At 42.5% G+C, this 144,179-nt stretch overlaps 1 long non-coding RNA gene across 3 annotated transcripts; it reads right to left on the bottom strand.

Annotated features, from left to right (window-relative positions):
- Positions 1-74,821: 74,821 nt before the first annotated feature.
- LOC132208193 (uncharacterized) lies at positions 74,822-134,439 on the bottom strand. Of its 3 annotated transcripts, none has more exons than XR_009444275.1 (8): positions 134,323-134,439; positions 129,483-129,800; positions 126,456-126,608; positions 110,513-110,571; positions 104,369-104,452; positions 98,626-98,783; positions 77,415-77,521; positions 74,822-76,993 (listed from the first exon to the last, which is right to left on the bottom strand). It is a non-coding gene; the product is annotated as an uncharacterized LOC132208193 (long non-coding RNA). The 3 variants fall into 3 exon arrangements; XR_009444276.1 differs by having other exon boundaries at positions 129,681-129,800; XR_009444277.1 differs by lacking the exons at positions 129,483-129,800; positions 134,323-134,439 and adding an exon at positions 128,846-128,918 and having other exon boundaries at positions 74,838-76,993; positions 126,456-128,371.
- Positions 134,440-144,179: the final 9,740 nt, after the last annotated feature.

Raw genomic sequence — 144,179 nt, 5'->3', positions numbered from 1 at the left:
CTCACTGAAATAAGCACTTCAGTGAACCCAGCATTGAAAGTTGGGTGGTTTTTTGAAGTTTAGATTTTGGTCTTCTGAAGTGCTTATCTCACTGAAATAAGCATTTCAGTGAACACAGCATCGAAAGTTGAGTGGTTTTGTGATGTTGAGATTTTGGTCTTCTGAATGCTTGTCTCAATGAAATAAGCATTTGGGTAAATCCAGGATCGAAAGTTGGGTGGTTTGGTGAAGTTGAGATTTTGTCCTTCTGATGTGCATATCTGACTGAAAGAAGCATTTCAGTGAAACCAGTATCAAAAGTTGAGTCGTTTGGTGAGGTTGGGATTTTGGCATTCTGAAGTGCTTATCTCAATGAAATAAGCACTGCAGTGAGCCCAGCATCGAAAGTTGAGTGGTTTTGTGAAGTTGAGATTTTGGTCTTCTGAAGTGCTTATCTCACTGAAATAAGCATTTCAGGGAACCCAGCATCGAAAGTTGAGTGGTTTGGTGAAGATTAGATTTTGGTCTTCTGAAGTGCTTATCTCACTGAAATAAGCATTTGGGTAAATCCAATATCGAAAGTTGGCTGGTTTTGTGAAGTTGCGATTGTGGCCTTCTGAAGTGCTTATCTGACTGAAAGAAGCATTTTTTGAAACCAGTGTCAAAAGTTGAGTCGTTTGGGTGAGGTTGGGATTTTGGCAATCTGAAGTGCTTATCTCACTGAAATAAGCACTTCAGTGAACTCAGCATCGAAATTTGAGTAGTTTTGTGATGTTGAGATTTTGGTCTTCTGAAGGGCTTATCTCACTGAAATAAGCACTTCATTGAACCCAGCATTGAAAGTTGGGTGGTTTGGTGAAGATGAGATTTTGGTCTTCTGAAGTGCTTATCTGACTCTAAGAAGCATTTCAGTGAAACCAGTATCAAAAGTTGAGTCGTTTGGTTAGGTTGGGATTTTGGCATTCTGAAGTGCTTATCTCACTGAAATAAGCACTGCAGTGAGCCCAGCATCGAAAGTTGAGTGGTTTTGTGAAGTTGAGTTTTTGGTCGTCTGAAGTGCTTATCTCACTGAAATAAGCACTTCAGTGAACCCAGCATCGAAATTTGAGTGGTTTTGTGATGTTGAGATTTTGGTCTTCTGAAGTGCTTATCTCACTGAAATAAGCACTTCACTGAACCCAGCATTGAAAGTTGGGTGGTTTGGTGAAGTTTAGATTTTGGTCTTCTGAATTGCTTATCTCACTGAAATAAACACTTCAGTGAACAAGGCATCATAAGTTTTGTGGTTTGGTGAAGTTGGGATTTTGGACTTCTGAAGTGCTTATCTCACTGAAATAAGCACTTCAGTGAATCCAGCATCGAAAGTTGAGTGGTTTGGTGAAGTTTAGATTTTGGTCTTCTGAACTGTTTATCTCACTGAAATAAGCATTTGGGTACATCCAGGATCGAAAGTTGGGTGGTTTTGTGAAGTTGAGAATTTGGCCTTCTGAAGTGCTTAACTGACTGAAAGAAGCATTTCAGTGAAACCAGCATCAAAAGTTGAGTCGTTTGGTGAGGTTGAGATTTTGGCATTCTGAAGTGCTTTTCTCGCTGAAATAAGCACTGCAGTGAGCCCAGCATCGAAAGTTGAGTGGTTTTGTGAAGTTGAGATTTTGGCCTTCTGAAGTGCTTATCTCACTGAAATAAGCAATTCAGTGAAACCCAGCATCAAATGTTGAGTGGTTGGGTGAAGTTGAGATTTTGGTCTTCTGAAGTGCTTAACTCACTGAAATAAGTATTTGGGTAAATCCAGGATCGAAAGTTGGTTGGTTTTGTGAAGTTGAGATTTTGGTTTTTTGAAGTGCTTATCTGACTGAAAGAAGCATTTCAGTGAAACCAGAATCAAAAGTTGAGTCGTTTGCGGGGAATTGGATTTTGGCATTCTGAAGTGCTTATCTCTCTGAAATAAGCACTTCAGTGAACCCAGCATCGAAAGTTGAGTGGTTTGGTGAAGTTTAGATTTTGGTCTTCGGAAGTGCTCATCTGACTGATATACGCTCTTCAGTGAACCCAGCATCATAAGGTTTGTGGTTTGGTGAAGTTGGGATTTTTGACTTCTGAAGTGCTTATCTCACTGAAATAAGCACTTCAGTGAACTCAGCATCAAAAGTTGAGTGGTTTGGTGAAGTTTAGATTTTGGTCTTCTGAAGTGCATATCGCACTGAAATAAGCATTTGGGAAAGTCCAGGATCGAAAGTTGGGTGGTTTGGTGAAGTTGAGATTTTTGCCTTCTGATGTGCATATCTGACTGAAAGAAGCATTTCAGTGAAACCAGCATCAAAACTTGAGTCGTTTGGTGATGTTGGGATTTTGGTTTTCTGAAGTGCTTATCTCTCTGAAATAAGCACTTCAGTGAACACAGCATCGAAAGATGTAATGTTTTGTGAAGTTGTGATTTTGGCCTTCTGAAGTGCTTATCTGACTGAAATAAGCTCTTCAGTGAACAAGGCATCATAAGTTTTGTGGTTTGGTGATGTTGGGATTTTTGACTTCTGAAGTGCATATCTCACTCAAATAAGCATTTGGGTAAATCCAGGATCGAAAGTTGGGTGGTTTACTGAAGTTTAGATTTGGGCCAATTGAAGTGCTTATCTGACTGAAAGAAACATTTCAGTGAAACCAGCATCAAAAGTTGAGTCGTTTGTGAGGTTGGGATTTTGACATTCTGAAGTGCTTATCTCGCTGAAATGAGCACTTCAGTGAGCACAGCATCGAAAGTTGAGTGGTTTGGTGAAGTTTAGAATTTTGTCTTCTGAAGTGCTTATCTCACTGAAATAAGCATTTGTGTAAATCCAGGCTGGAAAGTTGGGTGGTTTGGTGAAGTTGAGATTTTGGCCTTCTGATGTGCATATCTGACTGAAAGAAGCATTTCAGTGAAACCAGCATCAAAAGTTGAGTCGTTTTTTGAGGTTGGGATTTTGGCTTTCTGAAGTGCTTATCTCGCTGAAATAAGCACTTGCAGTGAGCTCAGAATCGAAAGTTGAGTGGTTTTGTGAACTTGGGATTTTGGCATTCTTCAGTGCTTACCTCGCTGAAATAAGCACTGCAGTGAGCCCAGCATCGTAAGATGAGTGGTTTTGTGAAGGTGAGGTTTTGGCCATCTGAAATGCTTATCTCAATGAAATAAGCAATTCAGTGAAACCAGCATCAAAACTTGAGTCGTTTGGTGAGGTTGGGATTTTGGCATTCTGAAGTGCTTATCTCTCTGAAATAAGCTCTTCAGTGAACAAGGCATCATAAGTTTTGTGGTTTGGTGAAGTTGGGATTTTGGACTACTGAAGTGCTTATCTCACTGAAATAAGCACTTCAGTGAATCCAACATCGAAAGTTGAGTGGTTTGGTGATGTTTAGATTTTGGTCTTCTGATGTGCTTATCTCACTGAAATAAGTATTTCGGTAAATCCAGGATCGAAAGTTGGGTGGTTTTGTGAAGTTGAGAATTTGGCCTTCTGATTTGCTTATCTGACTGAAAGAAGCATTTCAGTGAAACCAGCATCAAAAGTTGAGTCGTTTGGTGAGGTTGAGATTTTGGCATTCTAAAGTGCTTATCTCGCTGAAATAAGCACTGCAGTGAGCCCAGCATCGAAAGTTGAGTGGTTTTGTGAAGTTGAGATTTTGGCCTTCTGAAGTGCTTATCTCACTGAAATAAGCAATTCAGTGAAACCAGGATCAAATGTTGAGTGGTTGGGTGAAGTTGAGATTTTGGTGTTCTGAAGTGCTTATCTCACTGAAATAAGTATTTGGGTAAATCCAGGATCGAAAGTTGGTTGGTTTTGTGAAGTTGAGATTTTGGCTTTTTGAAGTGCTTATCTGACTGAAAGAAGCATTTCAGTGTAACCAGGATCAAAAGTTGAGTCGTTTGGTGAGGTTGGGATTTTGGCATTCTGAAGTGCTTATCTCGCTGAAATAAGCACTGCAGTGAGCCCAACATCGAAAGTTGAGTGGTTTTGTGAAGTTGAGATTTTGGCCTTCTGAAGTGCTTATCTTGCTGAAATAATCACTGCAGTGAGCCCAGCATCGAAAGTTGAGAGGTTTTGTGAAGTTGAGATTTTGGCCTTCTGAAGTGCTTATCTCTCTGAAATATGCATTTCTGTAAATCCAGGATAGTGAAGTGTTTATCTATCTGAAATAAGCACTTCAGTGAACCCAGCATCGAAAGTTGAGTCATTTGTTGCAGTTTAGATTTTGGTCTTCTGAAGTGCTTATCTCACTGAAATAAGCATTTGTGTAAATCCAGGATCGAAAGTTGGGTGGTTTGGTGAAGTTGAGATTTTTGCCTTCTGATGTGCATATCTGACTGAAAGAAGCATTTCAGTGAAACCAGCATCAAAACTTGAGTCGTTTGGTGAGGTTGGGATGTTGGTTTTCTGAAGTGCTTATCTCTCTGAAATAAGCACTTCAGTGAACACAGCATCGAAAGATGTAATGTTTTGTGAAGTTGTGATTTTGGCCTTCTGAAGTGCTTATCTGACTCAAATAAGCTCTTCAGTGAACAAGGCATCATAAGTTTTGTGGTTTGGTGAAGTTGGGATTTTGGACTTCTGAAGTGCTTATCTCACTGAAATAAGCACTTCAGTGAATCCAGCATCGAAAGTTGAGTGGTTTGGTGAAGTTGAGATTTTGGTCTTCTGAACTGTTTATCTCACTGAAATAAGCATTTGGGTACATCCAGGATCGAAAGTTGGGTGGTTTTGTGAAGTTGAGAATTTGGCCTTCTGAAGTGCTTATCTGACTGAAAGAAGCATTTCAGTGAAACCAGCATCAAAAGTTGAGTCGTTTGGTGAGGTTGAGATTTTGGCATTCTGAAGTGCTTATCTCGCTGAAATAAGCACTGCAGTGAGCCCAGCATCGAAAGTTGAGTGGTTTTGTGAAGTTGAGATTTTGGCATTCTGAAGTGCTTATCTCACTGAAATAAGCAATTCAGTGAAACCCAGCATCAAATGTTGAGTGGTTGGGTGAAGTTGAGATTTTGGTCTTCTGAAGTGCTTATCTCACTGAAATAAGCAATTCAGTGAAACCCAGCATCAAATGTTGAGTGGTTGGGTGAAGTTGAGATTTTGGTCTTCTGAAGTGCTTAACTCACTGAAATAAGTATTTGGGTAAATCCAGGATCGAAAGTTGGTTGGTTTTGTGAAGTTGAGATTTTGGTTTTTTGAAGTGCTTATCTGACTGAAAGAAGCATTTCAGTGAAACCAGAATCAAAAGTTGAGTCGTTTGCGGGGAATTGGATTTTGGCATTCTGAAGTGCTTATCTCTCTGAAATAAGCACTTCAGTGAACCCAGCATCGAAAGTTGAGTGGTTTGGTGAAGTTTAGATTTTGGTCTTCGGAAGTGCTCATCTGACTGATATACGCTCTTCAGTGAACCCAGCATCATAAGGTTTGTGGTTTGGTGAAGTTGGGATTTTTGACTTCTGAAGTGCTTATCTCACTGAAATAAGCACTTCAGTGAACTCAGCATCAAAAGTTGAGTGGTTTGGTGAAGTTTAGATTTTGGTCTTCTGAAGTGCATATCGCACTGAAATAAGCATTTGGGAAAGTCCAGGATCGAAAGTTGGGTGGTTTGGTGAGGTTGAGATTTTTGCCTTCTGATGTGCATATCTGACTCAAAGAAGCATTTCAGTGAAACCAGCATCAAAAGTTGAGTCGTTTGTTGAGGTTGAGATTTTGGCCTTCTGAAGTGCATATCTCACTCAAATAAGCATTTGGGTAAATCCAGGATCGAAAGTTGGGTGGTTTACTGAAGTTGAGATTTGGGCCAATTGAAGTGCTTATCTGACTGAAAGAAGCATTTCAGTGAAACCAGCATCAAAAGTTGAGTCGTTTGTGAGGTTGGGATTTTGACATTCTGAAGTGCTTATCTCGCTGAAATGAGCACTTCAGTGAGCACAGCATCGAAAGTTGAGTGGTTTGGTGAAGTTTAGATTTTGGTCTTCTGAAGTGCTTATCTCACTGAAATAAGCATTTGGGAAAGTCCAGGATCGAAAGTTGGGTGGTTTGGTGAAGTTGAGATTTTTGCCTTCTGATGTGCATATCTGACTGAAAGAAGCATTTCAGTGAAACCAGCATCAAAACTTGAGTCGTTTGGTGATGTTGGGATTTTGGTTTTCTGAAGTGCTTATCTCTCTGAAATAAGCACTTCAGTGAACACAGCATCGAAAGATGTAATGTTTTGTGAAGTTGTGATTTTGGCCTTCTGAAGTGCTTATCTGACTGAAATAAGCTCTTCAGTGAACAAGGCATCATAAGTTTTGTGGTTTGGTGATGTTGGGATTTTTGACTTCTGAAGTGCATATCTCACTCAAATAAGCATTTGGGTAAATCCAGGATCGAAAGTTGGGTGGTTTACTGAAGTTTAGATTTGGGCCAATTGAAGTGCTTATCTGACTGAAAGAAGCATTTCAGTGAAACCAGCATCAAAAGTTGAGTCGTTTGTGAGGTTGGGATTTTGACATTCTGAAGTGCTTATCTCGCTGAAATGAGCACTGCAGTGAGCCCAGCATCGAAAGTTGAGTGGTTTTGTGAAGTTGAGTTTTTGGTCGTCTGAAGTGCTTATCTCACTGAAATAAGCACTTCAGTGAACCCAGCATCGAAATTTGAGTGGTTTTGTGATGTTGAGATTTTGGTCTTCTGAAGTGCTTATCTCACTGAAATAAGCACTTCACTGAACCCAGCATTGAAAGTTGGGTGGTTTGGTGAAGTTTAGATTTTGGTCTTCTGAATTGCTTATCTCACTGAAATAAACACTTCAGTGAACAAGGCATCATAAGTTTTGTGGTTTGGTGAAGTTGGGATTTTGGACTTCTGAAGTGCTTATCTCACTGAAATAAGCACTTCAGTGAATCCAGCATCGAAAGTTGAGTGGTTTGGTGAAGTTTAGATTTTGGTCTTCTGAACTGTTTATCTCACTGAAATAAGCATTTGGGTACATCCAGGATCGAAAGTTGGGTGGTTTTGTGAAGTTGAGAATTTGGCCTTCTGAAGTGCTTAACTGACTGAAAGAAGCATTTCAGTGAAACCAGCATCAAAAGTTGAGTCGTTTGGTGAGGTTGAGATTTTGGCATTCTGAAGTGCTTTTCTCGCTGAAATAAGCACTGCAGTGAGCCCAGCATCGAAAGTTGAGTGGTTTTGTGAAGTTGAGATTTTGGCCTTCTGAAGTGCTTATCTCACTGAAATAAGCAATTCAGTGAAACCCAGCATCAAATGTTGAGTGGTTGGGTGAAGTTGAGATTTTGGTCTTCTGAAGTGCTTAACTCACTGAAATAAGTATTTGGGTAAATCCAGGATCGAAAGTTGGTTGGTTTTGTGAAGTTGAGATTTTGGTTTTTTGAAGTGCTTATCTGACTGAAAGAAGCATTTCAGTGAAACCAGAATCAAAAGTTGAGTCGTTTGCGGGGAATTGGATTTTGGCATTCTGAAGTGCTTATCTCTCTGAAATAAGCACTTCAGTGAACCCAGCATCGAAAGTTGAGTGGTTTGGTGAAGTTTAGATTTTGGTCTTCGGAAGTGCTCATCTGACTGATATACGCTCTTCAGTGAACCCAGCATCATAAGGTTTGTGGTTTGGTGAAGTTGGGATTTTTGACTTCTGAAGTGCTTATCTCACTGAAATAAGCACTTCAGTGAACTCAGCATCAAAAGTTGAGTGGTTTGGTGAAGTTTAGATTTTGGTCTTCTGAAGTGCATATCGCACTGAAATAAGCATTTGGGAAAGTCCAGGATCGAAAGTTGGGTGGTTTGGTGAAGTTGAGATTTTTGCCTTCTGATGTGCATATCTGACTGAAAGAAGCATTTCAGTGAAACCAGCATCAAAACTTGAGTCGTTTGGTGATGTTGGGATTTTGGTTTTCTGAAGTGCTTATCTCTCTGAAATAAGCACTTCAGTGAACACAGCATCGAAAGATGTAATGTTTTGTGAAGTTGTGATTTTGGCCTTCTGAAGTGCTTATCTGACTGAAATAAGCTCTTCAGTGAACAAGGCATCATAAGTTTTGTGGTTTGGTGATGTTGGGATTTTTGACTTCTGAAGTGCATATCTCACTCAAATAAGCATTTGGGTAAATCCAGGATCGAAAGTTGGGTGGTTTACTGAAGTTTAGATTTGGGCCAATTGAAGTGCTTATCTGACTGAAAGAAACATTTCAGTGAAACCAGCATCAAAAGTTGAGTCGTTTGTGAGGTTGGGATTTTGACATTCTGAAGTGCTTATCTCGCTGAAATGAGCACTTCAGTGAGCACAGCATCGAAAGTTGAGTGGTTTGGTGAAGTTTAGAATTTTGTCTTCTGAAGTGCTTATCTCACTGAAATAAGCATTTGTGTAAATCCAGGCTGGAAAGTTGGGTGGTTTGGTGAAGTTGAGATTTTGGCCTTCTGATGTGCATATCTGACTGAAAGAAGCATTTCAGTGAAACCAGCATCAAAAGTTGAGTCGTTTTTTGAGGTTGGGATTTTGGCTTTCTGAAGTGCTTATCTCGCTGAAATAAGCACTTGCAGTGAGCTCAGAATCGAAAGTTGAGTGGTTTTGTGAACTTGGGATTTTGGCATTCTTCAGTGCTTACCTCGCTGAAATAAGCACTGCAGTGAGCCCAGCATCGTAAGATGAGTGGTTTTGTGAAGGTGAGGTTTTGGCCATCTGAAATGCTTATCTCAATGAAATAAGCAATTCAGTGAAACCAGCATCAAAACTTGAGTCGTTTGGTGAGGTTGGGATTTTGGCATTCTGAAGTGCTTATCTCTCTGAAATAAGCTCTTCAGTGAACAAGGCATCATAAGTTTTGTGGTTTGGTGAAGTTGGGATTTTGGACTACTGAAGTGCTTATCTCACTGAAATAAGCACTTCAGTGAATCCAACATCGAAAGTTGAGTGGTTTGGTGATGTTTAGATTTTGGTCTTCTGATGTGCTTATCTCACTGAAATAAGTATTTCGGTAAATCCAGGATCGAAAGTTGGGTGGTTTTGTGAAGTTGAGAATTTGGCCTTCTGATTTGCTTATCTGACTGAAAGAAGCATTTCAGTGAAACCAGCATCAAAAGTTGAGTCGTTTGGTGAGGTTGAGATTTTGGCATTCTAAAGTGCTTATCTCGCTGAAATAAGCACTGCAGTGAGCCCAGCATCGAAAGTTGAGTGGTTTTGTGAAGTTGAGATTTTGGCCTTCTGAAGTGCTTATCTCACTGAAATAAGCAATTCAGTGAAACCAGGATCAAATGTTGAGTGGTTGGGTGAAGTTGAGATTTTGGTGTTCTGAAGTGCTTATCTCACTGAAATAAGTATTTGGGTAAATCCAGGATCGAAAGTTGGTTGGTTTTGTGAAGTTGAGATTTTGGCTTTTTGAAGTGCTTATCTGACTGAAAGAAGCATTTCAGTGTAACCAGGATCAAAAGTTGAGTCGTTTGGTGAGGTTGGGATTTTGGCATTCTGAAGTGCTTATCTCGCTGAAATAAGCACTGCAGTGAGCCCAACATCGAAAGTTGAGTGGTTTTGTGAAGTTGAGATTTTGGCCTTCTGAAGTGCTTATCTTGCTGAAATAATCACTGCAGTGAGCCCAGCATCGAAAGTTGAGAGGTTTTGTGAAGTTGAGATTTTGGCCTTCTGAAGTGCTTATCTCTCTGAAATATGCATTTCTGTAAATCCAGGATAGTGAAGTGTTTATCTATCTGAAATAAGCACTTCAGTGAACCCAGCATCGAAAGTTGAGTCATTTGTTGCAGTTTAGATTTTGGTCTTCTGAAGTGCTTATCTCACTGAAATAAGCATTTGTGTAAATCCAGGATCGAAAGTTGGGTGGTTTGGTGAAGTTGAGATTTTTGCCTTCTGATGTGCATATCTGACTGAAAGAAGCATTTCAGTGAAACCAGCATCAAAACTTGAGTCGTTTGGTGAGGTTGGGATGTTGGTTTTCTGAAGTGCTTATCTCTCTGAAATAAGCACTTCAGTGAACACAGCATCGAAAGATGTAATGTTTTGTGAAGTTGTGATTTTGGCCTTCTGAAGTGCTTATCTGACTCAAATAAGCTCTTCAGTGAACAAGGCATCATAAGTTTTGTGGTTTGGTGAAGTTGGGATTTTGGACTTCTGAAGTGCTTATCTCACTGAAATAAGCACTTCAGTGAATCCAGCATCGAAAGTTGAGTGGTTTGGTGAAGTTGAGATTTTGGTCTTCTGAACTGTTTATCTCACTGAAATAAGCATTTGGGTACATCCAGGATCGAAAGTTGGGTGGTTTTGTGAAGTTGAGAATTTGGCCTTCTGAAGTGCTTATCTGACTGAAAGAAGCATTTCAGTGAAACCAGCATCAAAAGTTGAGTCGTTTGGTGAGGTTGAGATTTTGGCATTCTGAAGTGCTTATCTCGCTGAAATAAGCACTGCAGTGAGCCCAGCATCGAAAGTTGAGTGGTTTTGTGAAGTTGAGATTTTGGCATTCTGAAGTGCTTATCTCACTGAAATAAGCAATTCAGTGAAACCCAGCATCAAATGTTGAGTGGTTGGGTGAAGTTGAGATTTTGGTCTTCTGAAGTGCTTATCTCACTGAAATAAGCAATTCAGTGAAACCCAGCATCAAATGTTGAGTGGTTGGGTGAAGTTGAGATTTTGGTCTTCTGAAGTGCTTAACTCACTGAAATAAGTATTTGGGTAAATCCAGGATCGAAAGTTGGTTGGTTTTGTGAAGTTGAGATTTTGGTTTTTTGAAGTGCTTATCTGACTGAAAGAAGCATTTCAGTGAAACCAGAATCAAAAGTTGAGTCGTTTGCGGGGAATTGGATTTTGGCATTCTGAAGTGCTTATCTCTCTGAAATAAGCACTTCAGTGAACCCAGCATCGAAAGTTGAGTGGTTTGGTGAAGTTTAGATTTTGGTCTTCGGAAGTGCTCATCTGACTGATATACGCTCTTCAGTGAACCCAGCATCATAAGGTTTGTGGTTTGGTGAAGTTGGGATTTTTGACTTCTGAAGTGCTTATCTCACTGAAATAAGCACTTCAGTGAACTCAGCATCAAAAGTTGAGTGGTTTGGTGAAGTTTAGATTTTGGTCTTCTGAAGTGCATATCGCACTGAAATAAGCATTTGGGAAAGTCCAGGATCGAAAGTTGGGTGGTTTGGTGAGGTTGAGATTTTTGCCTTCTGATGTGCATATCTGACTCAAAGAAGCATTTCAGTGAAACCAGCATCAAAAGTTGAGTCGTTTGTTGAGGTTGAGATTTTGGCCTTCTGAAGTGCATATCTCACTCAAATAAGCATTTGGGTAAATCCAGGATCGAAAGTTGGGTGGTTTACTGAAGTTGAGATTTGGGCCAATTGAAGTGCTTATCTGACTGAAAGAAGCATTTCAGTGAAACCAGCATCAAAAGTTGAGTCGTTTGTGAGGTTGGGATTTTGACATTCTGAAGTGCTTATCTCGCTGAAATGAGCACTTCAGTGAGCACAGCATCGAAAGTTGAGTGGTTTGGTGAAGTTTAGATTTTGGTCTTCTGAAGTGCTTATCTCACTGAAATAAGCATTTGGGAAAGTCCAGGATCGAAAGTTGGGTGGTTTGGTGAAGTTGAGATTTTTGCCTTCTGATGTGCATATCTGACTGAAAGAAGCATTTCAGTGAAACCAGCATCAAAACTTGAGTCGTTTGGTGATGTTGGGATTTTGGTTTTCTGAAGTGCTTATCTCTCTGAAATAAGCACTTCAGTGAACACAGCATCGAAAGATGTAATGTTTTGTGAAGTTGTGATTTTGGCCTTCTGAAGTGCTTATCTGACTGAAATAAGCTCTTCAGTGAACAAGGCATCATAAGTTTTGTGGTTTGGTGATGTTGGGATTTTTGACTTCTGAAGTGCATATCTCACTCAAATAAGCATTTGGGTAAATCCAGGATCGAAAGTTGGGTGGTTTACTGAAGTTTAGATTTGGGCCAATTGAAGTGCTTATCTGACTGAAAGAAGCATTTCAGTGAAACCAGCATCAAAAGTTGAGTCGTTTGTGAGGTTGGGATTTTGACATTCTGAAGTGCTTATCTCGCTGAAATGAGCACTTCAGTGAGCACAGCATCGAAAGTTGAGTGGTTTGGTGAAGTTTAGAATTTTGTCTTCTGAAGTGCTTATCTCACTGAAATAAGCATTTGTGTAAATCCAGGCTGGAAAGTTGGGTGGTTTGGTGAAGTTGAGATTTTGGCCTTCTGATGTGCATATCTGACTGAAAGAAGCATTTCAGTGAAACCAGCATCAAAAGTTGAGTCGTTTTTTGAGGTTGGGATTTTGGCTTTCTGAAGTGCTTATCTCGCTGAAATAAGCACTTGCAGTGAGCTCAGAATCGAAAGTTGAGTGGTTTTGTGAACTTGGGATTTTGGCATTCTTCAGTGCTTACCTCGCTGAAATAAGCACTGCAGTGAGCCCAGCATCGTAAGATGAGTGGTTTTGTGAAGGTGAGGTTTTGGCCATCTGAAATGCTTATCTCAATGAAATAAGCAATTCAGTGAAACCAGCATCAAAACTTGAGTCGTTTGGTGAGGTTGGGATTTTGGCATTCTGAAGTGCTTATCTCTCTGAAATAAGCTCTTCAGTGAACAAGGCATCATAAGTTTTGTGGTTTGGTGAAGTTGGGATTTTGGACTACTGAAGTGCTTATCTCACTGAAATAAGCACTTCAGTGAATCCAACATCGAAAGTTGAGTGGTTTGGTGATGTTTAGATTTTGGTCTTCTGATGTGCTTATCTCACTGAAATAAGTATTTCGGTAAATCCAGGATCGAAAGTTGGGTGGTTTTGTGAAGTTGAGAATTTGGCCTTCTGATTTGCTTATCTGACTGAAAGAAGCATTTCAGTGAAACCAGCATCAAAAGTTGAGTCGTTTGGTGAGGTTGAGATTTTGGCATTCTAAAGTGCTTATCTCGCTGAAATAAGCACTGCAGTGAGCCCAGCATCGAAAGTTGAGTGGTTTTGTGAAGTTGAGATTTTGGCCTTCTGAAGTGCTTATCTCACTGAAATAAGCAATTCAGTGAAACCAGGATCAAATGTTGAGTGGTTGGGTGAAGTTGAGATTTTGGTGTTCTGAAGTGCTTATCTCACTGAAATAAGTATTTGGGTAAATCCAGGATCGAAAGTTGGTTGGTTTTGTGAAGTTGAGATTTTGGCTTTTTGAAGTGCTTATCTGACTGAAAGAAGCATTTCAGTGTAACCAGGATCAAAAGTTGAGTCGTTTGGTGAGGTTGGGATTTTGGCATTCTGAAGTGCTTATCTCGCTGAAATAAGCACTGCAGTGAGCCCAACATCGAAAGTTGAGTGGTTTTGTGAAGTTGAGATTTTGGCCTTCTGAAGTGCTTATCTTGCTGAAATAATCACTGCAGTGAGCCCAGCATCGAAAGTTGAGAGGTTTTGTGAAGTTGAGATTTTGGCCTTCTGAAGTGCTTATCTCTCTGAAATATGCATTTGTGTAAATCCAGGATAGTGAAGTGTTTATCTATCTGAAATAAGCACTTCAGTGAACCCAGCATCGAAAGTTGAGTCATTTGTTGCAGTTTAGATTTTGGTCTTCTGAAGTGCTTATCTCACTGAAATAAGCATTTGTGTAAATCCAGGATCGAAAGTTGGGTGGTTTGGTGAAGTTGAGATTTTTGCCTTCTGATGTGCATATCTGACTGAAAGAAGCATTTCAGTGAAACCAGCATCAAAACTTGAGTCGTTTGGTGAGGTTGGGATGTTGGTTTTCTGAAGTGCTTATCTCTCTGAAATAAGCACTTCAGTGAACACAGCATCGAAAGATGTAATGTTTTGTGAAGTTGTGATTTTGGCCTTCTGAAGTGCTTATCTGACTCAAATAAGCTCTTCAGTGAACAAGGCATCATAAGTTGAGTGGTTTGGTGAAGTTTAGATTTTGGTCTTCTGAACTGTTTATCTCACTGAAATAAGCATTTGGGTACATCCAGGATCGAAAGTTGGGTGGTTTTGTGAAGTTGAGAATTTGGCCTTCTGAAGTGCTTATCTGACTGAAAGAAGCATTTCAGTGAAACCAGCATCAAAAGTTGAGTCGTTTGGTGAGGTTGAGATTTTGGCATTCTGAAGTGCTTATCTCGCTGAAATAAGCACTGCAGTGAGCCCAGCATCGAAAGTTGAGTGGTTTTGTGAAGTTGAGATTTTGGCATTCTGAAGTGCTTATCTCACTGAAATAAGCAATTCAGTGAAACCCAGCATCAAATGTTGAGTGGTTGGGTGAAGTTGAGATTTTGGTCTTCTGAAGTGCTTATCTCACTGAAATAAGCAATTCAGTGAAACCCAGCATCAAATGTTGAGTGGTTGGGTGAAGTTGAGATTTTGGTCTTCTGAAGTGCTTATCTCACTGAAATAAGTATTTGGGTAAATCCAGGATCGAAAGTTGGTTGGTTTTGTGAAGTTGAGATTTTGGTTTTTTGAAGTGCTTATCTGACTGAAAGAAGCATTTCAGTGAAACCAGAATCAAAAGTTGAGTCGTTTGCGGGGAATTGGATTTTGGCATTCTGAAGTGCTTATCTCTCTGAAATAAGCACTTCAGTGAACCCAGCATCGAAAGTTGAGTGGTTTGGTGAAGTTTAGATTTTGGTCTTCGGAAGTGCTCATCTGACTGATATACGCTCTTCAGTGAACCCAGCATCATAAGGTTTGTGGTTTGGTGAAGTTGGGATTTTTGACTTCTGAAGTGCTTATCTCACTGAAATAAGCACTTCAGTGAACTCAGCATCAAAAGTTGAGTGGTTTGGTGAAGTTTAGATTTTGGTCTTCTGAAGTGCATATCGCACTGAAATAAGCATTTGGGAAAGTCCAGGATCGAAAGTTGGGTGGTTTGGTGAGGTTGAGATTTTTGCCTTCTGATGTGCATATCTGACTCAAAGAAGCATTTCAGTGAAACCAGCATCAAAAGTTGAGTCGTTTGTTGAGGTTGAGATTTTGGCCTTCTGAAGTGCATATCTCACTCAAATAAGCATTTGGGTAAATCCAGGATCGAAAGTTGGGTGGTTTACTGAAGTTGAGATTATGGGCCAATTGAAGTGCTTATCTGACTGAAAGAAGCATTTCAGTGAAACCAGTATCAAAAGTTGAGTCGTTTGTTGAGGTTGGGATTTTGACATTCTGAAGTGCTTATCTCACTGAAATAAGCACTGCAGTGAGCCCAGCATCGAAAGTTGAGTGGTTTTGTGAAGTTGAGTTTTTGGTCTTCTGAAGTGCTTATCTCACTGAAATAAGCACTTCATTGAACCCAGCATTGAAAGTTGGGTAGTTTGGTGATGTTTAGATTTTGGTCTTCTGAAGTGCTTATCTCACTAAAATAAGCACTTCAGTGAACACAGCATTGAAAGTTGGGTGGTTTTTTGAAGTTTAGATTTTGGTCTTCTGAAGTGCTTATCTCACTGAAATAAGCATTTCAGTGAACACAGCATCGAAAGTTGAGTGGTTTGGTGATGTTGAGATTTTGGTCTTCTGAAGTGCTTGTCTCACTGAAATAAGCATTTGGGTAAATCCAGGATCGAAAGTTGGGTGGTTTGGTGAAGTTGAGATTTTGTCCTTCTGATGTGCATATCTGACTGAATGAAGCATTTCAGTGAAACCAGTATCAAAAGTTGAGTCGTTTGGTGAGGTTGGGATTTTGGCATTCTGAAGTGCTTATCTCACTGAAATAAGCACTGCAGTGAGCCTAGCATCGAAAGTTGAGTGGTTTTGTGAAGTTGAATTTTTAGTCTTCAGAAGTGCTTATCTCACTGAAATAAGCACTTCAGTGAACCCAGCATCGAAATTTGAGTGGTTTTGTGATGTTGAGATTTTTGTCTTCTGAGGTGCTTATCTCACTGAAATAAGCACTTCAGTGAACCCAGCATTGAAAGTTTGTTGGTTTGTGAAGTTTAGATTTTGGTCTTCTGAAGTGCTTATCTCACTAAAATAAGCACTTCAAGTGAACCCAGCATCGAAAGTTGGGTGGTTTGGTGAAGTTCAGATTTAGGTCTTCTGAATTGCTTATCTCACTGAAATAAACACTTCAGTGAACACAGCATCGAAAGTTGAGTGGTTTTGTGAAGTTGAGATTTTGGTCTTCTGAAGTGCTTATCTCACTGAAATAAGCACTGCAGTGAACCCAGCATCGAAAGTTGAGTGGTTGGTGATGTTGAGATTTTGGTCTTCTGAAGTGCTTGTCTCACTGAAATAAGCATTTGGGTAAATCCAGGATCGAAAGTTGGGTGGTTTGGTGACGTTGAGATTTTGGCCTTCTGATGTGCATATCTGACTGAAAGAAGCATTTCAGTGAAACCAGTATCAAAAGTTGAGTCGTTTGGTGAGGTTGGGATTTTGGCATTCTGAAGTGCTTATCTCAATGAAATAAGCACTGCAGTGAGCCCAACATCAAAAGTAGAGTGGTTTTGTGAAGTTGAGATTTTGGCTTTCTGAAGTGCTTATCTCACTGAAATAAGCACTTCAGTGAACCCAGCATCGAAAGTTGAGAGGTTTTGTGAAGTTGAGTTTTTGGTCTTCTGAAGTGCTATCCTCACTGAAATAAGCACTTCAGTGAAACAAATATCAAAAGTTGAGTGGTTTGGTGAAGTTGAGATTTTGGTCTTCTGAAGTGCTTATCTCACTGAAATAAGCACTTCATTGAACCCAGCATTGAAAGTTGGGTGGTTTGGTGAAGTTTAGATTTTGGTCTTCTGAAGTGCTTATCTCACTGAAATAAGCACTTCTGTGAACACAGCATCGAAATTTGAGTGGTTTTGTGATGTTGAGATTTTGGTCTTCTGAAGTGCTTATCTCACTGAAATAAGCACCTCAGAGAACCCAGCATTGAAAGTTGGGTAGTTTGGTGATGTTTAGATTTTGGTCTTCTGAAGTGCTTATCTCACTGAAATAAGCACTTCAGTGAACCCAGCATTGAAAGTTGGGTGGTTTTTTGAAGTTTAGATTTTGGTCTTCTGAAGTGCTTATCTCACTGAAATAAGCATTTCAGTGAACACAGCATCGAAAGTTGAGTGGTTTTGTGATGTTGAGATTTTGGTCTTCTGAATGCTTGTCTCACTGAAATAAGCATTTGGGTAAATCCAGGATCGAAAGTTGGGTGGTTTGGTGAAGTTGAGATTTTGTCCTTCTGATGTGCATATCTGACTGAAAGAAGCATTTCAGTGAAACCAGTATCAAAAGTTGAGTCGTTTGGTGAGGTTGGGATTTTGGCATTCTGAAGTGCTTATCTCAATGAAATAAGCACTGCAGTGAGCCCAGCATCGAAAGTTGAGTGGTTTTGTGAAGTTGAGATTTTGGTCTTCTGAAGTGCTTATCTCACTGAAATAAGCATTTCAGGGAACCCAGCATCGAACGTTGAGTGGTTTGGTGAAGATTAGATTTTGGTCTTCTGAAGTGCTTATCTCACTGAAATAAGCATTTGGGTAAATCCAATATCGAAAGTTGGCTGGTTTTGTGAAGTTGCGATTGTGGCCTTCTGAAGTGCTTATCTGACTGAAAGAAGCATTTTTTGAAACCAGTGACAAAAGTTGAGTCGTTTGGGTGAGGTTGGGATTTTGGCATTCTGAAGTGCTTATCTCACTGAAATAAGCACTTCAGTGAACTCAGCATCGAAATTTGAGTAGTTTTGTGATGTTGAGATTTTGGTCTTCTGAAGGGCTTATCTCACTGAAATAAGCACTTCATTGAACCCAGCATTGAAAGTTGGGTGGTTTGGTGAAGATGAGATTTTGGTCTTCTGAAGTGCTTATCTGACTCTAAGAAGCATTTCAGTGAAACCAGTATCAAAAGTTGAGTCGTTTGGTTAGGTTGGGATTTTGGCATTCTGAAGTGCTTATCTCACTGAAATAAGCACTGCAGTGAGCCCAGCATCGAAAGTTGAGTGGTTTTGTGAAGTTGAGTTTTTGGTCGTCTGAAGTGCTTATCTCACTGAAATAAGCACTTCAGTGAACCCAGCATCGAAATTTGAGTGGTTTTGTGATGTTGAGATTTTGGTCTTCTGAAGTGCTTATCTCACTGAAATAAGCACTTCACTGAACCCAGCATTGAAAGTTGGGTGGTTTGGTGAAGTTTAGATTTTGGTCTTCTGAATTGCTTATCTCACTGAAATAAACACTTCAGTGAACAAGGCATCATAAGTTTTGTGGTTTGGTGAAGTTGGGATTTTGGACTTCTGAAGTGCTTATCTCACTGAAATAAGCACTTCAGTGAATCCAGCATCGAAAGTTGAGTGGTTTGGTGAAGTTTAGATTTTGGTCTTCTGAACTGTTTATCTCACTGAAATAAGCATTTGGGTACATCCAGGATCGAAAGTTGGGTGGTTTTGTGAAGTTGAGAATTTGGCCTTCTGAAGTGCTTATCTGACTGAAAGAAGCATTTCAGTGAAACCAGCATCAAAAGTTGAGTCGTTTGGTGAGGTTGAGATTTTGGCATTCTGAAGTGCTTTTCTCGCTGAAATAAGCACTGCAGTGAGCCCAGCATCGAAAGTTGAGTGGTTTTGTGAAGTTGAGATTTTGGCCTTCTGAAGTGCTTATCTCACTGAAATAAGCAATTCAGTGAAACCCAGCATCAAATGTTGAGTGGTTGGGTGAAGTTGAGATTTTGGTCTTCTGAAGTGCTTAACTCACTGAAATAAGTATTTGGGTAAATCCAGGATCGAAAGTTGGTTGGTTTTGTGAAGTTGAGATTTTGGTTTTTTGAAGTGCTTATCTGACTGAAAGAAGCATTTCAGTGAAACCAGAATCAAAAGTTGAGTCGTTTGCGGGGAATTGGATTTTGGCATTCTGAAGTGCTTATCTCTCTGAAATAAGCACTTCAGTGAACCCAGCATCGAAAGTTGAGTGGTTTGGTGAAGTTTAGATTTTGGTCTTCGGAAGTGCTCATCTGACTGATATACGCTCTTCAGTGAACCCAGCATCATAAGGTTTGTGGTTTGGTGAAGTTGGGATTTTTGACTTCTGAAGTGCTTATCTCACTGAAATAAGCACTTCAGTGAACTCAGCATCAAAAGTTGAGTGGTTTGGTGAAGTTTAGATTTTGGTCTTCTGAAGTGCATATCGCACTGAAATAAGCATTTGGGAAAGTCCAGGATCGAAAGTTGGGTGGTTTGGTGAGGTTGAGATTTTTGCCTTCTGATGTGCATATCTGACTCAAAGAAGCATTTCAGTGAAACCAGTATCAAAAGTTGAGTCGTTTGGTTAGGTTGGGATTTTGGCATTCTGAAGTGCTTATCTCACTGAAATAAGCACTGCAGTGAGCCCAGCATCGAAAGTTGAGTGGTTTTGTGAAGTTGAGTTTTTGGTCTTCTGAAGTGCTTATCTCACTGAAATAAGCACTTCAGTGAACCCAGCATCGAAATTTGAGTGGTTTTGTGATGTTGAGATTTTGGTCTTCTGAAGTGCTTATCTCACTGAAATAAGCAATTCAGTGAAACCCAGCATCAAATGTTGAGTGGTTGGGTGAAGTTGAGATTTTGGTCTTCTGAAGTGCTTAACTCACTGAAATAAGTATTTGGGTAAATCCAGGATCGAAAGTTGGTTGGTTTTGTGAAGTTGAGATTTTGGTTTTTTGAAGTGCTTATCTGACTGAAAGAAGCATTTCATTGAAACCAGAATCAAAAGTTGAGTCGTTTGCGGGGAATTGGATTTTGGCATTCTGAAGTGCTTATCTCTCTGAAATAAGCACTTCAGTGAACCCAGCATCGAAAGTTGAGTGGTTTGGTGAAGTTTAGATTTTGGTCTTCGGAAGTGCTCATCTGACTGATATACGCTCTTCAGTGAACCCAGCATCATAAGGTTTGTGGTTTGGTGAAGTTGGGATTTTTGACTTCTGAAGTGCTTATCTCACTGAAATAAGCACTTCAGTGAACTCAGCATCAAAAGTTGAGTGGTTTGGTGAAGTTTAGATTTTGGTCTTCTGAAGTGCATATCGCACTGAAATAAGCATTTGGGAAAGTCCAGGATCGAAAGTTGGGTGGTTTGGTGAGGTTGAGATTTTTGCCTTCTGATGTGCATATCTGACTCAAAGAAGCATTTCAGTGAAACCAGCATCAAAAGTTGAGTCGTTTGTTGAGGTTGAGATTTTGGCCTTCTGAAGTGCATATCTCACTCAAATAAGCATTTGGGTAAATCCAGGATCGAAAGTTGGGTGGTTTACTGAAGTTGAGATTATGGGCCAATTGAAGTGCTTATCTGACTGAAAGAAGCATTTCAGTGAAACCAGTATCAAAAGTTGAGTCGTTTGTTGAGGTTGGGATTTTGACATTCTGAAGTGCTTATCTCACTGAAATAAGCACTGCAGTGAGCCCAGCATCGAAAGTTGAGTGGTTTTGTGAAGTTGAGTTTTTGGTCTTCTGAAGTGCTTATCTCACTGAAATAAGCACTTCATTGAACCCAGCATTGAAAGTTGGGTAGTTTGGTGATGTTTAGATTTTGGTCTTCTGAAGTGCTTATCTCACTAAAATAAGCACTTCAGTGAACACAGCATTGAAAGTTGGGTGGTTTTTTGAAGTTTAGATTTTGGTCTTCTGAAGTGGTTATCTCACTGAAATAAGCATTTCAGTGAACACAGCATCGAAAGTTGAGTGGTTTGGTGATGTTGAGATTTTGGTCTTCTGAAGTGCTTGTCTCACTGAAATAAGCATTTGGGTAAATCCAGGATCGAAAGTTGGGTGGTTTGGTGAAGTTGAGATTTTGTCCTTCTGATGTGCATATCTGACTGAATGAAGCATTTCAGTGAAACCAGTATCAAAAGTTGAGTCGTTTGGTGAGGTTGGGATTTTGGCATTCTGAAGTGCTTATCTCACTGAAATAAGCACTGCAGTGAGCCCAGCATCGAAAGTTGAGTGGTTTTGTGAAGTTGAGTTTTTAGTCTCCAGAAGTGCTTATCTCACTGAAATAAGCACTTCAGTGAACCCAGCATCGAAATTTGAGTGGTTTTGTGATGTTGAGATTTTTGTCTTCTGAGGTGCTTATCTCACTGAAATAAGCACTTCAGTGAACCCAGCATTGAAAGTTTGTTGGTTTGTGAAGTTTAGATTTTGGTGTTCTGAAGTGCTTATCTCACTAAAATAAGCACTTCAAGTGAACCCAGCATCGAAAGTTGGGTGGTTTGGTGAAGTTCAGATTTAGGTCTTCTGAATTGCTTATCTCACTGAAATAAACACTTCAGTGAACACAGCATCGAAAGTTGAGTGGTTTTGTGAAGTTGAGATTTTGGTCTTCTGAAGTGCTTATCTCACTGAAATAAGCACTGCAGTGAACCCAGCATCGAAAGTTGAGTGGTTGGTGATGTTGAGATTTTGGTCTTCTGAAGTGCTTGTCTCACTGAAATAAGCATTTGGGTAAATCCAGGATCGAAAGTTGGGTGGTTTGATGACGTTGAGATTTTGGCCTTCTGATGTGCATATCTGACTGAAAGAAGCATTTCAGTGAAACCAGTATCAAAAGTTGAGTCGTTTGGTGAGGTTGGGATTTTGGCATTCTGAAGTGCTTATCTCAATGAAATAAGCACTGCAGTGAGCCCAACATCAAAAGTAGAGTGGTTTTGTGAAGTTGAGATTTTGGCTTTCTGAAGTGCTTATCTCACTGAAATAAGCACTTCAGTGAACCCAGCATCGAAAGTTGAGTGGTTTGGTGAAGATTAGATTTTGGTCTCTGAAGTGCTTATCTCACTGAAATAAGCATTTGGGTAAATCCAGAATCGAAAGTTGGCAGGTTTTGTGAAGTTGCGATTTTGGCCTTCTGAAGTGCTTATCTGACTGAAAGAAGCATTACAGTGAAAACAGTATCAAAAGTTGAGTCGTTTGGTGATGTTGGGATTTTGGCATTCTGAAGTGCTTATCTCACTGAAATAAGCACTGCAGTGAGCCCAGCATCGAAAGTTGAGAGGTTTTGTGAAGTTGAGTTTTTGGTCGTCTGAAGTGCTATCCTCACTGAAATAAGCACTTCAGTGAAACAAATATCAAAAGTTGAGTGGTTTGGTGAAGTTGAGATTTTGGTCTTCTGAAGTGCTTATCTCACTGAAATAAGCACTTCATTGAACCCAGCATTGAAAGTTGGGTGGTTTGGTGAAGTTTAGATTTTGGTCTTCTGAAGTGCTTATCTCACTGAAATAAGCACTTCTGTGAACACAGCATCGAAAGTTGAGTGGTTTGGTGATGTTGAGATTTTGGTCTTCTGAAGTGCTTGTCTCACTGAAATAAGCATTTGGGTAAATCCAGGATCGAAAGTTGGGTGGTTTGGTGAAGTTGAGATTTTGGCCTTCTGATGTGCATATCTGACTGAAAGAAGCTTTTCAGTGAAACCAGTATCAAAAGTTGAGTCGTTTGGTGAGGTTTGGATTATGGCATTCTGAAGTGCTTATCTCACTGAAATAAGCACTGCAGTGAGCCCAGCATCGAAAGTTGAGTGGTTTTGTGAAGTTGAGTTTTTGGTCTTCTGAAGTGCTTACCTCACTGAAATAAGCACTTCAGTGAAACAAATATCAAAAGTTGAGTGGTTTGGTGAAGTTGAGATTTTGGTCTTCTGATGTGCTTATCTCAATAAAATAAGCACTTCATTGAACCCAGCATTGAAAGTTGGGTGGTTTGGTGAAGTTTAGATTTTGGTCTTCTGAAGTGCTTATCTCACTGAAATAAACACTGCAGTGAGCCCAGCATCGAAAGTTAAGTGGTTTGGTGAAGATTAGATTTTGGTCTTCTGAAGTGCTTATCTGACTGAAAGAAGCATTTCAGTGAAACCAGTATCAAAAGTTGAGTCGTTTGGTGAGGTTGGGATTTTGGCATTCTGAACTGCTTATCTCACTGAAATAAGCACTGCAGTGAGCCCAGCATCGAAAGTTGAGTGGTTTTATGAAGTTGAGTTTTTGGTCTTCTGAAGTGCTTATCTCACTGAAATAAGCACTTCAGTGAACCCAGCATCGAAATTTGAGTGGTTTTGTGATGTTGAGATTTTGGTCTTCTGAAGTGCTTATCTCACTGAAATAAGCACCTCAGTGAACCCAGCATTGAAAGTTGGGTAGTTTGGTGATGTTTAGATTTTGGTCTTCTGAAGTGCTTATCTCACTGAAATAAGCACTTCAGTGAACCCAGCATTGAAAGTTGGGTGGTTTTTTGAAGTTTAGATTTTGGTCTTCTGAAGTGCTTATCTCACTGAAATAAGCATTTCAGTGAACACAGCATCGAAAGTTGAGTGGTTTTGTGATGTTGAGATTTTGGTCTTCTGAATGCTTGTCTCACTGAAATAAGCATTTGGGTAAATCCAGGATCGAAAGTTGGGTGGTTTGGTGAAGTTGAGATTTTGTCCTTCTGATGTGCATATCTGACTGAAAGAAGCATTTCAGTGAAACCAGTATCAAAAGTTGAGTCGTTTGGTGAGGTTGGGATTTTGGCATTCTGAAGTGCTTATCTCAATGAAATAAGCACTGCAGTGAGCCCAGCATCGAAAGTTGAGTGGTTTTGTGAAGTTGAGATTTTGGTCTTCTGAAGTGCTTATCTCACTGAAATAAGCATTTCAGGGAACCCAGCATCGAAAGTTGAGTGGTTTGGTGAAGATTAGATTTTGGTCTTCTGAAGTGCTTATCTCACTGAAATAAGCATTTGGGTAAATCCAATATCGAAAGTTGGCTGGTTTTGTGAAGTTGCGATTGTGGCCTTCTGAAGTGCTTATCTGACTGAAAGAAGCATTTTTTGAAACCAGTGTCAAAAGTTGAGTCGTTTGGGTGAGGTTGGGATTTTGGCAATCTGAAGTGCTTATCTCACTGAAATAAGCACTTCAGTGAACTCAGCATCGAAATTTGAGTAGTTTTGTGATGTTGAGATTTTGGTCTTCTGAAGGGCTTATCTCACTGAAATAAGCACTTCATTGAACCCAGCATTGAAAGTTGGGTGGTTTGGTGAAGATGAGATTTTGGTCTTCTGAAGTGCTTATCTGACTCTAAGAAGCATTTCAGTGAAACCAGTATCAAAAGTTGAGTCGTTTGGTTAGGTTGGGATTTTGGCATTCTGAAGTGCTTATCTCACTGAAATAAGCACTGCAGTGAGCCCAGCATCGAAAGTTGAGTGGTTTTGTGAAGTTGAGTTTTTGGTCGTCTGAAGTGCTTATCTCACTGAAATAAGCACTTCAGTGAACCCAGCATCAAAAGTTGAGTGGTTATAAGCACTTCATTGAAAACAACATCGAAATTTGAGTGGTTTCCTGAAGTTGAGAATTTGGTCTTCTGACGTGCTTATCTCACTGAAATCAGCATTTGGGTAAATCCAGCATCGAAAGTTGAGTGGTTTGGTGAAGTTGAGATTTTGGCCTTCTGAAGTGCTTATCTGACTGAAATAAGCACTTCAGTGAACACAGCATCGAAAGTTGATTGGTTTGTTGAAGTTGAGATTTTGTCCTTCTGAACTGCTTATCTGACTGAAATAAGGATTTCAATGAATCCAGCATCAAAAGTTGAGTCGTTTGGTGAGGTTGGGATTTTTGCCTTCTGAAGTGCTTATCTCACTGAAATAAGCTCTTCAGTGAAAGCAGCATCGAAAGTTGTGTTGTTTTGTGAAGTTGGGATTTTGGCCTTCTGAAGAGCTTATCTCACAGAGGTAAGCACTTCATTGAAAACAACATCGAAATTTGAGTGGTTTGCTGAAGTTTAGATTTTGGTCTTCTGAAGTGCTTATCTCACTGAAATAAGCATTTGGTAAATCCAGGATCAAAAGTAGGGTGGTTTGGTAAATTTCAGATTTTTGTCTTCTGAAGTCCTTCTTTCAATGAAAGAAAAATTTCAGTGAAACCAGCATCAAAAGTTGAGTCGTTTGGTGAGGTTGGAAATTTGTCTTTCTGAAGAGCTTCATCTCCCAGACATAAGCACTTCATTGAAACCAACATCGAAATTTGAGTGGTTTGCTGAAGTTTAGATTTTGGTCTTCTGAAGTGCTTATCTCACTGAAATACGCATTTGGGTAAATCCAGGATCAAAAGTAGGGTGGTTTAGTGAAGATGAGATATTGGACTTCTGATGTGCTTATCACACTGGAATGAGCAATTCAGTGAAACCAGCATCAAAAGTTGCGTCGTTTGGTGAAGTTGGGATTTTGGCATTCTGAAGTGGTTATCTCTCTGAAATAAGCACTTCAGTCAACCCAGCATCGAAAGTTGGATGTTTTGGTGAAGTTGAGATTTTGGCCTTCTGAAGTGCTTATCTGACTGAAAGAAGCATTTCAGTGAAACCAGCATCAATAGTTGAGTCATTTGGTGAGGTTGGGATTTTGGCATTCTGAAGTGGTTATCTCTCTGAAATAAGCACTTCAGTCAACCCAGCATCGAAAGTTGGGTGTTTTGGTGAAGTTGAGATTTTGGCCTTCTGAAGTGCTTATCTGACTGAAAGAAGCATTTCAGTGAAACCAGCATCAAAATTTGAGTCGTTTGGTGTGGTTGGGATTTTGGCATTCTGAAGTGCTTATCTTGCTGAAATAAGGACTTCAATGAGCCCAGCATCGAAATTTGAGTGGTTTTGTGAAGTTGAGATTTTGGCCTTCTGAAGTGCTTATCTCGCCGAAATAAGCAATTCAGTGAAACCAGCATCGAAATTTGAGTGGTTTTGTGAAGTTTAGATTTTGGTCTTCTGAAGTGCTTATCTCACTGAAATAAGCAATTCAGTGAAACCCAGCATCAAATGTTGAGTGGTTGGGTGAAGTTGAGATTTTGGTCTTCTGAAGTGCTTAACTCACTGAAATAAGTATTTGGGTAAATCCAGGATCGAAAGTTGGTTGGTTTTGTGAAGTTGAGATTTTGGTTTTTTGAAGTGCTTATCTGACTGAAAGAAGCATTTCAGTGAAACCAGAATCAAAAGTTGAGTCGTTTGCGGGGAATTGGATTTTGGCATTCTGAAGTGCTTATCTCTCTGAAATAAGCACTTCAGTGAACCCAGCATCGAAAGTTGAGTGGTTTGGTGAAGTTTAGATTTTGGTCTTCGGAAGTGCTCATCTGACTGATATACGCTCTTCAGTGAACCCAGCATCATAAGGTTTGTGGTTTGGTGAAGTTGGGATTTTTGACTTCTGAAGTGCTTATCTCACTGAAATAAGCACTTCAGTGAACTCAGCATCAAAAGTTGAGTGGTTTGGTGAAGTTTAGATTTTGGTCTTCTGAAGTGCATATCGCACTGAAATAAGCATTTGGGAAAGTCCAGGATCGAAAGTTGGGTGGTTTGGTGAGGTTGAGATTTTTGCCTTCTGATGTGCATATCTGACTCAAAGAAGCATTTCAGTGAAACCAGCATCAAAAGTTGAGTCGTTTGTTGAGGTTGAGATTTTGGCCTTCTGAAGTGCATATCTCACTCAAATAAGCATTTGGGTAAATCCAGGATCGAAAGTTGGGTGGTTTACTGAAGTTGAGATTTGGGCCAATTGAAGTGCTTATCTGACTGAAAGAAGCATTTCAGTGAAACCAGCATCAAAAGTTGAGTCGTTTGTGAGGTTGGGATTTTGACATTCTGAAGTGCTTATCTCGCTGAAATGAGCACTTCAGTGAGCACAGCATCGAAAGTTGAGTGGTTTGGTGAAGTTTAGATTTTGGTCTTCTGAAGTGCTTATCTCACTGAAATAAGCATTTGGGAAAGTCCAGGATCGAAAGTTGGGTGGTTTGGTGAAGTTGAGATTTTTGCCTTCTGATGTGCATATCTGACTGAAAGAAGCATTTCAGTGAAACCAGCATCAAAACTTGAGTCGTTTGGTGATGTTGGGATTTTGGTTTTCTGAAGTGCTTATCTCTCTGAAATAAGCACTTCAGTGAACACAGCATCGAAAGATGTAATGTTTTGTGAAGTTGTGATTTTGGCCTTCTGAAGTGCTTATCTGACTGAAATAAGCTCTTCAGTGAACAAGGCATCATAAGTTTTGTGGTTTGGTGATGTTGGGATTTTTGACTTCTGAAGTGCATATCTCACTCAAATAAGCATTTGGGTAAATCCAGGATCGAAAGTTGGGTGGTTTACTGAAGTTTAGATTTGGGCCAATTGAAGTGCTTATCTGACTGAAAGAAGCATTTCAGTGAAACCAGCATCAAAAGTTGAGTCGTTTGTGAGGTTGGGATTTTGACATTCTGAAGTGCTTATCTCGCTGAAATGAGCACTTCAGTGAGCACAGCATCGAAAGTTGAGTGGTTTGGTGAAGTTTAGAATTTTGTCTTCTGAAGTGCTTATCTCACTGAAATAAGCATTTGTGTAAATCCAGGCTGGAAAGTTGGGTGGTTTGGTGAAGTTGAGATTTTGGCCTTCTGATGTGCATATCTGACTGAAAGAAGCATTTCAGTGAAACCAGCATCAAAAGTTGAGTCGTTTTTTGAGGTTGGGATTTTGGCTTTCTGAAGTGCTTATCTCGCTGAAATAAGCACTTGCAGTGAGCTCAGAATCGAAAGTTGAGTGGTTTTGTGAACTTGGGATTTTGGCATTCTTCAGTGCTTACCTCGCTGAAATAAGCACTGCAGTGAGCGCAGCATCGTAAGATGAGTGGTTTTGTGAAGGTGAGGTTTTGGCCATCTGAAATGCTTATCTCAATGAAATAAGCAATTCAGTGAAACCAGCATCAAAACTTGAGTCGTTTGGTGAGGTTGGGATTTTGGCATTCTGAAGTGCTTATCTCTCTGAAATAAGCTCTTCAGTGAACAAGGCATCATAAGTTTTGTGGTTTGGTGAAGTTGGGATTTTGGACTACTGAAGTGCTTATCTCACTGAAATAAGCACTTCAGTGAATCCAACATCGAAAGTTGAGTGGTTTGGTGATGTTTAGATTTTGGTCTTCTGATGTGCTTATCTCACTGAAATAAGTATTTCGGTAAATCCAGGATCGAAAGTTGGGTGGTTTTGTGAAGTTGAGAATTTGGCCTTCTGATTTGCTTATCTGACTGAAAGAAGCATTTCAGTGAAACCAGCATCAAAAGTTGAGTCCTTTGGTGAGGTTGAGATTTTGGCATTCTAAAGTGCTTATCTCGCTGAAATAAGCACTGCAGTGAGCCCAGCATCGAAAGTTGAGTGGTTTTGTGAAGTTGAGATTTTGGCCTTCTGAAGTGCTTATCTCACTGAAATAAGCAATTCAGTGAAACCAGGATCAAATGTTGAGTGGTTGGGTGAAGTTGAGATTTTGGTGTTCTGAAGTGCTTATCTCACTGAAATAAGTATTTGGGTAAATCCAGGATCGAAAGTTGGTTGGTTTTGTGAAGTTGAGATTTTGGCTTTTTGAAGTGCTTATCTGACTGAAAGAAGCATTTCAGTGTAACCAGGATCAAAAGTTGAGTCGTTTGGTGAGGTTGGGATTTTGGCATTCTGAAGTGCTTATCTCGCTGAAATAAGCACTGCAGTGAGCCCAACATCGAAAGTTGAGTGGTTTTGTGAAGTTGAGATTTTGGCCTTCTGAAGTGCTTATCTTGCTGAAATAATCACTGCAGTGAGCCCAGCATCGAAAGTTGAGAGGTTTTGTGAAGTTGAGATTTTGGCCTTCTGAAGTGCTTATCTCTCTGAAATATGCATTTGTGTAAATCCAGGATAGTGAAGTGTTTATCTATCTGAAATAAGCACTTCAGTGAACCCAGCATCGAAAGTTGAGTCATTTGTTGCAGTTTAGATTTTGGTCTTCTGAAGTGCTTATCTCACTGAAATAAGCATTTGTGTAAATCCAGGATCGAAAGTTGGGTGGTTTGGTGAAGTTGAGATTTTTGCCTTCTGATGTGCATATCTGACTGAAAGAAGCATTTCAGTGAAACCAGCATCAAAACTTGAGTCGTTTGGTGAGGTTGGGATGTTGGTTTTCTGAAGTGCTTATCTCTCTGAAATAAGCACTTCAGTGAACACAGCATCGAAAGATGTAATGTTTTGTGAAGTTGTGATTTTGGCCTTCTGAAGTGCTTATCTGACTCAAATAAGCTCTTCAGTGAACAAGGCATCATAAGTTTTGTGGTTTGGTGAAGTTGGGATTTTGGACTTCTGAAGTGCTTATCTCACTGAAATAAGCACTTCAGTGAATCCAGCATCGAAAGTTGAGTGGTTTGGTGAAGTTTAGATTTTGGTCTTCTGAACTGTTTATCTCACTGAAATAAGCATTTGGGTACATCCAGGATCGAAAGTTGGGTGGTTTTGTGAAGTTGAGAATTTGGCCTTCTGAAGTGCTTATCTGACTGAAAGAAGCATTTCAGTGAAACCAGCATCAAAAGTTGAGTCGTTTGGTGAGGTTGAGATTTTGGCATTCTGAAGTGCTTATCTCGCTGAAATAAGCACTGCAGTGAGCCCAGCATCGAAAGTTGAGTGGTTTTGTGAAGTTGAGATTTTGGCATTCTGAAGTGCTTATCTCACTGAAATAAGCAATTCAGTGAAACCCAGCATCAAATGTTGAGTGGTTGGGTGAAGTTGAGATTTTGGTCTTCTGAAGTGCTTATCTCACTGAAATAAGCAATTCAGTGAAACCCAGCATCAAATGTTGAGTGGTTGGGTGAAGTTGAGATTTTGGTCTTCTGAAGTGCTTAACTCACTGAAATAAGTATTTGGGTAAATCCAGGATCGAAAGTTGGTTGGTTTTGTGAAGTTGAGATTTTGGTTTTTTGAAGTGCTTATCTGACTGAAAGAAGCATTTCAGTGAAACCAGAATCAAAAGTTGAGTCGTTTGCGGGGAATTGGATTTTGGCATTCTGAAGTGCTTATCTCTCTGAAATAAGCACTTCAGTGAACCCAGCATCGAAAGTTGAGTGGTTTGGTGAAGTTTAGATTTTGGTCTTCGGAAGTGCTCATCTGACTGATATACGCTCTTCAGTGAACCCAGCATCATAAGGTTTGTGGTTTGGTGAAGTTGGGATTTTTGACTTCTGAAGTGCTTATCTCACTGAAATAAGCACTTCAGTGAACTCAGCATCAAAAGTTGAGTGGTTTGGTGAAGTTTAGATTTTGGTCTTCTGAAGTGCATATCGCACTGAAATAAGCATTTGGGAAAGTCCAGGATCGAAAGTTGGGTGGTTTGGTGAGGTTGAGATTTTTGCCTTCTGATGTGCATATCTGACTCAAAGAAGCATTTCAGTGAAACCAGCATCAAAAGTTGAGTCGTTTGTTGAGGTTGAGATTTTGGCCTTCTGAAGTGCATATCTCACTCAAATAAGCATTTGGGTAAATCCAGGATCGAAAGTTGGGTGGTTTACTGAAGTTGAGATTTGGGCCAATTGAAGTGCTTATCTGACTGAAAGAAGCATTTCAGTGAAACCAGCATCAAAAGTTGAGTCGTTTGTGAGGTTGGGATTTTGACATTCTGAAGTGCTTATCTCGCTGAAATGAGCACTTCAGTGAGCACAGCATCGAAAGTTGAGTGGTTTGGTGAAGTTTAGATTTTGGTCTTCTGAAGTGCTTATCTCACTGAAATAAGCATTTGGGAAAGTCCAGGATCGAAAGTTGGGTGGTTTGGTGAAGTTGAGATTTTTGCCTTCTGATGTGCATATCTGACTGAAAGAAGCATTTCAGTGAAACCAGCATCAAAACTTGAGTCGTTTGGTGATGTTGGGATTTTGGTTTTCTGAAGTGCTTATCTCTCTGAAATAAGCACTTCAGTGAACACAGCATCGAAAGATGTAATGTTTTGTGAAGTTGTGATTTTGGCCTTCTGAAGTGCTTATCTGACTGAAATAAGCTCTTCAGTGAAACCAGCATCAAAAGTTGAGTCGTTTGTGAGGTTGGGATTTTGACATTCTGAAGTGCTTATCTCGCTGAAATGAGCACTTCAGTGAGCACAGCATCGAAAGTTGAGTGGTTTGGTGAAGTTTAGAATTTTGTCTTCTGAAGTGCTTATCTCACTGAAATAAGCATTTGTGTAAATCCAGGCTGGAAAGTTGGGTGGTTTGGTGAAGTTGAGATTTTGGCCTTCTGATGTGCATATCTGACTGAAAGAAGCATTTCAGTGAAACCAGCATCAAAAGTTGAGTCGTTTTTTGAGGTTGGGATTTTGGCTTTCTGAAGTGCTTATCTCGCTGAAATAAGCACTTGCAGTGAGCTCAGAATCGAAAGTTGAGTGGTTTTGTGAACTTGGGATTTTGGCATTCTTCAGTGCTTACCTCGCTGAAATAAGCACTGCAGTGATCCCAGCATCGTAAGATGAGTGGTTTTGTGAAGGTGAGGTTTTGGCCATCTGAAATGCTTATCTCAATGAAATAAGCAATTCAGTGAAACCAGCATCAAAACTTGAGTCGTTTGGTGAGGTTGGGATTTTGGCATTCTGAAGTGCTTATCTCTCTGAAATAAGCTCTTCAGTGAACAAGGCATCATAAGTTTTGTGGTTTGGTGAAGTTGGGATTTTGGACTTCTGAAGTGCTTATCTCACTGAAATAAGCACTTCAGTGAATCCAACATCGAAAGTTGAGTGGTTTGGTGATGTTTAGATTTTGGTCTTCTGATGTGCTTATCTCACTGAAATAAGTATTTCGGTAAATCCAGGATCGAAAGTTGGGTGGTTTTGTGAAGTTGAGAATTTGGCCTTCTGATTTGCTTATCTGACTGAAAGAAGCATTTCAGTGAAACCAGCATCAAAAGTTGAGTCCTTTGGTGAGGTTGAGATTTTGGCATTCTAAAGTGCTTATCTCGCTGAAATAAGCACTGCAGTGAGCCCAGCATCGAAAGTTGAGTGGTTTTGTGAAGTTGAGATTTTGGCCTTCTGAAGTGCTTATCTCACTGAAATAAGCAATTCAGTGAAACCAGGATCAAATGTTGAGTGGTTGGGTGAAGTTGAGATTTTGGTGTTCTGAAGTGCTTATCTCACTGAAATAAGTATTTGGGTAAATCCAGGATCGAAAGTTGGTTGGTTTTGTGAAGTTGAGATTTTGGCTTTTTGAAGTGCTTATCTGACTGAAAGAAGCATTTCAGTGAAACCAGGATCAAAAGTTGAGTCGTTTGGTGAGGTTGGGATTTTGGCATTCTGAAGTGCTTATCTCGCTGAAATAAGCACTGCAGTGAGCCCAACATCGAAAGTTGAGTGGTTTTGTGAAGTTGAGATTTTGGCCTTCTGAAGTGCTTATCTTGCTGAAATAATCACTGCAGTGAGCCCAGCATCGAAAGTTGAGAGGTTTTGTGAAGTTGAGATTTTGGCCTTCTGAAGTGCTTATCTCTCTGAAATATGCATTTCTGTAAATCCAGGATAGTGAAGTGTTTATCTATCTGAAATAAGCACTTCAGTGAACCCAGCATCGAAAGTTGAGTCATTTGTTGCAGTTTAGATTTTGGTCTTCTGAAGTGCTTATCTCACTGAAATAAGCATTTGTGTAAATCCAGGATCGAATGTTGGGTGGTTTGGTGAAGTTGAGATTTTTGCCTTCTGATGTGCATATCTGACTGAAAGAAGCATTTCAGTGAAACCAGCATCAAAACTTGAGTCGTTTGGTGAGGTTGGGATGTTGGTTTTCTGAAGTGCTTATCTCTCTGAAATAAGCACTTCAGTGAACACAGCATCGAAAGATGTAATGTTTTGTGAAGTTGTGATTTTGGCCTTCTGAAGTGCTTATCTGACTCAAATAAGCTCTTCAGTGAACAAGGCATCATAAGTTTTGTGGTTTGGTGAAGTTGGGATTTTGGACTTCTGAAGTGCTTATCTCACTGAAATAAGCACTTCAGTGAATCCAGCATCGAAAGTTGAGTGGTTTGGTGAAGTTTAGATTTTGGTCTTCTGAACTGTTTATCTCACTGAAATAAGCATTTGGGTACATCCAGGATCGAAAGTTGGGTGGTTTTGTGAAGTTGAGAATTTTGCCTTCTGAAGTGCTTATCTGACTGAAAGAAGCATTTCAGTGAAACCAGCATCAAAAGTTGAGTCGTTTGGTGAGGTTGAGATTTTGGCATTCTGAAGTGCTTATCTCGCTGAAATAAGCACTGCAGTGAGCCCAGCATCGAAAGTTGAGTGGTTTTGTGAAGTTGAGATTTTGGCCTTCTGAAGTGCTTATCTCACTGAAATAAGCAATTCAGTGAAACCCAGCATCAAATGTTGAGTGGTTGGGTGAAGTTGAGATTTTGGTCTTCTGAAGTGCTTAACTCACTGAAATAAGTATTTGGGTAAATCCAGGATCGAAAGTTGGTTGGTTTTGTGAAGTTGAGATTTTGGTTTTTTGAAGTGCTTATCTGACTGAAAGAAGCATTTCAGTGAAACCAGAATCAAAAGTTGAGTCGTTTGCGGGGAATTGGATTTTGGCATTCTGAAGTGCTTATCTCTCTGAAATAAGCACTTCAGTGAACCCAGCATCGAAAGTTGAGTGGTTTGGTGAAGTTTAGATTTTGGTCTTCGGAAGTGCTCATCTGACTGATATACGCTCTTCAGTGAACCCAGCATCATAAGGTTTGTGGTTTGGTGAAGTTGGGATTTTTGACTTCTGAAGTGCTTATCTCACTGAAATAAGCACTTCAGTGAACTCAGCATCAAAAGTTGAGTGGTTTGGTGAAGTTTAGATTTTGGTCTTCTGAAGTGCATATCGCACTGAAATAAGCATTTGGGAAAGTCCAGGATCGAAAGTTGGGTGGTTTGGTGAGGTTGAGATTTTTGCCTTCTGATGTGCATATCTGACTCAAAGAAGCATTTCAGTGAAACCAGCATCAAAAGTTGAGTCGTTTGTTGAGGTTGAGATTTTGGCCTTCTGAAGAGCATATCTCACTCAAATAAGCATTTGGGTAAATCCAGGATCGAAAGTTGGGTGGTTTACTGAAGTTGAGATTTGGGCCAATTGAAGTGCTTATCTGACTGAAAGAAGCATTTCAGTGAAACCAGCATCAAAAGTTGAGTCGTTTGTGAGGTTGGGATTTTGACATTCTGAAGTGCTTATCTCGCTGAAATGAGCACTTCAGTGAGCACAGCATCGAAAGTTGAGTGGTTTGGTGAAGTTTAGAATTTTGTCTTCTGAAGTGCTTATCTCACTGAAATAAGCATTTGTGTAAATCCAGGCTGGAAAGTTGGGTGGTTTGGTGAAGTTGAGATTTTGGTCTTCTGAAGTGCTTATCTCACTGAAATAAGCATTTGGGTAAATCCAGGATCGAAAGTTGGGTGGTTTGGTGAAGTTGAGATTTCGGCCTTCTGATGTGCATATCTGACTGAAAAAAGCATTTCAGTGAAATCAGCATCAAAAGTTGACTCGTTTGGTGAGCTTGGGATTTTGGCGTAGTGAAGTGCTTATCTCTCTGAAATAAGCACTTCAGTGAACCGAGCATCGAAAGTTGAGTTGTTTGGTGAAGTTCAGATTTTGGCCTTCTGAAGTGCTTCTCTGACTGAAAGAAGCATTTCAGTGAAACCAGCATCAAAAGTTGAGTCGTTTGGTGAGGTTGAGATTTTGGCCTTCTGAAGAGCATATCTCACTCAAATAAGCATTTGGGTAAATCCAGGATCGAAAGTTGGGTGGTTTACTGAAGTTGAGATTTGGGCCAATTGAAGTGCTTATCTGACTGAAAGAAGCATTTCAGTGAAACCAGCATCAAAAGTTGAGTCGTTTGTGAGGTTGGGATTTTGACATTCTGAAGTGCTTATCTCGCTGAAATGAGCACTTCAGTGAGCACAGCATCGAAAGTTGAGTGGTTTGGTGAAGTTTAGAATTTTGTCTTCTGAAGTGCTTATCTCACTGAAATAAGCATTTGTGTAAACCCAGGCTGGAAAGTTGGGTGGTTTGGTGAAGTTGAGATTTTGGTCTTCTGATGTGCTCATCTCACTGAAATAAGCATTTGGGTAAATCCAGGATCGAAAGTTGGGTGGTTTGGTGAAGTTGAGATTTCGGCCTTCTGATGTGCATATCTGACTGAAAAAAGCATTTCAGTGAAATCAGCATCAAAAGTTGACTCGTTTGGTGAGCTTGGGATTTTGGCATTCTGAAGTGCTTATCTCTCTGAAATAAGCACTTCAGTGAACCGAGCATCGAAAGTTGAGTTGTTTGGTGAAGTTCAGATTTTGGCCTTCTGAAGTGCTTCTCTGACTGAAAGAAGCATTTCAGTGAAACCAGCATCAAAAGTTGAGTCGTTTGGTGAGGTTGAGATTTTGGCATTCTGAAGTGCTTATCTCGCTGAAATAAGCACTGCAGTGAGCCCAGCATTGAAAGTTGAGTGGTTCTGTGAAGTTGAGATTTTTGCCTTCTGAAGTGCTTATCTCACTGAAATAAGCACTTCAGTGAATCCAACATCAAATGTTGAGTCGTTTGGTGAGGTTGGGATTTTGGCATTCTTAAGTGCTATTCTCTCTGAAATAAGCACTTCAGTGAACCCAACATTGAAAGTTGAGTGTTTGGGTGAAGTTGAGATTTTGGCTTTCTGAAGTGCTTATCTGACTGAAACAAGCATTTCAGTGAAACCAGCATCAAAAGTTGAGTCGTTTGGTGAGTTTGGGATTTTGGCATTCTGAAGTGTTTACCTCGCGGAAATAAGCACTTCAGTGAGCCCAGTATCGAAAGTTGATTAGTTTGATGAAGTTTTGATTTTGGCCTTCTGAAGTGCTCAACTCACTGAAATAAGCTTTTGGGTAAATCCAGAATGGAAAGTTGGGTGGTTTGGTGAATTTGCGATTTTGTCCTTCTGCTGTGCATATCTGACTCATAGAAGCATTTCAGTGAAACCAGCATCAAAAGTTGAGTGGTTTTGTGAAGTTGAGATTTTGGCATTCTGAAGTGCTTATCTCGCTGAAATAAACACTGCAGTGAGCCCAGCATCAAAAGTTGAGTGGTTTTGTGAAGTTGTGATTTTGGCCTTCTGAAGTGCTTATCTCACCGAATATAGGTATTCAGTGAAACCAGCATCAAAAGTTATGTCGTTTGGTGAGTTTGGGATTTTGGCCTACTGAAGTGCTTATCTCTCTGAAATAAGCACTTCAGTGAACCCAGCATCAAAAGTTGAGTCGTTTGCTGTGGTTTGGATTTTGGCATTCTGAAGTGCTTATCTCACTGATATAAGCACTGCAGTGAGCCCAGCATCGAAAGTTGAGTGGTTTTGTGAAGTTCAGATTTTGGCATTCTGAAGTGCATATCTCGCTGAAATAAGCACTGCAGTGAGCCCAGCATCGAAAGTTGAGTGGTTTTGTGAACTTGTGATTTTGGCCTTCTGAAGTGCTTTTCTCACTGAAATAAGCAATTCAGTGAAACCAGCATCGAAAGTTGAGTCGTTTGGTGAGGTTGGGATTTTGGCATTCTGAAGTGCTTATCTCTCTGAAATAAGCACTTCAGTGAACCCAGCATCGAAAGTTCAGTGCTTTGGTGAAGTTTAGATTTTGGCCTTCTGAAGTGCTTATCTCACCGAATTAAGCTGTTCAGTGAAACCAGCATCAAAAGTTGAGTGGTTATAAGCACTTCATTGAAAACAACATCGAAATTTGAGTGGTTTGGTGAAGTTTAGATTTTGGTCTTCAGACGTGCTTATCTCACTGAAATAAGCATTTGGGTAAATCCAGCATCGAAAGTTGAGTGGTTTAGTGAAGATGAGATATTGGACTTCTGATGTGCTTATCACACTGGAATGAGCAATTCAGTGAAACCAGCATCAAAAGTTGTGTCGTTTGGTGAAGTTGGGATTTTGGCATTCTGAAGTGGTTATCTCGCTGAAACAAGCACTTCAGCGAACCCAGCATCGAAAGTTGTGTGGTTTTGTGAATTTCAGATTTTGGTCTTCTGAAGTGCTTATTTCACTGAAAGAAACATTTCGGTGAAACCAGCATCAAAAGTTGAGTCGTATGCTGAGGTTGGCATTTTGGCCTTCTGAGGAGCTTATCTCATAGAGATAACCACTTCATTGAAAACAACATCGAAATTTGAGTGGTTTGGTGAGGTTTAGATTTTGGTCTTCTGAAGTGCTTATCTGACTGAAAGGAACATTTTAGTGAAACCAGCATCAAAAGTTGAGTCGTTTGGTGAGGTTGGGATTTTGGCCTTCTGAAAGGCTTATCTCACAGAAGTGTACACTTCATTGAAAACAACATCGAAATTTGAGTGGTTTGGTGAAGTTTAGATTTTGGCTTTGTGAAGTGCTTGTCTCACTGAATAAGCATTTGGGTAAATCCAGCATCAAAAGTTGAGTCGTTCAGTGAAGTTTAAATTTTGGCCTTCTGAAGTGCTTATCTCACTGAAATAAGCATTTGGGTAAATCCAGCATCGAAAGTTGAGTGGTTTGGTGAAGTTGAAATTTTGGTCTTCTGAAGTGCTTGTCTCACTGAAATAATCATTTGGGTAAATCCAACATCAAAAGTTGAGTCGTACAGTGAAGTTCAGATTTTGGTCTTCTGACGTGCTTATCTCACTGAAATAAGCATTTGGGTAAATCCAGCATCGAAAGTTGAGTGGTTTGGTGAAGTTGAGTTTTTGGCCTTCTGAAGTGCTTATCTCACTGAAATAAGCTCTTCACTGAAAGCAGTATCGAAAGTTGTGTTGTTTTGTGAAGTTGGGATTTTGGCCTTCTGAAGAGCTTATCTCACAGAGGTAAGCACTTCATTGAAACCACATCGAAATTTGAGTGGTTTGCTGAAGTTTAGATTTTGGTCTTCTGAAGTGCTTATCTCACTGAAATACGCATTTGGGTAAATCCAGGATCAAAAGTAGGGTGGTTTAGTGAAGATGAGATATTGGACTTCTGATGTGCTTATCACACTGGAATGAGCAATTCAGTGAAACCAGCATCAAAAGTTGCGTCGTTTGGTGAAGTTGGGATTTTGGCATTCTGAAGTGGTTATCTCTCTGAAATAAGCACTTCAGTCAACCCAGCATCGAAAGTTGGGTGTTTTGGTGAAGTTGAGATTTTGGCCTTCTGAAGTGCTTATCTGACTGAAAGAAGCATTTCAGTGAAACCAGCATCAATAGTTGAGTCATTTGGTGAGGTTGGGATTTTGGCATTCTGAAGTGGTTATCTCTCTGAAATAAGCACTTCAGTCAACCCAGCATCGAAAGTTGGGTGTTTTGGTGAAGTTGAGATTTTGGCCTTCTGAAGTGCTTATCTGACTGAAAGAAGCATTTCAGTGAAACCAGCATCAAAATTTGAGTCGTTTGGTGTGGTTGGGATTTTGGCATTCTGAAGTGCTTATCTTGCTGAAATAAGGACTTCAATGAGCCCAGCATCGAAATTTGAGTGGTTTTGTGAAGTTGAGATTTTGGCCTTCTGAAGTGCTTATCTCGCCGAAATAAGCAATTCAGTGAAACCAGCATCGAAATTTGAGTGGTTTTGTGAAGTTGAGATTTTGGCCTTCTGAAGTGCTTATCTCGCCGAAATAAGCAATTCAGTGAAACCAGCATCGAAATTTGAGTGGTTTTGTGAAGTTGAGATTTTGGCCTTCTGAAGTGCTTATCTCGCCGAAATAAGCAATTCAGTGAAACCAGCATCAAAAGTTGAGTCGTTTGGTGAGGTTGGGATTTTGGCCTTCTGAAGAGCTTATCTCGCTGAAATAAGCACTTCAGTGAGCCCAGCATTGAAAGTTGAGTGGTTTTGTGAAGTTGGGATTTTGGCATTCTGAAGTGCTTATCTCACTGAAATAAGCAATTCAGTGAAACCAGCATCAAAAGTTGAGTGGTTATAAGCACTTCATTGAAAACAACATCGAAATTTGAGTGGTTTCCTGAAGTTGAGATTTTGGTCTTCTGACGTGCTTATCTCACTGAAATCAGCATTTGGGTAAATCCAGCATCGAAAGTTGAGTGGTTTGGTGAAGTTGAGATTTTGGCCTTCTGAAGTGCTTATCTGACTGAAATAAGCACTTCAGTGAACACAGCATCGAAAGTTGATTGGTTTGTTGAAGTTGAGATTTTGTCCTTCTGAACTGCTTATCTGACTGAAATAAGGATTTCAATGAATCCAGCATCAAAAGTTGAGTCGTTTGGTGAGGTTGGGATTTTGGCCTTCTGAAGAGCTTATCTCGCTGAAATAAGCACTTCAGTGAGCCCAGCATTGAAAGTTGAGTGGTTTTGTGAAGTTGGGATTTTGGCATTCTGAAGTGCTTATCTCACTGAAATAAGCAATTCAGTGAAACCAGCATCAAAAGTTGAGTGGTTATAAGCACTTCATTGAAAACGACATCGAAATTTGAGTGGTTTCCTGAAGTTGAGATTTTGGTCTTCTGACGTGCTTATCTCACTGAAATCAGCATTTGGGTAAATCCAGCATCGAAAGTTGAGTGGTTTGGTGAAGTTGAGATTTTGGCCTTCTGAAGTGCTTATCTGACTGAAATAAGCACTTCAGTGAACACAGCATCGAAAGTTGATTGGTTTGTTGAAGTTGAGATTTTGTCCTTCTGAACTGCTTATCTGACTGAAATAAGGATTTCAATGAATCCAGCATCAAAAGTTGAGTCGTTTGGTGAGGTTGGGATTTTGGCCTTCTGAAGAGCTTATCTCGCTGAAATAAGCACTTCAGTGAGCCCAGCATTGAAAGTTGAGTGGTTTTGTGAAGTTGGGATTTTGGCATTCTGAAGTGCTTATCTCACTGAAATAAGCAATTCAGTGAAACCAGCATCAAAAGTTGAGTGGTTATAAGCACTTCATTGAAAACAACATCGAAATTTGAGTGGTTTCCTGAAGTTGAGATTTTGGTCTTCTGACGTGCTTATCTCACTGAAATCAGCATTTGGGTAAATCCAGCATCGAAAGTTGAGTGGTTTGGTGAAGTTGAGATTTTGGCCTTCTGAAGTGCTTATCTGACTGAAATAAGCACTTCAGTGAACACAGCATCGAAAGTTGATTGGTTTGTTGAAGTTGAGATTTTGTCCTTCTGAACTGCTTATCTGACTGAAATAAGGATTTCAATGAATCCAGCATCAAAAGTTGAGTCGTTTGGTGAGGTTGGGATTTTGGCCTTCTGAAGAGCTTATCTCGCTGAAATAAGCACTTCAGTGAGCCCAGCATTGAAAGTTGAGTGGTTTTGTGAAGTTGGGATTTTGGCATTCTGAAGTGCTTATCTCACTGAAATAAGCAATTCAGTGAAACCAGCATCAAAAGTTGAGTGGTTATAAGCACTTCATTGAAAACAACATCGAAATTTGAGTGGTTTCCTGAAGTTGAGAATTTGGTCTTCTGACGTGCTTATCTCACTGAAATCAGCATTTGGGTAAATCCAGCATCGAAAGTTGAGTGGTTTGGTGAAGTTGAGATTTTGGCCTTCTGAAGTGCTTATCTGACTGAAATAAGCACTTCAGTGAACACAGCATCGAAAGTTGATTGGTTTGTTGAAGTTGAGATTTTGTCCTTCTGAACTGCTTATCTGACTGAAATAAGGATTTCAATGAATCCAGCATCAAAAGTTGAGTCGTTTGGTGAGGTTGGGATTTTTGCCTTCTGAAGTGCTTATCTCACTGAAATAAGCTCTTCAGTGAAAGCAGCATCGAAAGTTGTGTTGTTTTGTGAAGTTGGGATTTTGGCCTTCTGAAGAGCTTATCTCACAGAGGTAAGCACTTCATTGAAAACAACATCGAAATTTGAGTGGTTTGCTGAAGTTTAGATTTTGGTCTTCTGAAGTGCTTATCTCACTGAAATAAGCATTTGGTAAATCCAGGATCAAAAGTAGGGTGGTTTGGTAAATTTCAGATTTTTGTCTTCTGAAGTCCTTCTTTCAATGAAAGAAAAATTTCAGTGAAACCAGCATCAAAAGTTGAGTCGTTTGGTGAGGTTGGAAATTTGTCTTTCTGAAGAGCTTCATCTCCCAGACATAAGCACTTCATTGAAACCAACATCGAAATTTGAGTGGTTTGCTGAAGTTTAGATTTTGGTCTTCTGAAGTGCTTATCTCACTGAAATACGCATTTGGGTAAATCCAGGATCAAAAGTAGGGTGGTTTAGTGAAGATGAGATATTGGACTTCTGATGTGCTTATCACACTGGAATGAGCAATTCAGTGAAACCAGCATCAAAAGTTGCGTCGTTTGGTGAAGTTGGGATTTTGGCATTCTGAAGTGGTTATCTCTCTGAAATAAGCACTTCAGTCAACCCAGCATCGAAAGTTGGATGTTTTGGTGAAGTTGAGATTTTGGCCTTCTGAAGTGCTTATCTGACTGAAAGAAGCATTTCAGTGAAACCAGCATCAATAGTTGAGTCATTTGGTGAGGTTGGGATTTTGGCATTCTGAAGTGGTTATCTCTCTGAAATAAGCACTTCAGTCAACCCAGCATCGAAAGTTGGGTGTTTTGGTGAAGTTGAGATTTTGGCCTTCTGAAGTGCTTATCTGACTGAAAGAAGCATTTCAGTGAAACCAGCATCAAAATTTGAGTCGTTTGGTGTGGTTGGGATTTTGGCATTCTGAAGTGCTTATCTTGCTGAAATAAGGACTTCAATGAGCCCAGCATCGAAATTTGAGTGGTTTTGTGAAGTTGAGATTTTGGCCTTCTGAAGTGCTTATCTCGCCGAAATAAGCAATTCAGTGAAACCAGCATCGAAATTTGAGTGGTTTTGTGAAGTTGAGATTTTGGCCTTCTGAAGTGCTTATCTCGCCGAAATAAGCAATTCAGTGAAACCAGCATCGAAATTTGAGTGGTTTTGTGAAGTTGAGATTTTGGCCTTCTGAAGTGCTTATCTCGCCGAAATAAGCAATTCAGTGAAACCAGCATCAAAAGTTGAGTCGTTTGGTGAGGTTGGGATTTTGGCCTTCTGAAGAGCTTATCTCGCTGAAATAAGCACTTCAGTGAGCCCAGCATTGAAAGTTGAGTGGTTTTGTGAAGTTGGGATTTTGGCATTCTGAAGTGCTTATCTCACTGAAATAAGCAATTCAGTGAAACCAGCATCAAAAGTTGAGTGGTTATAAGCACTTCATTGAAAACAACATCGGAATTTGAGTGGTTTCCTGAAGTTGAGATTTTGGTCTTCTGACGTGCTTATCTCACTGAAATCAGCATTTGGGTAAATCCAGCATCGAAAGTTGAGTGGTTTGGTGAAGTTGAGATTTTGGCCTTCTGAAGTGCTTATCTGACTGAAATAAGCACTTCAGTGAACACAGCATCGAAAGTTGATTGGTTTGTTGAAGTTGAGATTTTGTCCTTCTGAACTGCTTATCTGACTGAAATAAGGATTTCAATGAATCCAGCATCAAAAGTTGAGTCGTTTGGTGAGGTTGGGATTTTGGCCTTCTGAAGAGCTTATCTCGCTGAAATAAGCACTTCAGTGAGCCCAGCATTGAAAGTTGAGTGGTTTTGTGAAGTTGGGATTTTGGCATTCTGAAGTGCTTATCTCACTGAAATAAGCAATTCAGTGAAACCAGCATCAAAAGTTGAGTGGTTATAAGCACTTCATTGAAAACAACATCGAAATTTGAGTGGTTTCCTGAAGTTGAGATTTTGGTCTTCTGACGTGCTTATCTCACTGAAATCAGCATTTGGGTAAATCCAGCATCGAAAGTTGAGTGGTTTTGTGAAGTTGAGATTTTGGCCTTCTGAAGTGCTTATCTGACTGAAATAAGCACTTCAGTGAACACAGCATCGAAAGTTGATTGGTTTGTTGAAGTTGAGATTTTGTCCTTCTGAACTGCTTATCTGACTGAAATAAGGATTTCAATGAATCCAGCATCAAAAGTTGAGTCGTTTGGTGAGGTTGGGATTTTTGCCTTCTGAAGTGCTTATCTCACTGAAATAAGCTCTTCAGTGAAAGCAGCATCGAAAGTTGTGTTGTTTTGTGAAGTTGGGATTTTGGCCTTCTGAAGAGCTTATCTCACAGAGGTAAGCACTTCATTGAAAACAACATCGAAATTTGAGTGGTTTGCTGAAGTTTAGATTTTGGTCTTCTGAAGTGCTTATCTCACTGAAATAAGCATTTGGTAAATCCAGGATCAAAAGTAGGGTGGTTTGGTAAATTTCAGATTTTTGTCTTCTGAAGTCCTTCTTTCAATGAAAGAAAAATTTCAGTGAAACCAGCATCAAAAGTTGAGTCGTTTGGTGAGGTTGGAAATTTGTCTTTCTGAAGAGCTTCATCTCCCAGACATAAGCACTTCATTGAAACCAACATCGAAATTTGAGTGGTTTGCTGAAGTTTAGATTTTGGTCTTCTGAAGTGCTTATCTCACTGAAATACGCATTTGGGTAAATCCAGGATCAAAAGTAGGGTGGTTTAGTGAAGATGAGATATTGGACTTCTGATGTGCTTATCACACTGGAATGAGCAATTCAGTGAAACCAGCATCAAAAGTTGCGTCGTTTGGTGAAGTTGGGATTTTGGCATTCTGAAGTGGTTATCTCTCTGAAATAAGCACTTCAGTCAACCCAGCATCGAAAGTTGGATGTTTTGGTGAAGTTGAGATTTTGGCCTTCTGAAGTGCTTATCTGACTGAAAGAAGCATTTCAGTGAAACCAGCATCAATAGTTGAGTCATTTGGTGAGGTTGGGATTTTGGCATTCTGAAGTGGTTATCTCTCTGAAATAAGCACTTCAGTCAACCCAGCATCGAAAGTTGGGTGTTTTGGTGAAGTTGAGATTTTGGCCTTCTGAAGTGCTTATCTGACTGAAAGAAGCATTTCAGTGAAACCAGCATCAAAATTTGAGTCGTTTGGTGTGGTTGGGATTTTGGCATTCTGAAGTGCTTATCTTGCTGAAATAAGGACTTCAATGAGCCCAGCATCGAAATTTGAGTGGTTTTGTGAAGTTGAGATTTTGGCCTTCTGAAGTGCTTATCTCGCCGAAATAAGCAATTCAGTGAAACCAGCATCGAAATTTGAGTGGTTTTGTGAAGTTGAGATTTTGGCCTTCTGAAGTGCTTATCTCGCCGAAATAAGCAATTCAGTGAAACCAGCATCGAAATTTGAGTGGTTTTGTGAAGTTGAGATTTTGGCCTTCTGAAGTGCTTATCTCGCCGAAATAAGCAATTCAGTGAAACCAGCATCAAAAGTTGAGTCGTTTGGTGAGGTTGGGATTTTGGCCTTCTGAAGAGCTTATCTCGCTGAAATAAGCACTTCAGTGAGCCCAGCATTGAAAGTTGAGTGGTTTTGTGAAGTTGGGATTTTGGCATTCTGAAGTGCTTATCTCACTGAAATAAGCAATTCAGTGAAACCAGCATCAAAAGTTGAGTGGTTATAAGCACTTCATTGAAAACAACATCGGAATTTGAGTGGTTTCCTGAAGTTGAGATTTTGGTCTTCTGACGTGCTTATCTCACTGAAATCAGCATTTGGGTAAATCCAGCATCGAAAGTTGAGTGGTTTGGTGAAGTTGAGATTTTGGCCTTCTGAAGTGCTTATCTGACTGAAATAAGCACTTCAGTGAACACAGCATCGAAAGTTGATTGGTTTGTTGAAGTTGAGATTTTGTCCTTCTGAACTGCTTATCTGACTGAAATAAGGATTTCAATGAATCCAGCATCAAAAGTTGAGTCGTTTGGTGAGGTTGGGATTTTGGCCTTCTGAAGAGCTTATCTCGCTGAAATAAGCACTTCAGTGAGCCCAGCATTGAAAGTTGAGTGGTTTTGTGAAGTTGGGATTTTGGCATTCTGAAGTGCTTATCTCACTGAAATAAGCAATTCAGTGAAACCAGCATCAAAAGTTGAGTGGTTATAAGCACTTCATTGAAAACAACATCGAAATTTGAGTGGTTTCCTGAAGTTGAGATTTTGGTCTTCTGACGTGCTTATCTCACTGAAATCAGCATTTGGGTAAATCCAGCATCGAAAGTTGAGTGGTTTTGTGAAGTTGAGATTTTGGCCTTCTGAAGTGCTTATCTGACTGAAATAAGCACTTCAGTGAACACAGCATCGAAAGTTGATTGGTTTGTTGAAGTTGAGATTTTGTCCTTCTGAACTGCTTATCTGACTGAAATAAGGATTTCAATGAATCCAGCATCAAAAGTTGAGTCGTTTGGTGAGGTTGGGATTTTGGCCTTCTGAAGAGCTTATCTCGCTGAAATAAGCACTTCAGTGAGCCCAGCATTGAAAGTTGAGTGGTTTTGTGAAGTTGGGATTTTGGCATTCTGAAGTGCTTATCTCACTGAAATAAGCAATTCAGTGAAACCAGCATCAAAAGTTGAGTGGTTATAAGCACTTCATTGAAAACAACATCGAAATTTGAGTGGTTTCCTGAAGTTGAGATTTTGGTCTTCTGACGTGCTTATCTCACTGAAATCAGCATTTGGGTAAATCCAGCATCGAAAGTTGAGTGGTTTGGTGAAGTTGAGATTTTGGCCTTCTGAAGTGCTTATCTGACTGAAATAAGCACTTCAGTGAACACAGCATCGAAAGTTGATTGGTTTGTTGAAGTTGAGATTTTGTCCTTCTGAACTGCTTATCTGACTGAAATAAGGATTTCAATGAATCCAGCATCAAAAGTTGAGTCGTTTGGTGAGGTTGGGATTTTTGCCTTCTGAAGTGCTTATCTCACTGAAATAAGCTCTTCAGTGAAAGCAGCATCGAAAGTTGTGTTGTTTTGTGAAGTTGGGATTTTGGCCTTCTGAAGAGCTTATCTCACAGAGGTAAGCACTTCATTGAAAACAACATCGAAATTTGAGTGGTTTGCTGAAGTTTAGATTTTGGTCTTCTGAAGTGCTTATCTCACTGAAATAAGCATTTGGTAAATCCAGGATCAAAAGTAGGGTGGTTTGGTAAATTTCAGATTTTTGTCTTCTGAAGTCCTTCTTTCAATGAAAGAAAAATTTCAGTGAAACCAGCATCAAAAGTTGAGTCGTTTGGTGAGGTTGGAAATTTGTCTTTCTGAAGAGCTTCATCTCCCAGACATAAGCACTTCATTGAAACCAACATCGAAATTTGAGTGGTTTGCTGAAGTTTAGATTTTGGTCTTCTGAAGTGCTTATCTCACTGAAATACGCATTTGGGTAAATCCAGGATCAAAAGTAGGGTGGTTTAGTGAAGATGAGATATTGGACTTCTGATGTGCTTATCACACTGGAATGAGCAATTCAGTGAAACCAGCATCAAAAGTTGCGTCGTTTGGTGAAGTTGGGATTTTGGCATTCTGAAGTGGTTATCTCTCTGAAATAAGCACTTCAGTCAACCCAGCATCGAAAGTTGGATGTTTTGGTGAAGTTGAGATTTTGGCCTTCTGAAGTGCTTATCTGACTGAAAGAAGCATTTCAGTGAAACCAGCATCAATAGTTGAGTCATTTGGTGAGGTTGGGATTTTGGCATTCTGAAGTGGTTATCTCTCTGAAATAAGCACTTCAGTCAACCCAGCATCGAAAGTTGGGTGTTTTGGTGAAGTTGAGATTTTGGCCTTCTGAAGTGCTTATCTGACTGAAAGAAGCATTTCAGTGAAACCAGCATCAAAATTTGAGTCGTTTGGTGTGGTTGGGATTTTGGCATTCTGAAGTGCTTATCTTGCTGAAATAAGGACTTCAATGAGCCCAGCATCGAAATTTGAGTGGTTTTGTGAAGTTGAGATTTTGGCCTTCTGAAGTGCTTATCTCGCCGAAATAAGCAATTCAGTGAAACCAGCATCGAAATTTGAGTGGTTTTGTGAAGTTGAGATTTTGGCCTTCTGAAGTGCTTATCTCGCCGAAATAAGCAATTCAGTGAAACCAGCATCGAAATTTGAGTGGTTTTGTGAAGTTGAGATTTTGGCCTTCTGAAGTGCTTATCTCGCCGAAATAAGCAATTCAGTGAAACCAGCATCAAAAGTTGAGTCGTTTGGTGAGGTTGGGATTTTGGCCTTCTGAAGAGCTTATCTCGCTGAAATAAGCACTTCAGTGAGCCCAGCATTGAAAGTTGAGTGGTTTTGTGAAGTTGGGATTTTGGCATTCTGAAGTGCTTATCTCACTGAAATAAGCAATTCAGTGAAACCAGCATCAAAAGTTGAGTGGTTATAAGCACTTCATTGAAAACAACATCGAAATTTGAGTGGTTTCCTGAAGTTGAGATTTTGGTCTTCTGACGTGCTTATCTCACTGAAATCAGCATTTGGGTAAATCCAGCATCGAAAGTTGAGTGGTTTGGTGAAGTTGAGATTTTGGCCTTCTGAAGTGCTTATCTGACTGAAATAAGCACTTCAGTGAACACAGCATCGAAAGTTGATTGGTTTGTTGAAGTTGAGATTTTGTCCTTCTGAACTGCTTATCTGACTGAAATAAGGATTTCAATGAATCCAGCATCAAAAGTTGAGTCGTTTGGTGAGGTTGGGATTTTGGCCTTCTGAAGAGCTTATCTCGCTGAAATAAGCACTTCAGTGAGCCCAGCATTGAAAGTTGAGTGGTTTTGTGAAGTTGGGATTTTGGCATTCTGAAGTGCTTATCTCACTGAAATAAGCAATTCAGTGAAACCAGCATCAAAAGTTGAGTGGTTATAAGCACTTCATTGAAAACAACATCGAAATTTGAGTGGTTTCCTGAAGTTGAGATTTTGGTCTTCTGACGTGCTTATCTCACTGAAATCAGCATTTGGGTAAATCCAGCATCGAAAGTTGAGTGGTTTGGTGAAGTTGAGATTTTGGCCTTCTGAAGTGCTTATCTGACTGAAATAAGCACTTCAGTGAACACAGCATCGAAAGTTGATTGGTTTGTTGAAGTTGAGATTTTGTCCTTCTGAACTGCTTATCTGACTGAAATAAGGATTTCAATGAATCCAGCATCAAAAGTTGAGTCTTTTGGTGAGGTTGGGATTTTGGCCTTCTGACGAGCTTATCTCACTGAAATAAGCTCTTCAGTGAAAGCAGCATCGAAAGTTGTGTTGTTTTGTGAAGTTGGGATTTTGGCATTCTGAAGTGCTTATCTCACTGAAATAAGCAATTCAGTGAAACCAGCATCAAAAGTTGAGTGGTTATAAGCACTTCATTGAAAACAACATCGAAATTTGAGTGGTTTCCTGAAGTTGAGATTTTGGTCTTCTGACGTGCTTATCTCACTGAAATCAGCATTTGGGTAAATCCAGCATCGAAAGTTGAGTGGTTTGGTGAAGTTGAGATTTTGGCCTTCTGAAGTGCTTATCTGACTGAAATAAGCACTTCAGTGAACACAGCATCGAAAGTTGATTGGTTTGTTGAAGTTGAGATTTTGTCCTTCTGAACTGCTTATCTGACTGAAATAAGGATTTCAATGAATCCAGCATCAAAAGTTGAGTCGTTTGGTGAGGTTGGGATTTTTGCCTTCTGAAGTGCTTATCTCACTGAAATAAGCTCTTCAGTGAAAGCAGCATCGAAAGTTGTGTTGTTTTGTGAAGTTGGGATTTTGGCCTTCTGAAGAGCTTATCTCACAGAGGTAAGCACTTCATTGAAAACAACATCGAAATTTGAGTGGTTTGCCGAAGTTTAGATTTTGGTCTTCTGAAGTGCTTATCTCACTGAAATAAGCATTTGGTAAATCCAGGATCAAAAGTAGGGTGGTTTGGTAAATTTCAGATTTTTGTCTTCTGAAGTCCTTCTTTCAATGAAAGAAAAATTTCAGTGAAACCAGCATCAAAAGTTGAGTCGTTTGGTGAGGTTGGAAATTTGTCTTTCTGAAGAGCTTCATCTCCCAGACATAAGCACTTCATTGAAACCAACATCGAAATTTGAGTGGTTTGCTGAAGTTTAGATTTTGGTCTTCTGAAGTGCTTATCTCACTGAAATACGCATTTGGGTAAATCCAGGATCAAAAGTAGGGTGGTTTAGTGAAGATGAGATATTGGACTTCTGATGTGCTTATCACACTGGAATGAGCAATTCAGTGAAACCAGCATCAAAAGTTGCGTCGTTTGGTGAAGTTGGGATTTTGGCATTCTGAAGTGGTTATCTCTCTGAAATAAGCACTTCAGTCAACCCAGCATCGAAAGTTGGATGTTTTGGTGAAGTTGAGATTTTGGCCTTCTGAAGTGCTTATCTGACTGAAAGAAGCATTTCAGTGAAACCAGCATCAATAGTTGAGTCATTTGGTGAGGTTGGGATTTTGGCATTCTGAAGTGGTTATCTCTCTGAAATAAGCACTTCAGTCAACCCAGCATCGAAAGTTGGGTGTTTTGGTGAAGTTGAGATTTTGGCCTTCTGAAGTGCTTATCTGACTGAAAGAAGCATTTCAGTGAAACCAGCATCAAAATTTGAGTCGTTTGGTGTGGTTGGGATTTTGGCATTCTGAAGTGCTTATCTTGCTGAAATAAGGACTTCAATGAGCCCAGCATCGAAATTTGAGTGGTTTTGTGAAGTTGAGATTTTGGCCTTCTGAAGTGCTTATCTCGCCGAAATAAGCAATTCAGTGAAACCAGCATCGAAATTTGAGTGGTTTTGTGAAGTTGAGATTTTGGCCTTCTGAAGTGCTTATCTCGCCGAAATAAGCAATTCAGTGAAACCAGCATCGAAATTTGAGTGGTTTTGTGAAGTTGAGATTTTGGCCTTCTGAAGTGCTTATCTCGCCGAAATAAGCAATTCAGTGAAACCAGCATCAAAAGTTGAGTCGTTTGGTGAGGTTGGGATTTTGGCCTTCTGAAGAGCTTATCTCGCTGAAATAAGCACTTCAGTGAGCCCAGCATTGAAAGTTGAGTGGTTTTGTGAAGTTGGGATTTTGGCATTCTGAAGTGCTTATCTCACTGAAATAAGCAATTCAGTGAAACCAGCATCAAAAGTTGAGTGGTTATAAGCACTTCATTGAAAACAACATCGAAATTTGAGTGGTTTCCTGAAGTTGAGATTTTGGTCTTCTGACGTGCTTATCTCACTGAAATCAGCATTTGGGTAAATCCAGCATCGAAAGTTGAGTGGTTTGGTGAAGTTGAGATTTTGGCCTTCTGAAGTGCTTATCTGACTGAAATAAGCACTTCAGTGAACACAGCATCGAAAGTTGATTGGTTTGTTGAAGTTGAGATTTTGTCCTTCTGAACTGCTTATCTGACTGAAATAAGGATTTCAATGAATCCAGCATCAAAAGTTGAGTCTTTTGGTGAGGTTGGGATTTTGGCCTTCTGACGAGCTTATCTCGCTGAAATAAGCACTTCAGTGAGCCCAGCATTGAAAGTTGAGTGGTTTTGTGAAGTTGGGATTTTGGCATTCTGAAGTGCTTATCTCACTGAAATAAGCAATTCAGTGAAACCAGCATCAAAAGTTGAGTGGTTATAAGCACTTCATTGAAAACAACATCGAAATTTGAGTGGTTTCCTGAAGTTGAGATTTTGGTCTTCTGACGTGCTTATCTCACTGAAATCAGCATTTGGGTAAATCCAGCATCGAAAGTTGAGTGGTTTGGTGAAGTTGAGATTTTGGCCTTCTGAAGTGCTTATCTGACTGAAATAAGCACTTCAGTGAACACAGCATCGAAAGTTGATTGGTTTGTTGAAGTTGAGATTTTGTCCTTCTGAACTGCTTATCTGACTGAAATAAGGATTTCAATGAATCCAGCATCAAAAGTTGAGTCGTTTGGTGAGGTTGGGATTTTTGCCTTCTGAAGTGCTTATCTCACTGAAATAAGCTCTTCAGTGAAAGCAGCATCGAAAGTTGTGTTGTTTTGTGAAGTTGGGATTTTGGCCTTCTGAAGAGCTTATCTCACAGAGGTAAGCACTTCATTGAAAACAACATCGAAATTTGAGTGGTTTGCTGAAGTTTAGATTTTGGTCTTCTGAAGTGCTTATCTCACTGAAATAAGCATTTGGTAAATCCAGGATCAAAAGTAGGGTGGTTTGGTAAATTTCAGATTTTTGTCTTCTGAAGTCCTTCTTTCAATGAAAGAAAAATTTCAGTGAAACCAGCATCAAAAGTTGAGTCGTTTGGTGAGGTTGGAAATTTGTCTTTCTGAAGAGCTTCATCTCCCAGACATAAGCACTTCATTGAAACCAACATCGAAATTTGAGTGGTTTGCTGAAGTTTAGATTTTGGTCTTCTGAAGTGCTTATCTCACTGAAATACGCATTTGGGTAAATCCAGGATCAAAAGTAGGGTGGTTTAGTGAAGATGAGATATTGGACTTCTGATGTGCTTATCACACTGGAATGAGCAATTCAGTGAAACCAGCATCAAAAGTTGCGTCGTTTGGTGAAGTTGGGATTTTGGCATTCTGAAGTGGTTATCTCTCTGAAATAAGCACTTCAGTCAACCCAGCATCGAAAGTTGGATGTTTTGGTGAAGTTGAGATTTTGGCCTTCTGAAGTGCTTATCTGACTGAAAGAAGCATTTCAGTGAAACCAGCATCAATAGTTGAGTCATTTGGTGAGGTTGGGATTTTGGCATTCTGAAGTGGTTATCTCTCTGAAATAAGCACTTCAGTCAACCCAGCATCGAAAGTTGGGTGTTTTGGTGAAGTTGAGATTTTGGCCTTCTGAAGTGCTTATCTGACTGAAAGAAGCATTTCAGTGAAACCAGCATCAAAATTTGAGTCGTTTGGTGTGGTTGGGATTTTGGCATTCTGAAGTGCTTATCTTGCTGAAATAAGGACTTCAATGAGCCCAGCATCGAAATTTGAGTGGTTTTGTGAAGTTGAGATTTTGGCCTTCTGAAGTGCTTATCTCGCCGAAATAAGCAATTCAGTGAAACCAGCATCGAAATTTGAGTGGTTTTGTGAAGTTGAGATTTTGGCCTTCTGAAGTGCTTATCTCGCCGAAATAAGCAATTCAGTGAAACCAGCATCGAAATTTGAGTGGTTTTGTGAAGTTGAGATTTTGGCCTTCTGAAGTGCTTATCTCGCCGAAATAAGCAATTCAGTGAAACCAGCATCAAAAGTTGAGTCGTTTGGTGAGGTTGGGATTTTGGCCTTCTGAAGAGCTTATCTCGCTGAAATAAGCACTTCAGTGAGCCCAGCATTGAAAGTTGAGTGGTTTTGTGAAGTTGGGATTTTGGCATTCTGAAGTGCTTATCTCACTGAAATAAGCAATTCAGTGAAACCAGCATCAAAAGTTGAGTGGTTATAAGCACTTCATTGAAAACAACATCGAAATTTGAGTGGTTTCCTGAAGTTGAGATTTTGGTCTTCTGACGTGCTTATCTCACTGAAATCAGCATTTGGGTAAATCCAGCATCGAAAGTTGAGTGGTTTGGTGAAGTTGAGATTTTGGCCTTCTGAAGTGCTTATCTGACTGAAATAAGCACTTCAGTGAACACAGCATCGAAAGTTGATTGGTTTGTTGAAGTTGAGATTTTGTCCTTCTGAACTGCTTATCTGACTGAAATAAGGATTTCAATGAATCCAGCATCAAAAGTTGAGTCTTTTGGTGAGGTTGGGATTTCGGCCTTCTGACGAGCTTATCTCGCTGAAATAAGCACTTCAGTGAGCCCAGCATTGAAAGTTGAGTGGTTTTGTGAAGTTGGGATTTTGGCATTCTGAAGTGCTTATCTCACTGAAATAAGCAATTCAGTGAAACCAGCATCAAAAGTTGAGTGGTTATAAGCACTTCATTGAAAACAACATCGAAATTTGAGTGGTTTCCTGAAGTTGAGATTTTGGTCTTCTGACGTGCTTATCTCACTGAAATCAGCATTTGGGTAAATCCAGCATCGAAAGTTGAGTGGTTTGGTGAAGTTGAGATTTTGGCCTTCTGAAGTGCTTATCTGACTGAAATAAGCACTTCAGTGAACACAGCATCGAAAGTTGATTGGTTTGTTGAAGTTGAGATTTTGTCCTTCTGAACTGCTTATCTGACTGAAATAAGGATTTCAATGAATCCAGCATCAAAAGTTGAGTCGTTTGGTGAGGTTGGGATTTTTGCCTTCTGAAGTGCTTATCTCACTGAAATAAGCTCTTCAGTGAAAGCAGCATCGAAAGTTGTGTTGTTTTGTGAAGTTGGGATTTTGGCCTTCTGAAGAGCTTATCTCACAGAGGTAAGCACTTCATTGAAAACAACATCGAAATTTGAGTGGTTTGCTGAAGTTTAGATTTTGGTCTTCTGAAGTGCTTATCTCACTGAAATAAGCATTTGGTAAATCCAGGATCAAAAGTAGGGTGGTTTGGTAAATTTCAGATTTTTGTCTTCTGAAGTCCTTCTTTCAATGAAAGAAAAATTTCAGTGAAACCAGCATCAAAAGTTGAGTCGTTTGGTGAGGTTGGAAATTTGTCTTTCTGAAGAGCTTCATCTCCCAGACATAAGCACTTCATTGAAACCAACATCGAAATTTGAGTGGTTTGCTGAAGTTTAGATTTTGGTCTTCTGAAGTGCTTATCTCACTGAAATACGCATTTGGGTAAATCCAGGATCAAAAGTAGGGTGGTTTAGTGAAGATGAGATATTGGACTTCTGATGTGCTTATCACACTGGAATGAGCAATTCAGTGAAACCAGCATCAAAAGTTGCGTCGTTTGGTGAAGTTGGGATTTTGGCATTCTGAAGTGGTTATCTCTCTGAAATAAGCACTTCAGTCAACCCAGCATCGAAAGTTGGATGTTTTGGTGAAGTTGAGATTTTGGCCTTCTGAAGTGCTTATCTGACTGAAAGAAGCATTTCAGTGAAACCAGCATCAATAGTTGAGTCATTTGGTGAGGTTGGGATTTTGGCATTCTGAAGTGGTTATCTCTCTGAAATAAGCACTTCAGTCAACCCAGCATCGAAAGTTGGGTGTTTTGGTGAAGTTGAGATTTTGGCCTTCTGAAGTGCTTATCTGACTGAAAGAAGCATTTCAGTGAAACCAGCATCAAAATTTGAGTCGTTTGGTGTGGTTGGGATTTTGGCATTCTGAAGTGCTTATCTTGCTGAAATAAGGACTTCAATGAGCCCAGCATCGAAATTTGAGTGGTTTTGTGAAGTTGAGATTTTGGCCTTCTGAAGTGCTTATCTCGCCGAAATAAGCAATTCAGTGAAACCAGCATCGAAATTTGAGTGGTTTTGTGAAGTTGAGATTTTGGCCTTCTGAAGTGCTTATCTCGCCGAAATAAGCAATTCAGTGAAACCAGCATCGAAATTTGAGTGGTTTTGTGAAGTTGAGATTTTGGCCTTCTGAAGTGCTTATCTCGCCGAAATAAGCAATTCAGTGAAACCAGCATCAAAAGTTGAGTCGTTTGGTGAGGTTGGGATTTTGGCCTTCTGAAGAGCTTATCTCGCTGAAATAAGCACTTCAGTGAGCCCAGCATTGAAAGTTGAGTGGTTTTGTGAAGTTGGGATTTTGGCATTCTGAAGTGCTTATCTCACTGAAATAAGCAATTCAGTGAAACCAGCATCAAAAGTTGAGTGGTTATAAGCACTTCATTGAAAACAACATCGAAATTTGAGTGGTTTCCTGAAGTTGAGATTTTGGTCTTCTGACGTGCTTATCTCACTGAAATCAGCATTTGGGTAAATCCAGCATCGAAAGTTGAGTGGTTTGGTGAAGTTGAGATTTTGGCCTTCTGAAGTGCTTATCTGACTGAAATAAGCACTTCAGTGAACACAGCATCGAAAGTTGATTGGTTTGTTGAAGTTGAGATTTTGTCCTTCTGAACTGCTTATCTGACTGAAATAAGGATTTCAATGAATCCAGCATCAAAAGTTGAGTCGTTTGGTGAGGTTGGGATTTTGGCCTTCTGAAGAGCTTATCTCGCTGAAATAAGCACTTCAGTGAGCCCAGCATTGAAAGTTGAGTGGTTTTGTGAAGTTGGGATTTTGGCATTCTGAAGTGCTTATCTCACTGAAATAAGCAATTCAGTGAAACCAGCATCAAAAGTTGAGTGGTTATAAGCACTTCATTGAAAACAACATCGAAATTTGAGTGGTTTCCTGAAGTTGAGATTTTGGTCTTCTGACGTGCTTATCTCACTGAAATCAGCATTTGGGTAAATCCAGCATCGAAAGTTGAGTGGTTTTGTGAAGTTGAGATTTTGGCCTTCTGAAGTGCTTATCTGACTGAAATAAGCACTTCAGTGAACACAGCATCGAAAGTTGATTGGTTTGTTGAAGTTGAGATTTTGTCCTTCTGAACTGCTTATCTGACTGAAATAAGGATTTCAATGAATCCAGCATCAAAAGTTGAGTCGTTTGGTGAGGTTGGGATTTTGGCCTTCTGAAGAGCTTATCTCGCTGAAATAAGCACTTCAGTGAGCCCAGCATTGAAAGTTGAGTGGTTTTGTGAAGTTGGGATTTTGGCATTCTGAAGTGCTTATCTCACTGAAATAAGCAATTCAGTGAAACCAGCATCAAAAGTTGAGTGGTTATAAGCACTTCATTGAAAACAACATCGAAATTTGAGTGGTTTCCTGAAGTTGAGATTTTGGTCTTCTGACGTGCTTATCTCACTGAAATCAGCATTTGGGTAAATCCAGCATCGAAAGTTGAGTGGTTTGGTGAAGTTGAGATTTTGGCCTTCTGAAGTGCTTATCTGACTGAAATAAGCACTTCAGTGAACACAGCATCGAAAGTTGATTGGTTTGTTGAAGTTGAGATTTTGTCCTTCTGAACTGCTTATCTGACTGAAATAAGGATTTCAATGAATCCAGCATCAAAAGTTGAGTCGTTTGGTGAGGTTGGGATTTTTGCCTTCTGAAGTGCTTATCTCACTGAAATAAGCTCTTCAGTGAAAGCAGCATCGAAAGTTGTGTTGTTTTGTGAAGTTGGGATTTTGGCCTTCTGAAGAGCTTATCTCACAGAGGTAAGCACTTCATTGAAAACAACATCGAAATTTGAGTGGTTTGCTGAAGTTTAGATTTTGGTCTTCTGAAGTGCTTATCTCACTGAAATAAGCATTTGGTAAATCCAGGATCAAAAGTAGGGTGGTTTGGTAAATTTCAGATTTTTGTCTTCTGAAGTCCTTCTTTCAATGAAAGAAAAATTTCAGTGAAACCAGCATCAAAAGTTGAGTCGTTTGGTGAGGTTGGAAATTTGTCTTTCTGAAGAGCTTCATCTCCCAGACATAAGCACTTCATTGAAACCAACATCGAAATTTGAGTGGTTTGCTGAAGTTTAGATTTTGGTCTTCTGAAGTGCTTATCTCACTGAAATACGCATTTGGGTAAATCCAGGATCAAAAGTAGGGTGGTTTAGTGAAGATGAGATATTGGACTTCTGATGTGCTTATCACACTGGAATGAGCAATTCAGTGAAACCAGCATCAAAAGTTGCGTCGTTTGGTGAAGTTGGGATTTTGGCATTCTGAAGTGGTTATCTCTCTGAAATAAGCACTTCAGTCAACCCAGCATCGAAAGTTGGATGTTTTGGTGAAGTTGAGATTTTGGCCTTCTGAAGTGCTTATCTGACTGAAAGAAGCATTTCAGTGAAACCAGCATCAATAGTTGAGTCATTTGGTGAGGTTGGGATTTTGGCATTCTGAAGTGGTTATCTCTCTGAAATAAGCACTTCAGTCAACCCAGCATCGAAAGTTGGGTGTTTTGGTGAAGTTGAGATTTTGGCCTTCTGAAGTGCTTATCTGACTGAAAGAAGCATTTCAGTGAAACCAGCATCAAAATTTGAGTCGTTTGGTGTGGTTGGGATTTTGGCATTCTGAAGTGCTTATCTTGCTGAAATAAGGACTTCAATGAGCCCAGCATCGAAATTTGAGTGGTTTTGTGAAGTTGAGATTTTGGCCTTCTGAAGTGCTTATCTCGCCGAAATAAGCAATTCAGTGAAACCAGCATCGAAATTTGAGTGGTTTTGTGAAGTTGAGATTTTGGCCTTCTGAAGTGCTTATCTCGCCGAAATAAGCAATTCAGTGAAACCAGCATCGAAATTTGAGTGGTTTTGTGAAGTTGAGATTTTGGCCTTCTGAAGTGCTTATCTCGCCGAAATAAGCAATTCAGTGAAACCAGCATCAAAAGTTGAGTCGTTTGGTGAGGTTGGGATTTTGGCCTTCTGAAGAGCTTATCTCGCTGAAATAAGCACTTCAGTGAGCCCAGCATTGAAAGTTGAGTGGTTTTGTGAAGTTGGGATTTTGGCATTCTGAAGTGCTTATCTCACTGAAATAAGCAATTCAGTGAAACCAGCATCAAAAGTTGAGTGGTTATAAGCACTTCATTGAAAACAACATCGAAATTTGAGTGGTTTCCTGAAGTTGAGATTTTGGTCTTCTGACGTGCTTATCTCACTGAAATCAGCATTTGGGTAAATCCAGCATCGAAAGTTGAGTGGTTTGGTGAAGTTGAGATTTTGGCCTTCTGAAGTGCTTATCTGACTGAAATAAGCACTTCAGTGAACACAGCATCGAAAGTTGATTGGTTTGTTGAAGTTGAGATTTTGTCCTTCTGAACTGCTTATCTGACTGAAATAAGGATTTCAATGAATCCAGCATCAAAAGTTGAGTCGTTTGGTGAGGTTGGGATTTTGGCCTTCTGAAGAGCTTATCTCGCTGAAATAAGCACTTCAGTGAGCCCAGCATTGAAAGTTGAGTGGTTTTGTGAAGTTGGGATTTTGGCATTCTGAAGTGCTTATCTCACTGAAATAAGCAATTCAGTGAAACCAGCATCAAAAGTTGAGTGGTTATAAGCACTTCATTGAAAACAACATCGAAATTTGAGTGGTTTCCTGAAGTTGAGATTTTGGTCTTCTGACGTGCTTATCTCACTGAAATCAGCATTTGGGTAAATCCAGCATCGAAAGTTGAGTGGTTTTGTGAAGTTGAGATTTTGGCCTTCTGAAGTGCTTATCTGACTGAAATAAGCACTTCAGTGAACACAGCATCGAAAGTTGATTGGTTTGTTGAAGTTGAGATTTTGTCCTTCTGAACTGCTTATCTGACTGAAATAAGGATTTCAATGAATCCAGCATCAAAAGTTGAGTCGTTTGGTGAGGTTGGGATTTTGGCCTTCTGAAGAGCTTATCTCGCTGAAATAAGCACTTCAGTGAGCCCAGCATTGAAAGTTGAGTGGTTTTGTGAAGTTGGGATTTTGGCATTCTGAAGTGCTTATCTCACTGAAATAAGCAATTCAGTGAAACCAGCATCAAAAGTTGAGTGGTTATAAGCACTTCATTGAAAACAACATCGAAATTTGAGTGGTTTCCTGAAGTTGAGATTTTGGTCTTCTGACGTGCTTATCTCACTGAAATCAGCATTTGGGTAAATCCAGCATCGAAAGTTGAGTGGTTTGGTGAAGTTGAGATTTTGGCCTTCTGAAGTGCTTATCTGACTGAAATAAGCACTTCAGTGAACACAGCATCGAAAGTTGATTGGTTTGTTGAAGTTGAGATTTTGTCCTTCTGAACTGCTTATCTGACTGAAATAAGGATTTCAATGAATCCAGCATCAAAAGTTGAGTCGTTTGGTGAGGTTGGGATTTTTGCCTTCTGAAGTGCTTATCTCACTGAAATAAGCTCTTCAGTGAAAGCAGCATCGAAAGTTGTGTTGTTTTGTGAAGTTGGGATTTTGGCCTTCTGAAGAGCTTATCTCACAGAGGTAAGCACTTCATTGAAAACAACATCGAAATTTGAGTGGTTTGCTGAAGTTTAGATTTTGGTCTTCTGAAGTGCTTATCTCACTGAAATAAGCATTTGGTAAATCCAGGATCAAAAGTAGGGTGGTTTGGTAAATTTCAGATTTTTGTCTTCTGAAGTCCTTCTTTCAATGAAAGAAAAATTTCAGTGAAACCAGCATCAAAAGTTGAGTCGTTTGGTGAGGTTGGAAATTTGTCTTTCTGAAGAGCTTCATCTCCCAGACATAAGCACTTCATTGAAACCAACATCGAAATTTGAGTGGTTTGCTGAAGTTTAGATTTTGGTCTTCTGAAGTGCTTATCTCACTGAAATACGCATTTGGGTAAATCCAGGATCAAAAGTAGGGTGGTTTAGTGAAGATGAGATATTGGACTTCTGATGTGCTTATCACACTGGAATGAGCAATTCAGTGAAACCAGCATCAAAAGTTGCGTCGTTTGGTGAAGTTGGGATTTTGGCATTCTGAAGTGGTTATCTCTCTGAAATAAGCACTTCAGTCAACCCAGCATCGAAAGTTGGATGTTTTGGTGAAGTTGAGATTTTGGCCTTCTGAAGTGCTTATCTGACTGAAAGAAGCATTTCAGTGAAACCAGCATCAATAGTTGAGTCATTTGGTGAGGTTGGGATTTTGGCATTCTGAAGTGGTTATCTCTCTGAAATAAGCACTTCAGTCAACCCAGCATCGAAAGTTGGGTGTTTTGGTGAAGTTGAGATTTTGGCCTTCTGAAGTGCTTATCTGACTGAAAGAAGCATTTCAGTGAAACCAGCATCAAAATTTGAGTCGTTTGGTGTGGTTGGGATTTTGGCATTCTGAAGTGCTTATCTTGCTGAAATAAGGACTTCAATGAGCCCAGCATCGAAATTTGAGTGGTTTTGTGAAGTTGAGATTTTGGCCTTCTGAAGTGCTTATCTCGCCGAAATAAGCAATTCAGTGAAACCAGCATCGAAATTTGAGTGGTTTTGTGAAGTTGAGATTTTGGCCTTCTGAAGTGCTTATCTCGCCGAAATAAGCAATTCAGTGAAACCAGCATCGAAATTTGAGTGGTTTTGTGAAGTTGAGATTTTGGCCTTCTGAAGTGCTTATCTCGCCGAAATAAGCAATTCAGTGAAACCAGCATCAAAAGTTGAGTCGTTTGGTGAGGTTGGGATTTTGGCCTTCTGAAGAGCTTATCTCGCTGAAATAAGCACTTCAGTGAGCCCAGCATTGAAAGTTGAGTGGTTTTGTGAAGTTGGGATTTTGGCATTCTGAAGTGCTTATCTCACTGAAATAAGCAATTCAGTGAAACCAGCATCAAAAGTTGAGTGGTTATAAGCACTTCATTGAAAACAACATCGAAATTTGAGTGGTTTCCTGAAGTTGAGATTTTGGTCTTCTGACGTGCTTATCTCACTGAAATCAGCATTTGGGTAAATCCAGCATCGAAAGTTGAGTGGTTTGGTGAAGTTGAGATTTTGGCCTTCTGAAGTGCTTATCTGACTGAAATAAGCACTTCAGTGAACACAGCATCGAAAGTTGATTGGTTTGTTGAAGTTGAGATTTTGTCCTTCTGAACTGCTTATCTGACTGAAATAAGGATTTCAATGAATCCAGCATCAAAAGTTGAGTCGTTTGGTGAGGTTGGGATTTTGGCCTTCTGAAGAGCTTATCTCGCTGAAATAAGCACTTCAGTGAGCCCAGCATTGAAAGTTGAGTGGTTTTGTGAAGTTGGGATTTTGGCATTCTGAAGTGCTTATCTCACTGAAATAAGCAATTCAGTGAAACCAGCATCAAAAGTTGAGTGGTTATAAGCACTTCATTGAAAACAACATCGAAATTTGAGTGGTTTCCTGAAGTTGAGATTTTGGTCTTCTGACGTGCTTATCTCACTGAAATCAGCATTTGGGTAAATCCAGCATCGAAAGTTGAGTGGTTTGGTGAAGTTGAGATTTTGGCCTTCTGAAGTGCTTATCTGACTGAAATAAGCACTTCAGTGAACACAGCATCGAAAGTTGATTGGTTTGTTGAAGTTGAGATTTTGTCCTTCTGAACTGCTTATCTGACTGAAATAAGGATTTCAATGAATCCAGCATCAAAAGTTGAGTCTTTTGGTGAGGTTGGGATTTTGGCCTTCTGACGAGCTTATCTCGCTGAAATAAGCACTTCAGTGAGCCCAGCATTGAAAGTTGAGTGGTTTTGTGAAGTTGGGATTTTGGCATTCTGAAGTGCTTATCTCACTGAAATAAGCAATTCAGTGAAACCAGCATCAAAAGTTGAGTGGTTATAAGCACTTCATTGAAAACAACATCGAAATTTGAGTGGTTTCCTGAAGTTGAGATTTTGGTCTTCTGACGTGCTTATCTCACTGAAATCAGCATTTGGGTAAATCCAGCATCGAAAGTTGAGTGGTTTGGTGAAGTTGAGATTTTGGCCTTCTGAAGTGCTTATCTGACTGAAATAAGCACTTCAGTGAACACAGCATCGAAAGTTGATTGGTTTGTTGAAGTTGAGATTTTGTCCTTCTGAACTGCTTATCTGACTGAAATAAGGATTTCAATGAATCCAGCATCAAAAGTTGAGTCGTTTGGTGAGGTTGGGATTTTTGCCTTCTGAAGTGCTTATCTCACTGAAATAAGCTCTTCAGTGAAAGCAGCTTCGAAAGTTGTGTTGTTTTGTGAAGTTGGGATTTTGGCCTTCTGAAGAGCTTATCTCACAGAAGTAAGCACTTCATTGAAAACAACATCGAAATTTGAGTGGTTTGCTGAAGTTTAGATTTTGGTCTTCTGAAGTGCTTATCTCACTGAAATAAGCATTTGGTAAATCCAGGATCAAAAGTAGGGTGGTTTGGTAAATTTCAGATTTTTGTCTTCTGAAGTCCTTCTTTCAATGAAAGAAAAATTTCAGTGAAACCAGCATCAAAAGTTGAGTCGTTTGGTGAGGTTGGAAATTTGTCTTTCTGAAGAGCTTCATCTCCCAGACATAAGCACTTCATTGAAACCAACATCGAAATTTGAGTGGTTTGCTGAAGTTTAGATTTTGGTCTTCTGAAGTGCTTATCTCACTGAAATACGCATTTGGGTAAATCCAGGATCAAAAGTAGGGTGGTTTAGTGAAGATGAGATATTGGACTTCTGATGTGCTTATCACACTGGAATGAGCAATTCAGTGAAACCAGCATCAAAAGTTGCGTCGTTTGGTGAAGTTGGGATTTTGGCATTCTGAAGTGGTTATCTCTCTGAAATAAGCACTTCAGTCAACCCAGCATCGAAAGTTGGATGTTTTGGTGAAGTTGAGATTTTGGCCTTCTGAAGTGCTTATCTGACTGAAAGAAGCATTTCAGTGAAACCAGCATCAATAGTTGAGTCATTTGGTGAGGTTGGGATTTTGGCATTCTGAAGTGGTTATCTCTCTGAAATAAGCACTTCAGTCAACCCAGCATCGAAAGTTGGGTGTTTTGGTGAAGTTGAGATTTTGGCCTTCTGAAGTGCTTATCTGACTGAAAGAAGCATTTCAGTGAAACCAGCATCAAAATTTGAGTCGTTTGGTGTGGTTGGGATTTTGGCATTCTGAAGTGCTTATCTTGCTGAAATAAGGACTTCAATGAGCCCAGCATCGAAATTTGAGTGGTTTTGTGAAGTTGAGATTTTGGCCTTCTGAAGTGCTTATCTCGCCGAAATAAGCAATTCAGTGAAACCAGCATCGAAATTTGAGTGGTTTTGTGAAGTTGAGATTTTGGCCTTCTGAAGTGCTTATCTCGCCGAAATAAGCAATTCAGTGAAACCAGCATCGAAATTTGAGTGGTTTTGTGAAGTTGAGATTTTGGCCTTCTGAAGTGCTTATCTCGCCGAAATAAGCAATTCAGTGAAACCAGCATCAAAAGTTGAGTCGTTTGGTGAGGTTGGGATTTTGGCCTTCTGAAGAGCTTATCTCGCTGAAATAAGCACTTCAGTGAGCCCAGCATTGAAAGTTGAGTGGTTTTGTGAAGTTGGGATTTTGGCATTCTGAAGTGCTTATCTCACTGAAATAAGCAATTCAGTGAAACCAGCATCAAAAGTTGAGTGGTTATAAGCACTTCATTGAAAACAACATCGAAATTTGAGTGGTTTCCTGAAGTTGAGATTTTGGTCTTCTGACGTGCTTATCTCACTGAAATCAGCATTTGGGTAAATCCAGCATCGAAAGTTGAGTGGTTTGGTGAAGTTGAGATTTTGGCCTTCTGAAGTGCTTATCTGACTGAAATAAGCACTTCAGTGAACACAGCATCGAAAGTTGATTGGTTTGTTGAAGTTGAGATTTTGTCCTTCTGAACTGCTTATCTGACTGAAATAAGGATTTCAATGAATCCAGCATCAAAAGTTGAGTCGTTTGGTGAGGTTGGGATTTTTGCCTTCTGAAGTGCTTATCTCACTGAAATAAGCTCTTCAGTGAAAGCAGCATCGAAAGTTGTGTTGTTTTGTGAAGTTGGGATTTTGGCCTTCTGAAGAGCTTATCTCACAGAGGTAAGCACTTCATTGAAAACAACATCGAAATTTGAGTGGTTTGCTGAAGTTTAGATTTTGGTCTTCTGAAGTGCTTATCTCACTGAAATAAGCATTTGGTAAATCCAGGATCAAAAGTAGGGTGGTTTGGTAAATTTCAGATTTTTGTCTTCTGAAGTCCTTCTTTCAATGAAAGAAACATTTCAGTGAAACCAGCATCAAAAGTTGAGTCGTTTGGTGAGGTTGGAAATTTGTCTTTCTGAAGAGCTTCATCTCCCAGACATAAGCACTTCATTGAAACCAACATCGAAATTTGAATGGTTTGCTGAAGTTGAGATATTGATGTGCTGATGTGCTTATCACACTGAAATGAGCAATTCAGTGAAACCAGCATCAAAAGTTGAGTCGTTTGGAGAGGTTGAGATTTTGTCCTCCTAAAGTGCTTATCTCGCTGAAACAAGCACTTCAGCGAACCCAGCATCGAAAGTTGTGTGGTTTTGTGAATTTCAGATTTTGGTCTTCTGAAGTGCTTATTTCACTGAAAGAAACATTTCAGTGAAACCAGCATCAAAAGTTGAGTCGTATGCTGAGGTTGGCATTTTGGCCTTCTGAGGAGCTTATCTCATAGAGATAACCACTTCATTGAAAACAACATCGAAATTTGAGTGGTTTGGTGAGGTTTAGATTTTGGTCTTCTGAAGTGCTTATCTGACTGAAAGGAACATTTTAGTGAAACCAGCATCAAAAGTTGAGTCGTTTGGTGAGGTTGGGATTTTGGCCTTCTGAAAGGCTTATCTCACTGAAATAAGCATTTGGGTAAATCCAGCATCAAAAGTTGAGTCGTTCAGTGAAGTTTAAATTTTGGCCTTCTGACGTGCTTATCTCACTGAAATAATCATTTGGGTAAATCCAACATCAAAAGTTGTGTCGTACAGTGAAGTTCAGATTTTGGTCTTCTGACGTGCTTATCTCACTGAAATAAGCATTTGGGTAAATCCAGCATCGAAAGTTGAGTGGTTTGGTGAAGTTGAGTTTTTGGCCTTCTCAAGTGCTTATCTGACTGAAAGAAGCATTTCAGTGAAACCAGCATCAAAAGTTGAGTCGTTTGGTGAGGTTGGGATTTTTGCCTTCTGAAGTGCTTATCTCACTGAAATAAGCTCTTCAGTGAAAGCAGTATCGAAAGTTGTGTTGTTTTGTGAAGTTGGGATTTTGGCCTTCTGAAGAGCTTATCTCACAGAGGTAAGCACTTCATTGAAACCACATCGAAATTTGAGTGGTTTGCTGAAGTTTAGATTTTGGTCTTCTGAAGTGCTTATCTCACTGAAATAAGCATTTGGGTAAATCCAGGATCAAAAGTAGGGTGGTTTAGTGAAGTTGAGATATTGGACTTCCGATGTGCTTATCACACTGGAATGAGCAATTCAGTGAAACCAGCATCAAAAGTTGCGTCGTTTGGTGAAGTTGGGATTTTGGCATTCTGAAGTGGTTATCTCTCTGAAATAAGCACTTCAGTCAACCCAGCATCGAAAGTTGGGTGTTTTGTGAATTTCAGATTTTGGTCTTCTGAAGTGCTTATTTCACTGAAAGAAACATTTCAGTGAAACCAGCATCAAAAGTTGAGTCGTATGCTGAGGTTGGCATTTTGGCCTTCTGAGGAGCTTATCTCATAGAGATAACCACTTCATTGAAAACAACATCGAAATTTGAGTGGTTTGGTGAGGTTTAGATTTTGGTCTTCTGAAGTGCTTATCTGACTGAAAGGAACATTTTAGTGAAACCAGCATCAAAAGTTGAGTCGTTTGGTGAGGTTGGGATTTTTGCCTTCTGAAAGGCTTATCTCACAGAAGTGTACACTTCATTGAAAACAACATCGAAATTTGAGTGGTTTGGTGAAGTTTAGATTTTGGCTTTCTGAAGTGCTTGTCTCACTGAAATAAGCATTTGGGTAAATCCAGCATCAAAAGTTGAGTCGTTCAGTGAAGTTTAAATTTTGGCCTTCTGAAGTGCTTATCTCACTGAAATAAGCATTTGGGTAAATCCAGCATCGAAAGTTGAGTGGTTTGGTGAAGTTGAAATTTTGGTCTTCTGAAGTGCTTGTCTCACTGAAATAATCATTTGGGTAAATCCAACATCAAAAGTTGAGTCGTACAGTGAAGTTCAGATTTTGGTCTTCTGACGTGCTTATCTCACTGAAATAAGCATTTGGGTAAATCCAGCATCGAAAGTTGAGTGGTTTGGTGAAGTTGAGTTTTTGGCCTTCTGAAGTGCTTATCTGACTGAAAGAAGCATTTCAGTGAAACCAGCATCAATAGTTGAGTCATTTGGTGAGGTTGGGATTTTGGCATTCTGAAGTGGTTATCTCTCTGAAATAAGCACTTCAGTCAACCCAGCATCGAAAGTTGGGTGTTTTGGTGAAGTTGAGATTTTGGCCTTCTGAAGTGCTTATCTGACTGAAAGAAGCATTTCAGTGAAACCAGCATCAATAGTTGAGTCATTTGGTGAGGTTGGGATTTTGGCATTCTGAAGTGGTTATCTCTCTGAAATCAGCACTTCAGTCAACCCAGCATCGAAAGTTGGGTGTTTTGGTGAAGTTGAGATTTTGGCCTTCTGAAGTGCTTATCTGACTGAAAGAAGCATTTCAGTGAAACCAGCATCAAAATTTGAGTCGTTTGGTGTGGTTGGGATTTTGGCATTCTGAAGAGCTTATCTCGCTGAAATAAGCAATTCAGTGAAACCAGCATCAAAAGTTGAGTGGTTATAAGCACTTCATTGAAAACAACATCGAAATTTGAGTGGTTTCCTGAAGTTGAGATTTTGGTCTTCTGACGTGCTTATCTCACTGAAATCAGCATTTGGGTAAATCCAGGATCAAAAGTAGTGAAGTTGGTGAAGTTGAGATATTGGACTTCCGATGTGCTTATCACACTGGAATGAGCAATTCAGTGAAACCAGCATCAAAAGTTGCGTCGTTTGGTGAAGTTGGGATTTTGGCATTCTGAAGTGGTTATCTCTCTGAAATAAGCACTTCAGTCAACCCAGCATCGAAAGTTGGGTGTTTTGGTGAAGTTGAGATTTTGGCCTTCTGAAGTGCTTATCTGACTGAAAGAAGCATTTCAGTGAAACCAGCATCAAAAGTTGAGTCGTTTGCTGAGGTTGGGATTTTAGCCTTCTGAAGTGCTTATCCCACTGAAATAAGCTCTTCAGTGAAACCAGCATCGAAAGTTGTGTTGTTTTGTGAAGTTGAGATTTTGGCATTATGAAGTGCTTATCTCACTGAAAGAAGCATTTCAGTGAACCCAGCATCCAAAGTTGAGTGGTTTGGTGAAGTTGAGATTTTGGCCTTCTGAAGTGCTTATCTGACTGAAATAAGCATTTTAGTGAAACCAGCATCAAAAGTTGAGTCGTTTGGTGAGGTTGGGATTTTGGCCTTCTGAAAGGCTTATCTCACAGAGGTAAGCACTTCAATGAAAACAAAATCTAAACTTCACCAAACCACTCAAATTTCGATGTTGTTTTCAATGAAGTGTACACTTCTGTGAGATAAACCCTAAGTCTACCCTGCACAATTCGCTCTAGAACTCACTCAATGAGGTTGTTACGAGATATAGAGATAACAAAGTGTGCAGCTGGATGAACGCAACAGGCCAAGCAGCATCTTAGGAGCACAAAAGCTTACATGTTGGGCCGAGACCCCTCATCAGAAAAGGGGGAGGGGGAGAGGATTCTGAACTAAATAGGGAGAGAGGGGGAGGTGGATCGAAGATGGATAGAGGGGAAGATAGTTGGAGAGGAGACAGACAAGTTGAAGAGGTGGAGCTAGTAGAGGTGAGTGTGGGTGGGGTGGTAGGGAGAGGATAGGACAGTCTGGGGAGGATGGACAGGTCAAGGGGTGAGGTTAGTAGGAAGGAAATGGGGGTGTGGTTTGAGGTGGGAGGAGGGGATAGGTGAGAGAAAGAACAGGTGAGGGAGGCGGGGACGAGCTGGGCTTGTTTTGGGATGCAGTAGGGGGAGGGGAGATTTTGAAGCTTGTGAAATCCACATTGATATTATTGGGCTGCAGGGTTCCCAAGCAGAATATGAGTTGCTGTTGCTGCAACCTTCGGGTGGCATTGTTGTGGCACTGCAGGAGGCCCAGGATGGACATGTCGTCGAAGGAATAGGAGGGGAAGTTGAAATTGTTCGCGACTGGGAGGTGCAGTTGTTTGTTGTGAACCGAGCATAGGGACTGCTTTGCAGAACACTTAAGTCTCTCCTTGGTTTCCCCGATGTTGAGGAGTCCACAACGGGTACAGCGGATGCAGTATACCAGATTGGTAGATGTGCAGTTGAACATCTGCTTGATGTGGAAAGTCTTCTTGGGGCCTGGGATGGGGGTGAGGGAGGAGGTATGGGGGCACGTGTAGCACTTCCTGCAGTTGCAGGGAAAATGTCGGGTGTGGTGGGGTTGGAGGGAAGCGTGGAGCCGACAAGGGAGTCATGGAGAGAGTGGTCTCTCCAGAAAGTAGACAAGGGTGGGGATGGAAAAATGTCTTTGGTGGTGAGGTCAGATTGCAGATGGTGGAAGTGTTGGAGGATGATGCGTTGTATCCAGAGGTTGGTAGGGTGGTATGAGAGGATGAGGGGGTTCTCTTTTGGTGCTTATTGCGGGGATGAGGTGTGAGGGATGAGTTGCAGGAAATGTGGGAGACATGGTTCTTGACCACTGTGTGTGGTTGGGTGGGGGGTGGGGGGTTGCGGTCGTTGAAAAACAAGGACATCTGACGTGTACGGGAATGGAATGCCTCATCCTGGGAGCAGATGAGGCGGAGGTGAAGGAATTGGGAATAGGGGATGGAATTTTTGCAGGAAGGTGGGTGGGAGGTGGTGTATTCTAAGTAGCTGTGGGAGTCGGTGGGCTTGAAATGGATATCGGTTTCTGGGTGGTTACCTGAGATGGAGACAGAGAGGTCCAGGAAGGTGACAGAGGTGTTGTAGATAGTCCAGGTGAACTTGAGGTTGGTGCCTGAGATGGGGACATATATAGCTCCATTCATATTCACAAATCTCTGTTTCAAATCTAATCTTCTGAAGCACGTACGTAATTTTTCATTGTCAATGAATGTTGTTATGTTGATTGCATAGAGAAAGTGTTTCAAGAGACTGATTGGCCTCATACTTTTCATCCAATTGTATTTGGCAAGTTGACGTTCAGCACTTCTGTAACAAGTCCAATTCCAGTAAGTGGAGCAAATGGCATGGTCAACATTTCAATATAAATACAAGAGAGAAAAATTAAGACAATGGCCTGAGTGTTTCGCCCGATTACAGCAGAGGCATTAACACATACTAGGTTACATTAATTTATCTCTGAATCTACCAAGGAATGAATTCTTTGACAATGTCATGACAACACTGAGACATTTGGCAAGCTCAGGGGCAAGGGGACTGGTTCAGAACTGTGCACAGAAACGTAATGAACAGAAACACTGTATGGTGAGAATGGTACTAAAAAGGAAATGGTACAATTTCATCTGTATCAATCTGTAGTTGGAAAACACATGGTTTGAACCGGCACCAATGCAAAATTGAATTGCCATTGCGTGACATACCATGTGTTCAGAATCAGAATGAGGAAGAGATGAAGCTTAGTTATGATTCATTTCATTAAAATGAATCTTAACTAACTAATCTAATTAAACGAAGCAGTTTTACATACAGAACGCTTGTTTACAAACAAAATCTGCACTGATTGACTTCCAGATAGTAAAATGAAAGCTGTTGATCTCAGACTTTGATTATACACAGAATTGAAAGATGAAGTGACAATCTTGGATTCAGGATTGCAAACTGACATCGGGGATTAAGCAACTGATAGAGACCATCCATGTAGTTAATCTTGAATTGGCAGCATTACAAGTGACCAGGACAATACCTGCTCTATAAAAATAAGAAAAATTAGAAACAGAAGACAACTAAGATACAAAAATGCGACATTCAATTCGAATTACAAAATACTTTAAGCAAACAATTTTATTTAATTCACATATATTATCTGCAATAATATCCATTTAATATTGGTTCTTCCAAACTGTTGCAGCATTTTGACATTAAAAGAATATTCCATCACAAGTATTGCTTGCTATAAAAATCCCAGCATGTTCTGAAATTCTTAGAATAAAAGTATTTCAATCCGATGGTGCTCCTGCATTATTCATCAGTTCCCCACTCAATGGGTATGTTCTGATATGCAGGAAACTTCTATTGTTCGATATGGGGACGGGTATTTACTTGGCATTGTTCTAATGGAGGCAGCACTGACAGATTATAATTTTCTTCCTGTGGGCTCTATAGTCCAGATTTTTCTCTCCTCCATTATATTGCATTAAAGATCAACAACATTCACCATTTCCTCAGTCTGAGAACCTGCCATGTTAAAAAGTGACCAATTAAAGTGTTGCATTGCCTTCAATTTCACAAGGACTGAACTAATCTGCTGCTTACGACACTGATTGCAAAATTAAAAACCATGAATTGATAACAAAAACAGCGGGATTTTGTACTTTCCCTTGTGGCAAGTTTGAAAATAGAGGACATTTAATCAGGTGGAAGGATGGCACCACCTACAATTCTGCTTAGAGCCAGATTAAATCCATGGTGAGAAGACTTGTGCATAACTTCCCAACTTCATTGCGAGTTAAAGTCCCCAATTGAGCAACTGACGTACATATACATCATCCCACAACAACTGGTATTGAGTCAACAGTGGGCAGGGGTGTCACCATTAAGAAATGTAACAGGCTTTCAAAGGCATTCAATGTGCAACATCAAGAAGGGGAAGTGGCGTGCTAATGGTGTTTCACTCAATCCTGGTCCGAGATCGAGCAATAATCGTAGGTTGGTTGCCAATGGTAACAGAGATCATCACCTCCCAAGTGACACTGCTGCTTAGTACACATGCTGGGTTCTGGTTAGCCAACCGCTCATGGAAAGTGACATCCCACCAGGTTTTCCACCGGTCTATTATGTGCCAGAGGGGAGAAAGATGTAGCTGCCTACGCATGAGAGGAGCAAGGTCAGGATGACATACCCCTTGAGGGGAGCGACCTGAGGCTGGCGTTCCCCTGAAGGGAAGCTGGTTGGGGCAAGCCGTTCCCTCATCAGTTCTCGAGTCAATGACCTAGACCCTCGTCGCTTCCACAGGATTCCATCCAGAGGCTAAATAGCTGCCTATTCATCAGTGCTTGCAACTACTTCAACTCCGATTCACAGCTGGACCTGCAGGTAAATCTGAAAAACCACTGTCCCAGAGTACAGTTTCTTTGCATAAAAGGCACATTTTCAAGCTAGGAAGTCAAGGTAAACCAATCTCTTCCAACCTTTAGAACTTTTGATGTTGGAAATCAGTCAAGTACAAAGTCGCAGCTCATCAGGAACTAAAACAAAGTTGCTGGAATAGCTCACCGGGTCTGGCAACATCTGTGATGGAAAACAAAAACAGCGTTAACGTTTCGGGTGCGGTGACCGTTCCGCAGCTCATCAGGGATGTTTATTACTGGAATATTAATTAAGTAGAAACTAAACAAAATTGGATAAAAGGCAGGAGATGGAGAGTGGTGATGCAAGGAAGTTTTCCATACTGGAGGCCTGTTGCCAGCGGTGTTCCACAGGGATCATTGCTGGGTCTGCTTTTGGTTGTCATTTATATAAATGATTTAGATGAGGATATAGAAGGCCTGGTTAGTAAGTTTGCAGATGATACCAAAATCGGTGGTACAGTGGACAGCAAAGAGGGGAAATGCCAGTTTTGAGGAAAGGTCACCAGACCCGAAACGTTAACTTTGTTTTTTCCTTCAAAGAAGCTGCCAGACTTCCTGAGATTTGACAGCAACTTTGTTTTTGTTCGCGATTTACAGCATCTGTAGTTCTTTCGGTAGTTAAGAAGGTGTTTCATGACTCAGACCTTTGAGGAGAAGAGTTGGAATGCCATGTTGAAGTTGTACAGGATATTGGTGAGGCCTCTTCTAAACTGTTGTGTCCAATTCTGGTCGGTGTTCAAGGAAGGATATTATTAAGCTGGAGAGGGTTCAGAAAAGAATTACCAGGATGTTGCCAGAAATGGAGGTTTTGAGATTTAAGGTGAGAATAGACTGGGGCTTTTTTCACTGCATCTTAGGAGGTTTCGGGGTCACCCGATGAATGTTTATAAAATAATGAGGGATCCAGATAAGGTGAACGCCAAATGTCTTTTCCCTACTGTGGAGGATTTCAAAACTATGGGGCATAGTTTTAAGATGAGAGGAGAAAGATTTAAAAAGGAAACGAGGGGCAATATTTTTATACAGAGGATTGTTCATATGTGGAATGAACTTCCAGAAGAATTGGTGGATACGGGTACAGTTTCACTATTTAAAAGACATCCAGGTAAGTACATGAATGGAGGGATATGGCCGAGCGCAGGAGGCAGGCAGGACTACTTTAGTTTGGGATTATGGTCAGCATGGACTAATTGGACTGAAAGGTCTGTTTCGTGTTGTATCACTCTCTGACTCTATAAATACAATTTTATTTAAATGCTAGTGTATCTTCTTTAGCATTGATCAAGGGTAGGTTATGGACAAAATAGAGCTTTGTAATTAGTCTGATCTCAGCTGTTTAAGGAGACTGGTGAAGTCTTTGTTGTCAGAAAAGTGGCCTAAAAAGGAAACAAATACAAGATTGGGTTGCCTCTTGAGGTTAACCACAGATCTATGTAAATGTCTGGCTCACATTCAGGAGGACTTTGCAATGTGTGACTTACTAGTGTTTTATACCACTACAACAATCGAATATGATGGATTTGCTTTACAAGAAAAATGGTGAAGGGCTATTTTGTTTCACTTTATAATTTACAACACACTATCAAGGTCATTCATGTATGACAACTGAATGAATCAAATTCCATTTTAGTTGAGGAATCGAGTGGTAATATCAGGTTTGGCCTTTGAAATGACAAGTGTTATGATCCCAGTTGATGGTGATACTGGACAATTCAGATTCCAGGGTGAGATAAATTTTCGTTCTCTTTACTGTGGTATTCAATTACTGAAAATGCTCACAAACGGATGCCTATGTATATTTATAACAGAAGAACACAGAAAATTATTAGATTAAAACCCACGTCTTGTCCTTCTCACTACACACGGTATAGGTGGACAATTCAAACTTAAAACTTGCGCAGCATTCCTCCAGTATAGAATCCAAGCTCACAAATAACATTATTATGTGAAGCCTGTTCAATATTGCTCTCCAGAGAGAGAAAAATGTTTTCATTTTCTATTAATGTCCTCTTATCATTATTTTAATTTTACTTGGATGGATTTCATTTTAACAGCATTGAAACCTTCATTTTTTTTAGTTTTATGAATCACAGAAACTCAGTAAGCAGGTACAGCAGGTATTAAGGCAGGGAAATGGAATTTTGGCATTTGTTGCTCAAGAAAGAGAGTATACAAATACAAAAGAAGGTCGCTGCAACTATGCAAGGCATTAGTGAGTCCACACCTGGAGCCCTGTGTACAGTTCTGGTCTCCTTACTTAAGGAGAGATGTCATTGTATTGGAGGCAGTCCAGTGGAGGTTCACCAGGATGATTCCAGAGACGAGAATGCGTCTTAAGACAGACAGAGTAGTTTCGGCCTACATTCTCAGGTGTTCAGAACAATGAGAAGGGATCTAATTGAGGGATATAATATGTTCAAGCAGATTGATAAAGTTGACGTGGAAAGGATGGTTCCTCATGCGGGCAATAGAACAAGAGGTCATAGTTTTAGCATAGGGAAAGAAGGTTTAAAGGGATGATGAAAAATTTCTACACTGGAAGGGTCATGAATCTCTGGAATTCACTCCCTGAGAAGGCATTGGAGGGCTGTGACATTGAGCAAATTTGAAGAGGAGATAGAACGATTTTTGAGTTCATAATGGGTTCAAGAATTATGGAGAGCAGGTAGGAAACTGAAGTTGCAGCAGAGATAAGATCAACCACAATCATATCAAACAGCGGGGCTCAAGGAGCTGAATTGTCTTACTCCTCCTAGTACTTAAGTTCATTATCATTTTTGGTTTGGAGCTGTGAACTGTGAGCTGAGAGTGACCTTTGGACTGTGAGCAGCAGCTTATGTGAAAAAAGAAGAAACAATTTGATATTTGTTTATGAGGCTAGGTCTGGATGTTAATTGCAGGTCAATTCTTCTTCCAAGAAAACTCTATTGATGAGTCATTAGCAAAGAGAAACCAATATTGAACTGTCTTTAAATCAGAAGGATTGTCCCTGCAAAAGCTACAGGACAGAGATTTGATTGCCAACTGGTTGTCCTCCCATTATCAACTTATTCTAAGTTAAGAGGTCCTCTGTTACAAGTAATAATTAAATATCCCCCAAAGCCTACTGAAAGGTATTTGCATAGCTCAATGTTTTCAGAAACCAAGACAGAAGCTCAGAAATTACTGGAAATGCTCAGCGAGTCTGGCAGCATCTATGGACAGAAGTTAGAATTAACGTTTCAGATCCTGTGACACTTAGAAATAAGGAATTCTGAGGAAGGGTAATACGACCCAAAATGTTAACTCTGTTTTCTCTCCATAGATGCTGCCAGATCTGCTGGTTTTTTACAGCAACTTCTGTTTTTGTTTCTGATTTACAGCATCTGTAGATTGTTCAGATTTTAACTTAACATACAATCTCATCTGACTGTGAGATTTTAGATGATGGACAAAAACAAAATTTCTGGAAAAGCTCAGCAGGTCTGAAAACATCTGTGAAGGCAAAAAAGAGGTACGATGTCAGATCTGGTGGCCCTTCCTCAGACCTGATCAGAAGAAGGGTTGACAGATCTGAAATCTTACTTCTTTTTTTCCTTCACAGATGCTGCTGGACCTGCTGAGCTTTTCCAGCAGCTTTGTTTTTGTTCCTGATTTGCAGCATCCACAGTTCTTTCCATTTTAAAGATCATGCAGTCTGGTTAAGTAAACTGGCCAGTTACACTTGATTTAGTTTTTTCTCTTTGATACATTCCTTAATTATAATCTGTTTGTCTGTCTTTCTGTCTTTGCTAGAATTGGGGCTAGAATCAAAAAAGATGATGTTTAAGTCATAGGCGTTCGTCAGAATACCTTTTTGCTTAACTTTTTTTAAAAAAGATACTATATTGTTCATAAACTGTAAAATCTTTTGTTTTAGCTATGAACCTGGTGTCAGGTATTGTTATTCACAAAGTCTGGCACTGGCTTTTCAAAAAATCTGATTAGGAAACATTGGGATCAATTTTGAACGTCACTAAATACTTTATGTCAATGAGTTGCAAATATAGACAGTGAAGCTGATTGAATACGGCTGTGACTTCAGGTCATAAAATCAGTAATAACATACTTATATTAAATAAATAAAGACATTCCATCACATTCTCTTACTAATCAAGTTCACTTTGATTGTGACATTAATTTCTCTCCGTATTTGTTCTTGATAAAGCAACCACATTGATATTGTCTCTAATTCAGATAAGTGGGCAAGGTAAGGGCACTGTGACAGTCAGCCAGTGTTACTCAGAACAGCGGATGAGGGCTCTGTGACAGGCAGTGTTACTGAGAGGAGCGGGTAGGGGCACTGTAACAGGTAGTGTGACTGAGTGGAGCGGGTGAGAGCCCTGTGACAGTCAGTGTTACTGAGAGGAGCAGGTAAGGTCCCTGTGACGGGCAGTGTTACTGAGAGGAGCAGGTAAGGTCCCTGTGACGGGCAGTGTTATTGAAAGGAGCGGGTGAGGGCCCTGTGACAGGCAGTGTTACTGAGAGGAGCGGGTAAGGTCCCTGTGACAGGCAGTGTTACTGAAAGGAGCGGGTAAGGTCCCTGTGATGGGCAGTGTTACTGAAAGGATCGCGTGAGGGTTCTGTGACAGGCAGTGTTACTGAGAGGAGCACGTGAGGGCCCTGTATATGGCAGTGTGACTGAGCGGAGCGGTGAGCGCTCTGTGACAGTCTGAGGGCACTGTGACGGAGTGTGTTACTGAGAGGAGGGGGTGAGGGCCCTGTGACAGTCAGTCAGTGCATAACTGAGAGGGGCAGGTGAGGGCCCTATGGCAAGCAGTATTACTGAGAGGAGTGGGTGATGTCCCTGTGACGGGCAGTGTTACTGAGAGGGGGGCGCGAGGGCCCTGTGACGGGCAGTATTACTGAGAGGAGGGGGTGATGTCCCTGTGACGGGCAGTGTTACTGAGAGGGGGGGGGGGGGGGCGAGGGCCCTGTGACGGGCAGTGTTACTGAGAGGGGGGGGGGGGGCGAGGGCCCTGTGACGGGCAGTATTACTTAGAGGAGGGGGTGAGGGCCCTGTGACGGGCAGACAGTGTTACTGAGAGCAGAGGGTTGGCCCAGTGACAGTCAGAGAATGTTATTGAGAGGAGTGGGTGAGATAAGGCTCTCCCTGAAAAGCAGGCATATCAGCAGAGACCTGAGAGTGAACACCGGTTTTTGTCCCCTACAATTAAGCAGGAGAATGAGTAAATTAAAAGCAAAGATCCGTGTTCTGTTGAGTTAAGGTATGCCTGGAATTAAGATCTGACCCATGATTGGTGCATCCTACGCTACATGTCAAATGCTGAGTGCTCCTGCTGGTCTGCATGACCATGTGTACAGCAGGTGCCTCTTATTGGAGCAATTTGAGCAACAAGTTGGAGCATTAGAGAGCATTGATGAGTCTGACAGGTTTAGTGATAAAAACCACAAGAACTGCGGATGCTGTAAATGACGAGCAAAAACAAAGTTGCTGGAAAAGCTCAGCAGGTGTGGCAACATATGTTGGAGGAAAAAACAGAGTTTACATTTCCAGTCCAGTGACCCTTCCCCAGAACTGATGGTGGCTGGGAAAACATCAGTTTCTATGCCGAAAATAGGGAGGAGGGTGGGGGAGGGAGTAAACAATAGGATAGAGCCCAAAGAGAGAGAAAGACAGGTGGACAGATAAAGGAGTTGCTAATGATCAGGCTGGGAAGTCGTCAATGGGGACTGTTAGTCACTAACAACAGGGAGTGTGTGGTGGCAGGCTGCGTGGTAACAAAGCCTGGTGTGTGGGGTGGGGGCGCTGGGATATGGGAGAGTTTAGGCCCTAACATTGCAGAACTCAATGTTAAGTCTGGAGGGCTGTCAGGTCCCCAAGTAGAAAATGAGGTGTTGTTCTGTCTGCTTGTGCTGGGCTTCACTGGAACACTGTAGCAAGCCGGAGACAGAGATGTTGGCCAGGTTGGTTGATAGTATATGTTTCAGGGTGTTGTTTTGTGATTGAATGCAAGTTTTATGAGGAGAAACTGGTAGGCTAATTGCGTTTTCCATGCAGCAGAGGAGGCTGAGGGGAAATCTGATCGACGTATACAAAATTATGAGAGGCATAGATTGATTGTGAGAACCAGTAGACGAGTTTAAGTCAGGGGGCATAGATTTCAGGTAAACTGTCAGCTATTTAGAGGGGATCTGAGGCAAGTGTTTTCACCAAAAGTGATACAGACATGTAATATGCTGCTTGACAAGGTGGAGAAGGCAGATACGCTTGCAATATTAAAGAAGCAACAGATGAGCATTTAAAGGGCCAGGGTATGGCAGGTAATGACTCAGTGCAGGTAAATGGGATCAGTAGTTTGATGTTTGTTAGTTGGCATTGATGTTGATCAAGTGAGCCTGTTTCTATACTGCATGACTTTATGAAGCAGGGGAGGAGATATCAAAAGGTCCTGGCAAAGATTTTTCAAGTCATTTCTGGCCACAGCTAAGGTGCCAGAGGACCGCTCATACTTTTATATAAAAGAAGAAAGGACAGATCCAGAAGTTACAAGCCAGTCTAACCTTGGTGGTAGGGAAGTTATCAGAAAGAATTTTAAGGGACAAAATGTCGCTGCACTTGGAGAAACATGGAATGTTCGGGGATAGTCAGCATGGCTTTGTTGAGGTAATGCCATGGTTTGCAAATTTTATCTAATTTTTATTGAGGAGATATCAGAAGTGTTGAAGAGGGAAATTCATCTGATGTGGTCTATATGTTTTTGATAAGGTCAGTGATAGCAGACTGGTCAACAAAACAAGAGCTCATGGGATCTAAGACTCAGTGGAGTGTTGGATCCAACTTTGCCTGAAAGGCCAGAAGCAGAGGGCATGAACTCTTGCTTTTGGACATCAAGGTCCCTTTGTTTCTCAGTGCTCTCTAGGGATCTACTAGTCATTGTGAACATCTTTCACTTACCAGAGCTCCCAAAATGCATCACTACACATTTGCACTCTATCAATTGAGATTACCAGATCAAATTGTTATCCATTCAGATGCCACAAAGCTGTCAGATCAGAAAGTAACTGGATTCATGAATGATTCTCCATTTCCCCAAAGTCAGTTGATCTTCCCTGTCTCAGGCAAAGGCAGCATTTTGGTATGGCTGATATACATCTCGTGGCACGCAGAAAAGTGTCCTCTGAAAATGAGACACATCAATACATCACCAAAATATGGTAGGACAGTAAACACATGCTTTTTGCTTTTGAATATGGTAATTAAGAACACATTGCAGAACGTAAAGTCATGTAACGTTTTGTGAAAATGAACAAAAACATATTTCAAGATGCTGATCTATAAATTTTCTAATAATTTGAAGTTACCACGATCACTAGGTGAGTGGAAACATTTTCAATTGTTCCCACAACAAACAATTCTAAGTAACTGTCACAGAATCTTCTGTCATGCGCTGTAACATGTTTCTTTAAATAACATACGAGTCCCTGCATTATTTCTCACTCTCCAGCTTAGCATTACTTTATTTCTAAAATCTTACTCCTCTATAAAGCCAAGTGTTCTGCAGAAAAGTGGTTGTTCCTGCAATAGATTAAGTGGCTGACCTGTTTAAACATGAAGGTGTCAGCGCGGCTCCTCTGGCCCTTCTATGGGCTGAATCCAAAGCAGTTATGATTGTCTCCTCCTTATCCATTAGTTCATGTCTGAGTGCCTGCACGTGAAATTCCATTGAGAAATTATCACCATTTGAAAGCAACACTGTACATTTCCATTTAGTAAATCCAATCAATCAGCACTGTCAAAAAAAACCACTGATAATTGTATTAGGTTCCAATGAAGTAGTCAATCACTTAAGTTTCTAATATTGAAAGTACATTTAATGCAGAAAGACTAATTACCACCGCAACCTTAAGCAACAGTCAAGCAATGCTGACACAACATGTTAATGCCCATTAGAAGGCCTCTATTTATCAGATATCAGAAGTATTGAAGAGGGAAATTCATCTGATGTGGTCTATATGTTTTTCATATTATGTTCTTCATATTAAATGTGCTAATCTGTGGATGGGGACAAAGGATGAAGATGGGCATATTTACAGAAAAACACCGTGACTGACAAATCACATCACTGGTTGGAAATGAGAATTGAGAGGAAGATACAAAGATGCTTCAAGAGGATTTGGAGTGACTAAGAGAGAGGGCAAAAAAAATTGTTTGATTCACTTTTTTTTTTGAGCAGCTCATGCTGGGTTCATCCTCACCTTCACCAGCTCTCACCTGTGGCTCCAAATAGTTACTAGAATCTGACAGAAGCCACATAATTGTAAAAAAAATTTCAATAGTAAGGTCAAATGCAGGGAAGGTAAACACTGCATCTCTTACAATTGGTGACTTTATGATTGGTCTATTCTAGCAGGCAAAGGCTGATTCTCCAATACTGGACAGATGAGACCAATCTCAAGGCCAATGGTCACGAGCACAGAACCATGTTGTGGAACATCTGGTTTCCGGGACAATTCACTCTAGATCTCCCAAACATACTGAAGAACTTGCAGCTTCTAATGTTGCTGTTCCAGTTTCAGAAAAACAGAGCTTGATTTTTGTTTTTTCATGAGATAAGACCCCTAACAAACAAAAAAAAATTCTGAAGAGACACAGTTTGTTTCTTGTGATTCAGGCCAGGATTTGTTCACACAACAATGATGGGAAAGTTAGAGGAAAAGTTTCCATATAATGGAATAGGGAATGCTTTTACTGCAAGTGATTATTCAAGCAAAATCTAGTGCTTCACTTAAAAGGGAACTGGGTGAAATATTTACAAGAAAAGAAAATTAAAACAAAGGAAACAAGTAGGGAATTTGGATGAAAAGTCCCCCTTCCTCCATTAGGAGGGTAGCACCAGCACATGCAAGACTAAACTAATCATCCTCAGGGCAAATTTTGTTTTAAATCAATTAGAGAAGGAATATAAATGTGGTTCCATTGTTTATAAAGGGTACGAAGGAAATGCCAAACAATTAAAAGCCTGCTTGTCTTACGTTAGTGGTGGGAAAATTTTAAAATCGATCTGAGAGATCAAATAAACTAACTGAGAAAGGCATGGACTAGTCATGGATAGTCAGCACGGCTTTGTCAAGGTAAGGTCATTACTTACAAATTTAGTTGAATTCTTTAAGAAAGTGGCAAGGAGGATCGATGAGGGTTGCGCAATGAATTTGTCGACATGGATTTTAGCAAAGCAATTGATAACGTCCCACCTGAGAAGTGCAAAAAAGTGAAAGCTCATGGGTCATGGGATACGGAGTAATGTGTTGACTAATCGGCTTAGTGGCAGGAAACAAGGGTAATTGTTCATGGCTGTGCTTATGAACAGAAAGCAATTTCCATTGGTGTTTCACAGGGCTTGATTTTGGGGCCCCTTTAATTTATTTTATAGATGAACGATTCAGACTTGAACATGGGGGGCACAATTGGTAAATTGGCAGACAACTGAAAAATTGGATGTAAGGTGGCTAGGACAGAGGATAGCTCCAAGTTCCAAAATGATATTAGATGGGTTGGCGGAGAAGGCAGGAAAGCAACAGATGGAGCACAACTCTGACAAGTGTGATGCATTGCTTTTCATGAGGACATAAAGGGAATACACAATAAATAGGAACATACTGAGAGGGGTAGATGAAGTGGGGGATCTAAGCATGGAAGTGAACAGGTTCCTAAAGGTAGCACTACAGGTCAGTAATGTTCTGATGAAGGCACAGGGAATGCTTTGCCTCATTGGGAAAAGTGTAGATTACCAAAGTAAGGACATCATGATAAAACTGTACAAGATACTGATGATGCCACAACTGGAGTAGTGTGTGCAGTTGTGTTCATCACAATCCAGGAAGTATATAATAACTCTGGAGACAGTGCAGAAAAGATTTACTCAAATATTGCCAAAGCTGGAGAATTGTAAATATGAGGCTGTTTTCCTTGGAACAGAAAAGTCTGAGGGATGACATGATTGAGGTATACAAAACAGTGAAGGGCAGAGATAGGGTAGAGTTAGTGTAGACAGGAGGAAGCTGCTTCCCTTGGCAGAGAATTCAAAAATCAGCAGTTACAGAGTCAAGCTAAGTGGCAGAAGGGTTAGAGGGGATGTGGGAAAATCCGTTTTATGCAGAGGGTGATGGGTGTCAGGAATTTGCTGCCTGAATTGGTGTTGGACTAAGAGATTCTAAACTCTTTTAAGAAGTACCTGGATCTGCACTTTAAGTGCTGCAGGTCCATGTACGTTTGTAACAATTTGGGATTAAAAAAGGCATCAGATGTCTATGGGTCAGTATGGACAAAGATGGCTGAATGGCTCCCTTCTGGTTTATATCATTTGTATGGCTCTATGTTGGTCCTGCGCAAGGCCAGCATACATTGGTCACACATTATCACTGTTGCAAAGGCACTGAACTAACTTCATGGACCGCAAGTGTTCATCTGGGATAGATACCCTGCACAAGGCTGATAGATAGGGATGGCCAGGATTCTGGCCCAGCATTTGATCTGATTTATTTGATTTATTGCAGTCACACGTACCCAATACAGGTGAACTACCCTTGTTTTTCCAGTGGGAACTGCTGTCAGATGAGTTATTGCAGTGCATTTTGTAGATGGTACACAATGCCCCCATTGTCTATCAGCAGTAGACAAACATCAATGTTGAGGTGATGGAAATAGTGCCAATCAAGCATGGATGGCATCAAGCTTCTTGAGTGTTACTGGAGCTGCGGCATCCAGGCAATCATATTCCATCACACTCCCAACTTTGCCTTGTCAGAGATGGACAAGCTTTGGGGAGAAACGAGAGGAGATACTAACCACATGATTCCCAGACGTGCTCTTGTAGCCACAGTATTTATATGGCTTATCTCATGCAGGTTCAAGTCAGTAGTAACGCCCATGAAGTTGATAACTGAATTTCAGTGTTGAAACTCAACAAAGGAAGATGGTGAGATTCTCTCTTGTTAGAGATGATCATTGCCTGGCACCTCTGTGGTGCAAACATTATTTGGCACTCATCAGTTCAAGCCCGAGTATTATCGACATCTTGCTGTTGATGCTAAACACTGTGCAATTATTAGTAAACATCCCCAAGATTCATCCTTGAGTTGACCATTGTGCCATCCTTCCACTGTGTCCTTCCACTGTGAAACAGTGAATAAATATAACTTAGATACATAAATGGAACTGTCCTGTTCAAAGGTCAAATCCAAAACTTCCAAAATATACAGCTTCTGTCTCACTGAGCTGAACCAGACACTTCATTCTTCCTCCTTGTAACCATGCAGCCAATGCACAGGAAGGGTCATGTGCTGGCTGATTGGTGACCTCAGTGCAATTGTTTCACTTATTTAATTTTGATCAGCAAACAAGCAAGCATACAAGCATCCAAAGTTGGTGTATTATGTGATTTTATGAAGGGAAGGTCGTGCCTCAGAAACCTTATTGAGTTCTTTGAGAAGGTGACCAAACAGGTAGATGAGAGTAAACCGTTTGATGTGGTGTATATGGATTTCGGCAAGGTTCGATAAGGTTCCCCACAATAGGCTATTGTACAAAATGTGGAGGAAGGGAATTGTGGGAGATATAGCAGTTTGGATTGGAAATTGGCTTGCTGAAAGAAGACAGAAGGTGGTAGTTGATGGGAAATGTTCATCCTGGAGACCAGTTACTAGTGGTGTACCGCAAGGGTCGGTGTTGGGTCCACTGCTGTTTGTCATTTTTATAAATGACCTGGATGAGGGCGCAGAAGGATGGGTTAGTAAATTTGCAGATGACACTATGGTCGGTGGAGTTGTGGATAGTGATGAAGGATGCTGTAGGTTGCAGAGAGACATAGATAAGCTGCAGAGCTGGGCTGAGAGGTGGCAAATGGAGTTTAATGCAGACAAGTGTGAGGTGATGCACTTTGGTAGGAGTAACCGGAAGGCAAAGTACAGGGCTAATGGTAAGATTCTTAGCAGTGTAGATGAGCAGAGAGATCTCGGTGTCCATATACACAGATCCTTGAAAGTTGCCACCCAGGTTGACAGGGCTGTTAAGAAGGCATACAGTGTTTTAGCTTTTATTAATAGAGGGATCGAGTTCCGGAACCAAGAGGTTATGGTGGAGCTGTACAAAACTCTGGTGTGGCCGCACTTGGAGTATTGTGTACATTTCTGGTCACCGCATTATAAGAAGGATAGAACATAGAACATAGAACAATACGGCACAGAACAGGCCCTTCGGCCCTCGACGTTGCGCCGACCTGTGAACTAATCTAAGCCCCTCCCCTGACACAATCCCATCATTATCCATATGCTTATCCAAGGACTGTTGAAATGCCCCTAATGTGGCTGAGTTAACTACTTTGGCATGCGGGGCATTCCACGCCCATAGCACTCTCTGAGTAAAGAACCTGCCTCTGACATCTGTCTTAAATCTATCACCCCTCAATTTGTAGCTATGCCCCCTTGTACAAGCTGAAATCATCATCCTCTGAAAAAGACTCTCACTGTCCACAATATCTAATTTTCTGATCATCTTATATGTCTCTATTAAATCCCCCCTTAGCCTCCTTTTCTCCAATGAGAACAGACCCAAGTCTCTCAGCCTTTCTTCATAGGGCCTGTGCTCCAGACCAGGCTGCATCCTGGTAAATCTCCTCTGCACCTTTTCCAATGCTTCAACATCCTTCCTGTCATGGGGCGACCAGAACTGCACGCAATATTCCAAATGAGGCTGCACTAGCATTTTGTACAGTTGGAGCATGACATCATGGCTCCGGAAGTCAATCCCTATAAATCCCGTGACTGCACAAAACGCTAGTCGAGTAGCCTGTATCTCAGTATTCTCCTCGACAACATTGTCGTTTTCCAGAGTGAATACTGTCAAAAAATATTCAATTAGTGCTTCCCCTATCTCCTCTGACTCCACACACAACTTCCCACTACTGTCCTTGATTGGCCCTCATCTTACTCTCGTCATTCTTTTATCTTTTATCTTATTTATCTTCATGATGTACTTTATGAGCAATACCACACATCCCCACATCACTTTAAACCTTTGGAACCTTAACAAGTTGTAGATATCTCCAATTAGCTCACTTCTTCGCTTGAAGCAGAGCAAGGACTAAGTCCTGCACGGTGAAAATGTTAGAAACAACAATGAGCACTGTCCTGCCGAGCCTTACCTAACTTCGTTACTGACCAAACTACCAGCACCCAGTTCAAAGTTGCACAATTGCTCAAGCTTTGCATTTCAGAGAGTGACTATTGTAAACATGGAAGCTAGGAGGAGGGAGGAGGCCAAATGGCTCTTTGAGCCTGCTCCACCATTCTTCATGATCATGACTGATCATCCAACTCAACAGCCTAATCCTGCTTTCTCTCCATAACACTTGATCCCATTCACCCCAAGTGTTATATCTAGCCATATCTTGAATACGTTCAATGTTTTGACATGAACTGCTTGCTTTGGTAATGATTTCCACGGACTCACCATTCTTTGGGTGAAGAAATACCTCCGAAATCGTCTATCCTGAATCCTCATACTGTGACCCCTGGTTCTGGACACACCCACCACTGGGAACTGCATCTATCCTGTCCAGTCCTGTTCGAATTTTATAAGTCACCTCATTCATTTGAATTCCAGCGAGAACAATCCTAACCGAGTCAATCTCTGATCATACATCAGACCTGCCATTCCGGGAAACAGGATGATAAACATGCGCTGCACTGATAAACTATGAGAGCAACAGCATCCTTCCGCAGAAAAGGAGCACAAAACTGCACACACTATTTTAGGTGCGGCTTCACCAAGGTGCTGCGTAACTGCAACACCACATTCTGGCTTCTGTACTCGAAACCTCTCGGAACGAAGGCCAACAGACCATTTCAGAGACGGGAGGAACTGCCAATGCTGGAGAATCTGAGATAACAAGGTGTGGAGCCGGATGAACACAGCTGGCCAAGCGGTATCAGAGGAGCAGGAAAGATGACGTTTCGGGTTTGGGCCCTTTTTCAGAAATGGGGGAGGGGAACGGGATTCTGAAATAAATAAAGAGAGAAGGGGAGGTGGATAGAAGATGGATAGAGGAGAAGATAGGTGGAGACAGATCAAAGAGGCGGTGCTGGAGCCAGTAAAGGTGAGTGTTGTTGGGGAGTTATGATGGAGGTTCATCAGTCAAGGGAAGACAGACAGGTCAAGGAGGAGGGGATGACGCTGGTAGGCAGGAGGCGGGGTGGAGATCAGGGTGAGAGTTCGGGTTAGGGTTACACCCTAACCCCACCCCACCTCCTACCCACCAGCGTCAGCCCCGCCTCCCCGACCTGTCCGTCTTCCCTTGACCGGTCAACCCCCTTCCTAACATTTGTCTTTACCAGTCTCTTTCTCTTCACGTATCTATAGAAACTCTGTCAGTCTTTATGTTCCCTGTATGCTTACTTTACTGCATTTACCCCTTCTTAATCAATCCCTTGGTCCTTCTTTGCTAAATTCTACTATGCTGCCAATCCTCAAATGTTGTTTCCATGGATCAGATACTATCGCTAATTGCCTTTGTTAAGTCATGGATTGGTCCTCTTACCCATTTTGCTTTCATGCCAGACAGGAATAAACAGTTGTTGTAGTCCGCCCATGTGCTCCTTAAATGTTTGCCATTGCCTATCCACTGTCATCCCTTTAAGCAACTCTTTGTGATCTATCAAGGCTAATTTCATGCCTCATATCTTCAGCTTTCATTATTAAGATGCAGCACCCTGGTCTCCAAGTCAACTCTCACACTCTCCATCTTGATTGAAAAAATTCTATCATGTTGCGGCCACTCATCTCGAAGAAATCTTGCACAGCTAGATTGGCAATGATTCCCTTCTCATTACACAGCACCCAGTCTTAGATGCACTGCTTTCCAGTTGGTTCCTCAACATATTGCTCAAGAAAACCATCCCGTATCCATTCCAGGTCTGTTCTAGTTCTGTTATAAACTAGTAGAGCTCTCAACAATAAATTAGAAGGTTATGGCTTCAAGCTGTAATTTATATTTAAGCATAATTTTTAGGGTAATACTTCAATGAAGTACTGAGGAATTTGGATTGTCGGGATTCAGAAGAGGCATTAACTTGAGGCTCCACCTGCTGTTAAGAGCTCAGATCAACTGAAGTCGTGACACACTTTGCCTGGGTAATAAATTCTAGTGACAAACCAGTCCATATCAATAGTGCAAGATAACAAAGTGTGGAGCTGGATGAACACAGCAGGCCAAGCAGCATCTCAGGAGCACAAAAGCTGACGTTTCGGGCCTAGACCCTTCATCAGAGAGGGGCATGGGGAGAGGGAACTGGAATAAATAAGGAGAGAGGGGGAGGCGGACCGAAGATGGATAAAAAAGAAGATAGGTAGACAGGAGTGTACAGGTGGGGAGGTAGGGAGGGGATAGGTCAGTCCAGGGAAGACAGACAGGTCAAGGAGGTGGGATGAGGTTAGTAGGTAGGAAAAGGAGGTGCAGCTTGAGATGGGAGGAAGGGATGGGTGGGAGGAAGAACAAGTTAGGGAAGCAGAAACAGGCTGGGCTGGTTTTGAGATGCAGTTGGGGGAGGGGAAGAACTGGGCTGGTTTTGGGATGCAGTGGGGGAAGGGGAGATTTTGAAGCTTGTGAAGTCCACATTGATACCATTGGGCTGCAGGGTTTCCAAGCGGAATATGAGTTGCTGTTCCAGCAACCTTCGGGTGGCATCATTGTGGCACTGCAGGAGGCCCATGATGGACATGTCGTCTGTGGAAGCTTTGGAAAGGGTGCAGAGCAGATTTACGAGGAGGTTGCGTGGTATGGAGGGAAGGTCTTACGAGGAAAGGCTGAGGGACTTGAGGCTGTTTTCATTAGAGAGAAGAAGGTTGAGAGGTGACTTAATTGAAACATATCAAATAATCAGAGGGTTAGATAGGGTGGATAGGGAGAGCCTTTTTCCTAGGACGGTGACAGCGAGCACGAGGGGGCACAGCTTTAAATTGAGGGGTGAAAGATATAGGACAGATGTCAGAGGTAGTTTCTTTACTCAGAGAGTAGTAAGGGAATGGAACGCTTTGCCTGCAATGGTGGTAGATTCGCCAACTTTAGGAGCATTTAAGTCGTCATTGGACAAGCATATGGACGCACATGGAATAGTGTAGGTTAGATGGGCTTAAGATCAGTATGACAGGTCAGCACAACATCAAGGTCCGAAGGGCCTGTACTATGCTGTAATGTTCTATAAAAACTCTGTATTGCAAGAAAAGACAAACAAAACATTGTATCGTATTATCCTACATGACAAGGCAAAGGGATCCTTTTATCAAATGGAAAGAAAGAATAGATATAATGTTGCAAAGATTAATCACAAGCCAGAGGATCGAGAAATTCTTAAAAGGCAGAAAACAACCAAAAAAAGAAGGGGATTAGGTAAACTTTGAGGATGGACTTGCAAATAATATCAGGACAGGCAACTGGAACTTTGTTAAATATATAGAAAGGAGGACAGGCCAAAGTTAATACAAGCCCCTAAGAGAATGAGGTTGGAGAAATAATATTGGGGAACCAGGAAATGGCTGAAGAGTTAAATAAATTCTTTGCATGAGTCCTCAAGGCCTACTGGTATTATCATTAACCTATTAATCCAGAAACCCAGAAAATGTTCTGGGGACCTGGGTTCGATGGTGGAAGTTTAATTTTTAAAAGAAGTCTGGACTTAAGAATCTACCGATCACCATGAATCCATTGTCACTAATGTCCTTCAAGGGAGGAAATCTGCCAACCTCACCTGGTCTGGCCCACATATGACTCCAGACCACAGCAATGAGCTTGACTCTCAACTGCCCTCTAAAATGGCCTCGCAAGCCACTCAGTTGGACCAACCACTACTTAGACTCAAAGAAATGAAACTGGATAAATCACACAGCATTGACCTAGGCACCAGAAAAGACAATGGCAGAAACTGCCCTGTCGACCATGCAAAGTCCTCCTCACTAACATCTTGGGGTTCGTGCCAAAATTGGGAGAACTGTCTCACAGATTAGTTAATCAACAGTCTGACACAGTCATAATATCTTTCACACAATGTCCCAGACTCCACCATCACCATCACTATCCCTGGATATGTCCTCTCTCACCGGCAGGACAGACCCAGCAGAGGTGGTGGCACAGTGGTGTACAGTCAGGACAGTGTTGCTCTAGGAGGCCTCAGCATTGACTCTGGACCCCATGAAGCCTCATGGCTTCAAGTTAAACATGGCCAAGGAAAGCTCTTGCCGATTACCACGTACCGTCCTCCCTCAGCTGCTGAATCAGTACTCTGCAATGTTGAACAACACTTAGAGGAAGCACTGAGGATGGCAAGGGCACAAAATGTATTCTGGGTGGGGGATTTCAATATCCACTGCTAAGAGTAGCTCAGCACCAGTGCTACTGATCGAGCTGGTCAGATCCTAAAGGACACAGCTGCCAGACTGGGTTTGCGGCACGTGGTGAGGGAGCCAACAAGAGGGAAAAACATACTTGACCTCATCCTTACTAATCTGCCAGCTGCAGTTGCATCTGTCCATGTCAGTATCAGTAAGAGTGACCATCGCACAGTCCTTGTGGAACAACGTCCCGCCATCACACTGAGAACAACCTCCATCATGTGTGTGGCACTATCACTGCAGTAAATGGGACAGACTTCACATAGATCTAGCAACTCAAGGCTGGGCATCCATGAGGTGCTGTGGGCCATCAACAGCAGCAGAATTGAACTCTAGCACAATCTACAACCTTCGTGGCTCAGTATGTCCCTCACTCAACCGTTACCATCAATCCTGGTTTAATGGAGAGTGCAGGAGGGCATGCCAGGAGCAGCACCAGGCTTACCTGAAGATGAGGAATCAACTTGGTGAAGCCACCAAACAGGACTACTTGCATGCCAAATAGCGAAAGCAGCAAGTGATAGGCAGAGCTAATCAATCTCACCATGGATCTGATGTAAGTTCTGCAGCCCTGCCACATCCAGTCATGAATGGCAATGGACAATTAAACAACTCACTGGAGGAGGAGGAGGCACCACAAATGTCCCCATCCTCAACGATGGAAGAACCAAGCACATCAGTGCAAAACATGAGGCTGAAGCATTTGCAGAAATCTTTAGCCACAAGCGCTGAATGGGTGATCAAACTCGGCCTCCTCCAGTGATCCCCACTATTGCAGATACCAGTCTTCTGTCAATTCAATTCACTCCATGTGATATCAAGAAATGGTTAGGGACACTGGATACTGCAAAGGCTATGGGTCCTGGCAACATTCCAGCAACAGTACTGAAGATTTGTGCTCCAGAACTTGCTGCTGCCCGAGCCAAGCTGTTCTAGTTTGTTTCAACACTGGTATCTACCTGACAATGTAGAAAATTGCCCAAGTATGTCCTGTACAGAAAAAGCAGGACAAAACCAGGCCAGCCAATTACTGCTCCATTAGTCTACTCTCAATCATCAGTAAAGTGATGGAAGGTGTGATCAACAGTGCTATCAGGCAGCACCTGCTCAGAAATAACCTACTCAGTTACGCCCAGTTTGGGTTCTGCCGTGGCCACTCAGCTCCTGACCCCATCACAGCCTTGGTTCAAACGTGGACAAAAGAGCTGAATTCCAGAGCTGAAGTGAGAGCGACAACCCTTCACATCAAGGCTGCATCTGACCGAGTGTGGCATCAAGGTGCCCTAGCAAAATGGGAATCAATGAGTTTCACAGGCAAACTCACCGGTGGTTGGAGTTATACCTGACACATGGGAAGGTGGTTGTGGTTGCTGGCAGTCAATCATTTCAGCTCCAGAAGATCTCTGCAGGAGTTCCTCAGGGTAGTGTCCTCGGCCCAACCATCTTCGGCTACTTCATCAATGACCTTCCCGCCATCATAAGGTCAGAAGTGGGGATGTTCGCTGATGTTTGCACAATGTTCAGCACCATTTGACTTCTCAGACACTGAAGCAGTCCAAGTTCACGTGCAACAAGATCCGGACAATATCCAGGCTTGGGCTGACAAGTGCCAAGTGACATTTGCGCCACACAAATGCCAGGCTCTGACCATCTCTTGACATTCAAGAGTGTTACCATCAATGAATCCCTCACTGTCAGCTGGGCGTTACCATTGACCAGAAACTCAACTGGTCATCACATTAAGATAGTGGCCACATGAGGAGGCCAGATGCTGGGAATATCACATCAAATAACTCACCCCCTGACTCCTCAAAGCCTGTCCGCCATATAAAAGGCACAAGTCAGGAGTGCGATGGAACACTCCCCACTTGCCTGGATGAGTGCAGCTCCATCAACACTCAAGAAGCTTGACACCATCCAGGACAAAGCAGCCAGTACAACATCTACAAGTATCCACTCCCTCCATCTGCAATGCTCAGTAGCAGCGGTGGGTACTAACTACAAGATGCACTGCAAAAATTCACCAATGCTCCTCAGACAGCACCTTCTAAACCCAAGACCACTTCCATCCAGAAGGACAAGGGCAGCAGACATATGGGAACACCACCGCCTCCAAGTCCCTCACCATCTTGACTTGGAAATACATTGCCATTCCTTCCCCTCAAAATCCCGGAATTCCCTCCCTAATAGCGCTGTGGGTCAACCCACAGCAGGAAGAATGCAGTGGTTCAAGAAGGCAGCTCACCATCACCTTCTCAAGAGGCAACTCAGGATGGGCAAGAAATACTGGCCAGGCAGTGACACACATGTCCCACAAATGAATACAGTCACAGTAAAAGACACTGACAGTGTTCCAAAATTCCTGCATAATCAAAGGGCAAATGATAGGACAGGATATAAAACAGCAACTATCCCTAAAGAAAAGATATGAGGGAAACTAACTGGGTTAAAGACCATTAGGTCCCCTGGGCCCGAAGTGCTGCATCCCAGGATATTAAAAGTAATAGCTATAGTGATAGTTGATGCACTGATCACAATCTCTCCAGTATCCTTGGCTTTTCAAAAAGTCCCAGTGCCCCACAGGGCAGTATGGTGGCTCAGTGAGTAGCATGCTGTTTCACAGTGGCAGGGACCTGGATTCAATCCCATCCACAGGTGATTTTCTGTGAGGAATCTGCACCTTATCCCCGTGTCTGTGTGGGTTTCTTCGAGCTGCTCCGGTCTCTTCCCGCAATCCAAACATGCACAGATTAGGTGGATTAGCCATGGGAAATGCAAGGTTGCAGGGGCTGGGCAGCTGGTTGAATCTGGGTGCCATGCTCTTCCGAGAGTCAGTTTGGACACAATGGGCCAAGTGGCCTGCTCTCATGCTGCAGGGATGCTATGACTAGTACCTTTATTTTAGAAAGGAAAGGAGACAAAAAAGATAACTACTGGCCAGTTAGCTTAATGTCTGTTATTGGAAAATGCAAGAGCCTATCAGAAAAGATGTAATTGCAGAGCACTTAAAATACGTAATACAATCACAGTCACTACGGCTTGATAAACAGGAAATTGTGCATGACAGATTTATAAGAATTCCATGAGGAGATTACAAGTAGTACAAATAAAAGGGTGTGACATTCAAAAAGGTATTTGTAAAAATAATCACACTTCAAGCAGATAAGACTTTTAATAAGACCACATAGTTTTGGGGAAATATATTAACATGGATAGGGGATTGACCAAATAATAGAGAACAGACATTTGGTACAGGGGGAGTCATTTCCAGGTTGGCAAGCTGTAAAAAGTGAACTGCCATACGGATCAATGCCACGGCCATTCTTGTTGCGAATAAATATTAATGACATAGTGATGAAAGTGAATGTACTATTACTGAGCTTACAGAAAACACAAAAATAGGTATGGAAGACAAGTGATGAGACTGCCAGACTGCCTGCAGAGGGATGTACAAAAGTTAAGATGCTCAGACTGGAGTATTTTTAACAGTATGGGAATGAAACGCTATAGGGAAACGGCAGGAAAGTGGTATCGAGGAATATCAGTATTTTATGATCTCATTGAGTGGCAGACTCAATGGACTGAATAGCCTTCTGCTCATTCATCATATTTCAAGAGTAAAACCTAGAGTCAATGAAATTCTAATTGAATTAAATATGGAAAATCAGCAAGGACATGTTACATTGCTTAACCCAAAGTCAAAGTACAAAAGCAGATTCCACAAAAGCACAGATAGCACATTCTTTGAGATGCCTCTTACTTCCAGACCAAAACGTTGCAACAAAAACTCACTAATGTAGAACCAAGAATACAAATATTCATGCAGCTACTTTCATGATGTGAAATGTCAATGTGATCTGTCACCCGCCAGTGACACAATAAGCAATGCTGCAGTAAGGTCAAGACAGACAATTAGGATGATTATTATTGATCAGTTTGGGTATTCAGAGACAGTGAGGGGGTTCTCAGACAATGTTGAACCTCAAAGCACTTACAATCTGGGATTATGGTTTCCCTCCAGCACTACATTACAAAAGAAGAAGAAATGCTGAGAAATCAAAGGTCGAAAAACATGGCATACGTTTTAGGCAACACAGGAAGAAACCAGAGTGTGTCCAAATTCTGTGACAGAATATAATTTTCATACAACGCTTTCCTTAACATTTGGAAATGAGAAAGTATCTTTCATCAATGTTGTGTATATGGCTGCATTATTTTCTCTCAAACTGTGTTCTGTCATTGCTGTGAACAAAACAAAAAGTGTTCTGGAGAGATAGCAGGAACTGCACATGCTGGAGAATCGGAGTTAACGAGGTGTACAACTGGATGAACACAGCAGGCCAAGCAGCATCAGAGGAGTAGGAAAGCTGACGTTTCGGGCCTAGACCCTTCTTCAGAAACATCAGCTTTCCTACTCCTCTGATGCTGCTTGTCCTGCTGTGTCCATCCAGCTCTCCACCTTGTTGTCTCAGAAACAGTGTTACAGTGATTAGTATGAGTCCTAGCTCTGACCAACTTTTTGTGCGAAAGGTTGAATATTCATCATTCTAGTTCTTGTACTCATTTTGCAGGACCTAAATGCCACAGCACAGTGGCTGAGTGGTTAGCACCACTGCCTTACAGTGACAGGGCCCCAGGATCGATTCCAGTTGTGGACAACTGTCTGTGTGGAGTTTGCGCATTCTCCCCATGACTGTTTGAGTTTCCTCCAGTTACTCCCATTTCTTCCCACACTCTAAAAGATATTGCTGCTACGGGATTGTACGACATAATAAATGTGTTAGTGAGAATGGGGGGAAAAGAGTCCCTTAAGACACAAGGGTAGCCTTGGAGAAAGTCTCAAGGGCAACAAGGTGGTGCAGTGGTTGGCACTACTGCCTCACAGTACCAGGGACCTGGGCTCAATTCCACCCTTGGGTGACTCTTCGTTTACACATTCTCCCCATGTCTGTGAGGGTTTTCGCTAGGTGCTCCAGTTTCCTACCACAGTCCAAAGATGTGCAAATTAGGTGGATTGACCACACTAAATTGTCCATAGCTACCAGGTTTGTTAGCCTTGCAGGGGTAGGTGTGGACCTGTTGGGCTGAATGTTTCTACACTGTAGGGATTCAGTGAACCCTCTTTCTACCGATGTCGTTGGCAGAAATGTGCACAATGAGCTATGTAGGAATCCTGCTCATTGACTGCAGCTCCACCTTCAACACTATTATCCCCTCCAGACTGATCTCAAAACTCTATGACCTAGGTTTCTGCTCTGCCCTCTGCTACTGGATCCTTAACTTTCTGACCCAAAACCACAGTGAAGATAGGTAACTGCCCCTCCTCCACAATAACACTAGTGCCCTCTAAGGATGTTTCCTCAGCCCCCTACTGCACTCCTTGTGCACCCATGACTGTGTTGCCAAATTCCAAATTAACGCCATCTGCAAGTTAACTGACGACACCACTGCAGTGGGATGGATATCTAACAATGAATCAAAATACAGAAGGGAGGCAAAGGGTTTGGTGACGTGGTGCAGAGAACAACCTCTCTCTCGATGTCGGCAAAACTAAAGAACTGATCACTGATTTCAAAAGACAGGAGGAGAACACGCCCTGATGTATATCAATGGAACTGAGGTTGAGAGGGTGGAGCGTGTCAAGTTCCCCGGTATGACGATAATCAACAACCCGTCCTGGACTTTCCACGAAAATACGTTGGTCAAGGCGGCACAACAATGCCTCTCCTTCCTCGGGCGGCTCAGGAAATTTGGCCTGACCAATTTCTACAGATGCACCATTAAAAGCACATTGTCCAAGTGTATAATGGCCTGGTATGGCAACTATTCTGCCCAGGACTGTGAGAAACTACAGAAGCGGGTGTGCACAGCCCAGATCATCACGGAAGCCAACCTCTCATCCAAGGACTCCATTTACATGGCTCACTGCTGCGGAAAGGTAGTCAGCATCACCAAAGACCCATCGCACCTACGTAATGATCTCCTACATCCTCTTCCATCAGGCACCAGGTACAGAAGCCTGAACACATGCACACCAACAGTTTTAGGAACAGCTTCTTCCCAGTTGTTATCAGACTGATAAATAGACTCTCTAGCCTGAAATAACGCTGATCTTGCTAACATTGATCTCACTGAGCGCATGCTCTGTTCAATGTAACCTGCATGCCTCTGTCATTTTCATCTGTATATCCTTCGCTTACTATGATCTGCCTGTACCACTCATAAATAAAGATTTTCACTCTACTTTGGTACACGTGACAATAAATCAATCAATTAGTCAACAACCTTAATACAAGTTTGAGGAACAAGACTTCATCATCTGTCTTGTCACTTTCTAGCCTTCTGGTCCAATATTAAGTTCAACCAATTTAGATCAGAACCTACGCTTCCATCTTGCTCCTGTATCCCTTTTTGCATTCAGATGCCTATGTAGCTATTCACACCTCTTCTGGACACAACCTTTGATTTTTTTAAAAAAAATTACCATTGTGTTACCAAGCTTTTGCAAAAAATAATGTTTCGTAACATAATTTCTTCTACCCTCCACCTCATCACAAGCATTCCCTTGAGAATTTTTGGGAGTTTTCCGACCTCCTGTCTACCAGCCGGAAATACCTTACATTTGTGTCTTTCATTTCAGAGAGACTTTTATTACCAAAGCAGTTTTGTCTTACACCCAATGGAACAAACGCAAGAACATGATATTTCAAACAATTGGAATAATTTATACGAGAAGAAAAACATGTCGTGTGGTTGACAAGTCCACTCTTGTGGACTGAATGAGGGTGTACCGCAGGATAATCACCTAATCAATGTATCATTTCCCCTTTGCAGAGAAAACACTGGAAAAATTGAATATACCTGTATGTTTGAACAGATGAAGTACGGGTAAATCGCTGTTTCACTTTACAAGTGTATTTGGGACCTTGCTTGGTGACTGAGGAGTGGACTACAGAGGGAATGGTCACTTTGGAATGCTGAAAGGGGATACTGGTGAAGATGCTGGAAGATAATCTGCTGAACGCAGAGGTTGATGGAGGGACAAGCTGAGAATAAGGAGAATTTATGATTCTGGGATAGGTGGAATGGATGAGGGCCGAATTTTGTGAAATGGATCAAAGTGAAAGTTCTGCGAACCATGTTGGGGTCCTTGGTTGTGGAAAAGAGAAAGCATCTCACACGTGCCGGTGCGGTGTGCTCTGCTCATTACAAACAAGCAGTTTTCAGTCGGCCAATCATTATCATATATGACCTATATGTCTGGCATAATACTGGCTGCAAATTTCATAGACAATGTTGGTCAATGCAATGAGGATTATTTTTGGACTGACAACAGCATCCTGCTAGGGGAAAATACCATTCACATAACCACTATACAGCAGCAGCATGAATTACTTGCTTAAGCTCAAACTTTTGAGAAGCTTTGGTTTTCCATGGCAATTTGAGGTAGACCAGGCACTTTTCAGTTCTAAAATTTGAACCATTTGACAATGCACAGTATACACATCAGTCATCTACTTGTGATATCCATTATAGAACATAGAACATAGAACAATACGGCACAGAACAGGCCCTTCGGCCCTCGACGTTGCGCCGACCTGTGAACTAATCTAAGCCCCTCCCCTGACACAATCCCATCATTATCCATATGCTTATCCAAGGACTGTTGAAATGCCCCTAATGTGGCTGAGTTAACTACTTTGGCATGCGGGGCATTCCACGCCCATAGCACTCTCTGAGTAAAGAACCTGCCTCTGACATCTGTCTTAAATCTATCACCCCTCAATTTGTAGCTATGCCCCCTTGTACAAGCTGAAATCATCATCCTCTGAAAAAGACTCTCACTGTCCACAATATCTAATTTTCTGATCATCTTATATGTCTCTATTAAATCCCCCCTTAGCCTCCTTTTCTCCAATGAGAACAGACCCAAGTCTCTCAGCCTTTCTTCATAGGGCCTGTGCTCCAGACCAGGCTGCATCCTGGTAAATCTCCTCTGCACCTTTTCCAATGCTTCAACATCCTTCCTGTCATGGGGCGACCAGAACTGCACGCAATATTCCAAATGAGGCTGCACTAGCATTTTGTACAGTTGGAGCATGACATCATGGCTCCGGAAGTCAATCCCTATAAATCCCGTGACTGTACAAAACGCTAGTCGAGTAGCCTGTATCTCAGTATTCTCCTCGACAACATTGTCGTTTTCCAGAGTGAATACTGTCAAAAAATATTCAATTAGTGCTTCCCCTATCTCCTCTGACTCCACACACAACTTCCCACTACTGTCCTTGATTGGCCCTCATCTTACTCTCGTCATTCTTTTATCTTTTATCTTATTTATCTTCATGATGTACTTTATGAGCAATACCACACATCCCCACATCACTTTAAACCTTTGGAACCTTAACAAGTTGTAGATATCTCCAATTAGCTCACTTCTTCGCTTGAAGCAGAGCAAGGACTAAGTCCTGCACGGTGAAAATGTTAGAAACAACAATGAGCACTGTCCTGCCGAGCCTTACCTAACTTCGTTACTGACCAAACTACCAGCACCCAGTTCAAAGTTGCACAATTGCTCAAGCTTTGCATTTCAGAGAGTGACTATTGTAAACATGGAAGCTAGGAGGAGGGAGGAGGCCAAATGGCTCTTTGAGCCTGCTCCACCATTCTTCATGATCATGACTGATCATCCAACTCAACAGCCTAATCCTGCTTTCTCTCCATAACACTTGATCCCATTCACCCCAAGTGTTATATCTAGCCATATCTTGAATACGTTCAATGTTTTGACATGAACTGCTTGCTTTGGTAATGATTTCCACGGACTCACCATTCTTTGGGTGAAGAAATACCTCCGAAATCGTCTATCCTGAATCCTCATACTGTGACCCCTGGTTCTGGACACACCCACCACTGGGAACTGCATCTATCCTGTCCAGTCCTGTTCGAATTTTATAAGTCACCTCATTCATTTGAATTCCAGCGAGAACAATCCTAACCGAGTCAATCTCTGATCATACATCAGACCTGCCATTCCGGGAAACAGGATGATAAACATGCGCTGCACTGATAAACTATGAGAGCAACAGCATCCTTCCGCAGAAAAGGAGCACAAAACTGCACACACTATTTTAGGTGCGGCTTCACCAAGGTGCTGCGTAACTGCAACACCACATTCTGGCTTCTGTACTCGAAACCTCTCGGAACGAAGGCCAACAGACCATTTCAGAGACGGGAGGAACTGCCAATGCTGGAGAATCTGAGATAACAAGGTGTGGAGCCGGATGAACACAGCTGGCCAAGCGGTATCAGAGGAGCAGGAAAGATGACGTTTCGGGTTTGGGCCCTTTTTCAGAAATGGGGGAGGGGAACGGGATTCTGAAATAAATAAAGAGAGAAGGGGAGGTGGATAGAAGATGGATAGAGGAGAAGATAGGTGGAGACAGATCAAAGAGGCGGTGCTGGAGCCAGTAAAGGTGAGTGTTGTTGGGGAGTTATGATGGAGGTTCATCAGTCAAGGGAAGACAGACAGGTCAAGGAGGAGGGGATGACGCTGGTAGGCAGGAGGCGGGGTGGAGATCAGGGTGAGAGTTCGGGTTAGGGTTACACCCTAACCCCACCCCACCTCCTACCCACCAGCGTCAGCCCCGCCTCCCCGACCTGTCCGTCTTCCCTTGACCGGTCAACCCCCTTCCTAACATTTGTCTTTACCAGTCTCTTTCTCTTCACGTATCTATAGAAACTCTGTCAGTCTTTATGTTCCCTGTATGCTTACTTTACTGCATTTACCCCTTCTTAATCAATCCCTTGGTCCTTCTTTGCTAAATTCTACTATGCTGCCAATCCTCAAATGTTGTTTCCATGGATCAGATACTATCGCTAATTGCCTTTGTTAAGTCATGGATTGGTCCTCTTACCCATTTTGCTTTCATGCCAGACAGGAATAAACAGTTGTTGTAGTCCGCCCATGTGCTCCTTAAATGTTTGCCATTGCCTATCCACTGTCATCCCTTTAAGCAACTCTTTGTGATCTATCAAGGCTAATTTCATGCCTCATATCTTCAGCTTTCATTATTAAGATGCAGCACCCTGGTCTCCAAGTCAACTCTCACACTCTCCATCTTGATTGAAAAAATTCTATCATGTTGCGGCCACTCATCTCGAAGAAATCTTGCACAGCTAGATTGGCAATGATTCCCTTCTCATTACACAGCACCCAGTCTTAGATGCACTGCTTTCCAGTTGGTTCCTCAACATATTGCTCAAGAAAACCATCCCGTATCCATTCCAGGTCTGTTCTAGTTCTGTTATAAACTAGTAGAGCTCTCAACAATAAATTAGAAGGTTATGGCTTCAAGCTGTAATTTATATTTAAGCATAATTTTTAGGGTAATACTTCAATGAAGTACTGAGGAATTTGGATTGTCGGAGATGCCAGCATTCAGAAGAGGCATTAACTTGAGGCTCCACCTGCTGTTAAGAGCTCAGATCAACTGAAGTCGTGACACACTTTGCCTGGGTAATAAATTCTAGTGACAAACCAGTCCATATCAATAGTGCAAGATAACAAAGTGTGGAGCTGGATGAACACAGCAGGCCAAGCAGCATCTCAGGAGCACAAAAGCTGACGTTTCGGGCCTAGACCCTTCATCAGAGAGGGGCATGGGGAGAGGGAACTGGAATAAATAAGGAGAGAGGGGGAGGCGGACCGAAGATGGATAAAAAAGAAGATAGGTAGACAGGAGTGTACAGGTGGGGAGGTAGGGAGGGGATAGGTCAGTCCAGGGAAGACAGACAGGTCAAGGAGGTGGGATGAGGTTAGTAGGTAGGAAAAGGAGGTGCAGCTTGAGATGGGAGGAAGGGATGGGTGGGAGGAAGAACAAGTTAGGGAAGCAGAAACAGGCTGGGCTGGTTTTGAGATGCAGTTGGGGGAGGGGAAGAACTGGGCTGGTTTTGGGATGCAGTGGGGGAAGGGGAGATTTTGAAGCTTGTGAAGTCCACATTGATACCATTGGGCTGCAGGGTTTCCAAGCGGAATATGAGTTGCTGTTCCAGCAACCTTCGGGTGGCATCATTGTGGCACTGCAGGAGGCCCATGATGGACATGTCGTCTGAGGAATGAGAGGGGTAGTTGAAATGGTTCGCGACTGGGAGGTGCAGTTGTTTGTTGCGAACCAAGCGGAGGTGTTCTGCAAAGTGGTTCCTAAGCCTCTGCTTGGTTTCCCCAATGTAGCGGAGGCCACACCGGGTGCAATGGATACGATATACCACATTGGCAGATGTGCAGGTGAACAAAACGAAAATGAGCTCAAAATTCATACTGGCAAGTAGACCCGCTTGACATTATGAATTGGTGCAGAGCACACTTACATGTTGGAAGCAACTGCGGACACTTGGTTCAATGGTGCTGCCTCCAAATGAAGCTACCTCACCCAGCTGCCGAGGGATCTGGACTGCAGCGTGAAGCAAAAGGCTCAGGCTTCGTTGGTCACATAAATCTGTGGGTTCAGCTACTTGTTTGAAGATATCTGCAAAAGTTATCCAGAAGAAAAATACTGACATTCCTCAACTTAAGGGAGGTAGTTGAGAGTTCAATACATCCAATACATCTTCCTCAATTGCCTTGCTTTGTAAATCATCTTAAAACATTATTTTATGATCTTGATTGGCTATTTGCAAACAACTGTGGAAACAAAAACTTCTGTTTGTTTACAACAATGGACAATGTATGTTGTATGATTCTCCAAGGAAGTCATTTTGTCAATTTCTTTCTTGATTGTAAATCTCAAACCTCTCTAATAGCTCCTCGTTCATTTCACAGAGGTAATCTTTGTGTGGACCTGGAAAACATCGGCACGGTCCTCAATGAATATTTTGTGTCAATCTTTACAATGGAAAAGGACACTGCAAGTAAGATATCAGGGCAGAGGACCTCGGAGCATCAGAGGTTAAGATACAGGGAGATGCAGCTGGTTGAGCAACTTTAAAAGTGGATACATCTACAGGGCGAACTGAAACGTATACCAGCTAGCGGGGGAAGTGAGGGAGGAGATATCTGGGCCGCTGGCAGCAATTTTCAAACCCTTGTCAATCACACGTGAAGTAATGAAACACTATTAACATTGTCCCACTATTAATAAACGGAGAGAGGAACAGACCAGGAAATTAAAGGCCAGTCAGAATAATCTCAGCACTGGTGAAGCTATAAAGAGGCATTCTTAGGGGTAGAATGTACTTGCAAGAAATAATCAGGGATAAACACTATGGATTTGTTAAGATGAGGTCACATTATGCATTTGATGTGGGCTTAGTAAAGTCCCTCTTGGCAGATTGAGCAAGAAAACAACAGCCATGGGATCAAAGGCAAAGAGGCACACTGGAGCCAAAACTGGCTGTGGCAGAGAGCACAGGGTGATTGATGGTAGAGGGATATCTATTTGACAGGATGTTTGCTTTCAGTGGGGTTGTGCAGGGCTTTCCACAAGGACCCTTGAAATTTGTCAAGTTAATTCATCATTTGGGCTTAAACACAGGATGTATGACTGTATTGCTAGCGAATGGCTAATTTAGTGAGGAGGATATCGATGGAATGGCCATGTAAATAACAGCCATGGGATCAAAGGCAAAGTGGCACACTGGATCCAAAATTGGTTGACAGACAGGAAGAATAAACTTCAGGAGGAGATCAACAGACTGGTCAGCTGAGCACAGCAACTGAACTCAACCAGGAAAAGTGTGAGCTAATGAACTTGGGACGGCGAACAACGCAAGGGATCACACTATGAAGGGTGTAATCCTGGAGATGACTGAAAAAACCAGCTGCCTGGGCTGGGGGTTGTCATGGAATCATATAGTACAGAAGAGGTCCTATGGCCCACTAAGGCTGTACCTCTAAAAATACACTGCAACATATACTAGTCGCATTTTTACACACGAGACCATTCTCTTAAATATTACGACATGTCAACTGCTCATCCAAGTACTTTTCAAAGGTTGTGAGGTTTCCTGTTTCAACTTCCCGCCCAGGCAATGCGCTCCAGACCTTCACCACACTCTGGATGAAAACGATTTTCCTCAAACCTCCTCAATATTCCCGTCTTTCTCTTTAAAATTATGCTCTATTGTTATTGATGCTTTAACTAAGGGGAACAATGCTTTCTATTCAACCCATCTATACCTCTCATAATCTTATATGCCTCTGTCAGGACCTCCATTCACCCACCAAACCTTCTCTGCTTCACAGAAAATAATGTGATTTTTTCCAGTCTTTCTTCACAGCTAAAATGCTCCAACACATGCAACATCCTTTTCATTCCCTCCAGTGCAATTACATCCTTCCTAATGGGTGGTGACCAAAATGCCACACACGACTCCAGCTGTGGCCTAACCAAACTTTTAAACAACTCCAAAGTGACCTTCCCACTCTTACAATTTATGCCACAACTGATAAAGGGAGGTGTCCCATATGTCTTTGTAACAACCCTTACTAGCCTGACCTGACCCCTTCAGGAATTCATGAACAAGCACTCCAGGGTCCCTTTTCTCCTCTAAGCTTCCCAGTGTCCTGCTATGCATTAGAGTGAGATTTTATTATCACATGCATTCAATACAGGGTACAAGAGTACAAAGAAAAGAGTACAAAGTTGCCTTAGACGGTGCCATCTCAGGTACAAAGTACCTTGGTACGCAATTTTAGTTGCAGAAGTAGAAAATTTATCCATCCTTCTTTACTCAGAGTCGTAGGGGAGTGGAATGCAATGCCGGAGAGGGGAGTGGAGTCAGCCTCAATAGGGGCATTTCATCGGCTATTAGACAAGCACATGGATGATAGTATAAGGTAGGGGCGGAGGTTAGATTGACCACAGGATTAGGGTAAAAGTTCGGCACAACATCGTGGGCTGAAGGGCCTGTACTGTGCTGTACTGTTCCATGCTCCATGTGATAAAAATAAATGAATAAGTTAAAAAATTCAGCACTACAGTCTTCTTAGTATAACAGTAGAAGAATAAAAACAAAAGTTTAAAAAGTCAAACATCACTCTCCACTGGAGTCGTACCTGAGGACTGGAGGGAGGCAAATGTAATTCCTCTCTTCAAGAAAGGAAATAGGGAAATCTCCGGCAATTACAGACCAGTAAGTCTCACGTCTGTCGTCTGCAAGGTGTGAGAAAGGATTCTGAGGGATAGGATTTACGACCATCTGGAAGAGCATGGCTTGATCAAATACAGTCAACACGGCTTTGTGAGGGGTAGGTCATGTCTCACAAAACTTATCGAGTTTTTTGAGGATGTGACTAGAAAAGTTGATGAGGGTCGAGCTGTCGATGTGATGTATATGGACTTCAGCAAGGCATTTGATAAGGTTCCCCATGGTAGGCTCATTCAGAAGGTCAGGAGGAATGGGATACAGGGGAACTTAGCTGCTTGGATACAGAATTGGCTGGCCAACAGAAGACAGCGAGTGGTAGTAGAAGGAAAATATTCTGCCTGGAAGTCAGTGGTGAGTGGGGTTCCACAGGGCTCTGTCCTTGGGCCTCTACTGTTTGTAATTTTTATTAATGACTTGGATGAGGGGATTGAAGGATGGGTCAGCAAGTTTGCAGACGACACAAAGGTCGGAGGTGTCGTTGACAGTGTAGAGGGCTGTTGTAGGCTGCAGCGGGACATTGACAGGATGCAGAGATGGGCTGAGAGGTGGCAGATGGAGTTCAACCTGGATAAATGCGAGGTGATGCATTTTGGAAGGTCGAATTTGAAAGCTGAGTAAAGGATTAAGGATAGGATTCTTGGCAGTGTGGAGGAACAGAGGGATCTTGGTGTGCAGATACATAGATCCCTTAAAATGGCCACCCAAGTGGACAGGGTTGTTAAGAAAGCATATGGTGTTTTGGCTTTCATTAACAGGGAGATTGAGTTTAAGAGTCATGAGATCTTGTTGCAGCTCTATAAAACTTTGGTTAGACCGCACTTGGAATACTGCATCCAGTTCTGGGCGCCCTATTATAGGAAAGATGTGGATGCTTTGGAGAGGGTTCAGAAGAGGTTTACCAGGATGCTGCCTGGACTGGAGGGCTTATCTTATGAAGAGAGGTTGACTGAGCTCGGTCTCTTTTCATTGGAGAAAAGGAGGAGGAGAGGGGACCTAATTGAGGTATACAAGATAATGAGAGGCATAGATAGAGTTGATAGCCAGAGACTATTTCCCAGGGCAGAAATGGCTAACATGAGGGGTCATAGTTTTAAGCTGGTTGGTGGAAAGTATAGAGGGGATGTCAGAGGCGGGTTCTTTACACAGAGAGTTGTGAGAGCATGGAATGCGTTGCCAGCAGCAGTTGTGGAAGCAAGGTCATTGGGGTCATTTAAGAGACTGCTGGACATGCATATGGTCACAGAAATTTGAGGGTGCATACATGAGGATCAATGGTCGGCACAACATTGTGGGCTGAAGGGCCTGTTCTGTGCTGTACTGTTCTGTTCTGTTCTATGTTCTATTACAGTCCTTTCCTAAGCCACGAGTTTGCAGACACTCTGAACGAGGCTTCCCCCGTGATGGTTTGTATTCCCTGCGCTGGGCTAAAACCCGCCCATCCTTGCCAGTGGACTTCACTGCTGACTGCTGTAGCTGACCTCCATCGGGCACGACAGGCTTTGCCACATTAAGTACTCTCTTATCTTATTCCTTCTTCAGGCTATATCAATCTGCCACTGACCTGCCCATCTGACTGATGACAAGATTGGAGCAGACAAGGGGACCTGGTAAAAGGTGTTTAAGATTTTGAAGGGCATAGAAAGGATAACTGGAAGCTGCTTTTTCCATTAGTTGACATGAACTCACTGACTGAAAGTGTGGCTGATTCAGAAAGTGTCTGAATATTTAAGCAGTATTTAGATATTCACTTGTGTTGCTGTAGGCTCCAGGGCTATGGGTCAAACAATCAAAAAGGAAATAAATGCCATGTGAGTTCAATGTAGACAGATCTTTGTTGAGTAGTGCAGTAACGACAGACCGCACGGCCTCCTCCTGTGCAACAAACATCCATGACTCTACAATTACACAGCTTTTCTTTGAGACATTTCTCCACTTGACTGATTCTTTGTAAATGCAAGGCCGACAAAATAAATCCTTTTATTAAAAGCTTCCATCTCACTGAGAAAGCTTCAGGCCAATTTGATAATCTGCTCTGAAAATTCTGCTCATATTTTGATAGTTATGACAAATTCTACTATCAGGGCTGTCACAATCCACAACATTCTAAATCAATCAACAATATTCTAGAAAGATGATCATTTGCCTATACAACAAATTTTAACTGATGTTTTTAAAAAATAGAGAAATAAATCTAGATCTGTCAAAAACTAATCAGTTCTTCCTTGGACCATACCTGTACAGACCAGGTTTCAATGAAATATGCCCATTAGTTGTGAGATACATTGTTGACAATAGAACATCAAATGGGGAAAAACATGACCTCACATTAAGTGTTATCACTGCTGCAAGTGAGCAGTAGAGTCATACAGCACTTCTGAATATTTTCCAAGTATTCTAATGATGAAAACATTATTGGTAACAAAAACAGCTGCTAAGATGGTGTCGTTGAGAAGCAATGGCATCAGACAGATGTAGTGCATCATTTATCCAGCAGGAATGCACTGTGCAGATTCTGCAAAGACCACGCTATAACTTAACATTAATAGTGGCAGTGACTAAATAGAGAAATATACTAAGACAGCAAACCTTTTGTTAAACAGTACCCGTGGTACCAGGAATGGGCTGAATAATCAAAAATTCCAGTTGATCAATAGGTCCACACACACAAAAAACACACACTCAATAACAGGAACATAATGCATGGGATATACACATTACTGTTCTCCTTCATTTACAGCATAAATAACTTCAGTAATGATGCAACTTCGCCTTAACTCAAACTTACTGGCAGGGAGCCTTCTCACTTGCACCCTCACCAGACATCACAGAGATGATGAGAATACAGTAAACATCTGGTGTGTAATTTTTGTCAGTTTATTGAGTGGGCTAGTTTGTTAAACAAAGTTTACGTACAGTTAAATCTACAGTTTACATGTGTATCAGCAATGATAGATTTAGTACTTACACTTGTATTTTTTCCTCCAGATGACCCTTGGACAGACATCAAGCCAATTTTCAAAGAAACACTCTGATTCTTCCACTCCTACCCCTGGAAAAGGAAGTTACAGAATGTCACTGACTGACTTTACTTATTTGAATACAGCATAAGATACATAGAACATAGAACAGTACAGGCCCTTCAGCCCATGATGCTGTGCTGAACTTTTACCCTAAACCTCAGGTCTATCTGACCTCCACCCCTATCTTGTATTATCACCCATATGCCTGTCAAATAGTCACTTAAATGCCCCTGATGAGGTTGACTCCACAACCCACTCCAGCTGAAACAAAGATCTCTTTGAATTGTCATTTGTCAGACATGTATTGAATCAAAAAACAAATTTCTCACTTCCACAGATTTCTACAGCATGTTAATATGATTTGTGAAAGTTAATATTTCACCCTTTTATTTTACAAATACAACTTTAAACAAAATGCTACTGTAAAGAACTTCTACGCTGGTATTTGTGCATATGCCATTTCAGTTTTGTGATCTGTTTCTATGCAACGAGTGATAAATACTTCGATTAAAACGGTTGAGAGCAGTATATGTGAGATTTAATACCATGCTTTATCTGCAGATAGTCCATCTGCAGGTAGTTATTCATGAGGCTCAACTAACATCATGTCTCAGAGGAGCTTGTGACCTCTGGGTTAGGTACTGTTTGACCGTTGCCTACTGGTCACTAGTTGAGACGAAAGAGAACTACTAGCTGCTATCCATTTTCAACAAGTGATCACGATAATCTACCTGCATTTCAACGTCCCATCAACATTCAAGAATAATAAAATGTGAGGCTGGATGAACACAGCAGGCCCAGCAGCATCTCAGGAGCACAAAAGCTGACGTTTTGGGCCTAGACCCTTCATCAGAGAGGGGGATGGGGTGAGGGTTCTGGAATAAATAGGGAGAGAGGGGGAGGCGGACCGAAGATGGAGAGAAAAGAAGATAGTTTGTGGAGAGGAGAGTATAGGTGGGGAGGTAGGGAGGGGATAGGTCAGTCCAGGGAAGACGGGCAGGTCAAGGAGGTGGCATGAGGTTAGTAGGTAGGAGATGGAGGTGCAGCTTGGGGTGGGAGGAAGGGATGGGTGAGAGGAAGAACAGGTTAGGGAGGCAGAGACAGGTTGGACTGGTTTTGGGATGCAGTGGGTGGAGCGGAAGAGCTGGGCTGGTTGTGTGGTGCAGTGGGGGGAGGGGACGAACTGGGCTGGTTTTAGGATGCGGTGGGGGAAGGGGAGATTTTGAAGCTGGTGAAGTCCACATTGATACCATTGGGCTGCAGGGTTCCCAAGCTGAATATGAGTTGCTGTTCCTGCAACCTTCGGGTGGCATCATTGTGGCATTCAAGAATTGTTGCTCGAAGAGGCTTCTGTGTAACAAGTAGGAGTAGAATCAAGATCAACCATGTTGTTTTCCCAATGTGAACCAGCTGCCAACACCATATATATGGGACCATCTTAATCATTCTTCTACAATTAACTTTTACAACAGACAACAGGTGCAGGAGTAGGCCATTCGGCCCTTCAAGCCAGCACCACCATTCATTATAATCATGACTGATCATCCACAAACCGTATCCTGTCCCTGCCTTATCCCCATAACCCTTGATTCCACTATCTTGAAGAGATCGATCCATCTTTTTCTTGAAACGATCCAGAGACTTGGCCTCCACAGCCTTCTGGGGCTGAGCATTCCATATATCCACCACTCTCTGAGTGAAGAAGGTTTTCCTCAACTCTGTTCTAAATGGCCTACCCCTTATTTTTAAACAGAACCTCTGGTTCTGGACTCACCCATCAGCGGAAACATGCTTCCTGCCTCCAGAGTGTCCAATCCTTTAATAATCTTCTGCATCTCAATCAGACCCCCTCTCATCCTTCTAAGCTAGGTCCCTGTACAGCTGCAGAAGGACGTCTTTGCTCCTATACTCAATTCCTCTTGTTATGAAGGCCAGCATGCCATTGGCTTTCTTCACTGTCTGCTGTACCTGCATGCTTGCTTTCATTGACTAATGTACAAGAACACCAAGATCACATTGTACTTCCCCTTTACCAACTTGACTCCATTGAGATAGTAATCTGCCTTCCTGTTCTTGCTACCAAAAAAGTGGATAACCACACATTTATTAACATTAAACTGCATCTGTCAGCCATCCGTCCACTCACCAAGCCAATCCAAGTCATCCTGTATTCTCATAACATCCTCCTCACATTTCACACTGCCACCCAGCTTTGTGTCATTGGAAAATTTGCTAAGATTACTTTTAATGCCTTCATCTCTATCATTAATGGATATTGTAAACAGCTGTGGTCCCAGCACCGAACCTTGTGGCACCCCACTGGCCACTGCCTGCCATTCCGAAAGGGACCCGTTCATCACGACTCTTTGTTTCCTGTCAGCCAGCCAATTTATAATCCAAGTCAGTATTTTGCCCCCAATAACATGTGCCCTGACTTTGCTCACTAGTCTCCAATGTGGGACTTTATCAAAGGCTTTCTTAAAGTCCAGGTTCACTACATCCACTGGTTCTCCCTTGTCTATATTCATAGTTACATACTCAAAAAATTCCAGAAGATTCGTCAAGCACAATTTCCCCTTTGTAAATCCATGCTGACTCTGACCTATCCTGTCACGGCTATCCAAATGAGTTGTAATTTCATCTTTTATAATTCACTCCAGCATCGTTCCCACTACTGACATCAGTCTAACCGGTCTACAATTTCCTGTTTTCTCTCTCCCTCTTGGACTCACCCATCAGCAGAAAAATGCTTCCTGCCTCCACAGTGTCCAATCCATTCATAATCCTATCCGTCTAAATCAGATCCCCTCTCATCCTTCTAAACTCGAGAGGACACAAGCCCAGTCGCTCCAATCTTTCAACATATGATAGTCCCGCCATTCCGGGAATTGACCTTGTGAACCTACGCTGCACTCCCTCAATAGCAAGAATGTCATTCCTCAAATTGGGAGACTAAAACTGCACACAGTATTCCAGGTGTGGTCTCACCAGGGCCCTGTACAGCTGCAGAAGGACCACTTTGCTCTTATACTCAATTCCTCTGATCTGATTGAGGCATAGAAAATTATGACAGGCACAGGCAGAATACATTGTGAGAATCCTTTCCCCAGGGCACATGTGTCTAAGACCAGATGGCACAAGGTTAAGGTGAGGATGAAACCAGATGGCACAAGTTTAAGGTGAGGAAGTCTGAGGAAAAGCTTTTTCATGTCAAAACTGGTAGACGTATGGAGCACGCTGCCTGAGAGGGCAGTAGAGGCAGGTATTCTCAACATTTAAAAAGCATCTGGGATGAGCATTTAAAATGCTAGGTCAAAGTAGGCTCTGGACCAAGTGTAGATAAATGAGATTAGTGCAGTTTGGTGTTTGTTGGTAGGCATAGATATGGTGTTTCTATGCTGTATGACTCTACGAGATTGACGGTCACAAAATTTTATTCAACATCTGGCCGTTTATTCCTTGACATTAACTGGATGATGTTCATATTGTGCGCATTATACACGTCATTCTCCAGCACTAACATTTGTAACCGTGAAGAACCGTGAGGAAGAAAGGCTGAGGGTCTTAGGTCTGTTCTCATTGGAGAGAAGGAGGTTCAGAGGGGATTTAATAGAGACATACAAGATGATCAGTGGACTAGATAGTGTGGACAGTGAGAGTCTTTTTCTGAGGATGATGGCATCAGCTTGTCTGAGGGGGCAGAGCTACGCATTGAGGGATAATAGATTTGAGATAGATGTCAAAGGCAGGTTCTTTAGTCAGAGAGCGGTAAGGATCGCCCTGCCTGCTGATGTAGTTCACTCAGCCACATTGGGGGCATTTAAACAGTCCTTGGATAAGCATATGGATGATGATGGGATAGTGTTGGGGGATGGGTTAAGATTAGTTCACAGGTCGGCGCAACATCGAGGGCCAAAGGAACACTGGCTTTGTGTCCCAGAAATAGGTCCAGCATTGCACTGTCCCTTACAAGCTCATCTCCATGTTCATGTAAAATAATCTATCAAATGTATTTGAAGAATTATTTCCCAAGTCAAACTTTTATCTAATCTCAATTAATGTTGTGCAGTTGAAATCCCAGAATATAATTATTATTTTATTAGCTTCTCACCCCTCAGTGAATTCCCTGCTCTTCAACTGCCCACTGCTTGCAAGGCCGATAGCTTAAATTCCTCACAACATTAGCAAACCCTTGTGCAAGGATTTTGGTTCCTTTCTGCTTCAGCTGCAGACCAGCCCACTTGTAGAGGACATACCATCCTCACAAATTCTCCTTCAGATCCAGGAGTCTAAATCCCTCCCCAAACACAAACACTTGAGCCAAGCATTCATCTGTTTTCTTCCCCTTTTTCTTGCCTTCTCAGCATGTGGCACCAGGAATAATCCAGAGATTACAACTTTACAGGTCCTGCTATTTAATCCACTGCCTAGCTCTCAGAACGCTTGGTGCAAGCGTTACCCCAAACCAAATCACTCATCTTACCAATGTGTACATCGAGCTGTGTCTTACGGTCCTCCTCCTTCAGGATCCCCTTAATGACATTGTTGACCTGGTTAATATGCCACAATGGAGTCACAGGTACGACTGTGAAAAATCTGGTCCACCCAGATCGTTGCAATGGGCAAAAAAGCACACCATTTGTCTCTACTTGCCAGGGGGCTAAGGCAGTTTGGTGTGTCCACAAGGACAACTTTCATTGATGTACCAGAGAAAGCATCCTATCTGGATGCATATCACAGCATGGTTCCTCTAGCTGAACAATCCCTATTTATTATGGCTCTTGCCTTTCTTCTTCCAGGCAGAATTGGAGAGAGCGAGCGCGCGACAGACAGAGCGAGAGAGATGGGCAATGAGGGAGAGAGAGACAGACAGACAGACAGAATGGGCGACAGAATGTGAGTGTGAGCACGCCTGCATCAGACAGTGAGAGAGATGTTGCTGAGGTGGAGATAGTTGAGAGTGTTGATCACCAACGATCTCTCCTGGTCCACCCAGATCGTCACAATGGGCAAAAAAGCACACCAATGTCTCTATTTCCCCAAGAGGCTAAGGCAATTCAGTGTGTCCACAAGGACAACAATTATTGATGTACCATAGAAAGCAACCTATCACGGCATGGTTTGGCAACAGCTCTTCCTCAGGTCATAAGAAACTACAGAGTCGTGAACACAGCATAGTCCATTATGCAAACCAGCCTTCCATTCTTCTGTTTGTGCCTGTGAGTCAAGTGATGGGGGATAACAGGGAGAGGAGAGATAATGACAGGGAGAGAGAGAGGGAGAGAGGGAGAGAGGGAGAGAGGGAGAGAGGGAGAGAGGGAGAGAGGGAGAGAGGGAGAGAGCATGAGAGAGAGAGAGAGCATGAGAGAGAGAGAGAGCATGAGAGAGAGATGAGATGAGGAATAAGAAATGATGAGTGGTCAATACCTGGAGGAAAAAAAGAACCGTGTGTGAGCATTAAGAGAAGCCGCTGGCTGTAATATGGAGGCTAGTGTTTTACTGATTGTACGAAACGAAAAGCAAGTGTCACCTCTTGGTGTTAGGGGACAGGAGATGCGCATTAGAGAAGGAGATATAGTCAGCCTTGTTAGAGACAGCAGACACGTTGCAAATGCATAGAAACTGAAATTAAAGCTTTCTTGTCAATGTGTAAAGAGGTGAGACAAATATGACCGGCTAATATTGTACCTTTGCGCTCAGTAAAATGATAGAATCATGATTCAGGGAATCCTTACAGTGTGGAAACAGGTCCGTCAGCCCAACACGTCCACACTGCCCCTCAAAGCTTCCCACCCAGACCCATCCACCTATAACTCACCTAACCTACACATCACTGAACACCTTGGGAAATTTAGCATGGCCAATCCACCTAACTTGCACATCTTTTCACCGTGGGAGGAAACTCGAGCACCCGGAGAAAACCCATGCAGACACATGGACAATGTGCAAACTCCACACAGACAGTGACCTAAGGGCGGAATTGAACCCAAGTTGTTGGTGCCATGAGGCAGCAGTGTTAACCAGAGCCCCTGTGCTCTTTATTATGCCAATTAAGCTGCAAGCATTTTTTTTTAAGAAAGTAAACTTACCATCGTCACAGGATGCGAGTGCTTTCAATTTCTGTCAGCTTGGAGAACTTTATCCGCATCTGCAAGGGCAAGGTGATGGCAATGGTGTGAGACTGGTTAATATTCTGCAGCTCGCCGTGCAAAAAATTAACAGCATCTCCAATGCTTTTTACCTCGGGGCATAACAGAAAGACAAGAACATGAAAAAATCCTGAAATCTTCCTCCAATTTCAATCTCAGTTGGACCATCCCTTCATCAAAAGCCACAACCAAACTGAACAGTAACTTGGTTCACTCCAAATCAACTATAACACTAATTTCCAAAACTCAATGTCCTGTTTTTCGAAGATATCTGCATGTTCCATGGAAAATCATGTATTTTCCACTGCCTACCAGGCCAATCATTTGTTCACTATGATCTCTGTCTCTCTCTCTCTCTCTCTCTCTCTCTGTATCTTGCCCTCTTTGATTTCTGTAATTCACGCCCTCCCTACCCTCAGCTACCTGTGCTCATATGCTCGAGGCTTCTCCAATTTTCTGATGTTCGTGCTAATGCTTTAAGATCCCCGCACTGAATGTCAGCAATTTTTTTCAAAAGCCTCAATGACTACTGCCCAGTGGCTCTGACATCCATATTTATAAATATGAAGTGCTTTGAGAGGTTGGTCATGGGCCACATCAACTCCAGCCTCCCACATTACCTTGATCCACTGCAATTCACCTACTGATGCAGCAGATCCATGGCAGATGCCCTCTCCTTGGCTTTACACACATCTCTGGAACGTCCAGATAACAAGGGCATCTACGTCAAGCTCCTACTTATTGAGCACATCTCCACCTTCAACACCATAATTCCATCTGCCCATCCTGGGCCTCCTGCAGTGCCACAACAATGCCACTCAAAGGTTGCAGGAACAGTACCACTTATTTTGCTTGGGAACCCTGCAGCCTAATTGTACCAGTGTGGACTTCACAAGCTTCAAAATTTCCCCTCCCCACCTACATCCCAAAACCAGCGCAGCTCATCCCCACCTCCCTAACCTGTCATTCCTCCCACCTATCCACTCTCCCACCTCAAGCCCTACCCCCATCTCCTACCTACCAGCCTCAGCTCCACCCCCTTGGCCTGGTCGTCCTCCCTGGACTGACCGATCCCCTCCCTAACTGCCCACATACACTCATCTTTACTGGCTCTATCCGCCGCCTCTTTAACCTGTCTGTCTCCTCTTCACCTACCTTCTCCTTTATTCAGAGACAAAGGGAACTGCAGATGCTGGAGAATCCAAGATAACAAAGTGTGAAGCTGGATGAACACAGCAGGCCAATCAGCATCTCAGGAGCACAAAAGCTGACATGTTGGGCCGAGACCTTTCATCAGAAAAGGGGGAGGGGGAGAGAGTTCTGAAATAAATAGCGAGAGAGGGGGAGGCGGACCGAAGATGGAGAGAAAAGAAGATAGGTGGAGAGGAGAGTATAGGTGGGAAGGTCGGGAGAGGATAGGTCAGTCCAGGGAGGACAGACAGGTCAAGGAGACGGGATGAGGTCAGTTGGTGTGAAATGGAGGTGCAGCGTGAGGTGGGAGGAGAGGATAGGTGAGAGGAAGAACAGGTTAGGGAGGCGGGACAAGCTGGGCTCGTTTTGGGATGCAGTGGCGGGAGGGGAGATTTTGAAGCTTGTGAAGTTCACATCGATACCATTGGGCTGCAGCGTTCCCAACTGGAATATGAGTTGCTGTTCCTGCACCCTTCGGGTGGCATCATTGTGGCACTGCAGGAGGCCCATGATGGGCATGTCGTCTAAGGAATGGGAGGGGGAGCTAAAACCGTTCGCGACTGTGAGGTGCTGCTGTTTACTGCGAACCGAGCGGAGGTGTTAGCTTGCACTCACTGGAGCACTGCAGCAAGCCTGAGACAGAGATTTTGGACAGGGATCATGATGGGGCGCTCAAGTGACAGGCAATTGGAAACCTGGGGCCATTCTTACGGCCAGAAAAAAGGTGTTCTGCCAAGCGGTTGGTCAGTCTGTGTTTCGTCTCCCCAATGCAGAGGGAGACCATATTGAGAGCAGTGAATACAGTAGACTAGATTGAGTGAAGTGTGGGTAAATCGCTGCTTCCCCTGGAAGCCTTGGATAGTGAAGCGGGAGGAAGTAAATGGGCAGATGTTATGCCTTCTGTGGTGGCATGGAAAGTGCTGTTGGGTTATGGGGAGCTGTTGGGAATGGATAAGGAGTGGATCGAGGTGTCCCGATGGAATGGTCCCTGCGGAAGGCTGACAAGAGAGGGGAGGGGAATATATGCCTGGTGGTGGGATCTTGTTAGAAATCGTGGCTGATGTTCTTCTCGATGTGGATATTGATGGGTTGGTCATTGAGGACCAGGGAACCTCATCAGGGGTGAGGCCAAAGTGTAGGACATGGGTTGGACATGGCTGAGATCTCTGTCAACCACGAACGCAAGGATGCTCAGGTGAGGAAGAATGTAGACATTTCGGAAACCCTCCAGCAAAAGATGATATCATGAGTTCAAGTGGATCTGTCTGGACAGTCCTGTCTGAAGATTTTGTGATGTAAGACTCTCTTGTTTGTCATAAAGGATATGGTTGAGTGATCATATTCAAATAGAAGAGACCAAGAATGTGAGGCTGGAGAATGGGTTGAGAACCATGCCTCTAGGATTCCTCTGCATGTCTATGCTTGGCTTGGGCTACTATGGTTACCTTGTCCCAGTTTTGTATGAGAGGCGTGATTCTCCACCCATAATGCAACCAACAAGCAGATACAATTGGGCCCCCACATACAAACCCATATAGATCAAAACCGGAAGTGACAGTACTCATGGTAACAGACCGGACAGTATAAATTCCAGACAGAGTAGAGTAACATTGTTTTGTTGGAGGCTCTAGTGATGATGTCATTGATCATGGTGACGAAACGTCTGAATGAAAACAAGCCAACTCGGCGAGCAAGTCAACAACCGCAATTTGAACTATCTTGTTCAAGTGTTTCATTTTTGATCTTGAATGTTAAATCTCGCTCCAACACAGGGATGGAAGATGACAGTCAACAGCTGCATTCTAACTAATTCATATCGAATCATTGTTTTGACCAGTCCAGAAACATGTAGGTTAGGCGGATTGGGAATGCTGAATTACCCACATTGCCCACATACGTGTAGGTTAGGTATATTCGCCATTGGAAATGCAGGCTGACAGGGATAGAGTAGGGAATGGGGATGGGTCTGGGTGGGATGCTCTTTGTAGGGTTGCTGTGGACTTGTGGAACTGAATGGCCTGTTTCCACACTGGGGATCCTATAAACCTAGGTTTTACTCAATTCAAGAGAGAGTGAGTTTATCAATTGCTAAACGCAAGAAGTCATAAGGCACCACAAATATGCACAAGTTAGACACAAGAAATTAGCTCAAAAAACATAAAAGTTAAGAGGGATACGGATAGTTCAGAATTTGGATTGTTTGTGAAGAATAGAAAGTGGGATGTTGTGGCCACTAAGTTGGGCGATCCCTGTAATGCTGATATGAATTCAGCAGTTAATTTTGAGATTCTTGTTGAAATTCTTTTGACCTTGTTTCCTTTTTGACATCGCCCTGGTTTGCAGAGCTCAGAGCAAAAGATTGTCTTTTCTTCTAACCTGCAGCGTAGGCCTATGAAATGGCTGTCCTAGAACTGCGACCTCCACAACTCCGTAGACCACATGAGCGTATTTGCCCAGGAATACACACACACTGACATTAAAGAACTATTGGGATAACAATACTCAGCATGGGACTGGAAAAGACAGCATGTAGAAACAGAAAACAGCTGTAAATAATGTCAAGAGGTCAAATAAAGTTATAAAGCAAAATTAATGGCTCTTTGCTTGCGTGCTCATTGTATTCAGAACAAAATCAACAAATTAAGAGCACACATACAGGTTGACGGGCATGATTTGAGAGCTATTACAAAGACATGGTTCTAAGGAGATCAACACTGGAGGTAAATGTGCAGGGCTACGTGACATTCAAAAAAGACAGGCAGGAGGGAAACTGACTGTAAGCGATGAAATTACTGTGAGAATAAGAAACAATCTTCAATCAGAAGATGTAGAATCCAATTTTATTTATTTGTTAATGGGAGGAGGACATCACTAGCTACGCAGTGTTTATTGTCCATCCCTCGTTGCCCAGGGGACAGTTCAGAGTCAATCATATGGCTGTGGGTCTGCAGTCACAAGTAGGCCAGACCACGTAAGGATGGCAGTTTGCTTTCCTAAAGGGCATCAGTGAAGCAGTTGGGTTTTTCTGACATTTGGCAATGATTTCATGGTCATCATTAGATTCTTCATTCATGATTTTCTTTTATGTTCAATTCAAATTCCACCATCTGCTGTGCTGTGATTTGAACACAGGTCCCCAGAATGTTATCTCAGTCTCTGAATTAACAGTCTAGCAATACCACCACTGGGCTATTTCCTCCCCAATCTTGGAACAAGAAAACCTGTAGCTGACTCCCACATGGGGAAAAACACTGAACCAGGAGCTTCTTCAAACGGGGTGATCGCCTCTCCTTACATTTTAAAATAGCTATGAACAATCAGGAACTTGTGGGAAGCTACTAAATTGGGGGAAGGAGTATTAGGTAGGAGCTGAGCAGTATTCATTGGGAGGAGCTTTTATTGAACAAGTCGACATTTGATACGCGGGAGTTATTTAAAGACCTACTGATCAGCATTCAGAACTGGCCTATTCCAGGGAAGGAGGAATGACAAGGATGGCAATCTAAGGACATACGGACATAAGAAATAAAGCAGGAGTAGGTCATCTGTCTCTTTCAGCTCACTCTGCCATTCAATAAGGTCATGGCTGATCTTTGTGCGGACTCAGCTCCACTTAGCCGCCATTCACCATAACCCTCAATTCCTTTCCTGTTCAAAGATCTACCTGTCTTGGCCTTTAAAACATTCAATCAGGGAACCTCAACTGTTTCACTGAGCAGAGAATTCCACAGATTCACAACCCTTTGGATGAAGCAGCTCATCCTCAACTCAGTCTTAAATCTGTTCACCCTTATTTTGAGGCTGTGCCCCCCAGTTGTAATTTCACCCATCAGTGGAAACAACTTCCGTGTTTCTTTCCTATCTATTTCTTTCATCATTTTAAAAGTTGCTATTAGAACACCCCTCATTCTTCGAAGTTTCAGTGAGTGCAATCCTAGTCTCCTCAATCTCTCCCCATACAGCAACATTTTCAATTCTGGAATCATTCTTGTGAAGCTCCTTTGCACCCCCTCCAGTGCCAGCACATCCTTTCTAAAGTGAGGAGACTAAAACTGTACAAACTACTCTACATCAAGCTTTACCAGCACCCTATACAACTGGAGCATCCCCTCCCGATTTTTAAACTGCATCACTCGAACTATAAGGGACACTATTCCATTTGTTGCCTCAATTACCAGCTGCATCTGCAAACGTTCTGTGATTCATACACAAGGTTGCCCAGCTCCCTCTGCATAGCAGCATGCTACAATTTTTCACCATTTAAGTAATACTCCATTTTGCCCTAATTGCTACCAAAATGGACAGCCTCACATTTACCATCATTGCACTCCATCTGCAAGACCCTTGTCCATTCATTTAAACTTTGTGTCCATCTGCAGATTTTCATTATCCTCTTTACTCTACCACTCATTTTAGTGTTAAATGTGATCTGTGAACTGTAATAGTACATGGAACAACACAGCGCAGAACAGGCCCTTTGGCCATCCATGTTGCGCTGACCTGTGAACTAATCTAAGCCCATTCCCCTACACTATCCCATCAGCATCCATATGCTTATCCAAGGGCTGTTTAAATGCCCTTCATGTGGCTGAGTTAACTACATTGGCAGGCAGAGCATTCCACCCCCGTACCACTCTCTGAGGAAAGAACTTGCCTCTGACATCTGTCTTAAATCCATCACCCCTCAATGTGTAGCTGTGCCCCCTTGTACCAGCTGAAGTCATCATCCTCGGAAAAAGACTCTCACTGTGCACCCTATCTAATCCACTGACCATCTTGTATGTCTCTACTAAATCCCCTCTCAGCCTCCTTCTCTCCAATGAGAACACACCCAAGTTCCTCAGCCTTTCTTCATAAGACCTTCGCTCCAGACCAGGCAACATCCTGGTAAATCTCCTCTGCACCTGTTGCAACGATTCCACATCCTTCCTGTAATGGAGCGACCATGCAATATTCAAAGCGAGGCCGCACTAGCGTTTTGTAGAGTTGCAGAATGACATCACGTCTCCGCAACTCAATCCCTCTACCAATGCAACCTAAAACACCATCAGACTTCTGAACAGCACTATCAACCTGGGGGGCAGTTTTCAGGAACCTATGTACATGGACACCAAGATCCCTCTGTTCATCTCCACTACCAAGAATCTTTCTGTTGACCCGGTGTCCTGCCTTCCTATTATTCCTCCCAAAGTGAATCACCTCACATTTATCCGTATTAATCTCCATTTGCCACCTTTCGGCCCAATTTTGCAGTTTATCCAAGTCTCCCTGCAACCTGCAACATTCCTCCACAATGTCCACCACTCCATTGTCTTTAGTGTCATCTGCAAACTTACTAACCCATCCACCAATGCCTGCATCCAAGTCATTTATAAAAATGACAACAGCAGTAGTCTCAAAACAGATCCTTGAGACACACCACGAGTAATCAGACTCCAGGCTGAATATTTTCCATCAACCACCACTCATTGCCTTCTTAGTGAAAGCTAGTTTCTAATCCAAATGGCTAAATCTCCCTCAATCCCGTGCCTCTGTATTTTCTCCAATAGCCTACCATGGGGAAACTTATCAAAGGCTTTACTGAAGTCCATGTACACCACGCCAACTGCCCGACTCTCATCCACATGATTGAGTTTTTTGAGAAGGTGACCAATGAAGTTTGTGAGACACGACCTGCCCTTGACAAATCCATGTTGACTATCTCCAATCACATTGTTGCTTTCTAGATGATTATAAATCCTATCTCTTATAATCCTTTCCAAAATTTTTCCTACAACAGACGCAAGGCTCACAGGTCTTTAATTGCCTGGGTCATTCTTACTGCCCCTCTTGAACAAGGGCACAACATTTGCACTTCTCCAGTCCTCTGGTACTAAACCTGTAGACAATGAGGACTCCAAGATCAAGGCCAAAGGCTCCACCACCTCCTCCCTAGCTTCCCAGACAATCCTCGGAAAAATCCCATCAGGCCCAGGGGTTTTATCTACCTTCACACGTTGTCGAATTGATAACACTTCCTCCTTACTAACCGTAACCTTTGCAATTCTAGTAGCCTCTAACTCAGTCACCTCCTCTACAATATTCTCCTGTCGCTCAGTGAAAACAGATGAGAAATATTCATTTAGCACCTCTCCAATCTCCACAGCGTCCACACACAACTTCCCACTTCTGTCTTTGACTGGCCCTTTGCCTAGCCCAGTCATCCTCTTATTCCTCACATACCTATAGAGAGCTTTAGGGCTCTCCTTTATTTACCTGCCAATGTCTGCTCATGTACCCTCCTTGCTCTTCTTAACTCTCTCTTTAAATCCTCCCTAGCTAATCTGTAGCTCTCCATCACCTCATCTGAACCAACTGGTCTCATCGTCACATCAGCCTCCCTCTTCTGCTGAACAAGAGATACAATTTTTTTAGTAAACCACGGTTCCCTTAGCTGATCGCTTCCTCCCTGCCTGACAGGGACGTACCTCTCAAGGACACGCAATATCTGTTCCTTAAACCAGCTCCACAATTCAATTGTCCCCATCCCCTGCATTTTGCTAACCCATTCTATGCCTCCTAAGTCTTGCCTAATTGCACTACAAGGGAGGAATGGAGAAGCAGACAGTGAAGGGGACTATCAGAGATTACAACAGAACAGAGATAGACTGGAGAGTTGGGCAGATAAATGGCAGATGGAGTTCAATCCAGGCAAATGCGAGGTGATGCATTTTGGAAGATCAAATTCAAGGGCAAACGAAACAGTAAATGGAAAAGTTTTGGGGGAAATTGATGAACAGAGAGATCTGGGTGTTCAGGTCCATTGTTCCCTGAAAGTGACAATGCAGGTCAATAGGGTGGTCAAGGCGGCATATGGCATGCTTTCCTTCATTGGACAGGGTATTGAGTACAAGAGTTGGCAGGTCATGTTGCAGTTGTATAGGACTGTGGTTCGGCCACATTTAGAGTACTGTGTCCATTACCAAAAGGACGTGGACGAGAGGAGGAAAATTTAGGGGAGATATGCATGGCAAGTTCTTTACACAGAGGTTGGTGGGCACCTGCCAGCAGAGGTGGGCGACGCAGACACACTAGCATCTTTTAAGATATATTTGGACAGGTACACGGACGGGCAGGGAGCAAATGGACACAGACCGTGAGAAAATAGGTGACTGGTCAGACAGAGGATCTTGGTCGGCGCAGGCTTGGAGGGCTGAAGAGCCTGTTCCTGTGCTGTAATTTTCTTTGTTGTTTTGACTGACTGGAGTGAGGGAGGGAGGGTGCGACGGCTGGAGCGAGGGACAAATGGATGGCTGGAGGGACCGAGCGAGGGAGGAATGGATGGCTGGAGGGAGGGAGCGAGGACTGACAGGAGGAAGGAATGGATGAATGGAGGGAGGGAGCAGGAGGACGGGGCGGGGGGGTAGGAGGAGGGGGTTGGGGGGGAAGGAGGAGGGGCGGGTAGGGAAGGGAGGAGGGGGCAGGGAGAGAGGAGGGGAGGAGAGGGGGTGGGTTCGGTGCCAGGCAGCTGTTCAGGCAGGTACCAGAGATAGTGGGAACTGCAGATGCTGGAGAATCCAAGATCTTGGCCTGCTGTGTTCATCCAGCCTCACATTTTAGTGTTCAGGCAGGTAGCTGTGCCCAGGAGCCGGGCGAAGAGGCCTTCTCCCACCTCGGATCCCCGCTCCCGGCCAAGGCGGCGCAGGGCCGAGCCACTGAGCAGCGAGCTTTCCAGCAGCCTGGATGCCTGCTCCTCGCCCAGTGGTCATGCCGGAGGCTGTAGGGGTCCGGGATCGTGGTACGCTGATCCCGATGCAGAACAGCTGGGTCCTCAGTCCCCTCCCGGGAAAAGGGTTCCAGACAGCGGACTCGTCACCGAGGCAGAGGGGGGGGGAAAGGCGTGAGTAGGAACAGGAGAGGAAGGGGATTGACTGAGAGGGAGAAAGAGACAGACTGTGTGTGTGAGAGAGAGAATTAGAAATGCAGTCTGATTGCGGATGGGTTGGGTTTAAACAGATTTTTAAACTTTTAAAAAAAAACTCAATGCTCCCTGCTGAGCGGGTGGAGATGCACGGATAGATAAACACACGGCGAGAGGAAGAGAGACACAGAGAAAGACAGAGCGCCGGGGGCGGGGGCAGGGGAGAGGGAGAAGTTCACAGGGAGAGACGGAGAGAGAACGGCAGAGCACACACAGAGGGAGGCAGAGACAAGACGAGAGACAGAGAGGAGCGCGCGCGCGCGCACACACACACACACACACACACACACACACACAAGAGACAGAGTGAAAGAGAAAGAAAGAGAGACAGAAGTGCACAGCGAGGTGGCAGAGACAAGACAACAGAGAGAGAGAGAGACGTAGACACAGAGTGAGGCACACACAGAGATGGAGAGACAGAGATTGTGGGTGTGGCGAGGGGTGGGTTTTTGAGAAAATGGGAGGGGGGAGCGAGGGCGAGAGAGAGAGACACAAAGAGACAAAGACAGAGTCGTAGAGTTGTGCAGCAGGGAAACAGACCCTTCAGTCCAACTCCTCCATGCCAACCAGATATCGTAAATGACTAGTTCCATTTGCCAGCATGTTGCCCATATCCCTCCAGACCCTTCCTATTCATGTGTCCATGCAGGTGACTTTTAAATACTGTGATTATAATAGCCTCTGGCACTCCTCTGGCAGTTCATTCCATACACAAACTATACTAGGGAGAACACATTGGCTCCAAATCCATCCACCATCCTCGGAGAAAAAGAACAGGAAATAACATGACCAACACAAGGAAACCTAAACACTTGAATAGAAAGCGGGACCGAACACCAGCGCTTCACTGGAGGCTCACTGATGATTTTGCCTGGAATGGTGACGAATCATCTGAAAACTAACCTTCCAGCTCAGTGAGCAATCTTACATCCAAAACCTCAACCCTGAGCTAAAAATCTTCTCAAAACTCGATAATACTTGGCCACTTGATTGACAGATGCATCCTATTTTCTTTTAAAAATAAACTTTTTTTGTTTGATGTATGACTGACCAGTGTTTATTGTCCTTCCTTAACTGAGGCTTGGGAACTCTGCAGCCCAATGGTATCAATGTGGACTTCACAAGCTTCAAAATCTCCCCTCCCACCACTGCATCCCAAAACCAGCCCAGCTCGTCCCCACGTTCCTAATCTGCTCTTCCTCTCCCCGATCCCCTCCTCCCAGCTCAAGCCAAACCCCCATTCCTGACCTACTAACCGCTTCCCGCCCCCTTGACCTGTCTGTCCTCCCCAGACTGACCTCTCCCCACCTACACTCACCTCGATTGGCTTCATGTCCGACCCTTTAACTTAAGACCATAAGATATGAGTGTAAGTAGGGCCATTCGACCCATCAAGTCCACTCCGCCATTTAAATCATGGCTCATGGGCATTTCAACTCCACTTCACTGCACGCTCCCCGTCGCCCTTGATTCCTGTGAGATCATGAATTTGTTGATCTCTGCCTTGAAGGCATCCAACGTCCCGGCCCCCACTGCACTCCGTGGCAATGAATTTCACAAGCCCGCCACTCTCTGTCTTCAGAAAAGTCGTCTCATTTCCGTTTTAAATTTACCCCCTCTAATTTTAAGGCTGTGCCCACGGGTCCTAGTCTCCTGGCCTAACAGAAACAACTTCCTAGCGTCCACCCCTTCTAAGCCACACATTATCTCGTAAGTTTCTATTAGATCTCCCCTCAACCTTCTCAGCTCTAATGAGTACAATCCCAGGATCCTTAGCCGTTCATCGTATGTCAAACCTACCATTCCAGGGATCATCCGTGTGAATCTCCGCTGGACACGCTCCAGGGCCAGTATGTCCTTTCTGAGGTGTGGGGCCCAACATTGGACACGGTATTCTCAATGGGGCCTAACTAGACCTTTATAAAGCCTCAGAAGCACATCACTGCTTCGAAATTCCAACCCTCTTGAGATAAACAACAACATTACATTCGCTTTCTTAATCATGGACTCTACCTGCAAGTTAACTTTTAGAGAATCCTGGACCAAGAATTCCAGATCCCTTTGTACTTCTGTTTTACGAATTTTCTCACCATTTAGAAAATATTCCATGCCTGTATTCTTTTTACCAAAGTGAAAAACCTCACATTTACTCACATTGAATTTCATCAGCCATTTCCTGGAGCACTCTCCTAAACTGTCTAAATCTTACTGCTGCCTCTCCACCTCCTCAGTACTACCTGCCTGTCTACCTATCTTCGTATCATCGGAAAACTTCGCCAGAATGCCCCCAGTCCCTTCATCCAGATCATTAACATATAAGGTGAACAGCAGCGGCCCCACCACTGAACCCTGCGGGACACCAATCGTCACTGGTTGCCATTCTGAAAAAGAGCCCTTAATCCCAACTCTCTGCCTTCTGTCAGACAGCCAATCCTCAATCCAGGCCAGTATCTCACCTCGAACACCATGGGCCCTCACGTTGCTCAGCAGCCTCCTGTGAGACACCTTATCAAAGGCCTGTTGGAAGTCTTGATAGATAACATCTGCTGGGTTTCCCTGGTCTAACATACCTGTTACCTCTTCAAAGAATCCTAACAGGTTTTTCAGGCACGACCTCCCCTGACTAAATCCATGCTGACTTGTTCTAATTTGACCCTGCACTTCCAGGAATTTCGAAATCTCATCCTTGACAATGATTCAAGAATTTTAATCAACTACCGAGGTCAAGCTAATCGGCCTGTAATTTTCCATCTTTTGCCTTGATCCTTTCTTAAACAAGGGAGTTACAACAGCAATTTTCCGAACATAGAACATAGAACATAGAACAGTACAGCACAGAACAGGCCCTTCAGCCCACAATGTTGTGCCGACCATTGATCCTCATGTATGCACCCTCAAATTTCTGTGACCATATACATGTCCAGCAGTCTCTTAAATGACCCCAATGACCTTGCTTCCACAACTGCTGCTGGCAACGCATTCCATGCTCTCACAACTCTCTGCGTAAAGAACCTGCCTCTGACATCCCCTCTATACTTTCCACCAACCAGCTTAAAACTATGACCCCTCGTGCTAGCCATTTCTGCCCTGGGAAATAGTCTCTGGCTATCAACTCTATCTATGCCTCTCGTTATCTTGTATACCTCAATTAGGTCCCCTCTCCTCCTCCTTTTCTCCAATGAGTCAACCTCTCTTCATAAGATAAGCCCTCCAGTCCAGGCAGCATCCTGGTAAACCTCCTCTGAACCCTCTCCAAAGCATCCACATCTTTCCTATAATAGGGCGCCCAGAACTGGACGCACTATTCCAAGTGCGGTCTAACCAAAGTTTTATAGAGCTGCAACAAGATCTCACGACTCTTAAACTCAATCCCCCTGTTAATGAAAGCCAAAACACCATATGCTTTCTTAACAACCCTGTCCACTTGGGTGGCCATTTTAAGGGATCTATGTATCTGCACACCAAGATCCCTCTGTTCCTCCACGCTGCCAAGAATCCTGTCCTTAATCCTGTACTCAGCTTTCGAATTCAACCTTCCAAAATGCATCACCTCGCATTTATCCAGGTTGAACTCCATCTGCCACCTCTCAGCCCATCTCTGCATCCTGTCAATGTCCCGCTGCAGCCTACAACAGCCCTCTACACTGTCAACGACACCTCCGACCTTTGTGTCGTCTGCAAACTTGCTGACCCATCCTTCAATTCCCTCGTCCAAGTCACTAATAAAAATTACAAACAGTGGAGGCCCAAGGACAGAGCCCTGTGGAACTCCACTCACCACTGACTTCCAGGCAGAATATTTTCCTTCTACTACCACTCGCTGTCTTCTGTTGGCCAGCCAATTCTGTATCCAAGCAGCTAAGTTCCCCTGTATCCCATTCCTCCTGACCTTCTGAATGAGCCTATCATGGGGAACCTTATCAAATGCCTTACTGAAGTCCATATACACCACATCCACAGCTCGACCCTCATCAACTTTTCTAGTCACATCCTCAAAAAACTCGATAAGGTTTGTAAGGCATGACCTACCCCTCACAAAGCCGTGTTGACTGTATTTGATCAAGCCATGCTCTTCCAGATGGTCATAAATCTTATCCCTCAGAATCCTTTCTAACACCTTGCAGATGACAGACGTGAGACTTACCGGTCTATAATTGCCGGGGATTTCCCTATTTCCTTTCTTGAAGAGAGGAATTACATTTGCCTCTCTCCAGTCCTCAGGTACGACTCCAGTGGAGAGCGAGGATGCAAAGATCTTCGCAAGTGGCGAAGCAATTGCATTTCTCGCTTCCCAAAGCAGCCGAGGACAAATCTGATCCGGGCCTGGCGACTTGTCAATCTTAATGTTTGACAAAATTTTCAGCACATCAGCTTCGTCTATCTCTATCCATTCCAGCATGCACACCTGCTCTTCAAAGGTTTCATTCACTACAAAGTTCGTTTCTTTCGTAAAGACAGAAGCAAAAAACTCATTTAGGGCTTCCCCTACCTCCTCAGGCTCCACACACAAGTTCCCTATGCTATCCCTGATCGGCCCTACTCTTTCTTTGACCATTCTCTTATTCCTCACGTAAGTGTAAAATGCCTTTGTGTTTTCCCGGATTCCTTCTGCCAAGCCTTTCTCGTGCCCCCTCCTGGCTCTCCTCAGACCATTTTTGAGCTCCTTCCTTGCCTGCATGTAATCCTCTCTAGCTGAACTTGACCCTAGCTTCCTCCACCTTATGTAAGCTACCTTCTTCCTTTTCACTAGAAGCTCCACCGCTCTCGTCATCCAAGGTTCCTTAATCTTACCCCTTCTTGCCTGTCTCAGAGGGACATATTTACTCATCACTCCCAACAACTGTTCCTTAAACCGTCTCCACATGTCTATAGTTCCCTTACCATGGAACAACTGCTCCCAGTCCATGCTTCCTAACTCATGTCTAATCGCATCATAGTTTCCTCTTCCCCAATTAAATATCCTCCCATTTTGCCTAATCCTCTCCTTCTCCATAGCTATCTAGAACGTGAGGCAGTTATGGTCACTATCACCAAAATGCTCTCCCACCACAAGATCTGATACCTGCCCCGGCTCGTTTCCGAGCACCAAGTCTAGAATGGCCTCTTCCCTCGTCGGCCTGTCAACGTACTGCGTTAGGAAACCCTCCTGAACACACCTTACAAAAACAGCTCCATTCAAATCTTCTGCTCGAAGGAGGTTCCAATCAATATTAGGAAAGTTAAAGTCACCCATTACAACAACCCTACTGCGTGCACACTTTTCCAAAATCTGTCGACCTATGCTTTCTTCAATCTCCCTGCTGCTATTGGGGGGCCTGTAGTAAACCCCTAACGAGGTGACTACTCCCTTGCTGTTCCTAATTTCCACCCATACTGACTCAGTAGGCAGATCTTCCTCGACAAAGGAAGCTTCTGTAGCTGTGATACCCTCTCTGATTAGTAGTGCTACACCCCCTCCTCTTTTTCCCCCCTCCCTATTCTTTTTAAATGTTCTAAACCCTGGAAGATCCAGCAACCATTCCAGCCCATGAGAAACCCATGTCTCTGTTATGGCCACAACATCATAGCACCAGGTACTGATCCATGTTCTAAGTTCATCACTTTTATTCCTGATACTCCTTGCATTAAAGCAAACACACTTTAACCGATCCCTTGGTTCCTTCCCAGGAAAATCCTTCCCACTAGCTGGTCTACCTCTTGCTACTGCCTCACCTGCATCAATGCTCACCTCTGGTATACAGCTCAGGTTCCCACCCCCCTGCCATACTAGTTTAAACCCTCTCGAACTACTCGAGCAAACCTTCCACCCAGGACATTGGTCCCCTTCCAGTTCAGATGCAACCCGTCCTTCTTGTACAGGTCCCACCTTCCCCAGAAGGCATCCCAATTATCAACCTATCTGAAGCCCTCCCTCCTACACCAGCTGCGAAGCCACGTGTTCAGCTGCGCCCGCTCCCTGTTCCTCACCTCGCTATCTCGTGGCACCGGTAGTAAACCAGAGAACACTACTCTGTTCGTCCTGCTCTGCAGCTTCCATCCTAACTCCCTGAAATCACTTTTTATATCCTCAAACCTATTTCTGGCTATATCATTTGTGCCAATATGTAACACGATTTCTGGCTGTTCGCCCTCCCCTTTTAGAACTTTATACACCCGATCGGAGACGTCCCGGACCCTGGCACCAGGGAGGCAACATACCTTCCGGGAATCCCGATCTTGCCCACAAAATCTCCTGTCGATTCCCCTAACTATCGAGTCCCCTACCACGAGTACTTTTCTATTCTGCCCCCTTCCCTTCTTTGCCACAGTGTCAGGCTCAGTGCCAGAGAACTGACTACTATGGCTTTCCTCTGGTAGGTCATCCCCCCCAGCAGTATCCAAAACGGTATACTTATTGCTGAGGGGAATGCCCACAGGGGATCTCTGCACTGTCTGTCTGTCCCCTTTCCTCCCCCTAACTGTAACCCATCTATCCTCGTCCTGAGCCTTAGGAGTGACCAACTCCCGGTAACTCCTCTCAATTACCCCCTCTGCCTCCCGAATGATCCGTAGTTCATCCAGCTCCAGCTCCATTTCCCTAACACGCCTTGCTGATATATATGGTCACTGCTTTCCTTCCCGGCTGCCCCTCTGGTCCTCGTCACTTCCTCTGCTGCTCCCGCTCCTTCTCTGAAAGAGGAAAAACACCGCTGCCCGCTACCGGTAAGTAATTTTAAAAATAAACTGCTTTACCTTAGCTGCAGTCTTCCGGGTCCATCTTGCCTCTGCTGCTGCTCGCACTCATAATGGCCGTTGGCGTCGAAGGGTGAGTATTTATACTCACTGCTTTCCTTCCCGGCTGCCCCTCTGGTCCTCGTCACTTCCTCCGCTGCTCCCGCTCCTTCTCTGAAAGAGGAAAAAACACCACTGCCCGCTACCGGTAAGTAATTTTAAAAATAAACTGCTTTACCTTAGCTGCAGTCTTCCGGGTCCGTCTTGCCTCCGCTGCTGCTCGCACTCAAAAAAAAACTACACTGACTTTTGAAAGATCATAGCCAAAGCCTCTGCTATTTCCTCAGCCACCTTGTTCAGAACTCTAGGATATAGCCCATTGGGGCCAGGAGATTTATCAATTTTTAGACCTTTTAGCTCTTTTAGCACTTGCTCTTTTGTAATTCCTACCATCCTCAGCTCTGCCCCCTGGCTCTCCCTAATTGTTGGCATATTACTCATGTCTTCCACTGTGAAGACTGACGCAAAGTACTTATTAAGTTCTTCAGCTACTTCCTTATCTCCCACCACTTGCCTTCCAGCATCAATTTGGAGTGGCCCAGTGTCTACTTTTGCCTCACGTTTGTTTCTTATGTATTGAAAGAAGCCGTTACTATGATTTCTGATATGACTAGCTAGCCTACCTTGATATTTGATCCTCTCCTTCCTTATTGCTTGTCTGTCTCCTCTGCACCTATCTTCCCCTCTATCCATCTTCAATCTGCCTTCCCCTCTCCCTATTTCTTTCAGAGCCCTCTCCTCCTCCCTCTTTTCTGATGAAGGGTCTAGGCCCGAAACGTCAGCTTTTGTGCTCCTGAGATACTGCTTGGCCTGCTGTGTTCATCCAGCTCCACACTTTGTAATCTTGGATTCTCCAGCATCTGCAGTTCCCATTATCTCTGATGCCAATTGTTTTTATTTTGTGGACAGCTGCTATCAATAGCAAACCAAACAAAAGCTTCATTTGTCATTGTCAAAATTGGTAATAGCCCACGAGCTGCAGAGTGAACAAAAAAAAGTTACCCATTTGCTTGTGACTCTCAGATGGATTTCTTTCCGATTTATTTATTCTTTAATGAGACATAGCTGTTGCTGATTGTCCAGCACAAATTGACTTCTTGAACAGCTTCATGTTGCTGTACACAGACCCACAATGCTGTTCCAAAAGAGATTACTAATATTGACTCAGGAACAATCATTCATTTCCAAATAAGTTTGAGAGTAGCTTGGAGGTGATTTTTACTGGGATTAGTGCTACCATGTCTGATGTCCTTGACCTTGAAGATGAGTTTTCTAAGTCTGGAAAGGCGGGTGTAAGAATAGTTGGAAAAAAATGTGGCAGTGCATCTTGTATATGGACACATTATTGTGTCTTGGAGTTGGTTGTGGAGAGAATGGATACGGTGCCAATCAAGGGGCTGCTTTGGTCTAGACTCAAGATCGTTTCCAGTGTTGTTGGATCTGCACCATCATTGGCACACTTCTGACTTGAGAATTGGAGGGCGGCTGCAGGCTTCGGAGTCAGGAGTTTCTACATCAAATCGCAGAGTCGTTTTGCTTTGTTCCTTTGTCTGTTAGTCTGTGGTCCCAAGTGATATCTAAAACCAAGCTCTTGTGAGCTTGTTATTCTAAACTTAAAATTTATGTTGAATATCAGATGGAATTTGTTTTATTGACTCCATTCTGCAATCATGTCGATCTGAAAATGTTAACTGCATTAATTAATACTAAGCAGAAACAGACTTTGTAGTAAATGGTTTGACGATTTTCTGTGTCTGGAACATCCCTCTTCCTTCTCGAACGAAGATCGTACCAACCTATGGTACCAAACTGCGGGTCAAATGGACGGGGCTCATAATCTTTAAATTCCTCATCAAAATTAGTGTAATCGTATGGTTCTGTGCAATAAAAGAGAAAGAATAAACAGGTTCCCACAATTTTGCTGATGTTTATGAACAGAATGCACAAATTCAAAAGTTTGCGCTGGCATGTCTGCTTCCTCCAGCCTGTTTAAACTGTTCCATTCAATGTGAAATTTGTGATAAGTTTTAGCACACAGGTCTGTTTCATCTGTGCCACCGCCTTCAGAGTGTATTCAATTCTAATAGACATACATGCTTTCCCCCTTTTCCAGTAATACATTTCTTGAAGAGTTCAATGATATTTGGATTTTAAATCTTATCCTCATATTCTTTAGATTCTCAATCATCACTGAATCTGATGTCACCGCCATTCCATCCAGTGTCAAACAGGAGTCAACTGGCATATCCAAATTTTAATTTGAGTTTAGTGCTACACAAATATATTACTTTTTTAAAAATTATATTCAAGTCAACATTAACATTTCATTCCCTGACACCGGGTGAACTTACTTTTAAACTCCAATTTTCCTTCAGTATTAACAGAGAGGTGAGCCTTTTTGCAAGCGCCGAAAGTCTCCACCAGTTTATGCTAAAGCTTGAGGAACTGTAAGTTTCACAAATATGTTCCTATTAAACACTAATTCCTATTGAAGCAGTATTCAGCTACACTTGTTTAACTAGACAGCAGAAATGGTCAAGATTTTAAAAGCGATTAAGTACTTTGAAGAGGAGTCACTCTTTGAATTAAATTCCATGTTGGTGTGTGTGAGTCCATAGGTTCCTCACTCTCAATGAACCATTCAAACTGACATGCAATTACTGAAACACACAGACAAAAAAAACATGAACGGTCACTAGGATTTTGAGTGTGATTTGGAACTTGTATTCAATACCTTCTGGGGTAAATCTGTTCCAATCTGGATAGTACTCATTTATCACCATCCCACCTACCTTCCCCAGCACCTCCTCCCTCTCCACACTATTTGTTTCTGAGCTCCCGTCCACCCTCCATTTTGGAGGAAGGGTCCTGACCCAAAACATCAACTTTCTTGAGCCTCTGATGCTGCCTGCTTTCCCCCAGCTCCACAATGTGTTATCTCAGACACCAACTTTGGCAGTTCTTACTATCTGGATAACTCATTCTCACCTTGTAACAAGTGATTTATCGTCATTTTCTTTTCAGATTACACATGTACATGTATATACATAAATATACATGTGACACCTTTATGCCTGAACCACGAACCGAGAGGATTTTTAAAATAGTCTCTTCATATCTGCATGCAAGAGAAATCAAGGTCATAATTTTCATTTTAGGAATCACTTAAACACTCAAAGTACTCACAGTCAGTGTCCCATTTCCTTGACCAGTCAATTTGATGAGAATATTTCGTCCAAGAGGAAACCGTAACAGTAATTATATTTTATCATCAAACTCTTCATTGCATCACTAATATTTCCTCGTCTGTTTGAAATGTAAGACAATGAAATAATCATGGACAGATTGGCCAACAATGTAATTTAATGTGTGTTATGGCAACTGAAAATCACAACCATTGAAGAGTGTTCTTTAAAATGCTGTTATCATACAACAGAGTACTTTTTGAGATGCAGTGATGAATATAATTCCTGAGATGCAAATAATATATGCTTAATTAATTCCAGAGAATAACTTTACAATTAAAAAGAAGCTAAGAATCTCTTTACATCGTGATGCTTGTCAGATTGCCACTAGTCAATGGAAATCGTTCAGAACGATTATTTATTGCCAGATGAAAAGGAAGCGTACACATTTCATTTTTACATCTCATCCAAGAGACAAAAACAAACACCTTTACGAATTCATTGTCAAACAACAAGACTCACTCAACAAGTCATTTGGCCCATTGAATTTCCTCCACCATTCGGTGAGATCATGGTTGATCTCATTACATTTATTATTATACAACATTTCCACCAAGCCCTCCTGAAAGCTAATACATTCCAATCCAAGTAACATCCTGGTAAATCTCTGTTTCTGTTCCATGCCTTGTCTTTCCAAATATTTTTGAGTCATTTAAAAATTTAGCCACAGCACATTCACCTCTTCCTCCAAGTCATTAATAAACAAGCTCAAGACCTGTGGTTCCTTCAGCGCTGCCCCATTTCTTACTCACAAGCCAACCCTGGCATCTCTGTCCATTTGTCTGTTCTTTCTATAGGACATGTATCATTGGATATTTAGTTCCCAACACTTATCCCCTTACAACCACATGTCTGTGAGACCCAGAACAATACATCTGTCAATTTCCATCTGCACCACAAACTCATTCACTTTGTTTTATACACTCCCTACAATTAAATAAAAGGCCTTCAGTCTGGCATTTACGGCCACCCTTCTTATCTGCTGCACCTGAAATGAGACTCCTGACTATTTCCATACTTTTTGTCCTATTACTTGCTCTGGAAACTTTGCTGAGCACTTACTAGCTTCTAACTTTTTCCATAATTTTCCATGCAACTGGACTCACCCGCTCCACACTTTTCACTTTGATGCCCTACCCCAGACCTAGCTATGTCTTTTGCCAGGATATTTGTCCCAATATGATTCTCATCAAGCCTATGCCACCGGAACAACTCCCTCCTTCCCCATACCAATGCCAATGTCCCATGAATTCAAACACATTTCTGCCATGCCATCATTTGAACAATGCATTTACATCTTCAGTTTTGTTCACACCGTGCCAAATTGCTCAGATAAGAATCCCGAGATTATTACCTTTTGGTTCTGCCTTCTCACTCAGCACCTCAGTGCTCGTAATCCCTCAGCAGAACCTCTTTCCTCTTTCTTCCATATCAATGGTACCTGTGTCCACCACGATAGCTGGATTTCTACACCTCCCACTTCAAATTCCTTGGTAGCCAAGACGGAATATCCTAAACCTGGGCGCCAGGCAGGCAACACTACTTTCGAGACTCTCGATCCTAGTCACAACCAACAATGTTCATTCTCCTAACTATACTACCTCTGATTATAACTACATTTCACTTTTTATCCCCTCTTGAATGTCCCCCTGTACCACCGTGCTATAGTCAGTTTACTCATCTTCCATATACCCTGACCTCTCATCCACACAGGAAGAAAGAATCTCAAACCTGTTCGATAAGATCAAAGGCCAAGGTTCCTTCTGCACGACATCCTGGATCCTTTCACCTGCCCTGTTCTTAGTCACAGTCTCACGTCCCTGGCCACTGACCGAGCTTCAGGTAGTTAATCTAAGGTGTGTGACTGCCTCCGGAAACAGAGCATTCCCTGGTAACTCTCCCCCGCATGATTTGTTGATTGGTCGAAACTGAGATTCCAGTTCATCAACCCTGAGCTGGAGTATGGTGTCTGACCACTCCCCCGTCATGTAGGTTTAAATCATCATTGGCCCGGCATCTCCATTTCAATTACTTATATCTTAATTTTATTTCAAAACATTAGTTTGTAGCCTGTATATATTTCTCCGATTTACTTTCAATCTGAAAGTTACCGATAATAGATTCTTAAACCAGTAGCTATCACCAACCAATGAACCAGGTTCATCTTCTGGGTCCCCGCTTCTGGCTTCAATTTGCCCTGTCTCAAAAAAAAAGCTTACCAACTATCAGGCAAAAAAAAGCAAGCAAATAGCACCTCTTACCCTCTGCACTGACTTACCACATGGCCACCAAATTCCCCAAAATATCTATTCACTTGGTGCATTTCACTGTAGATGTGATCTCTCCTTCCTGGCCATGCAAAGCATACTGATCCATAGCAATATACTACCTTCAAAACCTCAGCTCTTAGCTTATTACTTTTGAGTACATTCTCAAATGCTTGCTCAAAGTCCAAATACAACACATTTACTGGTTTTCCTCTACTAATTCTGGTTGGGACTTCCTCCAAAAACCCAAACAAATTAGCCAGACATAATTTCTCTTTCGTCAGGCTATGGTGATTCTGTTTGATTAGATTCTGATTTTCCAAATGTCCTGCTATTATTTTCTTCACAGTTGATTGCCACATATTTCCAACAATTTGCCTTTCTCCTTTTTAAATAGGGATGTCACATCGGCAGTTTTCCAGCCCTCAGATGCTTCTTGAGAATCGAAACCTTTTTCAGAAATTACAATCAATGCATACACCAACTCTGAAGCTCCTTTGTTTGGAATCATAGAAAGTAAACCATCAGGGCAAAGAGTCTAATCTGCTTTCACTCCATTAGATTGTCTACTACTACTTCTGTAATGGTAGTGATGGTGTGGTAGTGATGTATTTAATTCATTACTAAAGAATACAGGGATAAGGGGATCCTTGAAGTAGCTTCCACTGTGAAAACTACCCTTTTCTCATTATTGTTGTTTCTTGATTTGAAAATTAAACTGGCCATCTCAGCCTAGCATATAATTGATGGCATTACCTCGAAAACCTTCTCTGCTAAAGTGTTGAATAGATTGCTACCACCTGAAAGAAGTAATTCTTCCCCTGAATTAACAGGCAACCAATATGAAAATGTGGCCTCTGTGGTCATAAAATATTTCACAAATGGGAGCATTCTCTACGGATATACACTATCAAGCCTCTTAAGAATCTTAAATGCTGAAAAAATAAGATTTCTTTCAATCTTATAAATCCCATCCGCCCAACATTCCTAAGCATGGCAATCCCCTCCTCCATTTCCAAAATCAACCCAGGGAACATTAGGTGTACGGCCTCCACAGCAGGGACCCTGTGGCCGGACACCAGTTATAAGTTACCATCCTGCTGCCCCTTCTCTACTTCTATTTGCGATGCAGTCCTCTGTCCATCCTAATATACTACCCTTGAACTCATGGGCTGCTTTCTTTTGAGTCACCTTATGAGTTGTAATTTATCAAATGCTTTTTTGAAATCTAAACATACTACATCAACTGGTGGACCTTCATCAGTCATGTTTGTTTCCATCTCAAAGCACTGTAGCAGGACCGCGGGGGCACATCGCCGCGAGCAGCTCAGGACCAGTGAATTCAAATATGAAATTACACGAAAGACAGCATTGAATTTAAAGCATCAAGAGAAAAGGGATTTGGAATCGAGCATTAGTTTGTGGGGATGGAGCAGCGCTTGGAACATTGAGTTCAATTCTGGTTGCTTCATTATAGGAAGGATGTGGAAGCTTTAGAGAGGGTGTAGAGGAGATTTAGCAGGATGCTGCATGGAATGGACGGCAGGTCTTATGATGAAACATTGAGGGGGCGAGGACTTTTTCCATTGGAGCAAAGAAGAATGAGAGGTGACTTGATAGAGGTATGCAAGATGATGAGAGGCATAGCTGGAGTGGATAGTAAGATTTTTTTTCCCAGGGCAGAAATGACTATTACGAGGGGGAGAAATTTTAAGGTGACTGGAGGAAGGAATAGGGGAGATGTCAGAGGTAGGTTCTTTACACAGAGAGTGGCGGGTGTGTGGAATGCACTGCTGGCAGTGGTAATGCAGTCAGATACATTTCAAGACTTTTAAACGACTCTTGGATCGGCGCATGAAGGATAGTAAAATGAAGGGTATGCAGGGTAGTTTGATATGAGTGGGATAATAGGTCGGCATAACATCGTGGGCCGAAGGGCCTGTACTGTTCTTTGTTCTCTGTTCAGCCAAAGGTTCTTTCCTTTTAAGGAGAGGGTAATTGATTGTAGTTTTTAAAAGACAGAACTGGAGGACAGAGAAAGATATCAAGGAAGGTTGCACGTTAGTGACAGTATCAACAAGTCCACAGCAGATGCACTCTGAGTAACTACACTGTTTTGAAGGCGAGAGGACCAATGATATCAGTTAAGCCCCTCTTGTTCTTGTATTGTGTACTTCTGATATCGGCGCAAATGGACAACCTCACTCTCCTGCTCAGCTGCAGAGCGAATAATGCTGCAATATTTGTCAACTCCCAAATGGGCATTGATACATTAGTAAATCTCACATCAATAAACTTACATCTCAAGGTTCTCACCTTCTAGGACTGTTTGTAGTGGTAAATAACCCAAGCGAGGATGTTTGGCAAAGTATTTCTTTGATCTGAAGTTATTTTTCAGCACCTTGGTGAAATCACGCACATCTTCACCTGATGTTGTCTAAAAATGTAAAATAAATCAAATTTAGTTAAGAATTAATAATGAACCAATCTACTCAACTCACTCTATAATCCATGCTATTCCTGCTAAATGTCTTTGAGGATGTAAAATTGAAGAGTCTGCAACTCTGAGGGATAAAGTCGGCTATCTTTCTGTAAGATTATGATCAAGGTTAGATATGTCTGAATGTGAGTTTCGGACAATTAAGCTTGAGTTTCATAGAGTCATACAGCATGAAAACAGATCCTTTGGTCCAACCAGCCTTTGCTGATCACAATCCCAAACTGAACTAGTTCCACCTGCCTGTGCTTGGCCCATATCTCTCCAAACATTTCTATCATCTTTCTATCTTCTGGGTACATCACCTCAGCAGATTTCTCCATCTTGTGGCCAAATACTGAAACTATCCAATTAAATAATTTCAAATGATACACAGATCCAGGATTCACATTAGTGGCCTTTCTGGTTGAATTCCTAATTATTTTAACAATAGTGCATTTCGTTGTCCAATTATGCCATGTAATCCAGTGATCCAAAATTCATCTCATTGGGTTTAATTTGTTTGTTTTTTTGTCTTGTGTCAAAGATGAGATCAATACATTGGTGAGAAATTATCTTGGTTTGGAGATTCAAAGTCACTATAGTCCCAGATGAGACCACAGGTCTGCTCTCACAGTCGAGAGATATAACTGGAGGTGGTTTAAATTGAAGGTTACCGCACCTCAGATGAGGAGAGAGGTTGAGAAGAAGATTCCTTCATTAACTTCAGACAGTGTCGGATCCCAGGCTGTTGGTATCACTCTGAATTACAAACCAGCCAACTGGCTCCCAGGCAAAATAGGCAATCAGTTTGGGTAGAGATAAGGAACAGCAAAGGAAAGAAGTCACAGCTGTGACAGTTTCAGATTCATAGATCCCCTGACAGAAGATACAGTCCAGGATAGCATACAGTCGATAGACCAAGAAGTAATGGGATCTTGTAAGAAAGATGTTACCATAAACTGTGAATCCAATTGGCACAGATAGCCTGGAAGATTCTTTTTTATTCACGGGATGTGGATGTTGCTGGCTAAGCCCAATTACCCTGGAGAAGGTGGTGGTGAGCTGCCTTCTTGAATAACTGCAGTCCCTCGAGTAGTGCTGTTCAGAAAGAAGCTCCAGAATCTTAACTCAATGACTATTAATGAACAGCGATATAGTTCCGAGTCAGGATAGTGTGTGTGGCTTGGAGGGAAACTTGCATGGGGCACTAATTATACATTACTGATGATAGAACAGATGTTGAAGGTGGTGGGTGGGGTACCAATCCAACAGGCTGCTTTGTCCATATGGTTCAAGCTTCCTGAGTGTTGATGGAGCTGCACCAGTCCTGACCAGTGGATATTACATTCCTGACTTGGGCTTTATAGATGGTGGACAGGCTTTGTGTAGGTAGGGGGCTCATTATTCACTGCAGAATTCTTAACCTCTGACCTGCTCTTGTCGTCACAATAATTATAAGTTTGGTCCAATTCAGTTTCTGGAAACCTGATAAGCCTCAGCATATTGGCAGTAAAGGAGTGTAAGTCATGGGGTAATGGTTAGATTCTCCTTAATGGTGACGTTCATTGCCCGTAAGTTGCACAGCACAACTACCACTTGCTTCTCATCACTTATGTTCCGTGGACATGGACTACTTCAGCATCTGAGGAGCTATGAGTGGTGCTGAACATGGCACAATCAACTGAGAACATCCCCACGTATGGCATTCTGACGGAGGGATGGCATTTGGCATTTGGTTAAACAGTTGAAGATGGTTGAGCTCAGGGCACAAATTTACGTAACCCCCGCAGTGATGCTTTGGAGTTGGGGCAACTGACTTCCAATAACCACAACCACTTCCTTTATGGTAAGGTTCCAGCCAGCAGAGGGTTTTTCACCTGATTCTTACTGACTGCAGCTTTGCGACGGCTCCTTGATGTCATATTTGGTTGAATGCACCTTGATGTCAAGAGCAGTTATCTACCCCTCAGGATATATTCATAGAGTGCATTCGGAGTCTTAAAACTGTACCACTGGAACCAAGCAGGGATTAAGATATTTTAGACCTGGTAGTATGTTTTGAGATACAACTCATCAACCATAACATAGTACAGGATTCTCTGGATAAGAATGATCAGGATGTGGTAGAATTTTACATCAAGGATGAGGATGAGAATTTGGTCTGAAACTGTTTAATATCTTTAACTTTCATTGACGATAACTCAGGAGTATAAAGGCAGAGTTGAACTGGGAAAATAGTTTAAAAGGTAAGACCATAGAGAAGCAATGGCAGATGTTTCAGGGGATATTTCATAACTCTGAACAAAAATATTGTCAATTTAGAATGAAAGGATGTACAGCTAGAATGCACCATGGTGCCATCTGTTGCTATCTAACAAAGTTAAAGATAGTATAAATTGAAAGAAAGATTGGAAAATTGTGGAACTGAAACTATTTCAGATGTGAACAAAAGATGACCAAAGTAATAATGAGGGAGACATTAATATAAATCCAGTAAAGGCTTCCACAAGTGTATCAAAAGGAAAAGAGTAAATACAGTGAATTATGGCTCATGAGAGGTTGAGACTGGGGAATTGATGATGGGAAATGAAGGTCATGGCACAAGCTTTGAACCAATATTTTCTATCTGATTTCACAGTAGAAAACATAAAAAAAAAAATCAATGGGCGAAAAGTAGGGAGCGAAAGGGAGAAGGAAATCCTCAAGAAAACATTGAGGAAAACTGAGAAGACTAAGTTAATAGGTTCCCTGGACCTGAAGAATTGGATTCCAGGTATGCAAAGAGTCCAACCCAACATCGTACCATCAGAGCTTTATTTCTTTTAAAAATACTCCATAAACGTCAACCCCTAATTACTAGCTCCCATATTTATACAGCCAACTCACAATCAATTCATCCTCAAATAATACAGACATAAAACCTGTTCCCTCACTTCATTAGTTGTCAGGCATCCCTTCAGACTAAATTAGATGATAACATGGAGGATTAGAAGAGTTGACTGCAGACATTAGATTAGATTCGGTTCCCTACAGTGTGGAAACAGGTCCGTCGGACCAACAAGTCCACATCGCCCCTTGCAGCATCCCATCCCACCCCTATAACCCACACACACCCCTGAACACTACCGGCGATTTAGCATGGTCGATCCACCTAGCCTGCACATCTTTGGACTGTGGGAGGAAATTGGAGCACATGGAGGAAACCCATGCAGACACAGGGAGAATGTGCAAACTCCGCACAGACAGTTACCCGAGGCTGGAGTCGAACCCGGGCCCCTGGCGCTGTGAGGCTGCAGAGCTAACCACTGAGTCACCGTGCTGCCCAAATGGATGTATCAGCTGTAATCTTTTCTAGATTCTTAAAAGATCCCAGCAGAACGCAGCAAGAGGCATGTACATGAAGCACAAAAATTTAGCTTCTATGCACAGCATGTATTTTAGAAGGCACGTGAGGTGCAAATCTTTATTTCAAGGAGGGGAGGAGTGAAAATCTTTCCACACAAGACTGGTGACACCACTCAAGGAGCACAGCGTACAGTTTTGGTCTATTAAGCTAGGATATGCTTACAACAGCGTTCTCAGAAATCCCCTCCCTAATCGTATTGTATCTACCGAAAGCAAATGTACTTGTAGCAGTTCAAGAAGGCAGCTCACCACTACCTTCCTAAGGGCAACTAGGGACAGATAATAAATGCTGGCCGAGCCAGTGATGCCCACATCCACAACAGAGTTTTCAAAAAAAACGTCCATATAAGTGACAGATAATGACCATCTCCGACAAGTGAGCATCTAACCGTCCCTCCTCAACATTACCTTTGCTGAAATCCCAGCCTCAATATTTTAGCAGTTACAACTGACTCTCTGCTCCACCATCCAATCTCCCGCTTTCTCCCCCTAACTCTTGATCCCCTTACTAACCAAGAGCCTATCCAACTCATATCTTCAACAGACTCAATGACTTGGCCTCCACAGCCTTCCGCAACAACGAATTCCACAGATTCACCATCCACCGGCTGAAGAAATTCCTCATCTCAGTTCTAAAGGGTTATCCATTCGACTCTGAGGGTGTGCCCGAAGATTTAAGTCTCTCCTACTCATGGAAACATCTTCCCCACATCCACGTCTCTCCAGGCCTCTCCACATTCTCCCCTCATCCTTCTAAACTCCATCGAGTACAGACCCAGAGTCCTGAACCACTCCTCGTAAGACAAGCTCGTCATACCTCAGAATGATTCTTGCCAACTTCCTCTGGACTCCCTCCAATGTCAGCAGATGGAGGGACAAATAGTAGTGAGGAAGTGGGGAAGCTGCAGAAGGACTTGGACAGGCTAGGTGAGTGGGCAAAGAAGTGGCAGACTCCTTGTTTCGATATGGAGCCAAACATTGGTCACAATGTTCCAAATAGGGTCTGACCAGAGCCATATACAGCCTCAGCAGTACATTCCTGCACTTGTATTCTAGCCCTCTTGAAATGAATGCTAACATTGCATTTACATTCCTAACTGTCAAGTGAACCTGCATGTTAACCTGAAGAGGACTTTGAACAAGCTTACAGTTTTGGTCTATTAAGCCTATTAAGATATGCTTACAACAGCGGTTTTCAGAACGTTCATAATGTTAATTCCAGGGGTAAAAAAAGGGTTGTTTTGTGCAGATTGACCTGGACAATGTTCAGGCTCAGCTGATAACACGCTGGGTCAAAATCCAAAATTCCCTCCCTAGTGGCATTGTATCTATCTCGAGCAAATGTACTTGTAGCAGTTCAAGAAGGAAACTCACTACTACCTTCTCAAAGGCAACGAGGGACAGTTGTGCTTCAGACTTCAAATGCCCTTTCTCATTTAGAAAATAATCTATGCCTCCATTTTTCCTACCAAAGCACATAACCTCACAGTGTCCCACACAGTGTTCTGTCTGCCACTTCTTTGCCCACTCTCAGAGTCTATGCAAGTCCTTCTGCAACTTCCTCACTGCTATCTCTCCCTCCATCTGTCACTGTGCCAACTGTAAACTCAGCAAAAATGTCTCAGTTGCTTCATCCATATCATCAATGTATTACATGAACTGTTGTGGTACCAACATTGATCCCTGTGGGACTCTACTCGTCACCAGCTGCCATCCTGTAAAAGACCCCTTTATCTACACTCTCTGCCTTCTGCCAGTCAGCCAATGCTCTATCCATGGCAGTAACTTGCCCAAACACTATGGGCCCTCATCTTATTTGATACCTTCTCAACAGCATTCTGGAAATCCAAACAAATCCCATTCACTGGCTCCCTTTTGTCTAACTTGCCCACTTTCTACTCAAAGAATTCTAACAGATTTGTCAGGTATAACTTCCCCTCGATGAAGCTATGCTGAATCAGCCCGATTTTGTCATTTACTTCCAAGGTCTCTGCAATCTCAACCTTAAGAACGGACTCTAAAATCTTACCAATGATTGACGTCAGGCTAACTGACCTATAATTTCCCTTCTTGTCTCTCTCAATTCTTAAGCAGGGGTGTTGCCTTAGCCATTTTCCAAACCCCCAAGATCCTCCCTATCACCACTGATTCCTGAAAGATCACCACTAATGCCTCAACAATTTCTTCAGCTATCTCCTTCAGAAGTCTACAGTACAGTCCATCTGGTCCAGGGGTGATTGGTCCACCTTCAGACTTTTCTGCTTCCCCAGCACCTTTTCCTTAGTTACGGCTATTATATTCACCACTGCCCCTAACTCTCAAAGTTCTAGTATGCGATTGGTGTTTTCCACCATGAGGACTGATACAAAGTACCTGTTCAGTTCCTCTTCCATTTCTTCATTCCTCATACTGATTCTTCAGCCTCCTTTTCCAGTGATCTACTGTCTACTATTTAATGTTAGTTGCAATACTGGTCGAAGACCATATCACAGCTGTACTGAAGGAGGGCCCCATGGAGGGCTCAAGCATTGAGGCAATATGGGTAGAACTCAGAAATAGGAAGGATGCAGTAACAATGTTGGGGCTGTACTACAGGCCTCCCTACAGCGAGCGTGAGATAGAGGTACAAATATGTAAACAGATAATGGAAAGGTGTTGGAGAAACAGGGTGGTGGTGATGGGAGATTTTAATTATCCCAACATTGACTGGGATTCACTCAGAACTAGGGGGCAAGATGGAGCAGAATTTGTAAGGTGTGTCCAGGAGGGTTTTCTAGAGCAGTGTGTGCGTAGTCCAACTCGGCAAGGGGCCATACTGGACCTGGTGTTGGGGAATGAACCTGCCTGGTGGTTGAAATTACAGCAGGGGGCGACTTTGGAAATAGCGACCACAATTCCCTAAGTTTTACAATACTCATGGACAAGGATGGGAGTGGTCCTAAAGGAAGAGTTCTAAACTGGGGGAAGGCCAACTATACCAAGGTTCAGTAGCATCTGTGGAATTTAGATCGGGAGAAAATGTTTGAAGGTAAATCCACATTTGATATGTGGGAGGCTTTTAAAGAGCGGTTGATTAGTATGCAGGAGAGACATGTTCCTGTGAAAATGAGGAACAGAAAAGGCAAGATTCGGGAACCATGGACGACAGGTGAAATTGTGAGACTAGCCAAGAGGAAAAAGGAAGCATAGATTAGAGGCGACTTGAGAGAGATGAAGCTTTGGAAGAACACGGGGAATTTCGAGCGCATCTGAAACAAGGGATTAAGAGGGCGAAGAGAAGACATGAGATATTGCTGGCAAGCATGGTTAAGGAAAATCCCAAAGCCTTTTATTCATATATAAAGAGCAAGAGGGTAACTAGAGAAAGGATTGGCCCACTTAAGGACAAAGAAGGAAAGTTATGCACTGAGTCAGAGAAAATGGGTGACATTCTTAACGAATGCTTTGCATCGGTATTGATGAAGGGGAGGGACATGACAGATGGTGATGTGAGGGATAGACATTTGCTTACTCTAGGTCAAGTTGACACAAGGAAGGAGGAAGTGTTGGGTCTCCTAAAAGGCATTAAGGTGGGGATCTATCCCAGGTTATTGAGGGAAGCGAGACAGGAAGTAGCCGGGGCCTTAACAGATATCTTTGCAGCATCCTTAGACACGGGTGAGGTCCCGGAGGACTGGAGACTTGCTAATGTTGTCGCCTTGTTCAAGAAGGGTAGCAAAGATAATCCAGGTAATTATCGACCGGTGAGACTGACGTCAGTGGTTGGGAAGCGACTGGAGAAGGTACTGAGGGATAGGATCTATTCCCATTTGGAAGCACATCAGCTTATCAGTGATAGGCAACATGGTTTTGTGCAGGGAAGGTCATGTCTTACCAACTTTATAGAATTCTTTGACGACATGACAAAGTTGATTGAAAGGGAAAGGCTGGAGACGTCATTTACATGGTCTTCAGTAAGGCGTTTGATAAGGTTCCCCATGGCAGGCTGATGGAGAAAGTCAAGTCGCATGGGGTCGAGGGTGTGCTCGCTCAACGGACACCAAAAAAAATGGGCTAGGCAACAGGAGACAGAGTAGTGGTAGAAAGTATTTTCTCAAATTGGACACCTGTGACCAGTGGTGTTCCACAAGGTTCTGTGCTGGGACCACTGTTGTTTGTGATATGCGTAAATGATTTGGAGGAAAGTGTAGGTCATCTGATCAGCAAGTTTGCAGATGACACTAAGATTGGTGGAGCAGCAGAAAGTGAGGGGGACTGTCAGAGATTACAGTAGAATATAAATAGACTCGAGAGTGTGGCAGATAAATGTCAGATGGAGTTCAATCCGGGCAAATGCGAGGTGATGCATTTTGGAAGATCTAATTCAAGGGTGAACTATGCAGTAAATGGTAAAGTCCTAGGGAAAATTGATGAACAGAGAGATCTGGGTGTTCAGGTCCATTGTTCCCTGAAGGTGGCAAGCCAGGTCATTAGGGTGGTCAAGAAGGCATACGGCATGCTTTCCTTCATCGGATGGGGTATTGAGGACAAGAGTTGGTAGGTCATGTACAGTTGTATGAGACTTTGGTTCAGCCACATTTAGAGTACTGTGTACATTACCAAAAGGACGTGGACGCTTTGGACAGGGTGCAGTGGAGGTTCACCAGGATGTTGCCTGGTATGGAGGGTGCTAGCTATGAAGAGAGGTTGAGTAGATTAGGATTATTTTCATGAGAAAGATGGTGATTAGGGGGGACCTGATTGATGTCTACAAAATCATGAGGGTATAGACAGGGTGGATAGCAAGAAGCTTTTTCCCCCCCAGAGTGGGGGACTCAATTACTAGGGGTCATGAGTTCAGAATGAGAGGACGAACGTTTATGGGAGATATGTGTGGAAAGTTCTCTACATAGAGAGTGGTGGGTGCCTGGAACGCGGTGCCAGCGGAGGTGGTAGACGCAGACACGTCAGTATCTTTTCAGATCTATCCGGACAGACACCTGCAACAGGTATGAGATACTTGCTCCCTGTACGGTTGAGGGAATGGACTGTGGACAGGATGAGCCAGCTGACCATGGCACCGTGGGGCGAGAGAGAGGGGGAGGGAGAGAGAGAGAGGGGGGGAGAAGGGAGAGAGAGGGGGGGGGAGGGAGAGAGAGGGGGGGGGAGGGAGAGAGAGGGGGGGGGGAGAGAGAGAGAGGGAGGGGGAGGGAGAGAGGGAGAGAGAGAGAGGAGAGGGAGGGGGGGGAGGAGAGGGAGGGGGGGAGGAGAGGGAGGGGGGGAGGAGAGGGAGGGGGGGAGGAGAGGGGGGGGAGGAGAGGGAGGGGGGAGGAAGGGAGGGAGGGGGAGAGGGAGGGGGGGGGAGAGGGAGGGAGGGGGGGGGAGAGGGAGGGAGGGGGGGGAGAGGGAGGGAGGGAGGGGGGGGAGAGGGAGGGAGGGAGGGGGGGGAGAGGGAGGGAGGGGGGGGAGAGGGAGGGAGGGGGGAGAGGGAGGGGGGAGGGGGAGGGGGGGGGAGAGGGAGGGGGGGAGAGGGAGGGGGGGGAGGGGGGGGGAGAGGGAGGGGGGGGGAGAGGGAGGGGGGAGAGGGAGGGGGGGAGAGGGAGGGAGGGGGGGAGTAGGAGGGGGAGTAGGAGGGGGGAGTGGGAGGGTGGGAGTGGGAGGGTGGGAGTGGGAGGGTGGGAGTGGGAGGGTGGGAGTGGGAGGGTGGGGGAGAGGGAGGGTGGGGAGAGGGAGGGGGGGAGAGGGAGGGGGGGAGAGGGGAGGGGGGGAGAGGGAGGGGGAGAGGGGAGGGGGGAGAGGGGAGGGGGAGGTGGGGAGGGGGAGGTGGGGAGAGGGAGGTGGGGAGAGGGAGGTGGGGAGAGGGAGGTGGGGAGAGGGAGGGGGTGGGAGTGGGGAGAGGGAGGGGGAGGGGGTGGGAGAGGGAGGGGGTGGGAGAGGGATGGGGTAGGGGAGAGGAGGGAGGGGTGGGAGGGGGGTGGGGGAGAGGGAGGCGGTGGGTGGGGGGAGAGGGAGGTGGTGGGAGGGGGGTACACGGAGGGGGAGGGAGGGAGGAGGAGGAGTGTCAGGGGAAAGGAGGTGGAGGAGGGTGTGGGAGAGGAGGAGGAGGAGGAGGGTGTGGGAGAGGAGGAGGAGGAGGAGGGTGTGGGAGAGGAGGAGGAAGAGGAGGGTGTGGGAGAGGAGGAGGGTGTGGGAGAGGAGGAGGAGGAGGAGGAGGAGGAGGAGGAGGAGGGAGAGGAGGAGGAGGAGGAGGAGGAGGGGGAGGAGGGGGAGGAGGAGGGGGAGGGGGAGGGGGAGGGTGTGGGAGAGGGGG

The sequence above is a fragment of the Stegostoma tigrinum genome, unplaced genomic scaffold (assembly GCF_030684315.1).
Source record: "Stegostoma tigrinum isolate sSteTig4 unplaced genomic scaffold, sSteTig4.hap1 scaffold_310, whole genome shotgun sequence".
Classification (NCBI taxonomy): Eukaryota; Metazoa; Chordata; class Chondrichthyes; order Orectolobiformes; family Stegostomatidae; genus Stegostoma; species Stegostoma tigrinum.
This window is presented reverse-complemented; position numbering and strand designations above follow the sequence as displayed.